This window comes from Mytilus trossulus, chromosome 7 (genome assembly GCF_036588685.1).
Source record: "Mytilus trossulus isolate FHL-02 chromosome 7, PNRI_Mtr1.1.1.hap1, whole genome shotgun sequence".
Lineage (NCBI taxonomy): Eukaryota > Metazoa > Mollusca > Bivalvia > Mytilida > Mytilidae > Mytilus > Mytilus trossulus.
The window spans coordinates 47266589-47410767 of NC_086379.1; the positions used below are offsets into that span (position 1 = coordinate 47266589).

The following is a 144179-nucleotide window of genomic DNA, read 5'->3' on the forward strand; positions in this document are numbered from 1 at the left end:
AGGTTAAATTATGTTGGACCCCGATGTAGGATTGAATCAAAAAATTTACATTCAGTCATCCAAAATCCTGGGGTGGCATGGGAAAAAGTCATGAGTGAAGTAAAAAATGGTCGCATAGCTGGTCCTTTTTTGACTAGACCTATATCTAATCTAAGGTGTTCGCCTATAGGTGTAATTCCTAAGAAAACGGGTGGATTTAGATTGATTACGCACTTATCTTTTCCGCCGAATTTGAGTGTAAACGACTTTATTGATGAAAAATTTACTACAGTAAAGTATTCGTCTTTTGATAATGCTATTGATATGATTAAAAGATTGGGTTCAAATGTTGAAATTGGAAAAAAGGACATTAAATCCGCCTTCAGATTGTTAAAAATCTATCCGAGGGACTTTGATCTATTAGGGTTTAAACTTAATGAATATTATTTCATAGATAAATCATTGCCTATGGGGTACTCAGAATCAAATTGCTTATTCGAAAAATTTTCAACTTTTATTCAATGGGCTGTCATGACTGAGTCCAATTCAGATAATCTTGATCATTATTTGGATGATTTTTTATTTGCTGGTAAAAGCAATACTGAGGATTGTAAAAATTTGATGAATAGTTTTGATAGGGTATGTTGTCGTCTTGGAGTCCCAATTGCTCATGAAAAAACAGAAGGCCCAACAACAAAACTTAGTTATTTAGGTTTGCTTATAGACACAGAAAAAATGCTTATACAAATTCCGGAGGACAAAGTATTGGAGTTAAAGTCAAAAATTAAGTGGGTATTAGGTAGGAAAAAGATAACTTTAAGGGACCTACAATCTTTGTGTGGGTCATTAGCTTTTTGTGCAAAAGCTCTACCTGCAGGCAGAGCATTTAGCAGACGAATTTATTTGGCAAGTAGTCACGCAAAGAAACAACATCATTATGTCAGAATCACAGAAGGCATGTATCAAGAATTATTGGTATGGGAATTGTTTTTAGAAAAATTTAACGGTATTAGTTACATGCTCGACATTGATTGGACTTCAAATTCAGTTTTACAACTATTTACTGACAGCGCTGGTGGTTCAACAAAAGGGTGTGGCTGCTATTTCCAAGGTAAATGGGCTTTTCTTAAATGGCCTGTAGAGTGGTCTGGTACTGAAGTTCTCAGGGATATATCATATTTAGAAATGATACCTATTGCACTATCTGTTTACTTATGGGGTAATCTTTTTCAAAAAAAGAAAATTTTATTTAATTCGGATAATAATGCCGTAGTTGAAATTTTAAATAAGAAGACGTCAAAATCTATACGAATTATGAACCTTGTTAGACACATAGTATATTGGTCATTATTAGGCAACTTTCACATTAAGGCACAGTTCATTCCTGGTTATACAAATATAATTGCAGATTGTATTTCTCGTAAAAAATTTCAGAAATTCAAAAGTCTGGCTCTAACAGCAGATACACATCCAGCTACAATTCCGGAGGAATTTTGGAACATTTTAGACCAGAAATAGCAAAGTTATTGGACGCCTCGAATTCTCAGAATACATGGAAAACGTATAATAATGGACTGACTTCATTTGTTTCATTTAGATTAAAAGAAGGTTTAGGAAATACATGGCCACCCAGTATTTCGCATTTAGTTAACTATGTTGCTTATTAATCAAAATTAGGATATGCCCCTGCAACGGTTAAGGTGTACTTGTCAGGCTTAAGCTATTATTTACGAATAAATGAGCTCACTGATTTGACTTCATCGTTCATTATACAAAAATGTTGAAAGGAATGGACAAATTATATGGCGTAGTGGATAGTCGCAAACCTATAACTGTAGAAATATTAGCTCGATTAATTAACTCGTTGCAATTTGTCTGCTCTTCAGTATATGAATGTACTTTATTTAGATCCATGTTTTCATTAGCATTTTTTGCATTTTTGAGAATCGGTGAAATTACAATTAATAGAAATACGCAACATGTCATTAACAATGACGATGTCAATGTTTCACATCATTCACAATCTGCATATATCACAATTCCCTTTTCGAAAACAGACCAAAAAGGTTTATCTACAACATTAACAGTTGAAAGTTTTAATCAAGTAGATATTTGCCCGGTGAGATTGTTATTAAACTTTATTTCAATCAGACACCAAAACAATGGACCATTTTTTTGTCATTTTAACAAAACTGGTGTAACACGATATCAATTTTCTAGTGTACTATGCAAAACCATGAAATTTATTGATTGTAATCCAAATGAGTACAACACACATTCATTTCGAATAGGAGCAGCTACACATTTTGCTATGAACGGTCATACTGATGAAGAAATTATGACTTTAGGTCGTTGGAAATCTGCATCCTTTAAACGTTATATAAGAATTGAGCTAACCAAATAACTTATAATTTCAGCTTGTCTTAGTAATGAAATATGGATTATTGGTTCTTCAATAATATGCAGTGCTCGTGATCACTCAGAGAACAGACCTTCAGGTAGTAATTTAGGTCTTTTGAAAAATAATAATTGTTTTTTGCGATGGGCAGGCAAATCTGGTATGAAATGGGACGATGTTGTTGGCACAGTTAACAGCATCATTAATTTATGCAACAAAATTCCACATGCGTTGATATTGCATTGTGGTGGGAATGACATAGGAAATGTACCATGTGGTGCTCTGCTATATCATGTTAAATTCACAATAGCAATTCTGTCTCGCATGCTCCCAAATTGTTCTCTTATATGGTCAAGCATTCTTCCCAGGCGATCATGGCGTTACTCAAGTGATGACCATGCCATGGAAGTTACAAGAAAGAGAATAAATAGGGGAGTGAGATCTTATATACTCAAACATGGAGGATACGTTATCAAATATCCAGATTTTGACGATCGTCATCCAGCGCTATATTCTGACGATGGAGTACATTTATCTTTTATTGGAAATGATATTTTCTTGAATCAAATTCAGTCAGCACTAGAAACATTCATAAAGTATCCACATTGTGTTGTATTTCCCCACGATCATCTTTAATTTAAAATAAACAGTTCATAATCTAATGGATTAAATACATGTATTTTATGAAATTTGGTTGTTACATAAATGTTGAATTCGTAATATCTTTTATCATTTTGATTGTTTAAATCAGTTGTAAGTTGATCGTAGAATTGGAGATAACTGAATTGTCATGGGTAAATTTTGTGGCGGATTATCATTCTGTACTAAAGTCCGATTGATAATTTTGGCGAAATTTACTTCATTTTATGCAGACTATGGATAGCCCAGCTGCTAATTCTGAAATATTGCTGAATGGACCGCCCTTCAGTACACCAGCTTTGGATCGCCCAGCTGTGATACAATGATTAGTTCAATCGTCATCAACATTTTATTGATTGACAAATATTTTGGTTGTGTACTGTTGTTGTAACAGTTGTTGTTGTTTTATGAATGAATTTTGATTAAATGTTGCCATGACAATTCAATATCCAAACAAAATCAGAGTTTGTTATTTGTTGTACTGAAATACAAATCAAGGCATCAATGGCGTCTGTTCGTCAATTCTGTTAATTGGTAATTTACACCAAGTGGTATGTTTGATCCAATGATATATTCAATAATAGAATTTAATTAAATGAAAATTAAATTCATTTATTGAATTAACATATATACATGTATTGAGACCCGACAAATCGAGTCGTCCTTTACTCTTATTATGCTAATTTGAGCATGTGACAGCCGAGTAGTAAAAGTCCGTGCAATTTAACGGTCTCTTTTACCTTGAAAACTGAACGGAGAGGACGTTAAAAAATTAAGACCCTCCTCGCCCACCCTTAAGAATTGAACTTTGTTTGCTGCTGGCTCTATTTATTTTTCAGATGCTCCAGTCTTCAAACACAAATCCGTCATGGTAACATGCTGAAGCAGTCACACAACCGGAGCGAAATTTACTTCATTTTATGCAGACTATGGATAGCCCAGCTGCTAATTCTGAAATATTGCTGAATGGACCGCCCTTCAGTACACCAGCTTTGGATCGCCCAGCTGTGATACAATGATTAGTTCAATCGTCATCAACATTTTATTGATTGACAAATATTTTGGTTGTGAACTGTTTTTGTAACAGTTTTTGTTGTTTTATGAATGAATTTTGATTAAATGTTGCCATGACAATTCAATATCCAAACAAAATCAGAGTTTGTTATTTGTTGTACTGAAATACAAATCAAGGCATCAATGGCGTCTGTTCGTCAATTCTGTTAATTGGTAATTTACACCAAGTGGTATGTTTGATCCAATGATATATTCAATAATAATACAGTTATAAGATCCCTAACTAATTACGATGTCTTTGACAATTTGATAACCGAGACAACTGTCCGACTTGAAAAGTATACATTACAGTTACGAGTAAGTTTGACTTAAACATGGAATAACTCCATTGTCTTCACTTGATCACACTTTCTTTTTACTTCTGTTCGGTTCTGCAATAATCGTTGTTACGATTTTCTTTTCTTTCCTAACAAATAATTTAATGTTTGTCTTTCCATCAAAGCCATATTTTTAGAATTTTATGAAAACTCTGTTAGAAACACAATTTACATAGGAAATATGGCACAAACAGTGCAATATATATATATATGAGAATGTGCGTCTGGAATGTTGCTACTGAACACTTAAATTCAAACCTAGTTTTCGCTGGGGTTCGTGTTGCTTAGTCTATATATTTTTGTTTCTTGTGTACTACTATTTTTCTGTTTGTCAGTTTCTTTTTTATCCATGGCAGTTTATTTTTGATCAATGCGTTTGAATGTCCCTCTGGTATCTGTCGAACTTCTTTTAGAACTTAGTTTACTATGGAAATATTAAACAAACATCCTAACACTGAAGATTCCTATATAGAGAAATCTGTGATATTATTTCGTAACAACAAGTAAAGTTAGCTGGATGAAAATACAAACAGATCTACACTTATACTTTGATTTTCAGTGAAAGGACATCCGTTACAAGGCTGAATGTGTAATTAGAGTATACTAATAAGCAGCCAACAATGTGGTGGTGGTGGTATGACGTAAATACTACACGAACGTTCTTAAGAATGAAATTTTAAATTCATCTACATCCAAGTCAATCCGCTCTACAGATATATAGTAAACAAGCATATTACAACCACATCAAAGATTAAGGCTTCTTCTGCACATTTGAAGGTCCCTACTATGTATTGGCTACCTAAACTACACTAAAAACCATTTAAATATCGTTTTACTCGGCCTCCAGTAAGTGTTCTACAACTAATCTGTCAGTGCTCTTAACTAGTTCATTAACTACTATTAAAGAGCTTATCATAAACTATTGTAATAAAATATATAAACATAGTGGTATAAACCATTTTTGGATTGTAAAAAACTGTTTGGAAGTTTTAGATAAATTACGGGCTTTTGATGGTCCTTTTGATTCTGTTAATAGTTTTGATTTTTCTACTCTTTACACTACACTTCCACACTATCTTATTAAACAAAATTTTTACTATTTAATTAAATGGTCGTTTGGTAAAGCTGAATGTAGATATATTTGCTGCAACTCATTTAAAGCCTTCTTCTCAATTGAGAAAGGTAAATATGCTAGATATATCTACTGGATGTGTGATAAGATGATTGCAGCTGTTAATTTTCTCCTCGATAAAATTTACGTACGTTTCGGCAACAAAGTTTATCGAAAGGTTGTAGGTATCCCCATGGGCACTTATTGTGCCCCTTTAATATCAGGCCTGTTTTTGTACTGTTACGAATCACAGTTTATGATTAAACTCAGTAAAGACCCGTCGAAATTGAATTTAATTGATAAATTCATCAACACTCACCGTTATCTTGGTGATATTTTTTCGTTAAATAATCAAGAATTTTTTCAATATACTGCTGAAATTTACCCCAAGAAACTTACTTTAAATAAATCAAATTTATTCTGTTATAACTGTCCTTTCCTGGATTTAGACATTTCGGGTTAAACGAGAAACTACACACTAAAATGTACGACAAAAGAGACGAATTTTCTATCCCGATTGTTAATTTTCCATTTTTAGATGGTGATGTTCCTTTGGCACCATCTTACGGTGTTTATATGTCAAAACTTGTTCGCTATGCTCGTGTCTCTTGTGACGTTTTTGATTTTAACGAACGCAACCTATGTATTACTGGTAAATTATTAAACCAGGGATATCGTTACCATAAATTACTTAAAACCTTTACTTAATTTTTCCATAGATATAAAGATTTGGTTATGAAGTTTGGTTGTACCTGTAGAAAACTTATTTCAAACGGGATAGCACATTCTTATTTTTACGGAAATGCTGTTAACCGTGCCCGAAAATTTAGAAATGATCCATGTAAACTTGTCGCTCCTTTAAAAAAAACTTATTCTAAAAGGTTACATATTCAACACTGTAATACAAATGTAAGATCATTGAATATTGTTTTTATTGGTAAACATATTGATTTTGTTATCAGTAGATTAAAAGCTAACTGAATATTACTAATATGTGATATACATATACATTTTCATGAATCTACAATCTATCGATACATGTAACTTGGCATTGCACTAGGTCATGTTTTTCTCTGGCTGTTAATGACGCCTTTACACTAAATCCATTGGATGTTGGATGTGTACAGATTAATTGTTTAGTCTTAGAGACATGTTTTTATTAGTTGTTAGTAGCTTTGAAATAGCTGTCAGATAGCTGCAAGTACTCTTAGATCTGTTCATTGTGTCTTTTTGTGTCGGGACGTCCACTTGTATTTTTTGTCTATCTGATGAGTTAAGTCTTTTTCAACTGATTTTTATAGTTTGTTCTTATCTTGTACTGTTATACCACTGTCCCAGGTTAGAGGGAGGGTTGGGATCTCGCTAACATGTTTAACCCCGCCACATTATTTATGTATGAACATGTGTCTGCCCCAAGTCAGGAGCCTGCAATTCAGTGGTTGTCGTTTGTTTATGTGTTACATATTTGTTTTTCGTTCATTTTTTTACATAAATAAGGCCGTTAGTTTTCTCGTTTGAATTGCTTTACATTGTCTTATCGGGGCCTTTTATAGCTGACTATGCGGTATGGGCTTTGCTCATTGTTGAGACCGTGCGGTGACCTATAGTTGGTAATGTTTGTGTCATTTTGGTCTTTTGTGGATAGTTGTCTCATTGGCAATCCTACCACATCTTCTTTTTTATACTCTTAACATCTGTTTTATTAGACAACATTGCATGAAGCCTGTTTTGTAACAAATTCAAACGGACAATGTTGTACTGTAACAACTTTATTTCAACGGACCAGTTACCTGTGTACCTATTCGATGAACGGGTTTTTCTCATATGTAACTTAACTTAATGCAATGAACGGACTGAGTCCTCGATTATAAACCGGATGACGCACTTTGTTTTATTGTTTTCTTTCAATCGATTTTTTGAATCTAAACAATACCACAGATTTTATAAATTACGTATAGCACTTGACCAAAAAGATGTGCAAACAAGTATGTATGTGTGTGTACAAATTTACGTGTAATATTCTCTTTTTCATATTGATACACAAAAGTCAATAAGTATGTTATATTTTATTTGTAACAGCTTTATATTTAATTTGCGTGGCGACTTTTTTTATCATAATTTATTGATATAGTTATATGAAATGATTTGTATTTCTTTTTTATAAACACAGAAGTCGCAATTGAAAGAGATGTCGAAGGTAGGAACGGGTATTTGTTCTTCCAATTCCAATAAAAAAAATGCAAAATTGAAAAAAAAAAACAACCTTTTTTTAGGGGGAAAGGGGGCTGGGGAGGGGGAGAAGGGGTGTGGACAGGATATTTTTTGGCGAATGAAACATACATTTTTATCTTTAGCAAGGCAAATATCGACTCTTTTCAACACTTTGTTCCCTCTCAGACCAAATAAAATAACTAATGACGACTTAAATTATACTAAAAAAAAAGTGTAACAAATTTTAAAAATCTATAATTACCAAAAAATAAATACATTAATAACATTGTATTAATTTAGATAATGCACCACAAATCTTCATTATAACGTTTAACATTCATCAAAATAATGGTATAATATAAAAAAATCTTATAAAACAGTATGGTTGTTTTTTTTTTATTTTTTTTATTTTTTTTATTTCGATTGTACACGAAAAATTTGCTACATCAATATGAAGTATTATATTTCAAAAATGAATTCTCGGCAGACAATTCAACTAATCGAACAGAATCATTTAATATTTATTGTTTGATATCTACCCAATATCTATTATGATACATTGTAACTGTTTCTGTCTGTAAAAGGGCATAATGTAGATCATCGACAATTTTTAAAATGTATATAAAACGTGTATCCTAATGTCGTGCCCGTTAGTTTAAAAAAAGTGTCACAGATTAAAAACTATATCTTGATGAAATTTGAAACTTGTTGATATTGATTTGCAATCATTTTCAAGAATATTAAGTGTAAAATTAAATCTTACGATAATAATATTATGTTGAATTGTTAAGGAATATTTTAGACTTATGATAAATTTTACTCTTAAGATATTTTGTGAAAAGGGCTACTGAACCTTATACCTGCACGTTTGGATCTTCATTTACGTACAACAAAGATATTACCAAGGCCGTAACTACCCTTGAGGCAAGTGAGGCAATTGCCTCACTAAAATTTCGACACTGATTTTTTTTTTATACATATTATATATAAACATAATAGTCATTTGTTGTTCTGTCTCAACCTTAATTTCTTTAACTTGTCATAATTCCCTTTAAACTATTCTTCCTGGATATAACTCAGCATCTTTAAGGGTGATGTTTTTTTCGATTACATTAACCTAGTAACGATAACACAGGCATTTGTCCCAGAAAAAAATTCCTATATACCTTTATATTAAGGTATATAGAAAAAAAAATCTGAGACAAGTGCTTGTGAACGATAATCATCATGGATCTCTAGTTAAAAACAGGCTCTTGCAGAAAAAGCTAGAAAAGCGACACTGAAGGTAAAGAAGGAATACTTCTAGTAAACTAGTGTTTTATGAACAAAGTCTGAGTATTGCATACAACTTCATTAGAACAATCAAAAACGATAAGTAGACTGACAAATCAAGTACTGGTCTTCGGAAGGGGGTAGTCCTGTCTGCGTATTCATTTCTCCGTTTAACCAATTTTTGACAAATCAAGTACTGGGTATCGCAAGGGGACAGTCCTGTCTGCGTATTCATTTCATGATCTTTAATCTTTCTCTTTACAGATAAATAAAATATAAAAATATGAAACATGCATGGATTAGTTTTTATCCATGTTTCTTTAACCTTAAAAATTGAAAGAATATCGTATATATATTCCAATTTGATACTATTGAGGAATGGTAGAACCTTTAACACAGGATTTTGTCTTTACTTATTCAAGACTAGGGAATTTCTTTTCTTTATATTTTGGGTTTCGGAATCGGACACCACACATCCTAACCCCTAAATTTATAGATTCTGGAACTAAAATATCACCAACTATTTCCAGAAATGATTTGAAATTACGGACCTACATGTAAACGTCAAAAACTCCATTTCAATTCCCCTGTACCCATATCAATACAAAAATCATTATACATATACATGTATCTTATCTCATTCTATTCCAAGTTTGTCTACTCTTTGTCAGCATAAAAGCGAGTTTAATATTTTGTAACTGCGACTGTATGATGGTGCTTACAGGCAAGCTTAATTACCTTTTGCAAACAAAACTGTTACTACCGATGCTGCTACCGAATTGCTGATGGAGAAGGAATTGGAAGAAGACATTGATAATTGGACATCATTGTGTTGATGATAATGTGCTACCTTTAGAAATATAGACTGCCCTAAAACGACTGAAAACTTGGAAAAGAGCATGCATGAGTGGCAAGAGATTGTGCGGTCTTGCCATGTTCCATGTTCATCGCGACAAGGATATAAGCAGACCAAATTATGATTCTAAAACGATTTGACTGAACCGGCCATAGAAATATTTGGCAACCTCTACTGAATCGATGTTTGTTTTATGTTCTGGCAGCAGACTTAAATCAGTGATATTTGGATGATTACAATGTATCTTACATATAAATTTAAATAAAGTTGTTAAAAATTTGGTGTTAGTAAAAGTCTTAAAATATGAAAAATTTATATAAAAAATGTCCAAATTCAAAACATTATCAAACTCTCTAAAAATGCCTAGAATGCAGGATTTTGCACCATTCATTTTATACCCTCCCAAAAAAAAATTCGCCTCGCTTCGCTCGGCTCAATTACTATGCCTCACTAAAATAAGAAGCCTAGTTACGGCCTTGATTACGTGCAAAGGTAAAGATATTTTTTTTTATCTAAGACAAGTGCCTGTGAACATGGTGAAGTTATATACATAATTGGTACAATTTTGGATATTTAAGAATGACAAAACTATCTTTAAAATGGTCAGACACCATGTGTGAGTGAACAGTTATACGTCTAACTAGTCCGGCAGCATGGTGCAGATATAGAGCAGAATTGCTCATTTTATGAGGAAAGCATGAAACTTTGCATAGTAGTTCTTGGTTATATACCCTTTGATTTCAGCTATGGACCCACTAAATCCGATTTTGACTGCCATTTTCAAGATGGCGGAAAAACGGTATACTAGTAAATATCAAGATTTTCCTAAGGTTATTCTATATAATTTCGGAAATTAAAGTAATGATTCTTTAAAAATGGACTTCATGTTTTTGAATTTGTTATCAATTAATTTTAAAATACAACAAAAAGAATAATTTGGTTATTTCTATAACACAAACAATTTCAAATATGGCTGCATATACTAAAACAAAAGTCAAAATGTTAATCAATATGTTACATGTTATTGTTCTTTACATCGTTTCTGTTTTAATGGTTGGAATGAAATTATAGGTTGAAACAATTCGATTGAACGTTAAGTAATAACATAGGTCGGTTGAATGTGGTGGAATAGAAGGTAACTCATCTGTCTCGTGTCTCTTCAATGCCACGTCTTACGTCACTTATCACGTTTTCATCTACCGTACCCACTACATAGTCATTTATTCTATGTAATCAATAGGTGTACCTTTCTTCAGGTAGATTAGACGATTGCTATCATTTAATAGGTTAAAGGGCAACTATTTCCTTTTCCGACTACGTGCATGGTCCTAAAATGCACTCCTTATCAGCACTTTTATTAATTTTAATGGTAACAGTCATTTTTTAGTCTTGCGGAAGTGTGATGGTTTGTTTATTGCAAAATTGCTGAGTTGAAATCTCGTTTCTTCTGTTATCAAATACCGTATTACACTTTATTGTTGATGGTAATTGTGGGAGTACTCAGGTTTATCACTGCGCTCAGTTTGTACAAAATGTCTAGCCTAAGACTAACATTGTCTGTTAGTGGCTCTTTCCACATATCCCATTGTAGGTTGACTCTATTCATGTCGAGACTCGTTCTTTATAATCTTCCCAAAAACAAGCTGTTACCCCAAAACACGTAGAGTTACGTTCTCCAAATCTCCATTTTCTGCAGGAATTAATTTCTCATTTACATAGTTAGCATTGCAGCAGTGTCCACAATCATGCTCACATTCTGGTCATGTATAGTACCTCGTACTGCTAAGCTCTTTCAAATGATTCATCTGATGACAATATCGGACAAGGCCGTGGGCCTCTGTTCTATTTTGTGATTAGGTGATGTTTCATGGCCAATAGACTTTGGAATCGTGCATTAGCCTACTGGCTCGACCCTTTGCTGTTTAAAGACTCCATTGTTGGGATAGCACTTTGATGTGCTCCGTATGCTGGTGAAGGTGACCGTTGTCTGAAATTACCGGGATTTCTGTGGTTTGTCCGTGGAGATGCTAACCATTGTCTGTGGGGACTATATGATCTCTAGCTTAGTGGGGGTGTTGCTGATCGATAGGCATTAAGCTTGGTGTATTTGTATCTAGCGATCTACCACGATTGCATTGCTCAGGAGATCTTCCACGTGTATATTGCTCAGGTGATCTTCCATTGAACTGGTGATCTTCCATGATTTTTTGATCAGTAGAACCGAGGTGACAGTGAGCGGCCAATCCACGGTTATGCTGATTAGTTTAAAGCATAAAATCAGCTAGTTTTGTGACAATTTGTGTGAGGTTATGCACCTCATAATCCAAAGTACTGCGCCATCAACAAAGTAGACTTTTCGATGGTCATAATTGGCACTTTTTGATCCATATATCGCCATCTTGTTTGCAATTGAGGTTTTCAATGGTTTTAACGCCTTGTTGAATGTTTCTTGGTTCCGCCTTATTACATGCCTTAAAGAATCTTTGTCTTTACATCCTCGACGGAATGCTTCGGTTCCAATCTAGTTTGATCGTCTTTCTTGCTGAAGCACTGCTCAAAAAGAATTTTTTAAGGCCTTGGAATAATCATCTGTGCTTACCATGCGAGCGTACTCAAAGCCAACATCGGCCTGGCAATCAGGAGCCTACACACATTTTTCTTGTTTTCCCATTATCATCTACCGGCAGTTCGTTCAAACTGGTAAATGAACGCCTCCCAAGTCATGGATCCTCTTCAATTGAGATTTTGTATTTTTGGGAGCTGTGGGCTTCGGTTACGGTCCCTTGCACCAAGATTTTCTTGTCATCGGATATATTCTCTCTCCAATGAGGAGTCTGAAGAAGAGGTGTTGCAACACTCTTTTGGTTTCCTCTTCCCTTTCTTGGATCGGTCAGTGGAGTCAGTTTGCTGTTATGTGAAGCCTGTAAGCGCTCCCGGAGCTGACGAGGTAGTCATAAATAGAGTGATAAATGTGGGATTTGCCATTGACTCGAGTGGGATGATACCGTTAGTAGGCACAGCATTGGAGAAACGTGATAAAATACACTTGCAACTAATTGTTCCTGTAATGGTGTGCTGCTCTGAACCATATATTATTGACTCATAGTAAGTGGTAAGTGTGCGTAAGAAGACACATAAGCCTTTTGCTGGTATCCTTGATTAGTACTAGAGGTTTTTGTATGTTCTTGAATGGAGATTGTTGTTGAATAATTTGAACTGTCTCATGCAGGGCCAAGGACCCTGACATATGAATTTCAACAGAGTTGGCGCGGTTGATGGCTCATGCGAACTACAATTTGGTAAAGACTCAAGGCATAGATTTTGTTGTGTGCTTTTGGTAAACTTGCGTTAAACTGGCTAAGGTCAAATTGTGGCTTAGATGATGAGTCAATTGCAGGAATTTTAACTTCTTTATTTCGATTGTCCACTGATTCATTTACAACAGATGCCAGTTGTTTGAAGGTACCCTGCTGTTCAAATGTACTTTTAAAATGAACTGTGTCTCCTTCCTCAGTTGTTGTCAGCTTGTCCATTCGTCTCACCACAACATTGAATACTAGTATCTTATTGGTCTGACCATCAATTCCTCCAAACAATTATTACTAGGCTTGTGTGGTCTATCCGGTCTTCAGACTGCTGAAGTTGCTAAGATATTGCTCTCATCTGTACGTTATTAATATTCATGGCCTCTTTCTGTTCAGCTTGGAACGTAATGAGACCAATACATAGTTTATCAGCTCGCGATTCGCAGTCTCATATTGCGACAAATCTCAGCTGTTCTTTGAGCATTATCTATCTATCTGCTAAAAATTCTTGGTACAATTGTTTAATAGTCATTTCTGAGCTATCCTATGTTAAAGCGTTTTCAGCTGTAGGTTTCACAATATCCCCAAGTTGTTCTGTTTCTGTCATTTCAATGTTCTTGACCTTGTTGTCCTCAATTCCTTCATTTAAATGGTCTTGTCCTTGTTGTCCTCAATAGCTGCCATTTCTCTGATATGTGTTTAAATGATTCTCAATTCACAGTTTAATATCTCAAATGGCAAAATATTGCGACCCAAGAAATAAGATAGGAACTGAATAATATCTTAAGGCATATAATTCCAAAATTACAGCTGTTATGTGTGACCCAAGACAACAAATGGTGCAGCTTTTAATGAAACTTAATGAAAGCTTCTACTGCAGCTTTTTATGAAAGCTACTACTTTGTGTATGAAATGACAAGCAAGGCAAAATCAAAAAGGACAGAACTGTGACAGATACGAAATGACAATATATATCAATAAAATGCTTATATTCAGTTCAATTCTCAATAATGAATATTTGCTTATTTTTCAAGGCGGCCATGTTGAAAATAGCCGCCATTTTGTATTTCAATGATAGATCAAAACAAAATCTTGCTAAGTACACCAAGTCATTAAACAATGTTGATTTTTTAGGGTGGGTCCGTAACTAATATTGATAAGTTCACAAAAATGTACCATCATGCAAAAATTGGTGCTTTCCTCAATATTTGAGCAACTGTTTCACCGATCGGCCAGACTAAATACAGAAATGATATTTATGAAGGAATGAAGATCCCGAATATGGTATGAAAGATGCATGTATAGCACAGGCTTTTGTCTCAGAATTTCCCCCTCTGTTTACCTTATTATAATCCAAGGTATAAAGGGAAACAATTCTGAGACAAGCGCCTGTGATGTATAGGAATCTGATGTACAGTAGTTGTCGATTGTTTATGTAAGTTATACGTGTTTCTCGTTTCTCGTATTTTATATATGTTCCGGACCATATGAGTATTTGGAAGATACGCGTATGGTCATGACCATATGGGTATATACTCATATGGTCCGACCATACGCGTATGGTCGGGGTAATTAACACTCTGTTACAGTTACTTTTAGTACTTCCAAACTCTTCATATGGTATGACCGTTCTTTCAAAAGACGCCATCATATAGGTAATTTTATCATTATATTATAATAAAAAGATAAGCTAAAAAAAATAAGAAGTTTCACATAGTTAATTTTACTTAATTGTCAAATTCTAAGTAAACAAATTTTATACCGATGGTCATTACCGATGGCCATTACCGATTTGTTATTACGAGTAAATGGCAATATGTCGACTAAAAAAAAAAAAATTCCAAAAATTCAGTCTTAATGAACTGTTACATAAGAATTCACTGGAAAGTAGCATACTATTAGTTTATTTAAGTTGTGTTGTGAAGATTGTGTATTGCAGATCTAGAGCTTCTGAAAAAGACCGTAGACATCAGAATTGCCAAAGACCTCGGTATCACTGTACGCCGCTGCAAAAAAGGCTTGTTTTTCACTCGCAAACAAAATGTGTAAATGAAAAAGATCGTGCACAAATTTCTTGCAAATGCAAAAAAGCTATGATACCGTGTGGAAGTGAATGTCATCCAAGCCTACATGCACGAATGTAATTAGCGATGAAAACTAACAATGGCATCAATATTAAATATTTACGTAGTTTTTTGGATTATAAAATTAAAAAATTGTCATGTTTTAAACCATCACTGTTCTTTTAGATAAAGTTTTTGTATTATTGAAACGTTTATAATGTAATTTGAAAAAAATATATATACCTATATGGTCCAAATACTCATATGGTCCGGAACATATACATTAGATCGTTGGTTTTCCCGTTTGAATGGTTTTCCACTAGTAATTTTGGGGCACTTTATAGATTTTGTTCGGTGTGAGCAAAGGCTCCGTGTTGAAGGCCGTATATTGACCTATAATGGTTTACTTTTATAAATTGTTATTTGGATGGAAAGTTTAACCATTGGCACTCACACTACATCTTCCTACATCTATTAACACCGCAAATGCTGAGTGAGTTGATGTAAAAGTTTTATATTTCAGTATTTTAAAAGTTTATATACATATGTATAACTATATTCAAATGTACCGGTTTTTAGAACTGTGCATGAGTACATCTTTTCTATAGGACTGAGAAAAGGACATCCGAAATTATTAATCAATGCTTGATACCCCCTTATCAATATTTCAATTTAAGGGAGTCATATCTGTTGCTCGTAAAAGACACACTTGTAGATTTCGGAAAAGAGTAGGCTAATGCCGCTACTATGCAGTACCCGCACTCGCAAAGTGGAAATGTATTCATATAAGTTGCAATAACTTTTTTCATAATCTACTATAAACAAATATGTTTAAACTGATATTTCACTCTTTTCAAATTGTTCGTCTTCAATTCAGTGACAAGCAATACATGGATACTTAAGATCAGAAATATTCAAAAGCTCTTCAAACATGGCAAAGTGGTAAACGAGGGAACTTCCGATGCCTCTCTTTGGAATTAATTCCAGACAGCCATTATGTTGTCCCTTTCAAAGGTCTCTCAACCGAAGATCCGTCTCTGTTTTCAATGTAAAGACATCTCTTACTGTATCTATTATTTATTTTTTGTGATTAAACGCCATTTTTAAGCACCGCGTTTGATCTATTTCAAGTCGGCCAGTCTTTATTAGAAGCGGAAGCCGCAGTTCCCCGGAGAAAACCACCGACCTTCGATAGAAAAACTGACAATCCTAGTCAATTAAGATTGGAATCGAGTGCACCCGCACGAGCGGAGTTCGAACTCACACCCTGAGTCTTGAATGGCAATTGATAACAGTAGAAACTACTCAGACCACTCGGCCATTTTGTACTGTAACTTCGAACTTAAATTAATCTGCGAATTACTATAGGTAAAGGTTAAGTACTGCTAAAACATTATAACACATGGTTCAAATAAGTGATCAATATATCCTTTACAATAGTGTAATGGCAATAAATATTTGATTTTATTAATCCAATCGTTATACATGTATGAGGGGCCGTATAAGGGGTATAATTCCCCCGATGAAGTCAATCCCAAATGCCCGCAAAAATAAAAGTCAAATCACAAACTCCCGGAAATACAAACACCTAATCCGGCTGTTGGACAATATTGACAACAACAAGAGTTTAATTCTGGCTAACGAATCGTCCCATAGTATGACAGTTTCAATATTTCGGTATTTTCTTAGTCTAACTTGACAAATTCTTCATAAACTTTTGAGGTGAGGTTTTGGAATTTGTGTCAAATTTTCGGACTCCTTGGTGTTTTTTCCATACAATACAATGTAAAATATTTTGGCTCAATTTAGTATCAATTTTAACTTCTTAATTTACTAATTTTCACCTAACCTCACCTAAGTACACCCTTGAATTTAAAAAAGGGAATAATAAAGTGTAACAAATCAGTTACATTACAATCAAAGTTTAACATTGTATTAATTCTGATAATCCACCACAAATCTTCATGATAACGTTTCACATTCATCAAAATAATTGGTATATTATAAGTATGTATAAACATAACAGTATGTTGGTTTTTTTTTTGTAATTTTTTTTATTTCGCTTGTACAGGAAAAGTTTCCCATATCAAAATTTCCTATATCAATTTGAAACATAATTCAACAATCAATGCTCGGCAGACATTTCAACTAATCGAACAGAATCATTTATAATTTATTGTATAAAACCTACCCAATATATTGTATGATAGCTGTTTCCGTTTGTATAAGGTTATAATGTAGATCATCGACATTTTTTAAAACGTATAAAAAACTTTTATCCTGATGTCGTGACCACATGGTAAGTGATACAGTTTAAAATATATATCTTGTTATGATAACTGATGAAATTTGAAACTTGTTGATATTGATTTGCAATCATTTCCAAGTATGGTAATTTTTCTCATGGGAATAGCAGATCGCTCTATTAATAAATAATAAACAGTGGCTGTAAAAGGTAAGTCATTTACGTACAACTATATAAATCATGATAGATATTACATACGTAACATGTACAATTTGCAATTGGATATTTAAGAATGACAAAACTATCTTTAAATGGTCAGACAGCATGTGTGAATGAACAATTATACGGTATATACTTGTTATACAAAAATCATATATATGAGGGAATGAATGTCCTGAATATGGTTTGAAAGATAGACGTATAGCACATCTACATCTACATCTATATCGTTGAAATGCAAAGGGTCTAAGACCCATCACGCAAGTACTAATTTGGTCATTCAATATGGTGCTCATTAAAAACGTATTTACATGTGAAATTAAAATCAAATGTTTGTTGCGTGACTACTCTATTAAATAAGATGTGAGGCTGTTCTTGAATGCCTCTGCATCTTCTATATTTAACCGTCTTTTTGGTAGAGTATTCCAGTCTTTGATGGTACGTGGAAAGAAGCTGTATTTGTAGGCGTTTGTTGAAGTTTTAAGTTTTCTTTTGCTTCGGTGGTATTGGCTAGACTGAGTTGTCCTGCCTTGTTGTTCTAAATAATCTGGAATATTTATGGCTATCTTTTTATGTAAAGCTTTGTGAAACAAGCAAAGCCTTTTTATTTTACGTCTTATTTCTAATGATGGTAGTTTTAGCTCCTTCGGTAGACTAGTAACTGACCCCGGTTCTCTGCTGTATTGGTGTTTGATGAAACGTGCTAGTCTTCTTTGCACCATTTCTATCTGTTTGATGTGGTTTTCTTGATATGGAATCCAAGCACTGATTGCATATTCAACGTTTGGTCTGACAATGGCTTGGTATGCTCTTTTCTTAATTTCTTCTGGGAATTTGCCGATGTTTCTCCTCAGAAAGCCTAATGATTTATTTGCTTTTGTAAATCATTCTCATTCTCAGTGATAAAAAAGATCATCTGCATATTACAACATGCTTACTTTATCATTTTCAATGTCTATACCTATGTTCAATTTCTTGACCTCATCAACAAGATCATTAGTATAAATATTAAATAACAAAGGCGAAAGGATACACCCTTGTTTAGACCGTCAAACCAATCTGTTAAGTTACCATTTACTTAAACACAAGTCTGTACATTGTTATAAAGAGAATAAAATGATTTTAACATTTTTGAACTAATACCAAGTGTTTTTAATTTACAAAATAATAAATTTCTATTTATCCAATCGTAAGCTTTTTTGAAGTCAATGAATGCCACATATGTATCATTTTTAATTTAGACTCCCATACCAACTTAACTAATATTGCACTCTTTCTAATTGTTCGCCTTAAATTCAGTGATCAATACATGCATAATTAAACAGAAATATCTAACAACGCTCTAATTAAACATGGCAAATTGGTTAAACCTAAATAAAGAGAGGGAACCACCAATGCCTCTCTATGAATAAGTTCTAGACAACAGTTTTGTTGTACCTTTCAAAATGTTTCTCTATCACATATCCGCGGGTTCGAACTCACAACCTCAGTGTTTGACTGGCTAATGATTACAGTAGTTACTACTCGGCCATCTTTTAATAAAATCGATCTCATATATATAATAAATTGAACTATGAAACAGAATTACTGTAAATATGTATCTTTAAACTAAAAGATAAGTAGTTCTTAAAAGTTATAACACATGGTTCGAATAAGTGATAAATAAATCATGTCATTCACTATAGTGTAATGGAAATAAAGATTGGAATTGCTTACAGTTAAAATAATAAATCATGCAAATCAAGAGTTTAAAATTGAGAATGGAAATGGGGAATGTGTCAAAGAGACAACAACCCGACCAAATAAAAAACAACAGCAGAAGGTCACCAACAGGTCTTCAATGTAGCGAGAAATTCCCGCACCCGGAGGCGTCCTTCACCTGGCCCCTAAACAAATATATACTAGTTCAGTGATAATGAACGCCATACTAATTTCCAAATTGTACACAAGAAACTAATATAAAAATAATACAAGACTAACAAAGGCCAGAGGCTCCTGCCTTGCTTGTAAACATGGTTTGGTTGTTAGACATTGTAATTAAGATTGACACCTAAATTCAATAGATAGGCAGTCTGTTTACTACATATCTATATCTAGATTCTACGTTGATCTGTCAAACTTGACCAATACTCAACGCTTCAGGTGGGCGCAAGAAAAAGAGTAATTTTGTAAGATAAGTAAACCAAAGAATAAACAAGCGAGTATAAAGTATAAAAAATAAAAGTATGTTCCGTACCATACACGAATTTGGACAATACGCGCATGGTCATGACCATACGGGTATATACTCATATCGTTCAACCATTCGCGTATGGTCCGACCGTACGCATATGGTCGAAATAATTAACACGTGTAATTTAAGTACTTTTAAACTCTTTATAAGGTACATGTTTGACTCTTCCAGCTGTCACGCCATTTAAAAGGTCATTCATGTGTATTGTATTTTAATAGTAAAACTAATTGTACGACTTTGCCCCCCGCAGAGCTATAGAAAAACAGTACATTAACAGGTGTTACACGGACTCTTTTTGGTTGTTACACGGACACTTTTTATGAATCGAATCACTCGTGCATGATCAGTGAGTTCATGGGCACTTTAACTTTTAATTAGATTTGATTTTTTTTGGTTCACCGACTTATTTCCTGTCTTTTTATTGAACAAAATATTTACGTTAGCATCAATATCTTTTTTCAAACGTTTCTAGTAAAATACTTTTCATATCAGTACACTAAGGGATTAGACATTTAACTTCAAAAGGGGGGCGGGTTCTCCTAAAAAGATATTTTTATTCCAAATTTTATGAGAAAAAAATTATAATGGTGAAGCAGATGAGAAATTAATGTTTTGCATGATTCATGATATTTCAAACACCGTAAATAGTGCTAATTAAAACAAAAACATTTGGGTGATGGCGTTGAAAAGTAAATAGTTAATATTATCAAAAAAGAACATACCGCCCCCTTTATGAAGCAAAATATTCAGTCAATAAATGTTTTCTTCAATATATGGGTATGAATAGTATTTTGGACAATGCTGAAAGTATAAAGAAATGATGATACTGACGTGAATATTTCAATAAAAAATAAGACAGGAAATAAATAAATAAAAATCAAATCTTATCAAAAGATAAAATCCCAATCAACTCACCAATGCAAGATTGATCCTATAAACAAGAAGTATTCTTGAAATACAAGTCCAAATAAGCAGCAAATCTAGAAGAAAATCATACAAATTATGTCATCAATTTTGGGCGGTAAGCTGCGATTGGATCATAATGTAACACGTGATTATTCCCGATCAACACTTGAAGATCTAGAGACAAACATGAATTTAAAAAAAAAGTATATGCTTGAATATATATAATATTAAGACAAAATCCATTTTTTTCATAAACATTTCATTTACTTATGTATGAAGTAGAAAATTCATTCTTTTGATACATTTAAATTATTATCGAATTTATATCAGTGGCAGATCAAGATCCAAATCCAGGACAAAACAGGGGGAGGGGTTGAACTTTATATTCCCATTTATATATATTGATCATCCAAAAAGGGTTGTTCCAACCCCCGGAACCCCTCACCACTGAATTCAAGTATTTGGCAACAAACGCGCGATTTTTACGATTTTTTTTCAGGAGGGATGCGGGGGATGGAATGGCACATCCTGCATTTTTTCATCAAAAATAAAGATCACAAACTGGTTTTTATTAAATGAATAAGCCCCCCCCCCCTTTACCGCTTTCCGTTTCATCCATAAAAATCAAATGTTATCCTATACTTACCACTAAAATATTTTTTCTTTTTTACGCTTTTTAAAAAGTCTTAAATGTGTACAACATTCATCTTTTACTTGAAATGATTCTTTTTCATCAGATTATTAGATTCCTGATTTTTTTTTCGAAAAAAATTAAATGAAAAGAAATGAAAAAAAATGTGTTTATACTATAACTCACATTGACTCCTTTATGGCTATCTAAGTTTTTCAAATGTTTAGTCTTGCAAAATGTATTATTACTTTCTTGAAACGTCGTACAAGTCAGATTAAAAACAAAAGTAACAAAAGAAAAAGGCCGGTAACAACCAGCCGAATAGTTTTTTCTGCACTTGTAGTCAGGTCAAGGTCCTCGGCTATCGTATACACAAACAATTTTGATTTATTTTGCATATTTTGTAAAATTTCGTGATTTTCCTTGTTTTTCATCAAATTTTATGTATATTTGAGATTGAAAAAGTCTGTGCGCACACAAGAAACAACTTTATTTTTGGTGGGATCATGCCAATAGTAATAATAAAGCTTCTGTTGAATCATTTTGTTGTTTCGTGCCTGCGCACTATGTTTCCATAACAGAAATAAAGATGGAAAACTTCATAAAATCTGTATTTTTGCAAGCAAGGCATTTTAACTGTAATCCCATCTTTACATGAGGGGCGGTATGAGGAAGTGAACACAATACAAATCCTGAAAATCACCCATTTAATTACCGAGTCCCCGATAACTTAAATCCCGAATTCCCGCGAAAATAAAAGTCCAATCAAAAACTCCAGGAAATGTATACGCCTAATCCCGACGACCAAGAAAAAGGTTCTTTCTGCCACTCTTATGATCTACATCAAATAGATCAACACATTATTTGTTTCTTACCTAGTGTAGGTTGTAAACTTTAAACTTCACCCGCGGATAACTCCAATAACTTATAATTATCAGCAGGAACATTATATATAATAAGTAATATGTAGACTCCTGAAGGATGGTCGCTCCTCTTGTTTTGTATTTTTGCCAAATATTCGGAATCCTCTGATTTTATCTATTAGTGCAATAAATATATATACATAAACTGTTCCCAGTTATTAGTTATAATGAGTATATTAAATCAAAAATTGAAGTAGTCAGACAGTAGAAGGTTAATTTGTCATTTCCTCACGGAATTACTACACTTTATTAAGAGGTTTTATAAATTGTGGAGCCTTTGCAAGGTTAAATGATTTTTAAACAAATAGTTTGCACATAATGTGTAAAAGTGATGGTCAAACTGTATGTACTTGAAATAAACTAGCTTAATTAATGTTTTATTACCTGCATGTATTTCAACTATGTCAGCGTATATTTGTGTGTCCACACAGAAGCTTCCCGGGAAACTGTTTCATAAACATTGCTGTAATTTATGTTCCTGTTGGCAGCCTACACTTGATTCTGTCAGGACCATTTTTTTTGTCATACTGTATTATATCTTTCATTTAAAATGTTATTCTCCAATTCTTAAATTAAAAAAAAAATCATCTTTTTCCACCCCTCGTTTAACTGTTATTGAACTATATTGGGCATTTGGGAAGATTGCAAACCTCACCCTTTTAATATAAAAAATGCATGTTTCTACCATTTATATTATCGTTTTAGCATTAGATTCTTCTAATTCTCCTCGATCTGCTAAGCACTATATATTCAGTTCTCGTAAATAACTCTCTTTTCAAAAATTCTGTATTCGCACCTGACCAGGACCATCAGAGCAGGGCTTCACTGTAGATTACAAAGTAAAAGTCGCAGTAAATTGCATAATTAACAAATATTCCTCGGGTACATTTGTAATGATCTTGATCAGCAATTTCTTTTTTAGATAGTGTACAGCCTCTGGGTAAAGTTAAACATAAACAAGATGTGGTCGAGTATTTACAAATCACGATATTGTAAATATGTTTGAAAACTAGATGAAAATATGTACGTAAAATAAATGTGTACAAATCTAATAACACAGAAAGTTTATTATTTGATTTATATTTTACGTGTAAACGTGAATTGGCATAAAAAAAACCCCCAGATCAATGAAAGTAATAATTCATACGTTAAAGATTTTTATTTTTATTTATATGATATTCAATTTCTATACGTTTGTTTACACGTATTTATTTTGGGGAAATTTATCCGACAATCTAATTTTAAACGGTTTGGATACATACTTATCATGTGATCACTAAGGAACAAAAAGTCTGTAACAATTTTGGTTAATTTTTCATGTATTTTTTTTTAAGAAAAGGTTGCAAAAGTTAAACGTATGAAAAGTCTAGAGAGAATAAATCCCCGCCAAATTTTTCAATGGCTTATATCTCGAAAACAAGCATACGGGCCATTATCTTTTTATGCATTTTCTGTTCTTTTATGTGAATACTATCAATTTATAACAGTCTTTTTAAAAGCTTGTTATTTTGATACAGAGTAGCGAACATCCTTAACATTATACAAGGTTGTAGCTTTAACCATCTATGCTTTAACGTAAAACAAATTTGAAAGTATAATTTATACTGACACTCACGGAAATAGTCATGGATTTAATTGACACATTTTTAATACCTTTTTCACAGTTTCTCTATATAGTTGCATTGTGTAAAACATGAATATGTTGACTGTTTTCACAGTTCGCGAAACTTTCAAGAACGAATACCCATTGATTTAATTAACACATCTAAAACGATCCTTTAGCGATGTTTCATTGGATAACATGTAATTTGATCTATCGATTACTTCCTTTATTTTTTTACATGTTACATGTAGTTGTGGTTTATCAATAAGGCGACATAAGGTAGGATAGTATTATCTGTATACTTTTAATTTTATTTGGCTTTGTTAGTATATTAATTCAATTGACGTTTTAATCCCATTTTAGTTATTAATTCGTTTTGCAAACTTATTTCTCTTTTTTGCTATACATTGAAGACTGCTGATGGATAGGAATTTTGTCGTGGCAAAAAGTTCTAAAAATGCAAGATTATGAATTATAGATTGATAAACTTTGATATATTGAATTTTATACCGCTGTCCGTCTGTCAACAGTAGCAAATTAGTTTGTTACGGCAAACTTCTGAAATTGACGCGAAAAAAAACACCCATCTAGTCTGATATAGTCAAATACTCTGCAGTTCGCGAGTGCCATCTTTCATTTGTTTTTATTTCAATAATTTTACTAATGAGGGGCAGAGGACAAAAACAGACTTTCCTAACAAAAGCGGAGTGAATGGCTATATTTAAACAATTTTCCATTCCGACGGATGGTGTTTTTGAAGGTAACTAAAATATTGTGCGACAACAACATCATAAGATCTGATACATGCATTTAATCTCGTAGATTGTTTTTAAGACTTGAAACGTTTTTCATTTTTACGTTTCATTTTTGGCGGAAATAAAAATAAATCATATTTTCAAAGATCAAAACAATATGAGTCTTAAACTCTTGCACCTGTGTTTGATAGATACAAATCTACTGTTTAACGTGAAACAAGAATTATGTATGTAGGTTTGCTATAAAGGATTTAAAAAAAAAATAATTAGATAACAAGCAAATATAATGATAACATTCGGGAAAACACGAACTGATGTTGCTATAGTGACAAAACTAAGTTGGTGACCCCCAATTTTTTTTCAACCTATTTTGTTTCTCAAATCATGAAATACATTCACACAAAATTTTAAGTAAAAATCACTGGTAGAAATAATTAGGCTGCATGTTTGCTCTTTAAGACGGAAACCGTAAAAAGTATACCTAAAATTGTGAAAATTTCATTAATTTGGCATGATTTATCGATGCTAGAACCCGATATATGTACATTGTATTTCAAAATCAGCCCACATTTATGTAGCAGAAGATTCTACTTTCCAATAAATAGCTAAAAGTTTACATTTTAACAATTTTGTAAAACTGCTTTATTTTGGGGCAAAAAAGGGGTCCAACTCCGCTTAGGGTGCCATAATCATTGCTTTCAGGGAAATACTATTTTCATGGAAACTGTATGCTTACAGTAAACAATCTTATTCTGATGTTTGTCTGCACCTTCAGTTTTTGCCCATTTTAGAAATAACCTTAAGTAGTCTTTCTAAATAATCCGTTTGTATGGCAGGTTATGTCTATATATAGTAAGAATACCTAAACGTGCATCATATATCTTCACTGCAATTTCTATGGAACGCCATAGCTGTCTTATGTGTCTTTTTTATTGCTTTTCTATTATAAGATGGTGCTTTTCTATTATAAGATGGTGGTTTTCTATTATAAGATGATGGTTTTCTATTATAAGATGGTGCTTTTCTATTATAAGATGATGGTTTTCTATTATAAGATGGTGCTTTTCTATTATAAGATGGTGGTTTTCTATTATAAGATGATGGTTTTCTATTATAAGATGGTGCTTTTCTATTATAAGATGGTGGTTTTCTATTATAAGGTGCTTTTTTTATTATAAGGTGCTTTTCTATTATAAGGTGCTTTTTTATTATAAGGTGCTTTTCTATTATAAGGTGCTTTTCTATTATAAGGTGCTTTTTTATTAACCCCCAGGGGTATAAATGTACATTTCATTAATAAGTAAATAAATAAAATAAATTAATAAAAACTTTGAGCTCAAAATATTGACTTGAGTAAGTTCACCAGCACACTAGAAGACCTGATATATAAAATATTTATTAAATGTATTTAATTAGATTACTATCTAATTTTGACACCTGTCGTAATCACTAATCAAGCAAATAATCATGTCATTTAAGTTTTCACACCTGAGACATCAAATACATTTAATTGAATTAACTTATTTAATCAGATGGCAATCAGAATCCAAACAAAGATTACAGTGAATTGAACTTTTTATTAAAGAATGCCAAAACTGGCTCTCTCTTTTTTTTTTTTTTAAGATAAAACTAGATAGCTGACATGGATTAAATTAAAGTGAGACCACCAATCTGCCGGTATCAAATCATTTGAAAAAACAACAACAATGTATTCCAATATGACCTTTAACATCGAAGAAGTAAACTTGCATTCAGTCGTGTTCAGACACTTTACAATAGAAAATAAAGGACGGGCATCGAACACAAAGTTACTTTTGTATAATACTGCACTGTCACTAACTAGTCTGTCACTATATTTAAATTTAAAATTGAGGCAAAATATATTCACCATTCGGTGAGGGGTCTGGCGGTCGCTCAAGACCCCCAGAAGCCTTGAAAAAAAATACGCAAAATCGTGCATCCCGAGAGCTTCTCGGACTTTAAGGAGGCACATTATTTGAGTGTCCTTTCCCTTGGAACCTCAGTCTCCAAAAACAACAAAACACCAGCCAGGTTAAAGACATCAGCCAAGTTGAAAACACCAGCCAGGTTAAACAATACCTCAGTCAAATTAAAACAGAAAGGTTGTATAAACACCGAAATCTACTACTAGTAAGATTGAGGTATGCTGATAATGGCAGTCAAGATCATCAGATACTTCTTACTGACAGTCAACCTTCTGTGAAGAAAGAAAACCCTGTTAATATATTTAAAACCAAAGACCTAAAATACAATTATAGATGTGCGAATCTCTTCATGTATCATATATGTCTCTGTTAAACACATCGGCGAATGTGAATTCAGTCCGGTCAACTTTTTTAGCAGAAACATATTTGTTTTTACTATAAATTTATATTTTCGTATAATTTGTTTTTAAATCTCACAGATTCCTGAATTACTTGGACAATTATTGTCAAAGATATTAACACTGTTGTCGACAAGTTGAATATATGTACAGCGTATAACGACGAGTGTGAATACCGTCCGGTCAACTTTATTTGCTCAAAAATATTTTTTGTCTCACTTATTTTGTTTGATTTTCATAAAATATATTTTAATATCTTTAAGGTCTAAAAATATTAAACCAATCTACCGAATAACAAAAAAGTTATGACTATTTATATCTCGTCCGGTAAACCGTCTTGTCACTATCCGGACAATCGTCTTGTCATTAGTGGTTCCCCACACTCCCGGTTAATCACGGGAACCACCATCACATAATAAAAAAGCACCTTATAATTAGAAAAGCACCTTATAATAGAAAAGCACCTTATAATAAAAAAGCACCTTATAATAGAAAACCACCTTATAATAGAAAACCACCTTATAATAGAAAAGCACCTTATAATAGAAAAGCACCTTATAATAAAAAAGCACCTTATAATAGAAAAGCACCTTATAATAGAAAAGCACCTTATAATAGAAAACCACCATCTTATAATAGAAAAGCACCATCTTATAATAGAAAACCATCATCTTATAATAGAAAAGCACCATCTTATAATAGAAAAGCACCATCTTATAATAGAAAAGCACCGTCTTATAATAGAAAACCATCATCTTATAATAGAAAAGCACCATCTTATAATAGAAAACCATCATCTTATAATAGAAAAGCACCATCTTATAATAGAAAAGCACCATCTTATAATAGAAAAGCAATAAAAAAGACACATAAGACAGCTATGGCGTTCCATAAATTTCCATTCTTTCCTTAACCGGGGTGTGTTTTTTTTCTGCCGATCTTTGTCGGATATACTAGCATATGTTTTTATGCCAACATTTATTGATCAGATAGTTGCAGCTGTCTTAACTGATTATTTATTTATTTTCGTAAAGTTTTGCGTATCCATGCCTCTCAGTAAATCATGTAATATACAAATCCTGCTCTTTGTGATCTCCATATATTAGTGATATAAGCTCTTAATTCAAACGTAATACAGATCTTGTTTATTTCCCATACATGTAAAGTAAGTAAGTTAATTATTTATTATAGTGACATGTGTAAATATGTACAGATTATAAACATATAATATATGATAAATATTAATACACCCGGTCCAATGAACCAATAAGTCAATTCAAATGAAATTAAATAGTTCTCAAACAATTATATCACGTTAAATTTTTTGTTGACGTAAGTAAATTTCAAAAATATATAAACATTAAAATATTTGTAAACAAAACTTTAAGCTATAAATATGCAAAAAATTTTAAGCTATGAATATACAAAAAAAATAATAAATATATTAATGTGCAAACAATTTAAGCTATGAATATGCAAAAAAATACAGCAACTGACGTCTTTTATGAAATGCAAGAGCTATATATTTTGCTAATTTACTTATGTGGGAAGTCATTAAAAAGTTCAATTTGTCAGCACAATTCAAATCTGTGAAGTTTTCTGCAAATAAACATGTACCAAAAAAGTTAATTCGACATTCGATATACAATAGGCAATCAAACATACAATGAAACTCAGTTTTAGTTTCTTGATTTTTACAAAATATACATAGTCTTTCTTCTACACTTTCGTTCGAGGATCTTCCAGTTTCCACCCTTAATGGTAAATTCCACTTCTAAATTGTGCTATGAAGTGTGACCGCTCAACTTTACTCAAGTTCAAATTTACGTAATTTGTGGTTTCAAAGACTGTTTTAAAGTTTCTATATATTCGTAGTTCTGATAATTCGACCTCTGATTTCAGTTCATAAAATGTATAGTTCAAGCTGGTCTAGTATATCCTTAACTTCACTACACCAATTACTTTGACAGCGATTGTAGTCAATATTGAATGCTAATTTGGTGGTGCGATTGCTGTCAAATCGTATGAGTCGACTTTTCCAGTATCTCACCATATTGATTCAACGCCTATACTGACTCGGGATTCATCCGATATCTCCGTGTTTATCGTGTTTATCAAGGATAGATTCAAATCTATGTACTCCTGAAAAGTAACGAATAGCTCTGTTCTGAATATTGTCTATTGACTGATATTTTCGGTATCCCCATACACCAGACGAATAATCAATATTGAGATAAGTTTCGGGGATAAATTGTCCGCCTGTTTCACCCCAGATTTACAGTTAGACCAACTTGTAAGTTTGCCATTTAATCGGACACAGGATTCCGAATTTTGATTGAAGCTTTTCACAGAATTGTACATTTTGTCATCAATATGTGTATGAGTAGTTTATATAGCACCATATTCCTGTCTATGAAGTCGAAACATTTTCTTAGATTAATAAACTCAACAAAGAGAGACTTACTATTATGTACAATACTGTTTAGCGTGTAAATGTGATACTCACAAATCGATTTTTTCTGAAGCCATTCTGTTCGTCTGCGAGTAAATCCGGATTTTCTAAATAATGCGTTATTCGCTTGTTAAAGAAAGCGCTATACAGTTTTCCTATACAAGAGAGCGAATTAACAAATCGATTTTTTCTGAAGCCGTTCTGTTCGTCTGCGAGTACATCCCGATTTTCTAGATAATGCGTTATTATAAAACGCTTATCAAGTCCTCACTATGACCATATCACGATGTATCCGATTGCAACACAATCTTACCACGTTTCTACTGCGATTATTTAACGCTAGCGCTCTTATCACGACCATACTAGAGCATTCCACGTTCATATTGCGATCTTACTACGCTACCAACAATAACATCAAGACCGTGTTCCATATAAATACTGTATCGTTCCTTCTTTTTCTCATTAATACGTAGAGTTTCTGGTTATCAACATTTTCATGCAATACAAATCTGCGTAAGGGTAACGGTAGAGGTAGTGGCAAAGGGAGGTATGATAGTAACGATTCATGATCCAAAGGATATATGTCGGACCGACCAATCCAACCTGAATAACAACTTATTCCTTTAGTGATGGACGATGCTAAGGATGACACAGAATGAATGATTGATCCGTTGGAGGACAAGAGGTCCAAATTACATACAAACAAAGTTGAAATGCTTTTATAAATTTTATATGACAATGACAGTGAGCATGGTAAAGTCGCTTTGAGATCGTAGCGCAGTCTATCCGACTTGATAAAAACTTTTTTGTGTTCCAGTTGAAATTTGGCAAGACGTTTTTTGTTTTATGTAAGTGGGACTACAATCGTTACTAAAAAACTTCTCGCTGGTAATTATGAATAAACTCCATTTTTATAATCACAGTCCTGGTTTCTTTGATGAATATTTTTTTCAATATCGTTATTCATGTTAAAATTATTGTTTATTATTGTCTGTAAAAAACAATACCACAATTTTAAGATCACTTTTGAAAATTGACATTTAATCTTGACTGTATTTTGAAACGGTAATAGTGGTGTAGCGGTTGTTCTATATGTATTTATGTTTCGAATGAGAGAAGACATTTACCAATCTATTATCCTAGCTATGAAGATTATAATATACCATTTAATTTAAGATGAGTGACACACTGCGAATTTCACAAGTCTTAAGTAAAACTGGAACTCGCAGCCCTTCTCAGCAAATCAAATAAATAAGAAATCAAAATAATATTCTAATGACAACCGATTTAGAATGTGATTGCACTCGAAATGACTGGTCATTTATTTAGTACAACTGAAATTCATGCGTATGTATTCGAAAATCCATGTGACATCAATATGTTTTTATTATAATATATGATTATTAAAAGCCACAATAAAGGATCGTTTGTTATTTTACTTTATCTATAAATTGATAAAAAATACATTCTGAATTTATTGAATATATATACAGACAATAAAAGAAATATAAAACCCAATGGCATCTTGTTATCATAGTAAGCATATGTCGTTTTGGGATATATAAATATTGTTTAAGTGCTTCAAAATTGATATATTTGAATGTTTAGACAATACATATTTTTCTAAATCTAAATGGGTTATAATTAATGATTTTACAATTAATCAAAATCAAGATATTATTATTATGATAAAACCAGATGTCGAATGGATTTGAAGAACACTTTAATATCATTTCTTAAAATATTTAGGATTAACAATTTTTCATTTTTACTTCATTCATTTATAAAAAATAAAGATATTTTGATCCGTTTGCTCGTATAGGTAGCTAAAATCACCAATTTTGTTATATCAAAATGAAATGAACTCGGTTTTTATATGTGTCATGTGATATAATTATACAGAACAAGTACATGTACAAGATTGGCTTAAGGTCAGAACCCATAGCAAACAGTTACTAATAAATTTATATCAAAACCAAAATAACAAAAACACAAATCTTTCGTCTTGGTCTAGTTATTTCAGGTTGACTTCCTTTCTATATAAATATCAAAGTTATGTCATGTATTTAACCTCGGCGTGTATTATATTTATAAAATAAAAGCAAATAAGTTTTTACTTAAACTATCTTTAAAAAAATCTACCAACCCCGATCAGAAATTTCAAAAACTATTTACTTGGTACAATGTATCAACCTTTTTACTGGAAACAAATGTTTCCAGGAAAAAAATAGAAAAATAACTGTCTTAGAAAACAACTTTCTTTCTTACCTGAAAACGACTATCTAAAACTTATATTCTTTCTTTATATCTGAACTTATCTCATTCATTGAATGGATGGAATGAAAAATATAATGAAAGCCATCGTTGAAAGGAAACCTTCGGCCTTTCGATTTACTTTATTGTTAATTATGATAAAACCCGAACACCACGACATCCATGGCATCCATTCACAGCTTTATAATTACTAAATTGTAGGAAAAAAGCAACACATACAACAGATTTGCTCAATTTAATTTGATTGTATTTTCGGAATGTAGTACGTAGGATTTGTTTTGAATATATGAAAGTCTATATGATAATTATAGTTCAAAGTCAGTATGTTCACATGCAGAACAAGACATATTGGTTAGATTTAACGATGTTAATTCCAAAAGAGACGTACAATTACATGATTAATTGATATGTTTAGTGCGGTGTCCATTTCACTGTACTAGTATATTACATAATTGTTTTCGAGCAAGGTGAGACCCGCCTCCGGTTGCGTTGAAGACCCCTTGCAGTAGTGGCAATATGCTGATTTCTAGTCTTTGGTCGGATTGCTGTATATTTGACACAATCCCCAATACAATTCTTCATTCTATAACTATATCATTCTTTTACTCTACCTATACTTGCTAGATTTGTTGCACATGCAATCAATTCATTATATCACTAGATCATTATTTTACAGTAACTCTACCCATACTTGCGAGTTTTTGTTGTACAGGCAAGCAATTCATTCTATCACTAGATCATTATTTTACAGTAACTCTACCCATACTTGCGAGTTTTTGTTGCACATGCAATCAATTCATTCTATCACTAGATCATTATTTTACAGTAACTCTATCCATAATTGCGAGCTTTTGTTGTACAGGCAAGCAATTCATTCTATCACTAGATCATTATTTTACAGTAACTCTATCCATAATTGCGAGCTTTTGTTGTACAGGCAAGCAATTCATTCTATCACTAGATCATTATTTTACAGTATAAACTCTACCCATACTTGCGATTTTTTGTTGCACAGGCAAGCAATTCATTCTATCACTAGATCATTATTTTACAGTAACTCTATCCATAATTGCGAGCTTTTGTTGTACAGGCAAGCAATTCATTCTATCACTAGATCATTATTTTACAGTAACTCTACCCATACTTGCGAGTTTTTGTTGCACATGCAATCAATTCATTCTATCACTAGATCATTATTTTACAGTATAAACTCTACCCATACTTGCGAGTTTTTGTTGCACAGGCAAGCAATTCATTATATCACTAGATCATTATTTTACAGTATAAACTCTACCCATACTTGCGAGTTTTTGTTGTACAGGCAAGCGATTCATTCTATGACTAGATCATTATTTTACAGCAACTCTACCCATACTTGCGAGTTTTTGTTGTACAGGCAAGCAATTCATTCTATCACTAGATCATTATTTTACAGTAACTCTACCCATACTTGCGAGTTTTTGTTGCACATGCAATCAATTCATTCTATCACTAGATCATTATTTTACAGTATATTAAACTCTACCCATACTTGCGAGTTTTTGTTGCACAGGCAAGCAATTCATTATATCACTAGATCATTATTTTACAGTATAAACTCTACCTATACTTGCGAGTTTTTGTTGTACAGGCAAGCAATTCATTCTATCACTTAGTCTATATCATTATTTTACAGCAACTCTACCCATATTTGCGAGGTTTTGTTGTACAGGCAAGCAATTCATTCTATCACTAGATCATTATTTTACAGTAATTCTACCCATAATTGCGAGCTTTTGTTGCACATGCAAGCAATTCATTCTATCACTAGATCATTTTTTTACAGTATAAACTCTACCCATACTTGCGAGTTTTTGTTGCACAGGCAAGCAATTCATTATATCACTAGATCATTATTTTACAGTATAAACTCTACCCATACTTGCGAGTTTTTGTTGCACAGGCAAGCAATTCATTATATCACTAGATCATTATTTTACAGTAACTCTACCCATACTTGCGAGTTTTTGTTGCACAGGCAAGCAATTCATTCTATCACTAGATCATTATTTTACAGTAACTCTACCCATAATTGCGAGTTTTTGTTGCACATGCAATCAATTCATTATATCACTAGATCATTATTTTACAGTAACTCTACCCATAATTGCGAGCTTTTGTTGTACAGGCAAGCAATTCATTCTATTACCAGATCATTATTTTACAGTATAAACTCTACCCATAATTGCGAGCTTTTGTTGTACAGGCAAGCAATTCATTCTATCACTAGATCATTATTTTACAGTAACTCTACCCATACTTTCGAGATTTGTTGCACATGCAATCAATTCATTCTATAACTAGAAAATTCGCTTACTCTACCTATACCTGCGAGATTTGTTGCACATGCAGTCAATTTATTCTATAACTAGAAAATTCGTTTACTCTACCAATTCTTGCGATATTTTGTTAAACATGCAAGTTATAACAGGCTATAATTAAATCTTGGTTAACTTGTCAATACCGTAGTCTTCTACAGTAATGATATCTTCGGTCTTATGAGTTTATTTTTTCTACTCTTTGGTCTGGTTGTTGTCTCTTTGACACAATGTCCATTAAATTCTCAATTCTATATAAGAATTTGTAATTCTTTTATTTAACTCATATTGCTGGATTTTTTTTTTACCAAAAAACAAGTAGGAACTTTAAAGAAATGAATTGATATAGCTTATTATGCTTATATATGTACTATGATGTCAATTAGTGTTTTATGTTGCGTTAACAAAATATTGAAACCATCCTGTAATATTGAATTTTAATATAAACGCCAATTTATTTTCCTTATAATATATACGATCGTGAAAAGATATGATATATCGAGGATCGTTTATTCGTGTTGATTATTTTTTTTTATAATAAAGACCATCGAAGAAATATAATTTAAACCCCGAGAACATCTTGTTATCATAGAAAACATATTTTTATGACGTTTTACAAATTAGAAATATCGTAAAAAGGTGCTTCCTTTATTGATGTGAACAATAATTTTAATGTTTAGACAATAAATTGTCTTCATATAATTGAGTTGTTATCAATGATTTTATGATTATTCATAATCAATTGAAACATTATAATGACAAAACAGATGGCGAGTGGATTTGAAGAACACTTTTAATCCGTTTCTCAAAATATTTGGATTTGAAATATGTTTTTCTTATTACTTCATATACGTGTATGATGCATTTTCGTCCGTTTGTTCGCAAAGGTAGGTAAAACTAGAAATATTTTTTTTCCTTCTTTCAAATGAGCTTAATTACAGAGACAAATAGACAAATGAAATAAACAACACAAAATGTTTTCGGTATAGTTATTTTATGTTGACTTGCTTTCTATAGAAATATCAAAGTAATTTTATTTATCCTACCTCAGTTTGTTTTATCTTCTAAAGAAAAAGCGAATTCATTTACGATTTTCCCCCAAAAAACTGTCTTGAAAATAGACTTGTACCCGATAAGAAGTTAAGAAACTTTTTAAATTGTATGAACAATTTGCTGGAAACATTTTTCTTTAGAAAAAAAGCTTCGAAAATGTTACTTTTTGTCCTACCTTACAACTATCTCAAACTAATTTTCTCCCAAGATCGCTGAATCTATCATTTTTTTGGAATTGAATGATAAAAACTATAAAACACATTTTTAAAAAGAAACTTAATTTATACTTTTGATTTACTTTTTTTTAATATGTTATACATGACTTCCTTCCTCTGACAAAGTCTGAAACATGAACAAAACAAAATACTATGCCATTACCTAAGCTGTATTGGCAAAATGTTTAGGAATGTTTGGTCCTCAATGGTCTTCAACTCCGTACTTTTGTGACTTTTTTTTTAAAACATTTTTGATTCGAGCGTCACTGATGAGTCTTTTGTAGACGAAACGCGCGTATTGCCTAAAATTAATGTAAAATTTCAAACCTGGTATCTATGATGAGTTTATATGAACCCAATCTAGCTCTCAAAGCTTTAAAAGTACTAAGCTGTAGAAAATCAGCCACTAATACATAACATAAAATATTTGTTCATTCCGACCTAACTGTATTTGTTATCTGCTGAAGGTCATTTTTAGGACGTTTGTGGAATACGTGAAAGTCTAGTATATGATAACTATAGTTCAGTCAGTATGTCCACATACATCTGGGTTAAATGAGGTGTACATTTATACGCTGAACTAGTATGCATGATTGTTTTTTAAAGATCAAACTTTGGCCCACCTCCGGGTGCTGAACCTTCTCGCTGCGTTGAAGACGCAGTGGTGGCCCCGAGCTATTTCTACTCCTCTGTCGGGTTGCTGTTACTTTGGCACATTCACCGTTTTCATTCGCAGTTCTATATTTAGATTATTCTTTTATCTAACCCATACATGTACTTCCCAGATTTTGTTTAAAAAATCAGTTGGTATTTCTAAGATAATTGTTTAATTTAACTCATACTTGCCGGATTTTGTTTAAAAAAAAAGTAGGAACTTCCAAGAGATGAATTGATTTAGCGTAGTTACTATGCTGTCAATTAGTGTTCATTTTTGTGTTAAAAAATAATGAAACCACCCTTATACTATTAGTTGAATTGTAATATGACTTTCATATCAAATAAGAAAATAATGTTTTTATTGTTGAAACGCTAAATAATTTCGTGTCTCCGAATTTAACTTGAAGTTATCATCAGTTGATGTTTGGAGTATCTAACATCCTTTCGACTATTATATATAGATATACTATAATATGTATGCTTACAACTTTGGTATATCTATACAGCTATATATATGAAACTATATTTTTGTTTACATACATTAGGCCGTTAGATTTCTCGTTTGAATTGTTTTATATTGTCCTGTCGGGTCCTTTTAAACATGTAACTGACTATAAATGTATGCGGTATGGGCTTTGCTCATTGTTGAAGGCCGTACGGTGACCTAATTGTTAATTTCTGTATCATTTTGGTCTCTTGTGGAGAGTTGTCTCATTGACAATCATACCACATCTTCTTTTTTATATTTTTTGCAGTTCTCCTCGTTGAGTAAATTTAGTTAATTGGTGTTTTGCGCAACATGCATAATTAATAAAGTATAGCTGACGTTGATACGTGTACTATGAAGAAATGAATTATGATCGTAGAAGTTAGACGTGTCAGTAATCTATTTTTTTAATCTCTCTATCTCTATATATCTCTCCCTCTCCTTTATAAAAACCTGCCTTTCTTTGTTTTTACTAGTCTATTATGAAATCTTAACATCAGCGTCCAATTCAAAATATTTAAATCTGTATTCGTAATATTGTATAATTTTCAATGTTTTGATTTATTTATTAGATATTGCTTGCACACAACAACAATAGATACAATCAACCCTAGGGACTGTTTAGGTTATAAAAAAAATAATAACTTGGACTTCTCTTGTCATTTAGAAATAAATTTTCTTCGAAAAGCAGGGAAGTCCGTTTTGCAGCGCGGGAATACACACATGTAGACATGTCCGGCCGGGGATGTTAGATCTAATTCTTCGTGCATGTAGGTATACTTTCTACGATATAATCAAAATACCGCCATCTACCCCAGGGACCGATCTCAATCTAAAGTTCGTATTAATATTAATATTAATATTTATATCGTAGATTTGTTTGTTTGTTATTTGTTTCTCTAAGGCATTTTTTTTTTGTGTTAAAAAAATATGAAAATTTTAAACATTAACATATTGCCTACAATGTAAGACTGCATGTATACGGAATACATATTTAATATGTACAAACTGTAAAGTGCTTCTCTTTCGAAAATATAACAAGAATTAGAAAGACTTCTTTTTAATCAGAACATGCAAGTATTCTAATATATATTGCGGTGTTTTGCATCTGCGCCGATCTGCATTTCATTTGCGCCGATTTTTTTTCCATTAGTTGCGCCGAGTTTTTTTTTCCATTTGCGCCGATTTGACAATATGATACTTCCATGTTCAGAGAGGGAGAGAGAAAGTTTATTTATTTATTTTCTTCGGCATATAATGATAAAACTAGTAAACTATGTTCTAAAGGGCATGACACTAAGCCTCCCATATACTGAAATTACGTTAACTTTTTATTCCACAAAAACAAAATAAAAATTGAACCCGTCTAGGCACCTAAATTACGCTCGTACCAAATAACTGAAGGATCGGCTGCTTTTATCTATTATTCAAGTTTTGAAAAAATATAATCCACTCAACTATTCGAAATGCAATATAATTTAATTTAATAGCTATATACTCTAGATAGATAAGCGAAGTTGCAAGATACAGTTATGTGTTATATTGAATGAATGAATCTTTATTGAAAAAGAAACAACATATATATTACATTCAAGTTACATGTATATATACATGATATTCATAATTTAAAGTTTTCATTTAAAGTTTTCCTAATTATGCCATGAAATACTATAAATATAATTATTACTTAAAGGACTCGAAAGTCCATTTAAGTTTAACCCATTGTGTCAAGTGATATATTTTAGGTAATCAAAACCTGTTCAATCAATATCACGTGAGCCCTTGTTGAACAATGACAACAAATTAGCATTTTTAAAAATATACATGATGCGTGACCTTGAAAACGAAAAATGATTGAATATAAATGTGTACTTGTAAACAAATGATTTTATATCCTGAAAAATTATTGAACCATAGAGTTGACCATTTAAAGTGTGTAAATCAAAATGTTTTAAACTGGGACTGTCTAATATCCGTTAAAATCATATGGGTGTATTGTGAAACTAATTTTACACCGTCATGAGTTTTATATACGGTATACAAAATGGAATAAACAACAATGTGAAGGAACTATTGTGTTTGTGTTTACAATTTCCCGTTTAAATATAAGTAACAATATGCGGTAAGTTCTCAAGTACTCGTATATGCTATTTATATTTATATTAGTATATCGCGCTTAATTTGTCTTTAGCTACAATACGTTGGTGTCAAGTTTCAATAGAATCAAATGTTAAAAAAAAACTTGACAGATTTGGCTAAATATAGACTAAATATTAGAGAATATCTAGAAAGGAACATGAATACCACCCATTCACTTTAACGCAAATTTAACTTTTACGCCTAGTAAGAATTGTTCTACATTGCGTTTAATTCCCCTTGTTTTATATGTAAAAAGAAATAGAGGTACATGTTACTATTATCATGTTTTTTTTAGATATTTGTGTCTTGTTTTTGTATATAATAAAGAGATGTACGTGTTATCATGCATAGATTCACGAGCCTTACAAAGAACTTGCTTTAAGTTTTATTTATATTTGAAATGTAAATTGAAAAGGTTGCAGTGGCCTGTATCTTACTATGATCGTTTAGATGGCTTTATATTATTTAAAATTAATATTTAAAACAAATAATACTTAAAATTAACCTTTTCAACAAGAAAAAAATAATTCTCAAAATAAACAGATAAATGTAAATTCACAGTTGTTTGAATTATATTAAATACCATGCATTTATTTAGCCCTTGTGTAAAACTAGGATATTTAAAATTTATCCAAACTTCAAAGAAATAAATTTGGAAGAACACTTCTAAATAAGTTGCCGTAGTATAAAGTTTGATCATCGAAGTACTGTGCCATATTGACTATTCATATTACACTCATAATAAAATATTTACTAATACACTTCAATAGTTTGATTGACTATATATTACGTAACTTGAAATGTGATCGAAAATGAAGTCGATATCCTCGTGAATATCATAGGTACACATTAATATATCTGATGATTGAATTAGGAGTACATAACTTTACACTCCTAAATCAACAACACACTATGCATAATAGGATGTCATAATATTTGCGCGGTCATTGTTAGTTAGGATGATCATACTGAATATTTTTTTTTAATAAAAAAATCATTATATAAAACATTTTTGACATTTTTCAGGTAAATTGACATTTTATGAGAAGGATGACACAGGCGTAAAATGGATCAAGCTGTATTGTTGGACTATAATGGAGAGAAGAAAATGTGAGTTATATCGCCAATTTCGGGTTACACATAATTTCTTGTTTTCTTTTTTAAATAATGTATTTTTAAAAGCTTTCAAAATTAATTTTAGTGTAACATTTAACATGTGGGGAGAACTCGAAGGCACTGGGTTTCAAAAGTATCTTAGGATTAAGAAAAAAACATGTTCTAATATGATATATAAGTCCTTAGTAATGTTTTTGAAAGTTAAGATAATTCTTAAAATTGATCGTAAAGTTCAGACATCAACATACATGTTTCAGATGGTGTCCGGATCGCAGAAATATGTTTCCTTTAAAATTATATCGATACATGTAACGAACTTTTATGTTGCTACTATCAGCCTTTACATTCATTAACTCTTCGAATTCAGTGGATAAAAAACAAGAATTCAATTACTGTAAACAGAAATGTATGAAATAGATGAATTTTTACTTTATTTCAATCTGATGAGTTGAGAACTTATGAACTGATTTTGATAGTTTGTTCTATTGTTGTACTGTTACACTACTGACCCAGGTAATGGGAAGGTTGGCACGCCTTCAAACTAGTTCAACCCCGACTCATTATGTATGTGCATGCCCCAAATCAGGAGCCTGTAATTCAGTGGTTGTCGTTTATTGTTGTATATCATAATTGTTTTTCGTTCATAGTTTTGTACATTAATCAGGGTGGTAGTATTCTGATTTGTCATGTCTGTAATGTTATAATCTATCATTTCTGGGCCTTTTAAAACATACCATGCAGTATTGATTTTACTCATTGCTGAAGGAAACCTTTATACGTTATCAATTTCTGTGTCATTTTGTCTCTTGTGGAAACTCACGTACGTTTCATTTTAGCAATCATACCACATCTTCCTTTTTTCAAATTTGTCTGTCCGCGGAGTGTTTCCCCATTTTATTATTTCAAATTTCATTAAGAATGAGTCTACTGGACGTTACGCAACTTACACCCAAATGATCAATCATATTTTATGTTAAGTACATGTAATAAACAGTTTTTAGTATTGAACACGAAGGGAACATATGGGGGAATTGATTCATATGTATATGCATTATGTGCATGTGTACCACGTGCAAACATGAGCCGAACTATCTGTTTAAACATAGATTTTTCCAATTGTATTAAACTACAACAAAAGACTTCTAGTTTTAATATATCATATTATATTACATATTTATTAACATCCAACCATAAAAGTTTCATTTTAACAACGTGTTGATTGTAAATAGTTTCTTTTTATTTATTACCTCTAATCTTTATTATAGTTTTATGATTATTTGAATAAATTGTGAATATATGATCTCAAAAATCCAAATTGTACAACCTGTCTTCGGTAAAGTCGGGGAAAAGGGGGGGGGGGGGCACAAGTTGACACTTTTCTTTATACTTTTTCGAAAGTTACGAAACATTAAAAGTAATGACTCCAAAAAAGTTAAGTCATGTCAAAATTATACTAGTCTTGAGGTATTTTGTGAATCATCCAATATTATTGAAGATTTTTATGCTCCACCTACGAAAGTCTGTTTTACAACAAAGTGCATGCAGGACGAGTTTGTGCTACGACAAAGTGAAACTCAAGTCTGTCCGTGCAACGACAAAGTGTAACTTCGGTCTGTCTTACGAAAATTAAACATAAGTATGTGCTACGACAAAGTGCAACTCAAAAGTATATGTCACGGTAAAGTAGATCGTTAGTCCTTGTAACGACATAATGCAACTTAAGACTCGACATGCCATGTCAGATTGAAACTAAAGTCTGTTTCACGACCAACTTGTAGTATGTCTCACGAAAAAAAATGCAACTTAATGCTGTACCACGACAAAGTGCACCTTAATAGTATGTCCCACGACAAAGTACAATGTTATTTCATTCCTACGACAAAGTGCAACTTATTCTTGGTCTCCTTTCATGATCTGTCCAACAAAAAAATGTTAATGGTCCTTTCTCACCACCAACGCATATTAAATCTGTGATATAAAGAATAGCAACTTTGGTCTGTGCCACTTAAAAGTGCAATTTGAGTCTGTGCCACGACAACGTGCAACCTAAGTATGTGCTACAAAAAGTTGATAAGTATGTGCTACGACATCGCGCAATTTGGTTTGTGCTACGAAAACGTAAAACTTAAGAATGTCCTGCGACAAAGTGCAACTTAAGTCTCTGGTCAAAACCTTCGAACCACAACTGTTCGAGAGCTCTGATCGAGTCTGTCGAACGGCACACGCTATATCATTAATTCAATATATATTTTGACTTATATAATAACTTGTATAAAAGAGCAATTCTTGTCCCAAGACAATTAGTTAAATATGGTTAAGGTTAATAGGTTTATTGCAGAGACTAAGTAAGATGACAGATATTTTGAGGATATCGGTGTATTTAACGGTAATAAATTGACTAAAAAAAAGTGATATTTCAATCGTTTAACTGAATAAATGACCCAATGCAACATATTTTGGCATCGAACATCAATAAACAGACATGTGTTGTCGAAATGCGAATCTGATGAAGGAGTATTATTACTGTCAATGTTAAAATAACTATAAACAATTATATATAGTCATTTTAAGTGTCATTTTACCATAATAGCAGGTTTTATTAATTTTTACAGTGTGTTACCTTTAGCAATACTAGTCCGTTCGATCATTAATATGTTGTACAGTGTTTTTTTTTTTAAAGTGGCATATGATAATCGCTAATATATTTGAATAATAATACCATTACTATACTTAGCTTTTAATCCATCACACGTTTAATAGTAAAATTAACACCATTGAGGGAGTACATTATAAAGAAGTAGAACATTCACATGGATTTAACTCTAATTCTGATCATTGAGAAGCATGATATCTCTTAACTAGTAGTGTGTGATTTAAACGTTCATCTGACATTTGAAATGGAATCATGATCCCCCCAAAAAGCTAGCATACATGTATCTGACATCACTAACTTTTACATTAGGGAGCCTCCATTTTGTTTTCATTTTTTTGGGGGAGGGTAAGTCTAGGATCAAAATAAAAAATAAATAAAAAATGGGCCGGATGAACTATATTTTGAGAAGAAGGTTGATTTCAGAATGACGCGAGATTGCTGTTACCCAATGAGAAAATAGAAGTAAAGTAATTATATCAAAATAAGGATTGTCAATGAGAACAAAATCCACCTAAAACTAAGGAACAAAGTTTGGATGGCCGTGGTCAATCGATGTAAACAATTGCCACAATTGTCTTCAGCGCAATTCTAAAAGCTGCACAATATTTATGTAAAATATTTAACAAGATATAAATATATCACATATATGACTGAAAGAATAACAGGGAAACTAGATATACATTTGTATACGGGAAGTAGAAAAGGAAATTTACTGATGTTATTTTTGTCAAGGTACAATTTAAATTTATTATTGACATTGACATAAGACATTTAGATGGAGGTCCAACAAGGGAAAGATTAAGACTTTTCCATTTTTTTTAAAGTGCATTCGAAAATGTATAACATGAGTTCCAGATTATCTTGAATTATCAAATACAATTCAGTTATCTATGAACGATATGTTTTATTCACATCTGTCTACAGTTTCATCGTCTTGAACATTCATGAAATATTCGCCACTGGACGTTAAGTAACTAACAATCAATCAATCAATCAATCAGTCAATCAATCACGGGCACTTTTTTTTTCTGAAGATGACCTCCTTGTATATTAACTATTAAAGTTAAACGGAATATATCAGATGTAAGATAACGTTGAGAAGGGAACTATTGAATAACAGAATAACAGTTAAAAGAGAGAATATTATAATTTTTATAGGCTATTCCGTTTGCCTTTATTCATTTCTTCAATTTTATTGAAAAGTTTCAGCTCCGTATACTAGTAGTTTCAGCTGCATTTGGCTTTAATGGTTGCTAGGTAGTGTACTGCGACAAAAAAAAATAATGCAATTATACACATCTAGAATGATAAACCGCATTTGATAAACCTTTAAGTTTAATACGGGTTCCTTTCTGTAGTAAATTAATATTGTAAAATATACATATGTTTTATTCTGATATCGTGAATTTGTTTATTTATTATGTATACTTATATATATGAGACGTTAATTGTTTTAATTTTGTTTCAGGTATAGTGATCCCGTGTTTAACCTGTGCCTTTGTGTTGATGTTTTTAGTATTCCAGACAGACGTCAACAAATTCGAATTTTTTAAAGTCTTCGACTACCAGATTAAAAATATAACAAAACGTAACTCGACGAAAAACACTTCACTATTTTTTAAAGGAAACAACATTCCAGTTCAATCAAAAACAGTTAAAAATGAATCAACAGCAATAATACTCCTTAAACAAGCCAAATTTACCTTTACTACTAAAGGAAGAAATGAACCAACGACACGATCATTTCTGAAACAAACTAAATTAAATTTTCCTACTAAAGGAAAGACAATTTCTACAACTAAAGGAACGATAACTTCTACTTTAACTCCAGCTATCAGTGCAGTTAGAAACAATTCTAACAATAAAACACATTTTTTATGCCCATCATTCCTTGGCGGATTTGGAAACACGATGTTCCAATTGGCCACACACTTTGGTGTTGCAATGTCTAAAGGTATGCGGGTTATAGTTGCAAACAACTCGGAGTTAAATCGTGTTTTCAGACTTGAAGACATTGATATCAGGAATAATTTAGATATTTGTAAGACATTTATTTCCAGAGGAGAAAGACAGGGTTGCTCTTATGATAAAAATCTAGTGAACTTTAACAATTCTCAAAATATAAGACTAGGACAATATCTTCAGTCTTGGAAATATTTTTATGATTTTAGAAGTCAACTTAAAAAACAGTTCACATTTAGAGACCAGTTACTTCAGGAAGCAAGAATTAAAATAGTTCAAATAGTGAAACGATTCAATATAGGATCAAGAAGGGACGTCACTCTAATTGGTGTTCATGTACGCAGAGGAGACATGGTAAATAATTCATTTGGATATGATGTAGCAACACCAGAATATTTAACTAAAGCCGTGCAATACTATAAATCAAAATATAAGAATATAATATTTATTATATCGTCTCAAGACATTCCATGGACAAAGGCCAACATGCCAAATAACACAAACGTTGAATATTTAACTAGTCCGAAAAGGGAGATAATCGTAGCTACTTTATCATTATGTAACCATACCATAACAACAGTCGGTTCATTCGGTTGGTGGATAGGATGGCTTACAGGAGGAGAAGTGACGTATTTCAAATGGCCATCAAAAGAAGGATCTGGATTAAGAAAACAATACAGCAAAGATTATTCGGATTTTTACTACCCGGGATGGATTGGATTGTAAACGATATAAACTTCTGGATATATTATTACGGAAATATTTGAATTATGAGTATGCAATCCGAAACATTTTTGGTGACTAGAAAATATATGAAGTCAGCTTCGAGGCGCGTGATTTTATTTTGGTTCATTGATAACTGTTGAATTAAGATGTGAAACTTGAACCGTTAAGTGTCGGGATCTATCTATGCACCATCGTAAGAGGACGAAAGTATTGCATTCATACATGTAGATACGGTTATCACACCTCTCTTCTCAGAACAGTTGACTATTGCATTTTAAGAAAATATGCTTTTTTTAGGGGACGGTGTGTTGTTTTATCCATTTAAACATTTTTGCTTACCATAGTTATAAGTTGTTGTTGGGTTTTGCTAACCATAGTTATACGTTGTTGGTGGGTTTTTCTTACCATAGTTATACGTTGTTGGTGGGTTTTGCTTTCCATAGTTATAAGTATCTGTTACAGTAGGTGGGTTATCTCAGAATTCCATAGCCGGTGATAACATGCATGATTTACAAATAGCTAACACATTGTTTCAAGTTTTTACAAGCTGTGTCAGTATGTGCCTTTCTATGTGTGTTGGTTGTTTTGCTAAAAAAAAGTGGCATATCATAAATTGCATTATAAAAATGCATTCATTGAATCAGCCACGTCCACTAGCATTGAAATATTATGTATGTGTTCTAATTATAGTACAAGATGAGTTTTACGTCTTGCATTATATAACCAAGCATTTACAGTTTACAAAATTATTGTTGAAGTTATTTGTTATTTGATTAGAAATAAAGAATTCCAAAGAAAATACGTTGCTTTATTTTAAAACGTACATGTAGCATTCTTACCTGTTTTTACATTTCCTTAAAATATCTACTATTTTCTGTTGCATGCTTATTTCATTGAGTGTGAAGTCATTATTAGATCATGTATACTATCATCCGATAAGAGTAGACTAGTCCGACAAATAACCAATATGTCTGTCTCTTGGACTAGGGTACTTCGAAAGGAGGGTTATATACCTGACCTAATAATGACTTCATGGTTCAGCCAACAAGCAAGCTAACCAAAGATATTACCTTTGCCTACACACTCAATGACATCGGCTGTACATTGTAACAGTAGAACGACACTACTGATTTGGATAACCTTACGTTTGTCCTTCTACCTCGCCTTTTTATAGACATAGTGTATGTTTAATATTCTGTAAGAAGTCTGCGTTATATGGAGGACTTATACATGATCAGTGAAAGAACGTAAAGATTCTGATTCTATGAAAAATTAATAATCCCAAGATTTCCTCTATAACAAAAGGGTCAATTTCTCCACATACATATTTATAGAAAAATGCCTTTTTTTATGTACATCTGCTTTCGTCCCAAAAGGACTATACCAAGAGGACATTAACAATTCGGTTGAAACGAAACAACGACATGGAAAAAAAAAGACCACGTTAATTTAGAAAAAAACAAGTATACCAAACACTGTTGCTACTTATATCAATTAGAAAGATTGATATAGTTTAGCAAGAAACATCATGTGCAATAAGATGTTTATTGATGATAAACTGCAGAGGCGGATCCAGAACATTTCATAAAGAGGGAGTGGGCGCTCCAGTCATGCTGCAGTGATTCCCTATATAATCAACCATTTCTCTCTCACGAAAGCACCCCCTCCCCGGCCCCACCACTGGATCGCCTATGAACTATCTGACAGATAAGAAAGGAATAATTTCTAATGCCATTTTATATATTAAAAAAATCCCAAATAAACAGTGTCTCTGTGTGCATATACTATTCGGATGAATGGACCATGCATGGAATTAGGAATACAAAAAGCAAAATATATCATAATGTCGTTTGTCAAATTTCACTTTTGTAGCGAAAGGAAATGTTTTGTAAGTGTTTATCAGAGAAGGGGAAGGTAGTCTTAAAATTGATATTCATGTTTATATTGAAATGCAATCTCACTTCTAGTTTTATTAATACAAATTGCGTCATAATGTTGAGTTGTAGCCCTCAAGTTGGTAAAAAATCAAATCTTTGTCACTTTTTCTGTATACTATGAAATTGTATCATAGAAAAAAATAGTGTAAAATACTAAAATAACGATAACGTACTCAACAGTCAAGTCAGGTAGGTTGTGTTTCAAAAAAAATAAACAGTCAAGTCGGGTAGTATATGTTTGTAAAACTAAACAGTCAAGTCAGATAGTTCATGCTTGTATAAACTATACAGTCAAGTTAGGTAGGTTATTTTACGAACCTATCTATTTTACTATATCTTTTGATAATTTAATTTTGGAAGTTTTTCTAATTGGTTAAAATGTTTTGTCCATCAGCTCATACACATAACTTTGTGATTTGGCCGTGACGTCAAGCTTTTTTTCATAGAGTAAATGCAAAATCTTTTTCATCATTTAATGTAACACATTACATGCATTATGATCTTCGTGCCAATGAGACAACTATCATTCTTCATATAAGAACACACTATGAAAATCAGCTGACAATGATTAATTCATTTTACCTATGACATTGTCAAATCCCCTTCTAAGTTGCAGTGGTATAATAATAGGCCAACAAATATTATGTCATTGTATCGAACAAGCAAATAAATGTATATGTCGTTTAAGATGCACGGCTCGGTTGACCTTTCTGAACCAGAAACGACGTAGGAATAGACTCCTTGTCCTCTCTATAGGGGTTTTACCATGAAATAATACAACATAACACAACATAATTGCAAATTGTAATTATTGATACATGCATATAATGTTTTTGATGTATATGTTCCGGACCATATGAATATTTGGACCATACGTGTATTGTCTGAACGTTCGCGTATGGTCTGACCATATGAGTATTATACTCGTTTGGTTTTTAACGGGCCGAACCATATGCATATTTGGACCAAATAGGTATTTTTTTCAAATATGAAATAGAAACTTTTCAATAAAACAAATAAACTTTATCTAAAAAAAAATGATGGTGACATAAAATGTATTAATTTTACAATGCAAAGTCTACATAAACCTTAATTATAGATGCCACAGTCAGCTGATCTTAGTTTTCATCGCTAATTGTATTCTTGCATGTATGCTTTCGTTCTTATGTTGTACTGTTTTACCACTGTTAGGAAGAGGGTTGGAATTCAGCTAACATGTTGAACCCGCCACATTATTTATGTATGTGCCTGTCCCAAGTCATGAGCCTGTAATTCAGTGGTTGTCGTTTGTTTATGTTTTACATATTTGTTTTTTGTTCATTTTTTATACACAAATAAGGCTGTTGGTTTTCTCGTTTGAATTGTTTTACATTGTCTTATCGGGGCCTTTTATAGCTGACTATGCGGTATGGGCTTTGCTCATTGTTGAAGGCCGTACGGTGATCTATAGTTGTTAATGTTTGTGTCGTTTTAGTCTTTTGTGGATAGTTGTCTCATTTGCAATCATACCACATCTTTTTTTTTTTTTATATATTAGAATGACATTTACTTTCACACGAAGAGCTTTTTTGGACTTGCACGTCTTGGATGTGCACGAACGTTATCAGTTACACCTTTTGAATACGAGTGGCAAGCTCGCCTTCTTTGCAACTGCGTGCAGTGATATCGAGGTCTTGGGCCATTGCGATGTGTCTACGATGTTTTTAAGAAGCTCTAGATCTCCAATATATAACACAACTGCAGTATCCCATTTTCACAGATCAAATCAAATAAACTGTGATCATTGCCGGTGATGTCATCTACTTAATTCAAGAAACATGGTAAATCACTAGACCCGGTATACGTAAAGTACCAAACTTCCTTTTACAATATGTACATTTCATTTTGATATCTTATTGTACTTACAAATAGTGCGCAAAATTAACTGTGTGAAACTGCTTATTTATATTTAGTTAATCTTCTTTCTTATTAAAACTTATTAAAATGACATTTTTAATGACGTTAAAACTAGAAGGGTCATACCTCATGAAGAGTTTAAAAGTATTTTAAGTAACCGATTTGATTACCCCGACCGTACGCGTACGGTCGGACTTTACGCGTATAGTCGGACTATATAATTACATACCCATATGATCATGACCATACGCATATGGTCCAATTACTCATATTTTCCGGAACATATACATATATAGTTTCAATCATGAATAAACATTAGGGTCAAAACAACTTGATTTATCTGAGGCGAAGATAACAAATGTAAAAAAAAACTTACTTTATCTTACAAAAGACATACCATAAAATTGTGTGATCGTATGTTACACTTTAACACTTGATATAGCAAACGATTTAGATTACTTCCCTTAGACTATTAACAACTCACCAAGAGTTTAACTGATATAGAAATGCACATCTGAATCAGTTATGCACTAATTTAAATATCAGTTTCCGGAGATATCAAGTTGATTATATCACCAGAGAAATTTCTAAGGGAAGGAGGTATGTCAGGTAAGTGTTTTCACAAAATTCAAATTTGTGAACAAATTCAATAATTTTATTTCACTGGTTATGCTCTAAAAGAGGGACGAAAGATACCAAAGGGACAGCCAAACTCATAAATCTATAATAAACTGACAACGCCAAGGCTAAAAATGAAACAGACAAACAGACAAACAATAGTACACATGACACAACATAGAAAACTAAAGAATAAACAACACGAAAGTTACCTGATATAATAAACAATTTGGATTACTCTAGACTCCAAAGCTTTCTCTGTATCTTTGGGTTGGCTGTAATTTCTAGTTCAAACTAAATATCTACATCTTTGACACTTCAGATTTACATATTTACACTTTTTATTTCAAGTCCCTTCATTGATTTTTCCTTGTCTTGTCCTAATGTCTATCAAGAATCTATAAACCAAACAAATTCAACAATATCACAAAAACATTTATATGTCCATCGGAACTCAGCGGCATGTGATAAAACACTGACGTCACTATAATTTCTCAAATAAAATCAAAAAGATTTTTTTCCAATATGAAGAGTCAAGAATCGATTTTAGTGAAGCTTCTATAAATAAGCCCATGATAGGCGTATTGCCCTGGTTGAATTTGCTTCAGTGTATTTCTTGTTATCATAAGCCTTTTGGATGGTTTCTACTATCCGTTTTGAAATAGTATGTACATTAAGTGGTTTAAGTGGTTTATTTACAGGTAAACTAATTTTGAGTCGTTAGACATACACAATTCCTCCTTATTCCTGAAATAATATAAAAATGTTCTTTTCGGGAAAGCAATTTATTTTCCACCAAAGCTTGTATAAATATCTTTGTCATACATTGAACAGTTCTGTCTGGTATCGCTTATTAATCTCTAATAAAAAATTTAAAGAATCCTTGTTTTGAACAGTAATGTTTTCTTTACTAGCTTTAGCTTATGGATGTAACAACAACACATAAAAGAAGAAATGGCAATCAGAAAAACTGTTTTCTATATTGATTATGTTTGTCTTTTCAGGAGGTTAAACTCGAATTTTATTGTTAGAATCTCTAATTCCTTTTGTAAATCGCATTCAGGTACTAGTTTTACATTTGGAGGTCTTGGATTAAATAAATTGGTGTTGGCCGACTGGATTTTTTTTTCTACCGGGTGTAAAATTGAGAAAAAAAACACATTGACATATACCCTGCAACGGTTCTATATTGTTAACTTTTGTTAAATAGATTTGTAAAAAATCAGCTGCTTTAGTTGAAGATGCTAATTTGGATCAATGTTCCTTTCACGACACCAGGTCTGACATTTTCTGAACTTGGCTGAATATTTTTTTTGAGTGCAGCAGCGCCTAGGGCGGCAAGAAGTTTTTCAGTGTCTTTAAAAAAATCCTCCCTTTTTGAACGTTTTGTCAATAGTAGCAATGCAGTTGGTTTGAATAATTCTGTTTTCTACATATGAGAATACCCGTAACAAGTCAATACTATGATGTGTTTGAGCTTTCGAATTTGCAAATGGATTATAGGATTTCCGTTTGGAGTTTTCCTCGGAGTTCAGTAAATGTTTTTATTTTACTTTTTAAGGGTTTAAGGTTATCACTGGTTTTAAATCCTCCTTTTTATGGGTACAAGGCAAAACGTTCTGTAAAAATCCTTCATTAAACCCTCCTTTATATATTTTGCAGCACTTATTTTGTCTTATTTCTTTCTGTTCTGTATTTAGAAATTTTTAACCCACTGATTGTTATATTAATCCAATTAGGTTTACTTATTGTTAAATGTAAAGCACATGGTGGTTTTCAGCACAATATCTACACAAAGCTATTGATACGATGGTTTGGTCAGTCATAAATTATGGCTCGTCAATTTGGGGCACGAGATATTTCTCATGCACCACTGCAGTACAGAATCGCGCCATGCGTTTCTACATGGGTGTGGGTAAATATACCCCAAACGATGCTGTGTCAGGTGACATGGGCTGGAAACCACCATGTGTTAAACAGTGGACAAATACTTTTAGACACTGGTCCAAATGTACAAAAATGGACAATAATAGAATTAATTATAAAGTTTTTAAATGGTCAGTGATGAAAGGTAGTTGTAAATTAAAGAATTGGTGCTACAAAGTTATGGAGATGTTGAAATCATTTGATTTTGAAAGATATTGTAAAATAAATGAAAATTTTCTTGATAGTTATAGTATATCTCAGTTAGAAGAGAAAATGTTTGATAAATATAAAAAAGACTGGTGTACCAGATTTTTTTCATATAGTACCGGTTGTAAATTGAGAACATATAAACTTTTTAAACATACTTATAACACTGAGCAATATTTGCTACAAAAAATGCCACAGCTCCATCGTAGTGCTTTTTCAAAGTTTAGATGTGGACTGGTGTAGCACCATTAAAAATTGAAACTGGTCGATATGAAAGAAAAATTTAGACGAAAGAGTCTGTTTTAAATGCAATATTTTAGAGGATGAAAAACATGTACTTTTAAATTGTCCCTTGTATGAAGATCTTAGACATGCTCTTTTTATTGATATATTGTGTCATAATGATATGTTTTTAAACTTGTCTGATGAAGAAAAATTTATATATATGTTTAAAAATACCAATATGTGTAATATTGTTGCCAAAACCTGCAATAACATTTTAACAAGGAGAAACAGTATTTTATATCATTAATTACTGTATTTTTAGTATTTTATAAAATGAATAAGTATTATTTGTATTTTAATAGTCTCTCATAATTCTTTTAAGAATGGCACATACATGTATTTAATTGTTTTAACTATGTTTACTGTATAATTAATTTTATAATTGTATCTTGTTTTAATCATGTTGTATGTGGTGAGACTTTAATAAACTATTGAATCAGAATCTGAATCTATATTAATCCATTCTTTTTAAAAGCGGTTTAGATACCCCTACATGTATCTACATTTTTTTTTATTATAACATAATGTGACTGATGCTCTCTTTTGATTTCCTTAATTGATCTTCATTCGAACGAAAAGAAAAGTTTAATCCTGTTTATCATACCTTGTTAAAGAACTGCTCCTGTTCCCACCTCGTTTTAGAATCTCCAAAAAGAAAAACATATCGGTTTCCTGTCTGGTTTAATTTTCTGTCTTTTTACATGATATTAGTTATCAGAGGTACCAGGATTACAATCTAGTACGCCAAACGCGCGTTTCGTCTACATACGACTCATCAGTAACGCTCAAATCAAAATATTTATAAAGCCAAACACGTACAAAGTTGAAGAGCATTGAGGATCCAAAATTCCAAAAAATTGTGCCAAATACGGCTAAGGTAATCTATGTCTGGGATAAGAAAATCCTTAGTTTTGAGAAAAAAATCAAACTTTTGTTAACAGGAAATTTGTAAAATGACCACATTATTGATATTCATGTCAACACCGAAGAGTTGACTGTTGGGGTAGTGATAATCCAAAGAATTTTGACGTTTTAATGAAAGTTCTTTAATAAGTTTTGTAATTATTGGGTACTACACTTTAGGCAACAATTTCAATTGTTACTTTTCTTGGTTCTATCTTTATTGAACTTGACCAAACAAACCAGCTATAGTTCATTGATAGTTAACGTTAAATCAGTAAATGGAGGACTCAATATCTAATTCCTCCTAAAATGGTGTCTTCCAGTGCAGCTTTTCTACGTATCAAATGATTAAAAGCTCAACTTCAAGATACCTGGTCTACAGATTTTTTGAACTTTGCAAAAAATATCCCTTTTAATGTTATATTGACCTGAGATAAATATTCTAGTAAAGAACTAAGAGCGTGTTGCACATATTATGCAGACACATTCCCATTCTTTAAGCTATCTGTCCCTTATATGCAAGTTTTTCTATCCCATTGATTAAAGGTTTATGCAAACTATTTTTTCAGATAAATGCTTTAGTTCCATGTTTTTATGACGCAATGTAGACATCATATCATCTTAAGTTTGTTCCGATTATTGTTCGGCAAATTTGTCATGAACATACATGAAAACATACTTTATGTTCATCCTTGAACGCAGTCAGTTTAAATCATGTTTAAATTATCAGTCTTTCATACCGGAAAATGTATGATCTGATGAAGTCTGTTTGACCCTTTAAGTTTTAAAAATCATACGTGTTCAATGGCCATTCAAGAATTTTCTTCATATATTTACAACACATTTGTAAGTTATATGTTTCCAACTCTGAAATTTCCATTTCTAAGTAGCAACATTCCAGCAGCACACCGGCATACGGGGTATATATATATCTCCCAATTGATACGATATTCCCGCGCTAGCAATTCCTATCCTATCATGACTTTCTTGATAGAAGGTTGCTGCTCACAAGGAAGCTATTAAACCAAGAGTTCCAAATGGTGAAGTTGAAATCCTCCCTTCGTAAATTTTGCGGACGCTATCACGTGTTGGTTGACCGTTATGGAATAACCGTTTCACAATAGATATCGGATATGTGCCTTACGTCGTAACTACGATCCTCTTCCCTTTTATGAAAGTGACCTACCGAATTAGACTATTTAGCGGATTTGTTATCACATAAGTAATACGAAGGGTGCTACATGTGGAGCAGGATCTGATTACCCTTCCGGAGCACCTGAGATCACACCTAGTTTTTGGTGGGGTTCGTGTTGCTTATTCTTATTGTTTCTATGTTGTTTCATGTATACGATTGTTTGTCTGTTTGTCTTTTTCATTTTTAGCCATGGCGTTGTCAGTTTATTTTCGATTTATGGGTTTGACTGTCCCTCTGGTATCTTTCGTCCCTCTTTATATTATAATGTATTAGAAAAATATCGTTTGGATAAAGTATCATAGAATATAACTGCTAACATATAACTTATTTAAATAAGACGAGATTAGCTTAATGAGATAGCTTGAAAGCAGGTATGTTCTTGTAAATTTAAGGCGATGACTATTTTTAGCGCTATTTGAATATGTTCTTTATGAAACAAATCTCTTCACGTATAACATCCAACCATGTACGTGCACTTTGAACTTCGATGATTCTACCAAGAATGTCTGAGGAATATTGCTCATTAAAATTTTGACACAAACATATGGATATGTGAATGAACAGAACAAAGAAAAAAAAAAGACTTAGGAACAAGATGCTTCCTACATTTCCGTTATATTACATATTATAAAGATAAATAGAGAAAGAGAGAGAAGAACGAGGTCAATCACCACTGTTTGATGTGTTTCAGCTGTTGTTTTTGTCATTTGATAAGATACTTTTCGCTTTGAATTTTCACTTTGAGTTCGGTAGTTTATGTTGTTTTACTAATTATATATTAACTGTTTACAACACAATGAATTTGTGAAATACTAAGGTTTTTCTTCCTCAGGAATAGATTACCTTAGATGTATTTGGCAACACTTTATGAATTTGTTTTATCCTCAATGCTCTTCAACTTAGTACTTTTTTTGGCCTTTGAAACATTTTTTGTTCGAGCGTCACTGATGAGTCTTTTGTAGACATACACGCGTCTGACGTTACTATAAAACTTCAATCCTAGTTTCTATGATGAAATTGAGAATGGAAATGGGAGATGGTTCAAAGCAACAACCCGACCAGAAGACAACAGCCGAAGTCCACCAAAGGGTCTTCAATGTAGCGATCTTAACTTCCCCTATACCTCTAGCAAATGTAGAAAAAAAAACAAACGCACATACGCACAGTAAAACTCAGTTTATGAGAATTTCGAGTCCGATGTCAGAATATGAAACAAAAGAAAATAAATAAAATGTCAATAATACATAAAAAACAACAGACTTCTAGCAGTTACTGACATGCCAGCTCTAGACCACAGTTTAACTGATTAAAATATTATGTCCTCATCATATGATCATCAGGCATTATCTCTCCTGTTAGCGGTTTACTATTATATACCATAATGAAATATATGAGCAAATAACACGTGTCCTGCCAACAACTGGTTTTTGAATAAATGTGCTTAATTCCGATGCGAATATTATTGTTTTTGGCATCAATATCTGAGTTTTAATTTCGGTTGTATTTTTTCTCTCAGCTTTGAAATTTGTGGTTTTCTTTTTCTTGATTGAACGGAGGGATAAAATAATAAAGAAGCAGTATCAAACCATAGTCGAAGAAAAAAAAGATGACAGCATCGTCATGGTGAAAAAGAAGGACAGACAACCTAATCTTCTCAAAACACTTAACCGATCTGTGTGAACACTACATAAACCGGTATGGTGATAACAGTTGTTCATGACGCTTACCCATCTTAAATAATCTGAATTAATCATTTTCATCCATATTTAGTAACAAAGTACATGTATATAATAAAGGAGTAACATCAAGAGGAATTCGCCGGATTTGACATTGAAAAGCGTACAGTAGAGACAGCTTTCATTCGAACATTGAACGAGAATGATTTTCGTATTAAAGTCTTTCAACATCGGATTTTTTTTCTCCAAAAATAGTTATTTTTTTCCTCAAACTTCTTCTTTTTTATTTATTAAATATGGTTGATCATTATCTGGCAATATTAGCAATACTATCTAGCAAAAAGAAAGCAAAATGATCCCCATTTGCAGATGGTGTTTTTTGGGCAGTTACAAAAGTTTCATTAGACGACTGCATCTGGACCTAAATCATACATGTATGAATTGTAGTTTAAAATGATGAAAAATCCCTCCGTCTTTAACATACAAATATTCATATTTTAGATAATTTTATCGCAATTTTATCATTTTTTTCAAGAAATTCAACTTTCTGTTAATAAAACGCAATCAACATTTAAGTTTGCACTTGATTTGAAATCATGGTATTTTTTTTAAAAGGTTTAAATAATTTTTATGAAATAAATACCAAACAAGTACTAGAAAAAGACATTTTGTGTTAAGCTGGGGTCACACATTCACGATTTTTACTACCGTTCTTGACAGGACCATTCCCGATTTAAATTTATTTAAAGTCTGATCAAGATCCTGTGAATCGTGGATGGAAATTCAAACTGAAATTAAAATTTGTAAAAAAAAATAATTTGATCACGACAACAATCAGATAGTGTTCAGGAAGCACCGATATTCAACCGTTTCTAAGCGAATTAGTCCCGATAATCCCGTTCTGAATCCGCTTCTAATCCGATTTGTATTTTTCGCCAGGTAAAATTCGACCGAGTCTGTCACGACTGCGTCCCGACTCTACCGAATGTAATCCGACTTAGATTAGACAGTGACCAGACAGTGAACCGACGCTGACGGAAGTTATCCGTTCGAAAACTGTCGGCATATTCGGGATGATTAGGTACTGTCGGAACGTAATCCTATCACGGTCCGCTCTATCGCATTGCAAACGGCTTTGTCTGGTCTCAGTCGTATTGTATTCTGTATTTGTCGTGACTCTGACGTGGGTATCATTGACGAATTTCGTATAAATAACGGGACTGTTTCGGAACGATTTCGGCACAAAACGGTTCGCAATCGACAAGATCTGGATGCAATCTGGACTCAATCGGCAGAAAAACAGCTATGAAAAATTACTCAGGATCCTTCCCGTTCCACAGGACACCGTCCAGAATACACAAGACATTGTTCGGAATTCAATCCGATACAGCAGAATCTGTCACGACATAGCCACGATTGTAATCCGACTAGACAAAATCGGATGAGTTGCCCCGAATGTTACGGGACGCACCTAACTGTCGGGATGCTTTGCCGAACTATTCGGACCCTTCCCAATCCGTAGGAATCTGTTACGAACTAAAACGAATGCGTTCAGACAATGATAGGACATTCCAGATAATTGAGGATACTAATCCGACTTTTTCACTTTTCGTGTCGTATTGCTGTCTGATCTCAAACGGGAGCAATAATCGGCAATGTGTGAACCCCGCAATATTCTGGCAAATTTTTGGAATGTTCAGTTTTGACCTTTTTACCTTGATTTAACGACGACCGGGCAAGAATGAAAGTACAGGTAATACGCTTTCGAATGATATACAATATAGCCGTATGTTAGGTTGGTGCACTAAAGTCGTTAACTAAAAAGGTATCAAAGGTACAAGGATTAGAATTTAGTACGCCAGACGAAGCGTTTCCTCTGCATAAGACTCACAAGTAACTAAGCGTCATTTGAAAATTGTCACTCGCCTATATGTGATATGTTTTATCAAAATATCTACTCAAAACATCTTTGAAAAACACATTATTTTGAATTATATCGTAGATGGCATTTTTTTAAAAATTAATTAAAGTTTGAATTTGCATCAACGATTCACAGGATCTTGATCAGACTTTTGACAAATTTTAATCGGGAATGGTCCTGTCGAGGACGGTAGTTAAAATCGTAAATGTGTGACCCAAGCTTAAGATGTGTAAAAAATATAAAATAATTCAAACCCGAAGACAAGTTATAATTTATGTAAAAAAAGAAAAGAAAGAAAAACAACTGTTACAATAAATAAAAATAACAAATATGATATACAGCAAAAAATGTCATTCTAGTTTACTTTGATTTTGTCTTATAAATCAATCCGTTTGATTAGAATTAATTTCAAAATACTCAAAGCATCTTAAAAAATATAATTTTACATGTACTAAGCTTATATAACATGTATTACATAGTATTTAATCCTTAACTAGGATGCTGGCCAGGCATGGCTGTATGATTATATGCTGGTGGAGGGACAAATCCACTGTTGTTATGGACACCATATGGCTGGCTATACCCTTGCATACCTTAAATAATATCAAATCAGTTTAAACAAAATTGTCATACGTATTCATAAGTTTGTGAACGGTACAAATATATTTCTATTAGAACAATTTAACCATACTCAAAGGGTGTGCTATGTACATTATCTCATATGTGTCCATGTAATTAATGTGCTGGCCATTTCGTTTTTCTTTTTGACGGGTCGGGCAAGGAATGTTAAAGATATGAAAGTGACTAGATACCGCGACAGATCACAATAGGAAAAAAAGTACATTCAAATGAATTATTTGTCAACCTTACATAAGGAAGTTAGAACCTTAAAGTAAAGTTTGTTTTCAAATAGTTTATTAATTTATCAACGGAGAATTTATGAAAAAAAATATTTTGTCAAGCATGCCAGTATTGAAGCACTTTTCAGCTAAAATAAATACTACCTTCGTTGATTTTTTTTATAACTAAATGGCTATGTGATAAAAATAAACCATTTTTTTTACTGTTTCCGGTAATGACACTACTCCCGGGTGTGTTATCGAGTCATAGGAGGAAACACTTAATTTTGTGTGTTTTTTTTATCATTTTAGGTTACGAAATCCTTTAGTAATTTTAGTAATTTACCAATTACACATCAATAACTTTTAACGAAATCTAAAACGTTACAACAGACACGAGCATAGCAAATAAGATCTAGGATTTCTTGGTAAAACCTGGGGTGGTGCTCTCGAAGCTATCTTAGGATTAGGACGTGTCCTAAGTCTATCTTATGACACGTCTTTGTCCTAAGTCGTGTTCTCGAAGCTCTCTTAACTTATGATATATCTCATTTTTCGTCCTAACTTTAGGACGCCCAACAAGGTGTCTTAAGAGCATCCTATCTTCATCCTAGTGTAATAAAGTTTGGATTTCGCTTTTTGATCATCATTTTACGTGAAAATGAACATGAAATGAAACGCACCATCGGTTATTAACTCGAATATAAAGAAAAGGTGCAAGATTTTAAACTTTGAACTTCGTGTTTCACGATACGATTATACTAAAAATTTAATTCTCTTTTCAAAACAAATTTCCAGTTTATTTAACATTCTATTTTTTATATAATTATATTGGTAATTATGCAATTTATTCTGTACATGTTATTATAAAATTCGAAAACGATTTTATTAAATATTTTCGTCATTAATAAATGTTTTATCAACAAATATCTTTAACGATTTAAAATTTCGACTTAGGATATGTTTAGGACGTCCTAACATAAGATTCGTCTGAGATAGCTTCGAGACACAACTTAAGAGTGTCCTAAATTGATCTCAAGTCCGTCCTAAAATTGGTCTTATCTATGACTTAGGACGAATCTTAGGATACTTTCGAGAACTGTCTCGAAGCTATCTTAGGATTAGGACGTGTCCTAAGTCTATCTTATGACAAGTCTTTGTCCTAAGTCGTGTTCTCGAAGCTCTCTTAACTTATGATATATCTCATTTTTCGTCCTAACTTTAGGACATCCAATAAGGTGTCTTAAGAACATCCTATCTTCATCCTAGTGTAATAAAGTTTGAATTTCGCTTTTTGCTCATTATTTTACGAGAAAATGAACATGAAATGAAACGCACCGTCGGTTATTAACTGGTATATAAAGAAATTGTGCATGATTTCCAACTTTGAACTTCGTGTTTCACGATACGGTTACACTACAAATTTAATTCTCATTTCAAAACAAATTGTTTTCCAGTTTAAATAACAATCTTTTTTTATATAATTACATTGGTAATTAATTACAATTGTAATTATGCATTTAATTATGTACATGTTATTATAAAATTCGTAAACTATTTTATTAAATAATTTCGTCATTAATAAATGGTTTATCCAAAAATATATTGAACAATTTAATTATTCGACTTAGGATATGTTTAGGACGTCCTAACTTAGATTCGCCTGAGATAGCTTTGAGAAACAACTTTAGAGTGTCCTAAGTTGATCTTAAGTCCATCCTAAAATGTGTCTAAGATGTGTCTTAGGACGAATCTTAGGATACTTTCGAGAACACCACCTCTGCTCCTTATAAAGTTAACTTCACGGCCACTATAAGGCTTATAAATAATTTAGTAAAGGTAAATTTAAGGTTTTAAACTTTTAGTGGATCCTATCATACTTTCACGATGTTATATCAGTATCAGTATCATAGCTAAATTCAATTTGTCATGTTTGTGGAACCCAAATTGCTGTTCTACGTTGGTAGTGTATCTCGAAAAGTGGCAGGGTTTAAAAAATTAGCAACCAGACGTTTTTATAGAAAAAAAAAATGAATAACACTGAACCTGTTTGATTCGAAGTAGCATCATATGAAACCGTTGGTTGTGCTGATGTAATAACGTGTCCTTGGGTAGATGATCTTGATCTAGCACATTTAAAACACAGACATACGACAATCGTCACAACTGCAATTAAGGCTACAAACAGACAAACAGCAATGCCGGCAACTGCTTCAAACGATCTACAATTAACATCATAACATAGTATTACATGTATACATCTTGACAACTGGAAAAGTGGTTATAAAAGGTAGATCCTTATTGTATACATTCCTTCCCGTCTCTGTCTGTCTGTCTAAATAAAATCGATAATTATTTGTCATAAAGAAAAATATATGATCCTTTTTCGAAAGTATTATTAGGGTATAGGTCACAGTTTTTTTTCATGACACATGTTATGCAAAATAGTCAAATGGTTTTATAATTGATAATGACCAGACTCAAGCTAGCGAACAATAAGCCAGCGAACAATAAGGTGAATCAAGCTAGCGAACAATAAGCCAGCGAACAATAAGAAAACGCGCCGACATGATCATGCCCAAAAACCGAAGACTTGCAACAACACCAAACGTACTTATAAATATGATGACAAATAAATTAATATGATGACAAATAATTTCCAGTAGGAAGATGAAATTTAATTCCATTTTAACACATACAAAGTTTAATTATTTATTCGTGTACTAAATACGATTTTTTTTAAAGCCGGGAATCTAAAAAATGTTTTAGCTATTAACCCTTTCTCCTTTCTCTCTGGTAAGGGATGGGTTATTATCTGTATAATAATAATAATAACAATTTATAACAACGGGTAACAATAAACTAGTGTAGCGATACAATTAGATCGTCAAGCTTATAGAAATTATTCGATTGAAAAGAAAAGCTGATAACCATTATATTCACTTTTCGTCTAAGAACAAGCTAGTTCAGGAAATTATTCATAAGTAAATAGTCACTCTAGTAATTTATTTATTACATTCTTATAAGAAAAACGATAAGTGTGAAAACAACACACGTCAAATAGAACGAGAACGATTTGACATAAATATTTTGGTTAATCTAAACAAAAAAATATTTAGATTCAAGCCTATGTAAAATAACTATAATCCGTAAACATTTTCCTACAGCAAAGTCCCGGATGTGGTAGGGTCGGCAAAGTCCCGGATGTGGTAGGGTCACCCCTAAGTTGGGGTCGGGTGACCCTACCCTCCCCCTTCTTTAATTCATAGCCAAGTCTCTACGGCAAAGCTTTTAACCATACTAGGGACACTCGATAGGCAATTGCCTAAGCTTGCCTGGGCCCAAAGATCCAGGTGGGTAAAGTTACGGATTTTTTTTTTTTTGGAGGTCCAAAGTTGGGTTCGGGTGACCCTACCCTCCCCCTTCTAAAATTCATAGCCAAGTCCCTACGGCAAAGCTTTTAACCACACTAGGTACACTCGATAGGCAATTGCCTAAGCTTGCCTGGGACCAAAGATCCAGCTGGTGGGTAAAGTTACGGATTTTTTTTTTGGAGGCTCAAAGTTGGGGTCGGGTGACCCTACCCTCCCCCTTCTTAAATTCATAGCCAAGTCCCTACGGCAAAGCTTTTAACCATACTAGGGACACTCGATAGGCAATTGCCTAAGCATACATGGGCTCAAATACCCAGGTGGGTAAAGTTACGGAACTTTTTTTTTTGAGGTCCAAAGTTGGGGTAGGGTGACCCTACCATCCCCCTTCTTTCCTTCACAAAATTTTTCCTACGGCAAAGCTTTTTTGCCCACTAGGTACAAATGATAGACACTTGCCTAAGGTTACCTGGGCCCAAATACCCAGGTGGGTAAAGTTACGGAACTTTTTTTTTTGAGGTCCAAAGTTGGGGTAGGGTGACCCTACCATCCCCCTTCTTTCCTTCACAAAATTTTTCCTACGGCAAAGCTTTTTTGCCCACTAGGTACAAATGATAGACACTTGCCTAAGGTTACCTGGGCCCAAATACCCAGGTGGGTAAAGTTACGGAACTTTTTTTTTTGAGGTCCAAAGTTGGGGTAGGGTGACCCTACCATCCCCCTTCTTTCCTTCACAAAATTTTTCCTACGGCAAAGCTTTTTTGCCCACTAGGTACAAATGATAGACACTTGCCTAAGGTTACCTGGGCCCAAATACCCAGGTGGGTAAAGTTACGGAACTTTTTTTTTTTGAGGTCCAAAGTTGGGGTAAGGTGAACAACGTACAAAGATGCGCCCCCTACATTGATACATAATATAGTTCTCAGTTATTAAACAAAAAGAGGAAAGAAATATGCTTTATCAACAGAAGTAATATTTTTCAAACGCTTTTGTTTTTGAAAGGTTATCGTCTTAATAGTTTATACATTGTCTATACGTTAAGTATACAGAAAATGTTATTTAAGGAACTACTTTACAGGATGCCGAAAGTAAGGAAAGCCATTTCACACAACACATAATTTCTAGTTGGAAAGTTGAACACCGTTTACACTTTAGATGCATAAACATAACACAGAAATGTATCAGCACAATATACATTTGTCAACAATTAACAGTCAACTGAGGACAATAAATACTAAAGTAGATCTGAATGAGCGATTTATTTTTGAGGAAAGTCTTTGTAAAAATAAACGAATGTCGGTTGCGGACGACTGCAGATTACAAACGACGGACACCATTTTTTTTTTAAAAGCTCACACTGACCCTGTAGAGCACGTTAGATATGAAAGTGAATGTGTTTTTATTAATACATACAATTACTTTAGACTATTATTTTCTACTAAGCTATAGGCGAGCGCCGATTTGAGAAAAAGCCTCTCGTTAAGGTTTTTATTGCACCTATCGAACACACAGCTAATTTTGGTATCAATCGAAAGAAAAACTTCTAGAGCATGCGATTTGGGTGGTCGTCAAAGTTCCCTATGGTCACGTTTCTTGCAAATCTCACGAGAACACAGAAATGTCGAATTACTTAGGATTATACGGTGATACTTAACATGGCATATATCGGCATTGTTGTAAATATATTATTCGTTTTTATCTAAGATAGCTTGGAATACATTCTAAAAAGACATGGAATCCAATAAAAAGAAGATTTTATGAAAAATTAGTTGATTCTGAGGCATCTGTAAGACCAACCCTAAAATGTAAAAAAAATACCATATTTTTTTAGATTGTCAGTGTCAATGTCTTATCAAAACTCTTATATGTTTTGTTTTTATAAATTCCATATACCCTGAAAAGATTGCGACACACATCGAAGCTCAATGATGGATAATAAATGTTTGTCGACTTTTCTAAAATCTGCATTATTAAACGGTATTCCGGATCTGTATCGTGTTTATCCCAGACGCTAAACATTTATATAAATCTAGTATCTAATATGCATAGCTAACACTTAAGTGTCCAAAACACAAGTCGTGTTTCAACATATTACTAGATAAATATTCGTATATGTGTTACCAAAAGACCAATTTAACCATTAGTAATGATATTCGCATGTGCTATGTAAGCAGCAGACTGCATTTTGTATAATAGTATATTCTTGAATATTATCATAATTACTCATCATTGATGAGTGTCCAAGTCCTGTGAAATATGCGCCACTTCCAATGAAGCGCTGCCGCATGTCCATAATTAGCAATGCTGTATAATATGTCAAAATATCACACAAGAGACTCGTAATATGACAACTAAAAGAGGTTTCACAACCTTAATGAATGCTGTTAGCTTAAGGCAAAGACATGATGATGTGTTAAGGTTGTTAGAGGCATTGTTGGTTTAACAAAGAGAAAGGCTTCATTGATAAGATGGAATCTTACAAGGCATGTGCTTAGTCAGATAACATCGGCAATGAGAGCACGTGCGTGTCTTGTCCAGGTTGTTGACCAATGTCACGATGAAGCAAAACCAGCTGCAATGAAAAGGGATAAAACATTTGTAGACGATCTAACTGTTTATATAACAGAAAATATGACAAATCCATTTGACGTTGATAATCTCTCCCGTCAGCATATGAACATTTCAACTGGTCTCCATGCAAGTCACGACATTGAAGATTCACTGTTAAAATCAGTTGAAACTTGAAAAACAAAAACGTCAAAAAGGAAGATATTTGTTGAGTCATCACTATCAACAGACAAAGATCAGGACTGAATACATTTGAGGATATGAACCCCAAAGTACAACTAAAATGCAAATCTGGGCAAATTGTAAAAGGTCATTTGATTCCCAAGCTTGTGTTTACCCGTGCACTATCTCTAACAAAATGTAGAGATGACGTATCTGTGGAAACTGTTTCGTCCTATCTAATTTGTCCCATTCCCACTGCATATATTATGACGATGGAATTATGAGGAAGATAAATAAGTCTGATCTTCCCATGAATTTTAAAATTAAGGTAGGATCAGTCCCTAACATTCCACCAATCGATCACAGTGCTACCGTACCAATAAGAAATGGCATGATTTCAGTCATTTGATGTTAAAATGATGTCCACAATTGGAGACTTGGCAAAATCTTACATTATACAGGCACTCATTTTTAGCCATGGCGTTGTCAGTTTATTTTTGATTTATGAGTTTGACTGTCCCTTTTGGTATCTTTCGTCCATCTTTTACAATCATGCTTCCGATTCACAGACAAGGTTGTTGATGTCTTCGATCGCTATGACACTAGTACTGAACATTCCATAAAATCAGTAGAGCGACATAGACGATCGGCAACAACTACGAAAAAGTTTCATATCGCTGAAGGCCGAACTGTTCCAGACTGGAAAAAATGTCTATCAAGCAACAAAAACAAGCAAGCTCTGATAACTTTCCTTTGAGATTATCTGAGCAGCAATTTGTCTGATAGGTTCCAGGATGAAAACAAATCTTTAGTTCTTGACGGCGCATTTTCCAATCCAGAATAGAGCGACAACACTCAATGAGAGCATGTAATCGATCTTCAGATCTGTCCTGTTCGTATGAAGACACAGACACCAGAATCTTGCTTCATGTTATAATCTAATTAAATCTTTTAGCAGTTGAATATAAGGCGACCAAGCATAGTCAAGTGTTCCGATACAGATGTTTTTGTGCTCTGTGTTCATTATTTCAAGATTCTAGTGTCGACTGAACAAATGTGGTTTTTGACGGGGTCAACTAATTGTCTTAGGGGCTGTAGAAGGTACATACCAATCCATGAGTTAAGTAAATCTTTTTCACCTTTACTAGCTAACATTCTCCCTGTAGTTCATGCTTGATACCACTTCTGCTATAATTGGGATTGGCAAAAAGTAGTTTTCAAGTTGATAAGAAAATATCCGAGTAAGTTTACAAATCTCCAAAACTTTGACAAGATTGCTTTTACCACATCGTTGTCAGCTGCCATAGAGCTCATTTCAAGCTTTTATGACTTAAAAGAAAAATTCGCTTCATCACATGTTGACTTACGTGTTAAACTTGTAACATGCAAAGACTCAAGTGAACCTGCATTCAAAGAACATATTTTGCAGTCATTTCAACAAACGACAATTTGGATGTCCTTACATCTCGATCATCCAAATCCTTTGTCTCCTTATGAATACGGATGGAAAAGAGTTTACATGGATCAGATCCATTCTACTTTTTAGGCATGATGAAGTCCGATTTCCTACAAGATCTTGTATGTTCTTGCAAGAGGGAATAAATACGTAGCAAGAAATGTATTGGCCGAGAGCAGCAAATGTCTTGCACGGAGCTTTGTCCATGTCAGGGCAGTGATACTTGCCTAAATATTTATTCTAAAGAGAACATCAACCTCTAAAAAAGATCAAAGGAATGACGATGATGAAGATGAAAACGATACCATTGACTAATAGCGAAAGAGCATTTGAGCAATGGGGCAATATAAAGTTTAAGTTGCCTCACTGTTATTCAATGTAAATATGTATATTATTATTAATTTTGTGTTTTGTATTAACTCTACCAAATGGTTGTGTACTTAAGTTCCGTATGCGATGATAGTGGTTGTTAAGAAAAAAAACCAAAGAGAAACAAGACCTTGCAAGTGATCTAAACAAAACAAAAAACAACAAAAAAACAATACCTTGCTAGTGATCTTCGGCCTTGACGTGGTTGGCAAGCTTAGGACAATTAAATCATATTGTATTTATAACTGTCGAACTAACAGGAGACCAAAATAACATTTATTTTTAACTGTGCTGTAAACATGGTAAATATGCGCTTTAGAGCAGTTTTAAGATATGTTTTATCAATATTTTGTCGGTATAAAAAACAAGCTAGGCGAGACATTAGAACTTAAAAAACTAGTTATATATGTTACTAATATGAAACCAATAGAAGTTGTGTGTTTTTAGATGCAAAATTAAATATTACCGAGAGTTTTGCGTCAATATCCGTAAAAATTATGATTTTCACAAAAATACGAGATTTTTTCATTTTAAACACTTTTTAATTTTTTTTTATTTCAGAAACAAAAATTAGATAGACTTTAGTTTGTCAAATGATATATTTCATATTATATTGCAGATGAATTGGTTCTTAAACTGCATTTTTCGAACAATATCGTCAAATTATGACTTATATTTTTTCCCCCTTTTTTGCCGTTTTTTGAAAAATGTGACCATTTCCCTGTTTGACGACCAGGCAATTCTGAATGTACGATAAAAGACCTTTCAAATGATATATCATATAGCCGTGTGTTAGGTAGGTGCATTAAAAACCTCCGAATCCTTGTTTTGGCGCTCGCCTACTAGCCTAATAACCCAATTAACCCCGTATATTTGATTAAACATTCTTGTTACTGAAAAAACATGTTGTTAGTGAAGCTGATAATACTAATTTGTTTTTACTTTTATATTATGGAACTGTAGAATCATGTGACATAAAAAAAAAAAAACAGAAATATTGTTTACCGTTCCCAGAAATTTAGAAAACGATCCTGGTATACTTATCGGTCCGTCAAATAAACTTGTTTTAAAAAGTTACCAAATCAACACTGTCTATTGTTTTCATGGGTCTCAATATCGATTTTATTATCAGTATATTAAAAGCAAACTAAATATTACTATTATGTTATATACATTTACCAATTCATATATCTACGATCTGTCGATACCTGTATCGTCATAACACAAGGTCATGTTTTTTTTCTAACTGGTTATGATGTTTTACACTAAATCCATTGGATGTTGGATGAGTACTGATTGATAAGTTAGTCTCAGATGCATGATTCTTTTCATTAGTGGATTTAAACTAACGGTCAGTAACTGCGAGTACTATAAGGTATGTACTCGGTGTCTTTTCTTGCTTTTAGGATGTACAAGTACCAGGCCACGTCCAATTGTATTTTCAATATTTGTATTTTTATCCATCTGATGAGTTTGGCTTTGTTCAAATGATTTTGATAGTTCGTTCTTATATTGTACTATTATACCAATGTAACAGGTTAGTTAGGGTAGGGATCCCGCTTAAATGTTTAACCCCGCCACATTCTTATAGATGTACCTGTCCGACGACAGGAGCCTGTAATTCAGTAATTGTCGTTTGTTCTTGTGTTTCAAAATCTGTTTTTCCGTTCATTTTTTGTACATAAATTAGGCTGTAAGTTTTCTCTTTAAAGTTTTGATTTTTTTTTACATTGTCATTTCGGGGCCTTTTAGAGCTGACTAGGCTGAATTGGATGTGCTTATTGTTGAAGGCCGTAAGTTGACCTATAGTTGTTACTTATTTTGTCATTCGGTCTCTTGTTGAGAGTTGTTTCTTTGGCAATCATATCACATATTATGTTTTATATTTCCAAATTGGAAACACAATGTTTGGCAATGCAAAGAATAAAAAAACTGTTAATATAAACAACATTGATTTAAAATCTGAATGTTTGTTTCGCTAAGTTCGTAAATTAATGTTAAAAGAATTCTTGTCATAAGAATTTCATCTTTAGGAGGTTCGTTTTTTGGTTTCAAAATAACAAGCTTTTCATAACAATAGTATATAATGATAGGAGATTGAAAAAGGAACCAAAAGAGCAAAAGTAAAATGAAGGTCAATGTGCTTCTTTCGAGATATAAGCCATTGGAATTCCAGCGGGAAAATGTTATCTCTTGGCTTTTCATAGCTTTATCATTGACAAGTTAAAGTTCTCTAAAGCTGTTCAAGATAACAACGATTTTATAAGACTTTTAAAGATGACTTTTAATGATACATGTTAAAGATTTATAAAAAGAAAAATGGGGATCAATGAGCAAAATGTGATAGTACATTCAAATGGATAAAACCATAAATTCTGACAAAAATTCCAAAACATGACAATCGAACGTCTTAATATGCTCACTTCACAAACGTTTTATGCAAGTGTAGATTTTGTCTAGTTCATCTCGCAACATCAGCATTCGGAAATCAGAAAAAAGCCTTCTACAACAGGAAACATCTTGACATTAAACATAGTTTATGTTTCAAAAAGTAAAAATAAACACTAAGATGATCCTTATAAGTTATGCGAAATAAAAAGAACAATCAGAAAACAAGCATACATCTGCGGGAATTTGTCGCGCTGTTTAATATTGCAGAGTTGTAGAAGGAATCAAGTAGTTGTTTGGATGTTGATCCTTATGACATATTTGGTCCGCAGTTTTACTATTCTTGATTCATGGTACTTAGAAAGAATTGCCAACATCTGGCAAAGCACGATCTCCTAGAAGTTTTTAACTAATCTAATAATGTCTATCAATAAAATGCACTTTAAGAATCATATATTTTTTAACCTTGTAAACATCGTAACAATGATGATCCAGTTCCTTTATCAGGGGACTATCAGGTGCAGTCTCCATCATCGGCTGTTTCGGCGCTATTCAACACCAACCTCCAGAGGTGCGCCGGCTCAGTCTTACTCTGAAACTGGATGGCCTATGCTGCACCCGATATGACAGCTGATGTAACTTTTGCACCGTCACTGAATGATGCTTTAACCAGAGCTGTTATAGAGTCGATTCTATCATTAGTTCATTATTTCCACTAAATGTCTTCAAATCATTTAATATCTCTAATTGCCACTTTTACAGATCTCACCTTTCTCCCCTATCTTCACTATGATGACACTTCCACTTGTCTTTACAATTCTGAAATAAACTTCTCACTATCTGCTCCTCCCAATTCTAAGGTTCTGAGAGCTTGTCATATTGTTTATTCCGCAAAGCCCCATGTACACAAGTTCTCCATCCCTGCTGTTGGCAATTTGATACAAGCTGCTGGAATTTTACCTTCTTCTTTTTTTCTTTTCTTTCCTGTATCTCATATATCCTTTCCTCACAAAGGACTGTCAGTTCCAGCAAGACTGTCTGAACAGTTCCCTGTGACCATAAAACCATATCTGTTCTTAGCCATATTGCTGCTATTGTGGCACGAAAACTCATACATTGCTGGATATATGTAGTACACTTCTAATGTGTTGCTCTTGCGTAGATCCCATTTCCTTAAGTTGTGCTGACATGCTCTCAAAAGTGATGTGTTATTTTTACCTTTTTCTTCTTCCTCCTGATGAAGTACAACCTCGCTGCTAATGTGTTAAGTGAACTATATCAGGTCTGCATGTGTTTCTAAAAAAATTCAGTGCCACTTGACAAGTTGACGACAACACATGTTGTAGAGATGCTGGTTCGTCTTTGAAAGAGGTGCACATTGGATCTTCTATCAACCCCTACCCATAGGGATTTGATGGATTTGGTAGTACATCATACACTGATCTCAGATTGAAGCTGAAACAGTATCCCTTCATACTCCAAATATTGCTCCAGGCAAAAGGCCCCGCTTTTAGTTCCTTGCCAAATAAACCATATACATTGCTGCTTCATGACTTCCGCCTTGCTATTCCTGCTCTATTATTTTGTCTGTCAAACTTCCTGCTTCCTGCTTTCTTCTTGTCCGGATCTTCATTTTGGCTCCTCTAACTTTGGCATCTTTGCTGTTTCTCTACATCATGACCTGTCGTGTTTTTTTTAACTTTAAACTTTTAAGTGAGTTGTATTAGTAATTGCTGTTTGGTCACTGCATTGTATAAGTCAACTTCAACTTTGGACACGGAAAACTCATATACCAAGCACGGCCGTAGTGTTCCTGGCAAGACACCATGTTGATACATCCAAGCTTTGAATCTTCCTGGCAGACACTTTGGTCTGTCTTCTACAGCCAATCTACCTATACCAGATGCCTTTGTATGTATATGGTGGTTTTTCTGTCTACTGGTGTCAAACTTTTCCCAAAGCATTCTATCTCCAACTGTTGGTAGAATTTCCCTTCTAATTCGAAAGTTTCATCTCTCACTTTGCTTTAACTCATAACTAAACTTCTTCAATTTACTGGGTTTGAATTTCATTGTTACCCAACTTATCATATATGCGCATTCCTGCCAACTCCTGTAAGGTCCATTTTCCCTCTATTTTTGGGTTTGCGGTAACAGTCATGTCATCTATAAATGCTCTTATTGGTGGTTGTCTTCTACTTGATTACATTAATGGTCTTCTTCTTAGATTTTCCACTGACTTCATAATGAAGATTTACAGCTGCTGCAAACAATATAAGGACAATGTACATCCCGTTGATATTCCTTCTCATAGTCTCGGCCAAGCTGTTTTGAAATCTCCTGCTGTAAATAGTTCTCAATGTGTTCAAAGTATTCCTGCAGCATTGTCCTGTTGTGGTTGGCACAAAGTACCTCTGCAATGTCAAATTTACCAGTTTGTGATGAATGAATCAGTACGCATAAGCAAGATATAGCCAAAATCGCTTTTCTTCTCCTTTGATTCTCTTAAGATCTGTGTCAAAACACTAGTATGTTCAATTCATCCGGATACCTCTGGCATGCCTCATTTCTGAACCAATAAGTCTATGCATTCATTACTTAGCAGAAACCTTGTTGTTCTTTGCTAAAACTGGTAGGATTTTACCCTCGATGTTCAGTAAAGAGATAGTTCTAAACAGCTTAACTTTTATGGAGTTATCTCCCTTCTGAATAAACATCCATCTGTTTTATACCATACATCTATCATCTTTCTTTTTCTCCAAACATATCATTTCATCCCAACTTTGGACTTAAATTTAAAAGTCAGGAAATGTTTGAAAAGTGCAAATTAATTGTATCTAGTGGGTTCAAAAGCTTTACAGAAATTGCAGTAGAGTTTTTTTATGATTTAAACAAATGGGCTAGTAGGATCACCCTACTCTAACTTTGGACCTTAAGAAAATCCGTAACTTTAACCACCTGGGTATTTGGGCCCAGGCAACCTTAGGCAAGTGTCTATCATTTGTACCTAGTGGGCAAAAAAGCTTTGCCGTAGGAAAAATTTTGTGAAGGAAAGAAGGGGGATGGTAGGGTCATCCTACCCCAACTTTGGATCTAAAAAAAAGCCCCGCAACTTTACCCACCTTGGTACACAAAGTACCTCTGCAATGTCAAATTTACCAGTTTGTGATGAATGAATCAGTACGCATAAGCAAGATATAGCCAAAATCGCTTTTCTTCTCCTTTGATTCTCTTAAGATCTGTGTCAAAACACTAGTATGTTCAATTCATCCGGATACCTCTGGCATGCCTCATTTCTGAACCAATAAGTCTATGCATTCATGACTTAGCAGAAACCTTGTTGTTCTTTGCTAAAACTGGTAGGATTTTACCCTCGATGTTCAGTAAAGAGATAGTTCTAAACAGCTTAACTTTTATGGAGTTATCTCCCTTCTGAATAAACATCCATCTGTTTTATACCATACATTTATCATCTTTCTTCTTCTCCAAACTACTCTCAAAGACTTCCACAATCGTCTGCAGTTTAGCTTGGGACATTTCTTGTACCCGATACTTAATACTATATGGCCCTGGTACTGATGCTGATCTTGCTTTCTTCAAAACATCCTGCACTTCGTTATACTTCAGTTCTGACTCATCAATTGCAAATCGTTATATTGGTTCCTCTGGTGTGTGCTATGTTCTCACATTCTTCCAGATCTTCTTCCCGCATTTCATCACTTTGTGTCATTCTATGGTGTTCTTCGACTTCATCCTTTGAGTTTCCCAATAAACCAGATCATCTTGCTCCAAATAATCTCTTCATATGCAGAAAAGGTTGTGCTGTGAATTGAACTCTTTCCTTTGTCCCTTTCTTTCTGTATGTTACCAGTATATGTGTTTTTGCTCTTGTAAGTGTTTGAAATTCTCCTAGGTCTCCTTCCTTAACTGTTGTTATCTTTCGTACTCCATAGCATCTCTATACCTCTTCTTTAAACTTCTGAATGCCACTCTCCGTTCCTTTTTCTTCTACTGTCTGCGGTTACTCTGAAGTTGTGTTCTTTCTCTTCTCCCAGATGTAATCAACCCAAAATCTCTCCTTTCCTACGAAGTAAATAATGAAAGTCACTGCTCATACCTTTTCCTGCTAATTTTGCTTTTAAAATGTTTCGAGTTCATCATCGAAATCTTTCCATATCACTGTGTCTGCACTAGTTGACTACTTAATATTTTCCTTCCTTGGCTGTAACATTTTTCTTCTGACAGTCGGTTTTATTGGGTTGATCTCTTCTCCTTCCGTGAGGTGTTCTATCTCTGTAAGCTGATCTGTGTCTTATCCTAAACCTAGTTCGCATGGAGGTTACGATAGCTGTGATTTGCTTTCTGAATGGTCTGACCAGATATTACTGTGTGTCGTTTGCCCGAATGTGGTGGTACACATTTCATTCCACTTTGATGGATCTTCAAATATCTAGCATTCTTGCAATATCGAATTATGTTTATGTGATGGATGTATAGAACAAGCTTCGATATCAAATCGAAATCGATTCGACTATGTCGATATCGTCGATATCCACATCTGGTATGTCTGAGTTTGAAATAGATGTCTTATGAAAATTCCCTATCATGCTGACATTGTTGATATTTACATCTGGGTATGTCTTTTTGTGTCATAGATGTTTGAAACAAACATCAATATCGATACGATATCATGTCAACATTGCCTATATTAAAGGTATTGATTTATTGGTACATCTTGGATATGATTGACTCAAATGCATCATCTACTAGTAATCAGGACAACTTTGTGCCTTAAATTGTATATGTATCTGATGTTGTTTGGAGCGTTTTTGCATACAGATTTATTTTCACGAATTTAAGCTTTGGCAAAGGGATTGTTCTATGAATTAAAGAAGGGAGGTGGTAGGGTCACCATACCCAAAAGTTGTACCTCAATTAAAAGATTTCCATCACTATACCAACTGGGTCTTTGCGTTCATGCAACCTTAGGCAAGATCCTTTCTAGTGTTCCTAGTGTGGACAGAATCTTTGCCAAAAAAAAATCAGTAACTTTACCCACCTTGGTCCTTGAACCTAGGCAACCTTAGGCAAGTGGGGACGAAAGATTTACCGTAGGGAATTGTTTTGTGGATAAAAAAAGGGGGATGATAGGGTAACCCTATCCCAACTTTGGACTTAAATTAAAAGGTCAGGCAATCTTTGAAAAGTGCAAATTAATTGAATCTAGTGGGTTCAAAAGCTTTACAGAAATTGCAGTAGAGATTTTTTTATGATTTAAACAAATGGGCTAGTAAGATCACCCTACCCTAACTTTGGACCTTAAAAAAATCCGTAACTTTTACCACCTGGGTATTTGGGCCCAGGCAACCTTAGGCAAGTGCCTATCATTTGTACGTAGTGGGGAAAAAAAGCATTGCCTTAGTGAAAACTAAATGAAGGAAAGAAGAGGGATGGTAGGGTCATCCTACCCCAACTTTGGATCTAAAAAAAAGCCCCGCAACTTTACCCACCTTGGTATCAAGGCATAGGCAACCTTAGGCAAGTGCTTACTTATCATTTGTACCTAGTGAGGAAAAAAGCTTTGCCGTAGGGATATTTGTGAATTCAAGAAATGGGATAGGTCACCCTACCCCAACTTACGGCCTCAATTAAAAAAGTTCCGTAACTTTACCAAACTGGGTCTTTAGGTTCAGGTAACAACCTAAGGCAAGTGCCTATTAATAATTCCTAGTGGGACAAAAGATTAACGAAAGGGGATAGTAGGGTCACCCGACCCCAACTGTGGACCTCAAAATAAAAATTGCGAACTTTACCCTCCTGGGTCTTTGTGTCCAGGCAACTTTAAACAATATCCTATCGAGTGTTCCTAGTTTGGACAACAGCTTTGCCGTAAGGACTTTGCTATGAATTAAATAAGGGGGGTGGTAGGGTCACCCGACCCTAACTTTGGACCTAAAAAAAAAGTTCCGTTACTTTACCCACCTGGATCATTGGGTCCAGGCAAGCTTAGGCAATTGCCTATCGAGTGTTCCTAGTGTGGATAAAAGCTTTGTCGTAGGGACTTTGCTATGAATTGAATAAGGGGGAGGGTAGGGTCACACGACCCCCACTTTGGACCTCTGAAAAAAAATTCCGTAACTTTACCCACCTGTCTCTTTGGGACCATGCAAGCTTATGAAATTGCCTATCGAGTGTACTTAGTTTGGTTAAAAGCTTTGCCGTAGGGACTTAACTATGAATTAAAGAAGGGGAGGGTAGGGTGACCCGACCCCAACTTTAGACCTCCGAAAAAAAAAATCCATGACTTTACCCATCTGGATCTTTAGGTTCAGGCAAGCTTAGGCAATTGCCTATCGAGTGTACCTAGTGTGGTTAAAAGCTTTGCCGTAGGGACTTGGCTATGAATTAAAGAAGGGGAGGGTAGGGTCACCCGACCCCAACTTTAGACCTCCGAAAAAAAAAATCCGTAACTTTACCCACCTTGATCTTTGGGCCCAGGCAAGCTTAGGCAATTGCCTATCGAGTGTACCTAGTGTGGTTAAAAGCTTTGCCGTAGGGACTTGGCTATGAATTAAAGAAGGGGGAGGGTAGGGTCACCCGACCCCAACTTTGGACCTCCGAACAAAAATTTCCATAACTTTACCCACATGTCTCTTTGGGACCATGCAAGCTTATGAAATTGCCTATCGAGTGTACTTAGTTTGGTTAAAAGCTTTGCCGTAGGGACTTAACTATGAATTAAAGAAGGGGAGGGTAGGGTCACCCGACCCTAACTTTGGACCTAAAAAAAAAGTTCCGTTACTTTACCCACCTGGATCATTGGGTCCAGGCAAGCTTAGGCAATTGCCTATCGAGTGTTCCTAGTGTGGATAAAAGCTTTGTCGTAGGGACTTTGCTATGAATTGAATAAGGGGGAGGGTAGGGTCACACGACCCCCACTTTGGACCTCTGAAAAAAAAATCCGTAACTTTACCCACCTGTCTCTTTGGGACCATGCAAGCTTATGAAATTGCCTATCGAGTGTACTTAGTTTGGTTAAAAGCTTTGCCGTAGGGACTTAACTATGAATTAAAGAAGGGGAGGGTAGGGTGACCCGACCCCAACTTTAGACCTCCGAAAAAAAAAATCCATGACTTTACCCATCTGGATCTTTAGGCTCAGGCAAGCTTAGGCAATTGCCTATCGAGTGTACCTAGTGTGGTTAAAAGCTTTGCCGTAGGGACTTGGCTATGAATTAAAGAAGGGGAGGGTAGGGTCACCCGACCCCAACTTTAGACCTCCGAAAAAAAAAATCCGTAACTTTACCCACCTTGATCTTTGGGCCCAGGCAAGCTTAGGCAATTGCCTATCGAGTGTACCTAGTGTGGTTAAAAGCTTTGCCGTAGGGACTTGGCTATGAATTAAAGAAGGGGAGGTTAGGGTCACCCGACCCCAACTTTAGACCTCCGAAAAAAAAATCCGTAATTTTACCCACCTGGATCTTTGGGCCCAGGCAAGCTTAGGCAATTGCCTATCGAGTGTACCTAGTGTGGTTAAAAGCTTTGCCGTAAGGACTTGGCTATGAATTATAGAAGGGGGAGGGGAGGGTCAACCGACCCCAACTTTGGACCTCCGAACAAAAATTTCCATAACTTTACCCACCTGGATCTTTGGGCCCAGGCAAGCTCAGGCAATTGCCTATCGATTGTCCCTAGTGTGGTTAAAAGCTTTGCCGTAGGGACTTGGCTATGAATTTAAGAAGGGGGAGGTAGGGTCACCCGACCCCAACTTTGGACCTCCGAAAAAAAAAATCCATGACTTTACCCTTCTGGATCTTTAGGCTCAGGCAAGCTTAGGCAATTGCCTATCGAGTGTACCTAGTGTGGTTAAAAGCTTTGCCGTAGGGACTTGGCTATGAATTAAAGAAGGGGAGGGTAGGGTCACCCGACCCCAACTTTAGACCTCCGAAAAAAAAATCCGTAACTTTACCCACGTTGATCTTTGGGCCCAGGCAAGCTTAGGCAATTGCCTATCGATTGTACCTAGTGTGGTTAAAAGCTTTGCCGTAGGGACTTGGCTATGAATTAAAGAAGGGGGAGGGTAGGGTCACCCGACCCCAACTTTGGACCTCCGAACAAAAATTTCCATAACTTTGCCAAACTGGATCTTTGGGCCAAGGCAAGCTCAGGCAATTGCCTATCGATTGTCCCTAGTGTGGTTAAAAGCTTTGCCGTAGGGACTTGGCTATGAATTAAAGAAGGGGAGGGTAGGGTCACCCGACCCCAACTTTAGACCTCCGAAAAAAAAAAATCCGTAACTTTACCCACCTGGATCTTTGGGCCCAGGCAAGCTAAGGCAATTGCCTATCGAGTGTACCTAGTGTGGTTAAAAGCTTTGCCGTAGGAACTTGGCTATGAATTAAAGAAGGGGGAGGGTAGGGTCACCCGACCCCAACTTTGGACCTCCGAACAAAAATTTCCATAACTTTTCCCACCTGTATATTTGGGCCCAGGCAAACTTAGGCAATTGCCTCTCGAGTGTACCTAGTGTGGTTAATAGCTTTGCCGTAGGGACTTGGCTATGAATTAAAGAAGGGGGAGGGTAGGGTCACCCGACCCCAACTTTGGACCTCCGAAAAAAAAATCCGTAACTTAACCCACCTGGATCGTTGGGCCCAGGCAAGCTTATGCATTTGCCTATCGAGTTTACCTAGTTTGGTTAAAATTTTTGCCGTAGGGACTTGGCTATAAATTAAAGAAGGGGGAGGGTAGGGTCACCCGACCCTAACTTTAGACCTCCGAAAAATAAATTCCGTAACTTTACCCACCTGGATCTTTGGGCCCAGGCAAGCTAAGGCAATTGCCTATCGAGTGTATCTAGTGTGGTTAAAAGCTTTGCCGTAGGGACTTGGCTATGAATTAAAGAAGGGGAGGGTAGGGTCACCCGACCCCAACTTTGGACTTCCGAACAAAAATTTCCATACCTTTACCCACCTGGATCTTTAGGCCCAGGCAAGCTTGGGCAATTGTCTATCAAGTGTCCTTAGTGTGGTTAAAAGCTTTGCCGTAGGGACTTGGCTATGAATTTAAGAAGGGGGTAGGTGGGGTCACCCGACCCCAACTTTGGACCTCCGAAAAAAAAAATCCGTAACTTTACCCACCTGGATCTTTAGACCCAGGCAAGCTTAGACAATTGCCTTTCGAGTGTACCTAGTGTTGTTAAAAGCTTTGCCGTAGGGACTTGGCTATGAATTAAAGAAGGGGGAGGGTAGGGTCACCGACCCCAACTTTAGACCTCCAAAAAAAAAATTCCATAATTTTACCCACCTGGGTCTTTGGGCCCAGGTAAGCTTAGGCAATTGCCTGTCGAGTATACCTAGTGTGGTTAAAAGCTTTGCCGTAGGGACTTGGCTATGAATTAAAGAAGGGGAGGGTATGGTCACCCGACCCTAACTTTGGACCTCCGAAAAAAAAATCCTTAACTTTACCCACCTGGATTTTTAGGCCCAGGCAAGCTTAGGCAATTGCCTATCGAGTGTACCTAGTGTGGTTAAAAGCTTTGCCGTAGGGACTTGGCTATGAATTAAAGAAGCGGGAGGGTAGGGTCACCCGACCCCAACTTTAGACCTCCGAAGAAAAAAAATCCGTAACTTTACCCACCTGGATCTTTTGGCCCAGGCAAGCTTATGCATTTGCCTATCGAGTGTACCTAGTTTGGTTAAAAGATTAGCCGTAAGGACTTGGCTATGAACTAAAGAAGGGGGAGGGTAGGGTCACCCGACCCCAAATTTAGACCTCCGAAAAAAAAAATCCGTAACTTTACCCACCTGGATCTTTGGGCCCAGGCAAGCTTAGGTTATTGCCTATCGAGTGTACCTAGTGTGGTTAAAATCTTTGCCGTAGGGACTTGACTATGAATTAAAGAAGGGGGAGAGTAGGGTCACCCGACCCCAACTTTGGACCTCCGAACAAAAATTTCCATAACTTTACCCACCTGTATCTTTGGGCCCAGGCAAGCTTAGGCAATTGCCTATCGATTGTCCCTAGTGTGGTTAAAAGCTTTGCCGTAGGGACTTGGCTATGAATTTAAGGAGGGGGAGGGTAGGGTCACCCGACCTCAACTTTGGACCTCCGAAAAAAAAATTCGTATCTTTACCCACCTGGATCTTTGGACCCAGGCAAGCTTAGGCTATTGCTTATCGAGTGTACCTAGTGTGGTTAAAAGCTTTGCCGTAGGGACTTGGCTATGAATTAAAGAAGGGGAGGGTAGGGTCACCCGACCCCAGCTTCGGACCTCCGAAAAATAAATTCCGTAACTTTACCCACCTGGATCTTTGGACCCAGGCAAGCTTATGTAATTGCCTATCGAGTGTACCTAGTGTGGTTAAAAGCTTTGCCGTATGGACTTGGCTATGAATTAAAGAAGGGGGAGGGTAGGGTCACCCGACCACAACTTTGGACCTCCGAAAAAAAAAATCCTTAACTTTACCCACCTAGAACTTTGTGCCCATGTAAGCTTAAGCAATTGCCTATCGAGTGTACCTAGTATGGTTAAAAGCTTTGCCGTAGGGACTTGGCTATGAATTTAAGAAGGGGGAGGGTAGGGTCACCCGACCCCAACTTTGGACCTCCGAAAAAAAAATCCGTGACTTTACCCATCTGGATCTTTAGGCTCAGGCAAGCTTAGGCAATTGCCTATCGAGTATACCTAGTGTGGTTAAAAGCTTTGCCGTAGGGACTTGGCTATGAATTAAAGAAGGGGAGGGTAGGGTCACCCGTCCCCAACTTTGGACCTCCGAAAAATAAATTCCGTAACTTTACCCACCTGGATCTTTGGACCCGGGCAAGCTTATGTAATTGCCTATCGAGTGTACCTAGTGTGGTTAAAAGCTTTGCCGTATGGACTTGGCTATGAATTAAAGAAGGGGGAGGGTAGGGTCACCCGACCCCAACTTTGGACCTCCGAAAAAAAAAATTCGTAACTTTACCCACCTAGATCTTTGTGCCCATGCAAGCTTAAGCAATTGCCTATCGAGTGTACCTAGTAAGGTTAAAAGCTTTGTCGTAGGGAAAAATCTGTAACTTTACCCACCAGCTGGATCTTTGGGCCCAGGCAAGCTTAGGCAATTGCCTATCGAGTGTACCTAGTGTGGTTAAAAGCTTTGCCGTAGGGACTTGGCTATGAATTTAAGAAGGGGGAGGGTAGGGTCACCCGACCCCAACTTTGGACCTCCGAACAAAAAATCTGTAACTTTACCCACCAGCTGGATTTTTCGGCCCAGGCAAGCTTAGGCAATTGCCTATCGAGTGTACTTAGTGTGGATAAAAGCTTTCCCGAAGGGACTTGGCTATGAATTTAAGAAGGGGGAGGGTAGGGTCACCCGACCCCAACTTTGGACCTCCGAAAAAAAAAAATCCATGACTTTACCCATCTGGATCTTTAGGCTCAGGCAAGCTTAGGCAATTGCCTGTCGAGTATACCTAGTGTGGTTAAAAGCTTTGCCGTAGGGACTTGGCTATGAATTAAAGAAGGGGAGGGTATGGTCACCCGACCCAAACTTTGGACCTCCGAAAAAAAAATCCTTAACTTTACCCACCTGGATTTTTAGGCCCAGGCAAGCTTAGGCAATTGCCTATCGAGTGTACCTAGTGTGGTTAAAAGCTTTGCCGTAGGGACTTGGCTATGAATTAAAGAAGCGGGAGGGTAGGGTCACCCGACCCCAACTTTAGACCTCCGAAGAAAAAAAATCCGTAACTTTACCCACCTGGATCTTTTGGCCCAGGCAAGCTTATGCATTTGCCTATCGAGTGTACCTAGTTTGGTTAAAAGATTAGCCGTAAGGACTTGGCTATGAACTAAAGAAGGGGGAGGGTAGGGTCACCCGACCCCAAATTTAGACCTCCGAAAAAAAAAATCCGTAACTTTACCCACCTGGATCTTTGGGCCCAGGCAAGCTTAGGTTATTGCCTATCGAGTGTACCTAGTGTGGTTAAAATCTTTGCCGTAGGGACTTGACTATGAATTAAAGAAGGGGGAGAGTAGGGTCACCCGACCCCAACTTTGGACCTCCGAACAAAAATTTCCATAACTTTACCCACCTGTATCTTTGGGCCCAGGCAAGCTTAGGCAATTGCCTATCGAGTGTCCCTAGTGTGGTTAAAAGCTTTGCCGTAGGGACTTGGCTATGAATTTAAGGAGGGGGAGGGTAGGGTCACCCGACCTCAACTTTGGACCTCCGAAAAAAAAATTCGTATCTTTACCCACCTGGATCTTTGGACCCAGGCAAGCTTAGGCTATTGCTTATCGAGTGTACCTAGTGTGGTTCAAAGCTTTGCCGTAGGGACTTGGCTATGAATTAAAGAAGGGGAGGGTAGGGTCACCCGACCCCAGCTTCGGACCTCCGAAAAATAAATTCCGTAACTTTACCCACCTGGATCTTTGGACCCAGGCAAGCTTATGTAATTGCCTATCGAGTGTACCTAGTGTGGTTAAAAGCTTTGCCGTATGGACTTGGCTATGAATTAAAGAAGGGGGAGGGTAGGGTCACCCGACCACAACTTTGGACCTCCGAAAAAAAAAATCCTTAACTTTATCCACCTAGAACTTTGTGCCCATGTAAGCTTAAGCAATTGCCTATCGAGTGTACCTAGTATGGTTAAAAGCTTTGCCGTAGGGACTTGGCTATGAATTTAAGAAGGGGGAGGGTAGGGTCACCCGACCCCAACTTTGGACCTCCGAAAAAAAAAATCCGTGACTTTACCCATCTGGATCTTTAGGCTCAGGCAAGCTTAGGCAATTGCCTATCGAGTATACCTAGTGTGGTTAAAAGCTTTGCCGTAGGGACTTGGCTATGAATTAAAGAAGGGGAGGGTAGGGTCACCCGTCCCCAACTTTGGACCTCCGAAAAATAAATTCCGTAACTTTACCCACCTGGATCTTTGGACCCGGGCAAGCTTATGTAATTGCCTATCGAGTGTACCTAGTGTGGTTAAAAGCTTTGCCGTATGGACTTGGCTATGAATTAAAGAAGGGGGAGGGTAGGGTCACCCGACCCCAACTTTGGACCTCCGAAAAAAAAAATTCGTAACTTTACCCACCTAGATCTTTGTGCCCATGCAAGCTTAAGCAATTGCCTATCGAGTGTACCTAGTAAGGTTAAAAGCTTTGTCGTAGGGAAAAATCTGTAACTTTACCCACCAGCTGGATCTTTGGGCCCAGGCAAGCTTAGGCAATTGCCTATCGAGTGTACCTAGTGTGGTTAAAAGCTTTGCCGTAGGGACTTGGCTATGAATTTAAGAAGGGGGAGGGTAGGGTCACCCGACCCCAACTTTGGACCTCCGAACAAAAAATCTGTAACTTTACCCACCAGCTGGATTTTTCGGCCCAGGCAAGCTTAGGCAATTGCCTATCGAGTGTACTTAGTGTGGATAAAAGCTTTCCCGAAGGGACTTGGCTATGAATTTAAGAAGGGGGAGGGTAGGGTCACCCGACCCCAACTTTGGACCTCCGAAAAAAAAAAATCCATGACTTTACCCATCTGGATCTTTAGGCTCAGGCAAGCTTAGGCAATTGCCTATCGAGTGTACCTAGTGTGGTTAAAAGCTTTGCCGTAGGGACTTGGCTATGAATTAAAGAAGGGGAGGGTAGGGTCACCCGACCCCAACTTTAGACCTCCGAAAAAAAAATTCCGTAACTTTACCCACCTGGATCTTTGGGCCCAGGCAAGCTTAGGCAATTGCCTATCGAGTGTACCTAGTGTGGTTAAAAGCTTTGCCGTAGGGACTTGGCTATGAATTAAAGAAGGGGGAGGGTAGGGTCACCCGACCCCAACTTTGGACCTCCGAACAAAAATGTCCATAACTTTACCCACCTGGATCTTTGGGCCCAGGCAAGCTCAGGTAATTGCCTATCGATTGTCCTTAGTGTGGTTAAAAGCTTTGCCGTAGGGACTTGGCTATGAATTTAAGAAGAGGGAGGGTAGGGTCACCCGACCCCAACTTTGGACCTATGAAAAAAAAATTAGTAACTTTACCCACCTGGATCTTTCAATTGGACCCAGGCAAGCTTAGGCAATTGCCTATCGAGTGTACCTAGTGTGGTTGAAAGCTTTGCCGTAGGGACTTGGCTATGAATTAAAGAAGGGGGAGGGTAGGGTCACCCGACCCCAACTTTGGACCTCCGAAAAATAAAATCCGTAACTTTACCCACCTGGATCTTTGGTGCCCAGGCAACCTTAGGCAATTGCCTTTCGAGTGTACCTAGTGTGGTTAAAAGCTTTGCCGTAGGGACTTGGCTATGAATTAAAGAAGGGGAGGGTAGGGTCACCTGACCCCAACTTCGGACCTCCGAAAAATAAATTCCGTAACTTTACCCACCTGGATCTTTGGACCCAGGCAAGCTTAGGTAATTGCCTATCGAGTGTACCTAGTGTGGTTAAAAGCTTTGCCGTAGGGACTTGGCTATGAATTAAAGAAGGGGGAGGGTAGGGTCACCCGACCCCAACTTTGGACCTCCGAAAAAAAAATTCCGTAACTTTACCCACCTAGATCTTTGGGCCCATGCAAGCTTAAGCAATTGCCTATCGGGTGTACGTAGTGTTGTTAAAAGCTTTGCCGTAGGGACTTGGCTATGAATTAAAGAAGGGGGAGGGTAGGGTCACCGACCCCCAACTTTGCGGGACCTCCGAAAAAAAAATCCATAACTTTATCCACTTGGATCTTTGGGCCCAGGCAAGCTTAGGTAATTGCCTATCAAGTGTACCTAGTGTGGTTAAAAGCTTTGCCGTAGGGACTTGGCTATGAATTAAAGAAGGGGGAGAGTAGGGTCACCCGACCCCAACTTTGGACCTCCGAAAAAAAAAATCCGTAACTTTACCCACCTGGATCTTTGAGCCCATGTATGCTTAGGCAATTGCCTATCGAGTGTCCCTAGTATGGTTAAAAGCTTTGCCGTAGGGACTTGGCTATGAATTTAAGAAGGGGGAGGGTAGGGTCACCCGACCCCAACTTTGAGCCTCCAAAAAAAAAATCAGTAACTTTACCCACCAGCTGGATCTTTGGGCCCAGGCAAGCTTAGGCAATTGCCTATCGAGTGTACCTAGTGTGGTTAAAAGCTTTGCCGTAGGGACTTGGCTATGAATTAAAGAAGGGGGAGAGTAGGGTCACCCGACCCCAACTTTGGACCTCCGAAAAAAAAAATCCGTAACTTTACACACCTAGATCTTTGTGCCCATGCAAGCTTAAGCAATTGCCTATCGAGTGTACCTAGTATGGTCAAAAGCTTTGCCGTAGGGACTTGGCTATGAATTAAAGAAGGGGGAGAGTAGGGTCACCCGACCCCAACTTTGGACCTCCGAAAAAAAAAATCCGTAACTTTACACACCTAGATCTTTGTGCCCATGCAAGCTTAAGCAATTGCCTATCGAGTGTACGTAGTGTGGTTAAAAGCTTTGCCGTAGGGACTTGGCTATGAATTAAAGAAGGGGGAGGGTAGGGTCACCGACCCCCAACTTTGCGGGACCTCCAAAAAAAAAATCCATAACTTTACCCACTTGGATCTTTGGGCCCAGGCAAGCTTAGGCAATTGCCTATCAAGTGTACCTAGTGTGGTTAAAAGCTTTGCCGTAGGGACTTGGCTATGAATTAAAGAAGGGGGAGAGTAGGGTCACCCGACCCCAACTTTGGACCTCCGAAAAAAAAAATCCGTAACTTTACCCACCTGGATCTTTGAGTCCATGTATGCTTAGGCAATTGCCTATCGAGTGTCCCTAGTATGGTTAAAAGCTTTGCCGTAGGGACTTGGCTATGAATTTAAGAAGGGGGAGGGTAGGGTCACCCGACCCCAACTTTGAGCCTCAAAAAAAAAAAATCAGTTACTTTACCCACCAGCTGGATCTTTGGGCCCAGGCAAGCTTAGGCAATTGCCTATCGAGTGTACCTAGTGTGGTTAAAAGCTTTGCCGTAGGGACTTGGCTATGAATTAAAGAAGGGGGAGAGTAGGGTCACCCGACCCCAACTTTGGACCTCCGAAAAAAAAAATCCGTAACTTTACACACCTAGATTTTTGTGCCCATGCAAGCTTAAGCAATTGCCTATCGAGTGTACCTAGTATGGTTAAAAGCTTTGTCGTAGGGACTTGGCTATGAATTTAAGAAAGGGGAGGGTAGGGTCACCCGACCCCGACTTTGGACCTCCGAAAAAAAATCCATGACTTTACCCATCTGGATCTTTAGGCTCAGGCAAGCTTAGGCAATTGCCTATCGAGTGTACCTTGTGTGGTTAAAAGCTTTGCCGTAGGGACTTGGCTATGAATTAAAGAAGGGGAGGGTAGGGTCACCCGACCCCAACTTTAGACCTCCGAAAAAAAAAATCCGTAACTTTACCCACCTGGATCTTTGGGCCCAGGCAAGCTTAGGCAATTGCCTATCGAGTGTACCTAGTGTGGTTAAAAGCTTTGCCGTAGGGACTTGGCTATGAATTAAAGAAGGGGGAGAGTAGGGTCACCCGACCCCAACTTTGGACCCCTGAACAAAAATTTCCATAACTTTACCCACCTGGATCTTTGGGCCCAGGCAAGCTCAGGTAATTGCCTATCGATTGTCCCTAGTGTGGTTAAAAGCTTTGCCGTAGGGACTTGGCTATGAATTTAAGAAGGGGGAGGGTAGGGTCACCCGACCCCAACTTTGGACCTCCGAAAAAATTTTTAGTAACTTTACCAACCTGGATCTTTCAATTGGACCCAGGCAAGCTTAGGCAATTGCCTATCGAGTGTACCTAGTGTGGTTGAAACCTTTGCCGTAGGGACTTGGCTATGAATTAAAGAAGGGGGAGGGTATGATCACCCGACCCCAACTTTGGACCTCCGAAAAATAAATTCCGTAACTTTACCCACCTGGATCTTTGGTGCCCAGGCAACCTTAGGCAATTGCCTTTCGAGTGTACCTAGTGTGGTTAAAAGCTTTGCCGTAGGGACTTGGCTATGAATTAAAGAAGGGGAGGGTAGGGTCACCTGACCCCAACTTTAGACCTCCGAAAAAAAAATTCCGTAACTTTACCCACCTGGATCTTTGGGCCCAGGCAAGCTTAGGCAATTGCCTATCGAGTGTACCTAGTGTGGTTAAAAGCTTTGCCGTAGGGACTTGGCTATGAATTAAAGAAGGGGGAGGGTAGGGTCACCCGACCCCAACTTTGGACCTCCGAACAAAAATTTCCATAACTTTACCCACCTGGATCTTTGGGCCCAGGCAAGCTCAGGTAATTGCCTATCGATTGTCCTTAGTGTGGTTAAAAGCTTTGCCGTAGGGACTTGGCTATGAATTTAAGAAGGGGGAGGGTAGGGTCACCTGACCCCAACTTTGGACCTATGAAAAAAAAATTAGTAACTTTACCCACCTGGATCTTTCAATTGGACCCAGGCAAGCTTAGGCAATTGCCTATCGAGTGTACCTAGTGTGGTTAAAAGCTTTGCCGTAGGGACTTGGCTATGAATTAAAGAAGGGGAGGGTAGGGTCACCCGACCCCAACTTTAGACCTCCGAAAAAAAAATCCGTAACTTTACCCACCTGGATCTTTGGGCCCAGGCAAGCTTAGGCAATTGCCTATCGAGTGTACCTAGTGTGGTTAAAAGCTTTGCCGTAGGGACTTGGCTATGAATTAAAGAAGGGGGAGGGTAGGGTCACCCGACCCCAACTTTGGACCTCCGAACAAAAATTTCCATAACTTTACCCACCTGGATCTTTGGACCCAGGCAAGCTTAGGCAATTGCCTATCGAGTGTACCTAGTGTGGTTGAAAGCTTTGCCGTAGGGACTTGGCTATGAATTAAAGAAGGGGGAGGGTATGGTCACCCGACCCCAACTTTGGACCTCCGAAAAATAAATTCCGTAACTTTACCCACCTGGATCTTTGGTGCCCAGGCAACCTTAGGCAATTGCCTTTCGAGTGTACCTAGTGTGGTTAAAAGCTTTGCCGTAGGGACTTGGCTATGAATTAAAGAAGGGGAGGGTAGGGTCACCTGACCCCAACTTCGGACCTCCGAAAAATAAATTCCGTAACTTTACCCACCTGGATCTTTAGACCCAGGCAAGCTTAGGTAATTGCCTATCGAGTTTACCTAGTGTGGTTAAAAGCTTTGCCGTAGGGACTTGGCTATGAATTAAAGAAGGGGGAGGGTAGGGTCACCCGAACCCAACTTTGGACCTCCGAAAAAAAAATTCCGTAACTTTACCCACCTAGATCTTTGGGCCCATGCAAGCTTAAGCAATTGCCTATCGGGTGTACGTATTGTTGTTAAAAGCTTTGTCGTAGGGACTTGGCTATGAATTAAAGAAGGGGGAGGGTAGGGTCACCGACCCCCAACTTTGCGGGACCTCCGAAAAAAAATCCATAACTTTACCCACTTGGATCTTTGGGCCCAGGCAAGCTTAGGCAATTGCCTATCGAGTGTACCTAGTGTGGTTAAAAGCTTTGCCGTAGGGACTTGGCTATGAATTAAAGAAGGGGGAGAGTAGGGTCACCCGACCCCAACTTTGGACCTCCGAAAAAAAAAATCCGTAACTTTACCCACCTGGATCTTTGAGCCCATGTATGCTTAGGCAATTGCCTATCGAGTGTCCCTAGTATGGTTAAAAGCTTTGCCGTAGGGACTTGGCTATGAATTTAAGAAGGGGGAGGGTAGGGCACCCGACCCCAACTTTGAGCCTCCAAAAAAAAAAATCCGTGACTGTACCCACCAGCTGGATCGTTGGGCCCAGGCAAGCTTAGGCAATTGCCTATCGAGTGTACCTAGTGTGGTTAAAAGCTTTGCCGTAGGGACTTGGCTATGAATTAAAGAAGGGGGAGAGTAGGGTCACCCGAACCCAACTTTGGACCTCCGAAAAAAAAAATCCGTAACTTTACCCACCTGGATCTTTGAGCCCATGTAAGCTTAGGCAATTGCCTATCGAGTGTCCCTAGTATGGTTAAAAGCTTTGCCGAAGGAACTTAGCTATGAATTTAAGAAGGGGGAGGGTAGGGTCACCCGAACCCAACTTTGGACCTCCAAAAAAAAAAATCCGTAACTTTACCCACCTGGATCTTTGGGCCCAGGCAAGCTTAAGCAATTTCCTATCGAGTGTACCTAGTGTGGTTAAAAGCTTTGCCGTAGAGATTTGGCTATGAATTAAAGAAGGGGGAGGGTAGGGTCACCCGACCCCAACTTAGGGGTGACCCTACCACATCCGGGACTTTGCCGACCCTACCACATCCGGGACTTTGCTGTAGGAAAATGTTTACGGATTATAGTTATTTTACATAGACTTGAATCTAAATAATTTTTTGTTTAGATTAACCAAAATATTTATGTCAAATCGTTCTCGTTCTATTTGACGTGTGTTGTTTTCACACTTATCGTTTTTCTTATAAGAATGTAATAAATAAATTACTAGAGTGACTATTTACTTATGAATAATTTCCTGATCTAGCTTGTTCTTAGACGAAAAGTGTATATAATGGTTATCAGCTTTTCTTTTCAATCGAATAATTTCTATAAGCTTGACGATCTAATTGTATCGCTACACTAGTTTATTGTTACCCGTTGTTATAAATTGTTATTATTATTATTATACAGATAATAACCCATCCCTTATCAGAGAGAAAGGAGAAAGGGTTAATAGCTAAAACATTTTTTAGATTCCCGGCTTTAAAAAAAAATCGTATTTAGTACACGAATAAATAATTAAACTTTGGATGTGTTAAAATGGAATTAAATTTCATCTTCCTACTGGAAATTATTAGTCATCATATTAATTTATTTGTCATCATATTTATAAGTACGTTTGGTGTTGTTGCAAGTCTTCGGTTTTTGGGCATGATCATGTTGGCGCGTTTTCTTATTGTTCGCTGGCTTATTGTTCGCTAGCTTGATTCACCTTATTGTTCGCTGGCTTATTGTTCGCTAGCTTGAGTCTGGTTTGATAATGCAAGGCCAGCAAGATTTTGTGTTATGAACAGAAAACTAAACGGAAAGAAATTTAATATAGATTATGAGAAATTCTAACATGACGTCCTTCAAACGCTTTGAGTACACACCCGTGATAAAATTTGAATATATTGCATGGGCTGTTCCGATCGTACTCCCACGTCATACGCTTTTTTATAAATGAGTTTGCGACGTCATAAAACGATGACGTTAGAATATGAGCATTTAATGGGAAATACAATCTTGTATTACCGAAAATCATCACAACATGGAAACGTAAACAAACGATGCTAAAATGTGTTATAAGCTATATTTGTTTAAACATTTAAGACATATAAGTAAAATATTACGGATTAAAAATGAGTCGAGGTTTGTGATTGGACACAGAGATGTCAGTATATATTCAGGAAACTGCCGGGGTATATACGACGTTGTTATCCCCAATTGGAACCTCAAAAACGTCATCATAACATCGGTTACTATGTGACGTAGTCAAAAGCTATCAAACTTTCAGTTATTATAAATCATTACATACACGATAAAATTATATTCAAATCAAATTAGAAAATCCTTCATGTATGCCGAACATATCAGGTTGGGTTTTTCAATATATATGTGTTGTCAACAAATACCTGCACTGAAAAATAACATTAAGTCAGGGGTAATCCGTAATATATGTGTAATTCAGGTCTCAGACAGGGTATATACTGTGACATTCCCGGCTTAGAGTTTATATCCCCTGAGACCTGAATAACATATATTATCACTTAAATTAATTCAAAACTATCTATATACTTTATTTTAAATAGTTAAAACATGTCACTAATTCAGTTTGCTTCGTTCTTTTACGCCAATTTGATAGTGTGTTTATTTCTAGGAATGGCAAATATTTGCCTCCACCTAGAGCGCTTCGATCCAAAAAAATTGCCGTATTTGACCTATTAGAATTGAAATAATTCATGGGGGCTTGAATATATCTAGAATTTTCCACGGGTTGTTACTTTATGCCAATATTTTACCCAGGGTAAAATGTTTGTCATAAACAGCAAACCCGTGGTAAAATCACGATATATTCAAGCCCCCATGAATAATTTCTTAATTATCACGTGCGCAAATAATGTACTTTCAGAATAATAAAGCGAACTTCAGATCATTTGATACATGTTTTCTTACTAAAACAGTTAGCGGATTTTCAACATATAATTATTTTTGTTAAAGTTACATGACCTGAGTTATCTTCCCTTATATGAAAAAAAAAAAAAGTAAAACAAATGTTCTTAATTCGTTAAAGTCAGTCACAAACAATGAATAATCAAACACATAATTTTCTTCGTTTAGTCGAAACCTCTTACAAATGAAGTATATTCTTCTCTCAAAAATTGCAAATTCCAACTTAAAGATCCGTTAAATGAACTTAAAGATCTAGACCGATTTTATTTCTGCTATTTCACAATCCAAGACGGTTGATATAAAAAAAAACATTTTTTAGGATACATTATTCATTTACCACACCCCAAAAATAAAACTAACCCAATACAAATTTAAAAACCACCCTAGATTATATATATTTTTTTTTAGTAGATGGTCATTAGGTACGACATGAATAAAATAAAATGTCAATCATTAATAAATACTTATTTGCTTTTCAGGTATTAACATGAAAAGATTGCCTACAATAAAAGTGAAATACGGATTAATTATGACCATCGGCAGCCTTTGGATGTAATCTCGGTGGCTAATTACATGTAGATGAAGTCCAGACAACAGACACACGAAATGTTGATACGTATTGAGTCCACGCATTACTTATTTTATTCATTTTGTAATCTTTATATAGTACGTTTTAGTATGTTATGAATTAAATATAAGAATTTAAGACAAATGAGAGAACATGAATTCGACAGTTAGTGCCCTTTCAAATATAACTTGTTATGGATGAACATCGTATCTACATTGTCAATGTCAAAGATAACAAATACTCGTGTTATACAGTAAACATACAGATAATAAAAAAAAAAACATTTTCAAAATTTTCAAGCGTAATATTCACTCACATTCCAGGATAGCTAGCGGAGTATCTTCTGTAACAGCATGGATTAGTGGGGTTCAATGTGTATGTGTTGCAGCATCCATTAGAACAATATTTAGAATCAGTTTTATCGTATACAGAGCTGTAATAGGAACAGTATGAGGCACTGGCAACTCCTGTTGATAAAGATATATACATCGGAAAGTGCATAATAGTATGTAATACCGCAGTCCCACTAGGACACGATCGCACTACGAATGAAAATTTGACGATTGTAGTGCGACCGTGTTGATCGTAGTTAGGTCGTAGTACGGTCGTGATGAGGTCTTTATGATCGTGATGAGCGTGGCAAAATTTGAACATGGTGCGGTCGTGGCGAAACCAGGTCGTAGTAGAAGCGTAGTGAGAACGCAGTAAGATGATGATAAGATCGCAAAGGTCGCTGTACCCTCGTATCGAGAGCGTAGCGAAAGCATGGTTATATTCGTAGAGACTGTGCTTCGATCTTACAGCGACGTTATTAGGACCTCACTACGATCATCACGTTCTAATCGCGACCAAACTACACTTCCACTATGACTATAAAAAGTTTACACCACGCTGTTCAAGACCATAGTACGATTCTAGCACGACCTTGCCGCCCTCAACGCGCTCTTCATACGATCTGACTACGTTCATACTACGACTTTCATTTTTATTGTCATTTTCACATAAAATATATTAAATTTCTACAGGTTTTGTTTGTCTGTATGTAAAAAGGATTTCTTGTTCATTTTCTCTAACTGCTAAACCATGCCACATTATGTATGTATGTGCCTATCCTAAGTCAGGAACCTGTCAATCAATGATTACCGTTTGTTAATGCGTTACATATATGTTTTTTTAATTCATTTTCTGATCACGAATAAAGCCGCGACCTCACCACGATCTAAATTTATTTTAGATAGCGGTGAGCGTGGTGCGTTCGTGGTCTAGCGGGACTACGATCCTGGTCCATCAACTTTACCACGATCGCATTACGCTCACCGCAATCTAAAATAAATTCCGATCGTGGTGAGCGTGCAGTAAAAGGAGTATGTTAATTTTCGTTTCATTCACGTTGCTACTACGTCCTCATTCATAAGCTTCTAAAACGATCCCGCTATGATTATACCGCGTTCTCACTACGACTATCACGATCTTTCTACGCTTATCACGTCCTCACTATGATTATACCACGATTTATCCGATTGCAACACGATTTTAGTTTGCTTCTACTGCGATTATAGCACGCCCTTACCACGACCTTACTACGATCACACCACGTTCAGACCAGATCTAACTTTACTCCCAGCAATAACGTCAACATCTTGTTCCATATACCGGTAAATATTGTATCATTCTTTCTAATACATTAAGTCAAACAAAACCTGTAGAGATTTTATACATTTTATATGACAATGAGAACGAGCATGATTGTCGTAGTACGAATGTAGTCATTTCGTTAGGAGAGCCTGATTAGGACGGCATGGGCGCGTGCTAAAATCGTACTAGGGTCTTGAACAGCGTAGTATAAATGTGATATAGTCGGAGTGGAAACGTCGTAGTAACGTAGCTGTCAGATCGTAGCACAGTCTCCTCGATAAGAATCTCGCTTTTGCTACGCTGTCACCATGATGGCACAGTGACCTTTGCGATCCTACCATCAACTTACTGCGCTCTCACTACGCTTCTACTGCGATCTCATTTCTCCCCGACCACATCATGATTGTTTTGAACATATTCAAACTTGGCCACGTTTATCACGATCATAAAGACCTCACCACTAACGTACTTCGATAGACAAGTCCGATAAATTATATACATTACTTGTTGTGTCAAGGTTGAAACGGTCAATTTAATATAGTATAGAAAAAAAATGAAGTTTATGCGATCTTTTTTACCTGACCTTTTGCTTTTAATTACCACACAGGTTTTGATTCAGGTTGGATTGGTCGGTCTGACACATCTCTACTGGATCATGATTCTGCACTATCAGATCTTCCTCTGTCTCTACCTCTACCCCGCCCACCAAGCTCACTAGTTTTGGTAGATTTGTGTAACATGACTGTGTCTTTTCCGAGAAACTCCAAGTATCAGTGAAAAGTAGAAAGAATGAAGATATTTATATAGAACACAATGTTGACTTTATTGCTGAGAGCGTATAGTAAGATTGCGACATGAACATGTGATGATCGTAATAGTAGCGTGGTCAGATCGTATTGCATCGGATAAATCGTTGTATGGTCGTAGTGAGGACATGATGAGCGTAGAAAGATCTTGATAATCGTAGTGAGGTCGCCATCATAAGCGTGGTCAGAACGTGGTACTATCGTAGCGGGATCGTTGAAGAAGTGTAATGATTATATAGTAGCAACGTGACAGAAACGAACATTTACATGTTCATGCCGCTCGTACCGCGACCTCATTACGATCTGAATTTTAGATCGCAATGAGCGTGGTGCGATCGTGGTCACGTGTGACTGAAGCATTATAAATGCTTATAAATTCTGTTTCCATTGAATTCTCTATATATGTTATAAAGAATATCTGTTTTCTATAGAAGAGGAACGAAAGATACTTGAGGGATAGTCAAACTCATAAATCGAAAAAAAACTGACAACGCAATGGCTAAAAATGAAAAAGACAAACAGAAAAACAAAAGTACACATGACGTCACAACATAGAAAACTATAAAATAAGCAACACGAACCCCACCAAAAACTAGGGGTGATCTCAGGTGCTTCGGATGGGTAAGCAGATCCTGCTTACACATATGGCACCCGTCGTGATGCTTATGTGATAACACATCCGGTAATTCGTCTTACTCGGTAGGTCACATTCATGAAAAGGAAGGGGATTGTAGTTACGACGTAAGGAACATATCCGATATCATTTGTCAAAGGGTTATTCAATTACAGTCAACCAACTCGTGATGGCGTCCGTAAAATTTACGAAGGGATGATTTCAACTTCACCATTTGGAACTCTTGGTTAAATAGCTTCCTTGTGAGCAGCAATCCTCAATCAAGAAAATCATGATAGGAAATGCAAGCACGGGAATATCGTATCAATTGGGAGTTATATACCCCGTATGCAGGTGCCGATCGAACATGTCGAATGTTGCTACTTAGAAATGGAAAGTTCACAATTGGAAAGCTTAAATCATCTTTGTTATCGTAAAGTATTGTTTTCATACGACCCTCATTGTCAATTGAAAGATGTAAGTCAAGACATTAGGACGACTTAATATCCACTCTCGAGAACACACACAATTACTAAAGTGGTATCAAATCGAAATTAGAAATGTTAAATTATTTTAGAAACTACACGTACATGTAAATATGGTCGACCGACTTCAGAATATATATCTAGGACTAACGCTCTCTGCAAATTAACTAATTTTGTACCAATTATTTAAGGGGTATGGATGTTGCCAGCTGTTGCAAGGCTATATTTTATCCAATTTACCCTCAGTTTCCAGTGATATTCCAATTTCAAGTCCTACTCGATGTCTACCTACTATTCTATGATTTACCTATTGTAATGAAAATGTATGTGCTCTCGTCATAAACATGAAAAACATATTTTGCCACTGGAGGTAAAGTAAACAACAATCAGCCAACTACATAAATTATTCAATGTACATAGTACACGAATACAATACCTTGTAAAATGTTACTATGTATTTAAATAACTCAATGATAGCGCAAACGTTTTTGTTATGGTTTTACAATTTACTACATAATACACAATCATATTATATATATATATATATATATATATAAAATGACTGAATAAATAGTCAACGATCAATCTTACAGGGCGATGGATCATGTAATATGATTCTGTACACTACAAAATATAATATATAACAAGTCAAAAAGGGTACAACATCACCATAAAATAACTATAAAATATACAAATATTAGATATTTCGGATAACAGATATCCTTCTTCAATAATAGCACGATGTCAAATGAATCGTGTCAATTCAAATTGAGACTATCAAAATCTTGATTTATACAATTTAAGCGAACGCTGGAACAATTTTAAAATTTCCAAACACACCGCAAAGACTACAGAAATATGCCAAAAATAAAATAGTTATTTACGATGTGACAGTTGAGATGTAATAACTGCATTGAGGGCAGTCCTCAAACAAAAAAATCAAAATCATCAAAAATGTCCTTACCGATCCAGATGGTATAAATTAGACAACGGTAGGGCAATTACAACGGAAACTACATATTAAAGCCTTCCAAACGCATAGCAGTCTAATAGTGATTGAAAAAATAAGTTTTGTATATTGAGCTTAAATAATTGAACGTGGCAACGTACTTATACATCATCCCGAATTCACTTGCCACTCGACTGGGTCTGTGTACACTATATATTGCAATGTAACTTGCAAAACCCAGAATGTTGTATACCTCCTTCAGTGTCGATGTGGCATGCAGTATGTTGGCGAGACAGAGCAGCCATTTAACAAACGCATGAATGGTCATCGAAGTGACTACACTTGCAAGCCCGACCTACCAGTGAGTCGTCATTTGAGATCACCTGGACACACACAAGCTGATCTCAAAAACCTTACCATCACGATCATAGACCACAACGAGTGTTGGTCGAAGGTCGACAGAGTCGCTCGGGAAAGATTTTGGATAAGAAAGTTACGAACAGTCTCCCCAGAGGGCATAAATGAAAAAACATAGAACGAGTCCCTCATTTTCCTGTGACCACCTGTTTCAAACAACGCCGGATTTAGTACTGGCTTTACAGTTCGAAATTATTTTTAAAATTACCGTTTAAATTACAGGTTTTCACTGATTCGGGATGATGTATAAGTACGTTGCCACGTTCAATTATTTAAGCTCAATATACAAAACTTATTTTTTCAATCACTATTAGACTGCTATGCGTTTGGAAGGCTTTAATATGTAGTTTCCGTTGTAATTGCCCTACCGTTGTCTAATTTATACCATCTGGATCGGTAAGGACATTTTTGATGATTTTGATTTTTTTGTTTGAGGACTGCCCTCAATGCAGTTATTACATCTCAACTGTCACATCGTAAATAACTATTTTATTTTTGGCATATTTCTGTAGTCTTTGCGGTGTGTTTGGAAATTTTAAAATAGTTCCAGCGTTCGCTTAAATTGTATAAATCAAGATTTTGATAGTCTCAATTTGAATTGACACGATTCATTTGACATCGTGCTATTATTGAAGAAGGATATCTGTTATCCGAAATATCTAATATTTGTATATTTTATAGTTATTTTATGGTGATGTTGTACCCTTTTTGACTTGTTATATATATATATATATATATATATTTTATAATGGTTCTTATCTGTATACAACTTAATTGCGATTGATGATACATGGTTTTGTCAGACGATTATAAATTTAAGAAACTTAGTAAATTGTAACAGCAAATATACAAAAACAACTGTACATTTAGGCCAACTAAAAAGTACATTTGTATGTGTGTTAACTGCACTACCTTTACATGTACCTACATGTACCATTTATTTTTATTTGAGAAATCTATGAAATCTATGCATTTCAGTAAATGCATCTATAAATAAAATCGGAAATACCCTAAATATCTATCGTTGCCATGGTTACCAGCAGTGTAAGGGCTTCCTACTTGCATGACTTTCATATAAGGTCAAACTGAACATGTCAGCAAAGTTTTATCAAAATCAAACAACTTTGCATAAAGCACCATCTGCATGGTTTTCTCATAGATGTCCACGAGAAAACCATGCAAAATCCAAAAAAAATTATGAAAGGGGTTGTGGGATTTTCAGCTGATTTTGGGTTCCTAGTAAAGTATTAAGTACATCTAATAGTTCTAGGGTTGAAAAATGACAATTTATCTCAAATTATGTGAATACTATTAAATCAGTTAAAACCTTCCACAAAAACTAATTGAATCAACTGAAATAGACACTAAAAGTGATTAGAAAGTGTCCAAAATCTTTCGTCAAATGAACCTGAAATTTGAGGCCCAATCGGCCCTTACGGACCTACATGTACTTCTTTTAACGTTTGCAGCAAGAACGCATACACAATTCGCAATACGTACTTTTCATTGATGTGCTTGCTTACTTTGAAACAGTTTATTTACGTTATTTCATAATCGTTCTAGATCTTAAATGTTTTGCAAATATGTTATACTTGTATTCAGATTGTTTTCATTTCCTAGCAAAACACTTTGTGTTCACAAAATGTTCATTTAGAAAACATTGTAATTCGGTTATAATTGAACTACTTCGAAAAGCACAAAGACAAGCTTATGCCTTTCAGAGAGAATAATCAGCGGGAAAAATTATGAAAGCTTCAAATGCAGACACTCAACTTTTTAACAAGCTTATACACATGTAAAGAAAAACACCACTTACTTACACAAAGATACTAAAACTGAATGAAAAGACTGAAGAAAATGGACCAAGCATAATGAACATTTGGCAAGAACATTTCCAACAACTAGCTACACCAACATTAGAGGAAAATTTTGACTCTGAAAAGCTAGAGCTTGTAGAAATAGAAAACAATATATATATAATAAATCCATAGAAAGAGAAAAAGGTTAAGGCATTGATCATGTCAATGTAAATGAGGTTATAAAGCTATAATAGAAAAACAAAAAGCAGGAAAAGCACCTGCTGAGGATGGAACTTCGACAGAACGCTACATATATGGGAGAGATGAGTTAACTCCCTTTATAGTACATTTGCTTAATTCAATTTAACCATATCTGTCACACCAATCCTAAAGAAAAAAAGGCAAAACTTACCATCTAGCTCTAAAGGAATAACTGTGACTAAAACCTTTGAAAATTTTTACAAAGTAAATTGAAGGATATAGTCGACTCTGTATTTAATAACATAAATAACCTCTTGTAAAGAGATTTTACAGTAGGAGTCTCATCACTATTCCTCACATCAGAAGCAAGACCGGAGAAAGTAAGAAATAATTAAAGATACTGACGATCTTTAAAATAACTCTTGATGCAGAAAAAGCATTTGACAAACTCAACTATGAAATCCTATTCAACAAGCTGTACCATTATGAAATAAAAGGAAAACTCTGGATACTAATGAGAAACCTGTATAAAGGCATGATCAGAAATCTACAGAATATGTAATGGTTTTACAAGGAATTTAACAAGGTGCACAACTATCTATAACGCTATATAAATGCTACAACAAAGTCATACTGCATAGCATTTTAAAAAGTTGACTAAAAGCATGGATTGGAGATAAACAAGTCCTCTACCCACATGTGCCGATGACATTTCTGTCCTGGCAAATATTACTATAGACACGCAAAGAATATTAGACATGGTACAGCACCATACAAACAGAGATCTAGTAAAAACAATCGAATTTTATCTGAAGCTGTTTTATACAATTCAAAAGGCTAAATCATATCAACATTGCAATTCAATGTCGATGACATCGATATAACCAATGAAACCAAACATCTAGGTATAAAAAGAAACGAGCAAAACTTGGAAAATATCTCAGACAGAATATAATCCGGCAGTGCAACAATATACAGCCTACTCAAAGACGGTTTACATGTCAGAAGGGGATGGCAGCACACAAGCTATAGATAACATATGCAGTACCAAGAAGCAGCTACGGATATGAGGTGATGAACTTACTTGCAAAACAAAAGGATATACTAGAACTGGCAGAGAGAAAAATCCTCCGACAAATTCAAGGCCTTCCAAATATTACAGCAAGAATGGCTGTCTATACCCTGGTAGAAACAGAACCTATTGCCATCACATTAAACAAAAATCTAATTACCTTCTTCATGAATATGTTAGAAATTCAGGAAGCATAATATGTGAAATTCTGCGCCGACAAATAGCATTTTCAGACCAAAGAGGAAAATAATTTATCAACAGAGTGGAATTAAAAAACATTATCAAAATACAATTTAAAATCTAGAAACTACATAGAAGAAACACTTGCGAAAATCGAATGAAAAAGTAGCAGTAGGAATAGAGATCAAGGAATACTGGGAAGATGAATGTCATAAAAAAAAAACGAAAAAGGATCCCTTAAATACATAGAGATACAGAAGAACAATCCATTAAATGAGGCTCACAGTGTATGGAAAATCGTGAAAACATAAGTAAAGATGTAAAAGCGGGAGAAATAAAAGCAGGAATAAGTACTTAAACGTACATGTTTCAAGCAAAAAGAATAAAGCTCGATCCGAATGTAAACCCGATATGTACAATCTGTGAACAAATAAGATCTTAATATTGCTAAAAAAAATAGAACAGACCATGAATGATATTGACATCTCAATATACAAGAAGATCATACAACAAGGAAATTTACTGCATCTCATGTATAACGGATTGTACAAGCAAGGACATGAACTGTTACTCAACTGTGTATGAAAACATTGAAACTCTGTACAGTATAGTATAAGTAAACTTTTTAAAATACAATTAGTTCCTTACTTTATCTTTTCGCTTTTTTATGACTAGTTAGGACTTACATTAACTTTTGCAAAGTTTTAAGATATCAAGTACCTTCACAGAATAATGACAAGATCACAAAATAAGTAACTTTAAACTGTGAAGGAAAACTTATGTATACATGTTGAATTGTTCTTAACCCCAACCCTTTTACACAAGTTTTATGAAATAGCCTTTTAATTATAGATTCTGATGTATTCTGACTTTTAACTAACAATTATACATTTTATAAGAAAGTTTAATTAGAGACTACTTCAATTCTTAATTCTTATTTGTAAATATATCCAGATTTTACTTAACTTTTTCTTACACCTCAGCATATGATGAATGTTATTGTCATGCATTTGACATAAATAATCAGAAGATTTCTAAACTATTAGAAGAAACACTGATTATATACGCAAGCACATAACTAATTCAGACGTAAATGTCTAGATCAGTTTAACTCTTTGAGAATTGTCAACTAGTCCAAGGGAAGTAATTCAAATATTTTACTTTATCAGGTAAGTATAACAAGCGAAATACAATGTTCATAGTATATAAAACTTGACAAAGCGTGTTAAAATGACCATACAACAAAGAAAAGAAGATGTGGTATCATTGCCAATAAGAAAAATCTCAACCAAAGATGAAAATACTGTAGAAATTAGCAACTTTAGGTGACTGGCCACTATACTCTGTTTCCAACAACGACAAAACCCATTCCCTTTAGCAATTTTTACAAATGTTTAATGTATTTTTTTTTTTTTAAATTTTTTTTTTAATGTTTAATGTTAATCAATCCAAATCGGAAAACTAACGGCTGATTTATGTACAAGACAATAAACAAAAACCAGAATGTGATAAACAACAACAAATACAACCACTAAATTATATATTAAACAAATAAGTAACCGTTATGATTTTTAAATCTTGTTTTATAAACATTTTTTAATACAAGGAAAAGTATGATCTGATAGATACAGAATGACCCTTAAAGTTAAAAAATCAATTCATGTTCAATGCAAATACAATAATATTCTTCAGATGTTTACAACACGTGTGTGAGTGAAATGTTAGCAGTTATGTGTTATACTTATTAATTCAAAACGATACTTTTCTAATATACTATCTGATCACCCTATACCTACTTAATATTTTTGAAGTACCCATAATGTTAAATCATATAGTAGAGGTCAATTTTGCGTGTTCGCAATTACATGAAACAACGAATTACTGTATCAGGACAGTTATATATTCTCTCTATCTTAAGATATATCAGTACTACTAATAAAATAAACAGTCTTGTTTTAACATCTTTAATATGTAATAAAATGTAGAACCACGACCAGTTTATGGAAAAATATAATATATTATTCTGTGTTACAATAATAAATTCTTCAATATCGACGAAAAATATACACAAACGAGGCAATTTACCTTGTGTATGTTTCGTTCACAAAAATGAAAAAAAAATAAAAAATTCAGAGAATTTTTACCATTTATTTTGAAATTGAACCTTTTCTTTCAACCTTGACATAAACCGTCGGTTAACCACAGCGACTACAAGTATGTAAAAAAAGAAGATGTGTATGACTGCTAATGAGACAACTTTGCAACGGTTACAACTTACAAAATAACGTAAACATTTGAATTAATTGATCATCATACGACGCCTTCAACACTGAACAAAATACCATATCGCTTTGCAAGCTATATAAGGCAAAGTTAGGTAAAAATGTAAAACAATTAAAACAAGAAGACTATGATTGATTTATGTGAAGAAGAAAAAACGAAAAAGGATAAAAAAAAATCAAATACGATATACAGCAAACACAAAATGTCTTTATAATCTATTTTGATTTTGACTCATAATTAAATCTGTTTGATTAGCATTAATTTAAAAATGCTCAAAACATTATAAAAAATGTCATTATACATGTACGTAGCTTATATAAAATGTATGTTAAAGTATTATATCCTTAACTTGGATGATGGGCAGCTGGCATGGCTGTATGATTATATGCTGGTGGAGGGACAAATCCACTGTTGTCATGGACACCATATGGCTGGCTATACCCTTGCATACCTGAAATAATATCAAATCAATTTATTTAGATATATAACACGTGTCAGTTTGTGAACGATAAAAATATGTTTAGAAAAATGTAACATGATCTTATCCATGTAAGGCACTGATCAGTTCTACCTTCTTCTTTTTGATGGAGTGAGCAATGTATGTCTTATCTACAAAAATTTCTATGATTATTCAGTTTGGTTAATTTTGGGACAAAGACGAAGACAAGAACGTCCGCATATTGTTTCCGTCATCAGACCGACATTTAAGTCAGACATGACTACCGGTTTTAACATTGAGAACCAATCGTATGACAGATAACAAAGATGAAAAATGAATAAGCCAATCAGAGCGTTGTCCATATTGTGGTTTCTAGATCGTCAGAACCAATATTATCATACCTCGATTTTAAACTTTAAAAGAGGAGATAAAGGGTTATTTTCGTGCAACCTGTTTTGCCACCTTTTATTTCACGTTCAGCCGTGAAAAAGGTTCGTCATTCACCGTATTTCGTGAAATAGATAAAAAGATAAACGTGCAAGAAATATGTAATTGTTCGTTCATCTTGACGTGGCAATTTAATTTCCCTGGGAGAGGCTCTATATACTACATGTATACAGAAACGCAAAAATCGTGGAATTTAACAGAAAGCAAAAAAAATAAGGATTTTGGAAAAAAGCCAGAGGGCTTGAAATAATTGTCATGTCTCCAAGTGCCTAATGTTGAGGCTAAGATTCAGGTGACCCCTTTTCTGAAATTCTCCAGATATAGAATTTTTTTTACAAAAATTCATCCTAGAACAGGTTTACATACTTTCAACCAAGCTCTAAATTTCGCAGGTGTGTTCTTGTAATACTAAAAATACTTTGAACGACAAAATTAATTTATATCTCTTCCTGTGTTACGTTACATTTAGTGACAGCAATACCGCTTCTTTACTCAAACGTAATGATTTCAATTGTCAAACTATGAACTATGAATGGTCAGCAATTACAGATCCTCTGCATTTTACATAAAAGTGACAGAACAGAGTTATGAAGAAAAAAAATGAAATTGACATTTCATAAGTATTACGATCACCATCTGGAATTGGAATACTTGGAATATGTTATGTCTATATGTCTTATTTCACTAATGATATGTGTTCACGTTCTTTAGGATACCGGAATCTGATTTTAAATTTACTAATTATACTATTCCATATAAAGACACTATTATGGGTATGTTATCGTATGGCGAGTAATGTAAATGTATTATTGCAGGAAATGATTACACTGTCTCTCTGCTTTTGGAGTAAATGGAACTTATTCAGATTTTGTTTTTACATTGATTCATTTTTTGTTGTTAGATTTATACGAAACTATTTCTTTCTCAGATAAGTGGCCAAAATAATATACACACTGTTAGAAGGAATATAAGGAATAAAATCGTTCAAATCATGTATTTTTTTGTAACTTATTATTTTTTCAAATCTCATCCTAGCCCTCCTAAAATCAAATGATGGCTCCCTCAGTCAGTGGGCTACATACATGAACTGTGATATTGTAGTACAAAAATCGTCTATGAAAGGGATGCAATGAATTTCTACAATTTACGGACAAAATTTACCCTATAATGTATTTCCTTCATGCAGATGTTGTAAAACGCTCAAACCGTTCATGATTGTTAATATTGCATGAAATTTTCCGAATCTACCCATGTAACAATACTTCAGATAAAGCCCTCAAGTCTTGGGTGATACTAATACAAAAAGCAATTGAATGTAAATATTTATACCATATCTATCAATCTTATTCTTAATGAATTCAATTAACAATCTAGGATTTCTTAGATGAAAATTTGCTGCTTATAAAAGAAACTTCTGCGGCCAGTATTTTAGGCTTATAAATAGCAAAGTTGAAATTAAAGTTTTCTAAAAAGTTTTGCGAATCCCGTCTTATCTACCGACGGAATATCAGTATCATTTAGAAAGCTAAATTCAATTTGTGGAAACCAGGTTGCTGTTGTATGATGGTAGTGTATTTTCAAAATGTCCTTAAGTTATTGGTCGGCGTTGAAAAATTTTGACCAGAGAACTAAACAAAGAAACATTTAAAATACTAAACCTGTTTGATTAGAAGTAGCAACGTATGAAACTGTTGGTTGTGCTGATGTGATAACGTGTCCTTGAGTAGATGGTGTTGATCTAGCGCATGCACAACACAGACATACTGCAATCGTCACAACTGTAGCTATGGCTACAAGCACACCAATCACAATGCCGATAATTGCTCCAACTGATCTACAATTTATCAACATAATAAATAATATTAATCTGATTTAGAGTAATTTCTCGCAATTTGATTAGTTGATATTGTCCTTATAGAATCCTTATAAATTTCAGTTCAATTTTTTATCACGTCAATTGGAATGATCTTCCTTATTCATTACGTCAATTGGAATGATCTCCCTTCTGCCATTGACATAATAAAAAAAATTGAGTTGCTTTATAGTGCTAATATTTTAAATTCAGATTAAATATCTATAATATATTTGATTGATATTGTCCTCAAATTGAATTTTAATATAATAATATGTAAAATAACAAAATCATGATAAATTTGTTACACAGTGTTCAATTGTCTTATAAATACGGATTTTTTCGGGTCAATAAAATTCATATCGGGTTTGGACTTTCAAAACTAATAAGGAAAACTTCTGAATCAGTCATAAAAATCGTTTTCTTACGGAAAATGAGAAAATTCTTACACATTTATCTGTTACATTGTAGGGTTATGTCCCCTTATATGCGAAAACTGCAAAAACAGATTTTTTTCTTTATTTGTTAAAAGCAGTAATGCAATACTTTTTAATAAAACACATAATCATCTTCCTTTAGATGAAACTTCGTACAAATGATCTCATTGTTTTCTCTTCAAAGTTGCATATTTCATTTAATATTCCATCTATATCTAGACCGATTGTTTTCTGCTATTTTACCATCAAAGACGGCATAAGGTACATGAACTGTCTTCAATTATAAAAGACAAACACATTTGTTTTGAGGTACTTTTTTTTGTTCCTATTCCGAAAATGAAAAAACTCAACAAAAATCTTAAAATCCTCTAGAATATATTTGTATCCATGTGATCTCCAATTAAAGCATTAAACTGTAGATTGACTACGCAAGTATTCGATTATGCAAAGGAAAATAATGTCAGCGTTGAAAGTGAAACCGGGTTGAAATATTCATTTGAATTATTTGCTCCACAAAAAATAGTTCTCAGACAGGTAACATAATATTAAATCAAACACACAAAGAACACAATAAATCAATTGCACGTGTTGACTATCAGTTTATGTTATATTTATATCGGATTATATGACCATCGGGATCGAGGAAAGCATCTTGATGGTTAATTAGATGACGTCTAGACAAAACACATATTAAAAGGTGATACATATTAGCGTGTCCTTACAATGCTCATTTTAAAAATTTTGTAATGTTTAAATACGTTCTAAAATTTAAGCATCATAATTTGAGTCAAATTGGTAAACATGAGTTAAACAGTTAATGTCCCTTTGAATATAATGTTATATGAATAAACACTGTATTTGCAATATGTCAATAATGCCAAAGATAACAAAAACTGGTGTTATTCTGTAATTGTAAAACATGGTATTTACTCACAGTGAAAAATCAGAATAGATGGAGTAGTCACTGTAACTGTAACTACAGCACGGAACATTGGTGTTTGAATTGCAACATCCATTGTAGCAATATGTACTACCATAATAATTGGGTGCATAGGTATGATAGATGGTATAGTAACAGCTTGTGGCACTTGCAACTTCTGTGGGTAGAAATATATATATGCATGTGAACATTGTTATGTCGTAGAGGACATTACATTTTTAATTGTTAGAAAGGGGGTTGAAACCTCTCAACCAGATGTAAAATTATTCAACTTATAATATTATAAACTTGTACAAAAAAGACAATTTAAATTGTATTATCCAATTTTCTGTAGGAAGAAATACAACTTTAATTTCCTGATGCTTAAAGTTACAACACCAATATCTTCCAACGCAAAGTATTAACCATTCTGATGCTTCTTCACTTCCATATGATAAAATTGAGAAAGGAAAGTTGGAATGTGTCAAAGCGACAACAACCCGACCATGGAGCAGACAACATCCGAGGGCAAACAATGGGTCTTGAATGTAGCGAGAAACTCCCGCACCCGGAGGCGTCCTTCAGCTGGCCCTTTAATATGTATACTAGTGTAGTGATAATGGACGTCATACTAAACTCCAAACTATAAACAAGAAACTAAAATGAAAAATCATCCAAGACTAACAAAGGCCAGAGGCTCCTGACTTGGCACAAGCACAAAATTGTGGCGGGGTTAAACATGTTTATGAGATCTTAACCCTCAACTATATCTCCAGCCAATGTAGAAAAGTAAACGCATAACAATGCGTAGGTTAAAATTAAGTTCAAGAGAAGTCCGAGTCGGATGTCAGAAGATGTATTGTTCATTTTTTTCCTTATGAATTTTGAATAACAATGTTGTAAATCTTCGTGTTGTACACTCCTATATACTTTAAACAGTGTACATGACTTTTTTGTTCTAACCGTACAGTAAATACCCTGTCTAAGTAGTTTCAGTGGAGATGGTTTAAACGTGAATAGCCAACGGACATCGGACATCGGACAACATATATGGAAATAGCTCATGTTTTCGCTTTAAAAGTGAACTGTCGTTTTTCTGTTCTATCGCTTTTTTATTGTTCAGATGCTGGCTCGTTGAGTATACCTGTATATCAAAATTTGCATTCTTGAAGAGATTGTTAGAACTGCCGTATTGTTTTGAAAAACATATTGAACTAAACTGTCCGCAGGGGTCAGTTTAATGGACGTGATTTTCTCTGTATTTTGAAGACCCATTGAAGGCCTTTGGGGTGTTTAATGCTCTTTGGTTTGGTTGTTTGTTGTCTTTTTGAGTATTTGGCAGGCATTTTTTGAAATTTTGTGTCCTTAATGCTGTTCAAGTTTGTACTTGTTGGGCTTTATAACTTTTTTAACTGAGTCTTATAAAGACAAAACGTGCGTATGTCGTATTAAATCATAATTCTGGTACCTTTGATAACTTTTTGACGCATTCCCCATTTCTATTCTCAATTTTATTAAATTTTGTCTAGACAAAATAAAGCAAACCTAATCTTGTATCGATGAGAAATCGAATTATTTAAACAATTAAATGGCTTTTACATAATTGTGGGATTGATATGTGTTCTATGAGTTTGTACTCGATCAACCCTTTATAAAGGAAATCATGGGTCACCCTATGACATTTAACAAAAGGTGTAACATTTACTCGTAGTTTACTATTACAATAAAGGAACAAATTTTGAAAGGGTTACAATTTCAAAAACAACTCATGACAAACAACTTTCACACAATTACGTAGAAAAGCCAGTTACATTCGTAGACAAGGAAGAAATATTGATATGGATTTTTATTGTTCATTAAACACCCGGAAGTGTTGGATACGTACATTGTGAACAGCCAAACAAATAAAAAAGAACGAAAAAAAGTAAAATGACAAAAATACCGAAAGTTTAGTGTTAGTTTTAACTATTTGTTTATATTTAATAATATCATAAAGTTTTTGTTTGGTAACAAACTTCATCGTAAAAAGTTACAACACCAAGAGACAACGTTAAAAATGTGTGTTAATATGTTACGTCAGAACTAAATATTGTCATAATTACCTAAAAGAACATTGAACATCAAAACGTATCCAATCATTGTTATTACAATATTTTCCTTTTCTTTCTAGATATATCCTTAAGAATTACAACAGTAAAAAATCAATATGTTTATCTGTACTAAACTTTAAACCTAAGATAAAAACCAGGTAATCAAACGTGTGTCAAAGTAGATAACTACCAATAAACAAATATGTGTAATCGGAAAAGTATTACGTTATATTGAAACAGAGGTATTCCACGTGAAAATATATGGGTTCCCTACATTTTATCAAAACTTCTGCAGCAAAAACGCACAAAATATTTGCGATACGTTCTCTGCTTTGAAATTTGATTTTACGTTATTTCATAAACGTTTTAGATCTTAAATATTTTGCACATATTAAGCAAATTATTTCATTATCTATCAAAATACATAAAACAATATATAATAGCAAGTGCGTACTTTCTACCACAACGAAAGCAACAATATATTGAAAAGATCTTGTTGGACATCTAAGCTTTATACACAACTAAGTTTACAAACAGAGTAAAAGGCATTAAGATAAGGCAATGACACAACAAAGAAAAAGTTCAAAAACAAGGTGGGAAATACTGTTGTTTTAAAATTTTGTGAATTAATAAAAAAAAACCAATAGATTCAGTCAAATGCAAAATATAATAAACCTAAACAAAACCATAAAAACACACTCAAAATAACACGTTCTGAATTCTTTTATTTGTGCTTCATAAAGAAAGCGTGGAGGGTCATCTGACGTCAGATAATGTTATATGGACAAGTCATGTTCTATTAGAAACCATTGTGGTTCGGTTATAATTGAACTGCTTTGTCAACATTTAACAGTTTCGCAAATCTCCCTGAAATTTGAATGCAAAGAGGCTATACACCATCATGTTAAAATCGACCCAACAAACAATTTGCGAACACTTTTTTCACCCTTACACTCATTGGTTATTCGAAATATGATATAACAATAACTTGAGGTATGACTGCAAACGAACATATCTAACCGAGAGCAAGGACGTAAAAGAAAGAAAATATAGGTACGGTACTATAGTTACCAAAACTTATGCATGCTTGCAAGGTATAATTAGTTATCAAAGGTACCAGGATTATATTTTAATACGTCAGACACGCGTTTCGTCTACATAAGATTCATCAGTGACGCTGAGACAAAAATAGTTATAAAGTTAAACAAGTGCAAAATTGAAGAGCATTGAGGATCCAGAATTCCAAAAAGTTGTGCCAAATACGACTAAGGTCATCTATAAAAGACAGAAAAATTGTAAAACAAGAAAAAAGAAAACTAACTGCTTGTTTATTAATATATATATATATATATATAACAAGTCAAAAAGGGTACAACATCACCATTAAATAACTATAAAATATACAAATATTAGATATTTCGGATAACAGATATCCTTCTTCAATAATAGCACGATGTCAAATGAATTATGTCAATTCAAATTGAGACTCTATCAAAATCTTGATTTATACAATTTAAGCGAACGCTGGAACAATGGACTTCCCTCAATGCAGTTATTACATCTCAACTGTCACATCCTTTGGAAATCTAGAGTTGTGCCATTTCACATTGTAAATAACTATTTTTATTTTTGGCATATTTCTGTAGTCTTTGCGGTGTGTTTGGAAATTTTAAAATTGTTCCAGCGTTCGCTTAAATTGTATAAATCAAGATTTTGATAGAGTCTCAATTTGAATTGACATGATTCATTTGACAGCGTGCTATTATTGAAGAAGGATATCTGTTATCGGAAATATCTAATATTTGTATATTTTATAGTTATTTAATGGTGATGTTGTACCCTTTTTGACTTGTTATATATTATATTTTGTAGTGTACAGAATCATATTACATGATCCATCACCCTGTAAGATTGATCGTTGACTATTTATTCTTTATTCAGTCATTTAATGGTCTAGCGGGACGGCTGCAGTGCAGGCGATTTGGTGTCACGATATCACAGTAGCATGGGTTCGAATCCCGGCGAGGGAAGAACCAAAAATTTGCGAAAGCAAATTTACAGATCTAACATTGTTGGGTTGATGTTTAGACGAGTTGTATATACATTATGTACACAGCCATGTATCACCATCATTGATGGCGATCCGATGGATACATCTGTTGTAGGGTTGTCACTGACTCAGACGTACTTATGAATATAATTATTTTCTGTGACTGTATCTTACATTAATTTGTAGGATCCTTTACTATAGATAATTTAGCTGATCTGTAACAATAACATCTTCATGCCTTATATATCATGTACTGTAGTACGCCGCTAGATTAAAACTGACGTGGAAAGGTAACATATGGCCACCGAAAGCTCTTTTTTGAGAGCCCAGGTGGTCGTGTGGTCTAGCGGGACGGCTGCAGTGCAGGCGATTTGGTGTCACGATATCACAGTAGCATGGGTTCGAATCCCGGCGAGGGAAGAACCAAAAATTTGCGAAAGCAAATTTACAGATCTAACATTGTTGGGTTGATGTTTAGACGAGTTGTATATATATATATATATATATATATATGAAAAAGTAAATAACAAAAAAATATATAATATGATATACAGTAAAATAGTCTTTTTTGATATTTGATATAATTCACATTAATGATTATCATTAATTTTATAATCTTCAAAGTAACATACAAGTGTTATATTTTTCATGTTATGATAAACCGCTAGTATACTATTCGTGAATAATTAACTAGCATGATGGCCAGCTGGCATGACTTTATGATTATATGCTGGTGGTTGGACAAATCCACTGTTGTCATGGAAACCATATTGCTGACTAACCCCTTGCATACCTGAAATTTTATAATTAAAATTGTAACATGTATGCAAGATATATTATCAATTAAAATGTTGATAACAGTTTTTTATGTGTTCATTCCGTTCCATATACATAACTTCTTACTTACTGATTAGTCATTTTTATCTTTTTTTTTTTCTTTGAGGGAAGGAGGGGAAGAGGGGGGTTCAGCCTCGAGACAAATATTTTCCGAATTCCTTAAAAATCTCTATTTTCAATAACACACACGAACAAGAATTGTTCAATAACATACATGAACAAGATCATGTATACGTAAATCATAAGGTTTTGCAAAGGAAATAAACAAATTCATTCTAAAACCAGTTGTTGGCATGACACGGGTTTTGTTCTTCTCGCATATTTTATGATGGTATGATACTAAATCCCTAGCGGGAGGGATTGTACTTGATATGCATATGATGAGGACATTATAATATTTTGATCAGTTTAATCAAGGTCTAGACTTGCATGTCCGTAACTGCCAGTAGTCCCTTGTTAATTTATGTACCATTGTCATTTTGTTTAGTTTCCTTTGTTGCCTATTCTGACATCGGACTCGGACGTCAATTGAACTGAGTTTTTTCTTGTGCGTAGTGTTTTTTCTAAATTGGCTAGAAGTACAGGGGAGGGTTGAGAGTAAACAACCATGTTTAACCCCGCCGCATTTTTGCGCCTGTCCCAAGTCAGGAGCCTCTGGCTTTCTTTAGTCTTGTATTAATTTTCTGTTTCTTGTGTATATTTCGGGGTTTAGTATGACATCCATTATCACAGAACAAGTACAAGTATACAATTTAGGGGACAGCTGAAGCACGCCTTCTGGTGCAGTAGTGTCTCGCTGCATTGAATACCCATCCTGGACTTCGTCCGTTGTCTGCTCTTTGGTTAGGTTGTTGTCTCTTTGACACATTCACAATTTCCATTCTCATTGTTATGAACAGGATTTTTTTTAACGAAACGTTGTAATTAAAGTCTATATTTTTTTCTTAATTGGAATGGAAATATATTTGACTTCACTATTGAGACAGATTATCAAGAACTAAAATTTAGTACTGCTCCCCATATATATATACATGTACGTATACACATGTTGAATTTTCGCAGCCTAAGATGTTTGCAACATATTTATGATGATAACAGACTAATATTAAAAAGAAGAATAAGATGATTAATAATGAACATGCTGTATAATTATATAAGTTTCAGGTTTAAGTGAACGAAAAATAATCTTGAAAATAAAGTTGAAGTTTGTTTTTTTAACGAAAAAAACCTAACTTTAATATGAAGAACCCTAAATTGCTTGCTGAGGCCAATCTCTGTGTGTGTGTTTTTCTTGCTGCGTTGAAGACTGTTTGGTGGCCTAAAGATGTTATCTGCTTTTGGTCGGATTCATGTCTCTTTGACATATTCCGCAATATACATTCTCAATTTTAGTAGAAGATTTTTTATGATCATTTACTTTCTTTCTGTAATGCTGGAATATAATATCACTTTGGATATAGGTGTAACTATATTTGATAAAATATCGATCAAACGTGTTTAGGTTGATCTTAATGAAACATTAGTATCATTAGCATACATATAATTATTATTTAATTCGAGTAACCAACTTGCTGTCTTATAATGCTTATATATATGTTTCACCGAAATTGAATAAGTATTGAAGTTATAAAATATAATCAACATTTCATTACACAGATCAAGTTTTAAAAACCGAACCTGATTGATTGGAAGTAGCAACGTATGAAATATTTGGTTGAGCTGCAGTTATAACTTGTCCTTGAGTAGATGGTCTTGATCTAGCGCAGGCACAACACAAACATACGGCAATCGTCACAATTGTAGCTATGGCTACAATCACACCAATTACTATGCCGACAATTGCTCCAACCGATCTACAATGTATTAAAACAATTTTAATTTATACATGATAAATATTTCAAATATTATAATCTTTTGAATGGCAAACTATAAAGACACGTTATTTTCGGCTGTTATATTTGTCAAATACAGATAACTTAAAGTTGTTTTATAGTCCTTTAACATGTTTAAACATTGCCATTCTCAAAAAAGGCAGAGCTCTTTATAATTCACTTGTTTAATTTGGTTTCATTTCAATTTGCGTACCAATGTTATGTACGAAATATATATGTTTTTTTTTTTTTTTTATATCTAAACCACTTCGAGTAAGAGAATATTAACAATATTTTAATGCATTCGCATGAGGTCGAATAATTGAAAATAGAAAAAAAAAATAAGTTATCACTTTTCAAAAATATAAATAAAAGTATGGGTCACTGGATTTTGTTGTACGTTTAAGGTAGTGCAAAATTGTCAGATTTTTTTATAGAATATGCATGGAAAATCCAATTTTGTGGGATGAAAACAAATTACACAATATAATTTTAAGATAAAATGAGATAAGAAAGATCGTATAAACATGATAAACATGCTCTAAGATTAGAAAAAATTAAATTAGGGTCACCTAATCGGTAAATTCACATCACATTCTATTATAGAAATGACTATATATGAGTTATCTTCCATACTATCTAAGTCACTTCCCCTTACAGTGTACATGATGTATATGGCAAAGATGAAAAAAATGAATGCATCAAAAATATTATGTGTTTTTTTTAGAACATAAAGGCGTTAGTATGATTAAACACATAATTTTCTATTTTAACACGAAAAGACTTACAAATTAATTACATACTACTCACAAAATTTGCATATTTCATTAAAAATCTAGAAATTTTTAATTTGCTATTTAAAAATAATAGCTAGTGGAAGCTACCTTAAATTGACTCATCATATAATTATCTAAATATAACTTACAGTGTAAAATCGGAATAAATATAATAGTGACAACATGGGTCACTTGAGAAGGAACTGCGGCACCCTTGGTAACAATACTTTGATCCATAATAACTAAAGGAGTAATAGGAACACTGTGAAGCACTGGCAAATCCTGCAGGTGGAATAATCTGCTTTATTAGTCAAACACATTTGTTTTTCCATCATAAGTTTAATCTATATATTGTTTTTGATTAATTATTAAGATAAACATAAAAAGAACATGTTGTATGCTAGCGAATGAGACAACTCTTCATAAAAGAACAAATGACACAGAAATATGTTATTTAGGATTTCTATCAATATCATACATTAAAAACCTTTTTGAGTGACCGTAGAAGAATTATATAAAATCTGTAGCTTCTCTTTATCAAAATGCAGGCAATGCGATAGTTATTTCTGGTAGTATTGAGACATGTTTTATGTTCTTTAGAATATTTCATTTCCGGATAGCAGTTAAATTAAGCAGAAATACACGGAAGTTTGTACATACTTTTTTACAATGGAGGAAACTTTGTTTTCACAAGTAACTGTGTATTTTACTTTATCAACGGCATATATTATTTCCCACTTTTTTGTTTTAAACAAAGAAGACTTGACATTGTTTCTGACAAAGAACGCAATGTAAACCGTACGATATATGTTGTTGCTAATTTTTCTCTTTAGCAATAAATATTCGCAAAAATATAGGGAAAACAATGTTGTTTGTCTCAAATTTGTAAGCTGGGAATGTTATAGTAGACTAGTTTTTGTTTGAAGGGGAACTAGCTGCCAAATTCATGTTCACCAATTTGACTCAAATTCTCATATTTTATTTATAACTATATAAAACATTTTTTCAAACTATCAAAAGTATGAAATAAACAATCTATAGGACATGGTCTCAATAAGATGTAGCTTCGTTTAGTGTGAAGCTTAGCAAAGACGCCATCTAATTAACTATCGAGTTGACCTTCTGCGACCATATAAGAGATGTAAACATCAACATATACATATACATAGATTAAGCAACTCGTGGAATTGGAGTTTTATAGGTCTGTTAAATTTTGTATTGTAGATTAAAAAAATATGTTTATCGTCGTTTTGATCTTTATAAGAATGATTTTGTGTGGATCGAATCAGTTAATCAAATTATTTACCTAGTTTCACTTTTAAAAGTTTCCTATAAATACCTATACACGGTCAATGCATGCATGTTAACGGGGTTAAATTGGAGTTGACGTGAATACGAATTTAATGAGGTCGACTTATTCACTTACAAGTGAATAACTCAGTATCAATATTTATTAGTGTAATTTGGCAAAATTGAACTATTTTAGCTGATAAAAGTAAATAATAATTTCATTATTTCATTATTTTACTTTCATTAATGATTGAAGAAAAATCATACTTTTGATTTTTTATATATCTCGTAGCTAGTGCCTCTTTAAGGACAAACTCTATTCTACCCTATATATGTATATAACTATATCGTTAATTAACTTCAGCAATTAAAGTTACACTAAGTCATATAACAATCAATATAACAAGTTTTCCTAGTAATTTGACTGATTCATATCAAACCATGTGATACTTTAAAAGTTGCTTTGTCAAGTGATTTTGTATTCTTATTTAATCATGAAAATGAATGTAAAACCTCTCAGCAATATTTAACAAAATATTCACTGGTAATTTTAAAAAGTTTGAACCAAGTCAGGAATATGACAGTTGTTGTCCATGCGTTTGATGTGTTTTATCATTTGATTTTGCCCCTTAATTAGGGACTTTACGTTTTTAATCCAGGAGTTCAGTATTTTTGTGATTTTACTTTTGACATGTATAATATAAAATACTAAATATTTGAAATATATGTTGAATATAGAATTTAAGTTATATATTTAAAAGTTCAGTTTTTCTTTAAAATAAATGATGGATACAGCGAACACTAGTACTTATTGACATACATGTACTTGCTTGTTTATATTGATTAGAATTATAACGCAATTTTGACTGCTGTACCTCTTTTGTTGACATATAAAAAAAAAAGATGTGGTATGATTGCCAATGAGACAACTATCCACAAAAGACCAAAATGACACAAACATAAACAATTATAGGTCACCGTACGGCCTTCAACAATGAGCAGAGCCCATACCGCATATAGTCAGCTATAAAAGGCCCCGATAAGACAATGTAAAACAATTCAAACGAGAAAACTAACGGCCTTATTTCTGTAAAAAAAATTCACGAAAAACAAATATGTTGACATAATTTTGTTGACATGTTAACCTTTTATATTTGTTTGTTTGGTTCACATCTCGTTGTTATTACGATGAAATTTTATGACACGGTCTTACCAGTGATAGTTTAAGCTAGCTATTAAACAAGATTGGATCCACCAATTTCAACATACGAAAATGCCTGTGGCAAGTCAGGAATATCAGTTGTGATCAATTCGATTGATTTGAATTTTGTGTTTGTCATTTGCTAAATGGCTTTCTATTTAGAATTTTCCGGAGAGTTCGGTATTTTGGTTAGTTTTAATTTTTACATTGCTACGAAAGAAATCAACTACCGTATAACAGATATCTGACCAAGGTGGTAGTACATTCCAGTTGGTTCGGGATAATTATGTTTGTAACTATGATTCCAAACTAAATAGTTTTATATTTACACAAAAGAGCCTGGAATACCAATATGTATCCAATCATTTTGTGTAATAGTTTATTCCTTTTCTTTTTAGATATTTCTTCAGAATACAATTTTGGTGAACGAGACACTCAAAAACTTTTTCAATTTACATGTACATATACTAATCTTAAAATAAACATAAAGATAAAATCAATGTCGGTTACATGTGACGAAGTAGATTACAACTGTTAAACAAAATTTACTGTTATCAGTAAAATATTATGTTATGTTGATACAGACGCACCTTCCGTACAACCTATAGGTTATGTTTATGTGTTGTTGAGGGTAATGCTTCAAGAACACATTAAAATAGGTGTTAAATGATCGTTGATTTGAAAAACGTTAAAAAGATTATGAGAGAAAACGACTATACACTGTGTGTTGCATTTTTGCTGATAAGACATTGTTACGGAACAGAGTGAAATTGATCACATAAGCAACCATGCTACTAATGTGACCTTTATCAATAGTCATATTTTTGGATTAACTGTTTCTTTGCCGTTGAACATTTTCGTAATACTTCGGACTTTCTACCTCAGGAAATGATTACCTTATTTGTATTTGATAAAACGTCTAAGAATTTTTTGGTCCTGGATGCTTTTTAACTTCGTTATTTATTTTACCTTTACCATTTTCGATTCGAGCGACATGGATGAGTCTTTTGAAGACGAAATGCGCGTCTGGAGCATACATAAAATTGCAATGCTGGTCAGCGACGATAACTTACCTTTCCGAGTATCTTGTAACTATGTACTTAAACCAATGAGTTAATATACTGTTTTGTTTCAGCATTCCCCAAGCCACATCCAAAGACGTGGTTGTCATAGGGTTGTGGTTTCCAAGAGAATTACGATCGTTGCTAAAACAAGTATCAATTTATTGTAGAATAAATAAATAATGTATGACACTGAGTTTCTAGAATAATTACTTCAATCTGTAATATTGACAACGATGATTGAAGAGATTATATGGCAGTTATATAACAGATGCAGATGAGGTATTTGTTATTCTCCAACCAACAGAGGAAATGTAAAACTGAAATTTTCATTCTGTATTCTATTGTTCGGAAACCGTTTTCCTGTATCGTACATTCAATGAATAAAACTTCACTATAGAGTCACATTATTGAAATTTGATTTTACAAAGCACATTCATGTTATACATATTTACCTATATTCTCCTGAAATGTCAAACCTGAATGTTTAAATGAACTTAATTGCCCATCAGTAGCACAATCTCAAACTTTTAGAACGTTAAAGTAAAGTTTTGGCTATATGATGGCGTATTGGACAAGTATTACAAAATTGTCAAACTCTTTAAGATGCAATCCCAAACGTTCTATTGGCGGAATTATGGATTCGTCCTTGTTATCGTACTATCTTCTCAATAGTTATCAAAGGTACAAGGATTCTAATTTAGTACGCCAGACGCGTGTTTCGTCTACATAAGACTCATCAGTGACGCTCATATCAAAATAGTTATAAACCAAACAAATACAAAGTTGAAGAACATTGAGAATCCAAAATTCCCAAACGTTGTGCCAAATACGGCTAAGGTAATCTATGCCTTGGATGAGAAAACCCTTAGTTTTTCAAAAAAAAATCAAAGTTTTGTAAACAGGAAATTTATAAACCAAAATGACCACATAATTAATATGCATGTCAACACCGAAGTGCTGACTACTGGTCTGGTGATACCATCGGGGACGAATCGTCCACCAGCAGAGGCATCGACCCAGGCCAGTGGTGTAAATAGTTATCGAAGGTATCAGGAGTATAATTTTAGTAAGCCATACGCGCGTTTCGTTTACATAATACTCATCAGTGACGTTCATATCAAAATAGATATAAACCAAAGAAATACAAAGTTGAAGAGCATTGAGGATCCAAAATTCCCAAAAGTTGTGCCAAATACGGCTAAGGTAACCTATGCCTGGGATAAGACAATTCTTAGTTTTTCGAAAAATTCAAAGTTTTGTTAACAGGAAATTTATAAAAAGATGACCACATAATTGATATTCATGTCAACACCGAAGTTCTGACTACTTGGCTGGTGATACCCTCGGGGACAAATCGTCAACCAGCAGAGGCATCGATCCAGTGGTGTAAATAGTTATCAAATGTACCAGGATTATAATTTAGGACGCCAGACGCGCGTTTCGTCTACATAAGACTCATCAGTGACGTTCATATCAAAATAGATATAAACCAAAGAAATACAAAGTTGAAGAGCATTGAGGATAAAAAATTCCCAATAGTTGTGCCAAATACGGCTAAGGTAATCTAATTTTGGGATAAGAAAATCCTTAGTTTTTCGAACAATTCAAAGTTTGGAAAACAGGAAATTTATAAAACAATGCCCACATAATTGATATTCATTTCAACACCGAAGTGTTGACTACTGGGCCGGTGACAACCTCTGGGACGAATCGTCCACCAGCAGAGGCATCGACCCAGCGGTGTTAATAGTTATCAAATGTACCAGGATTATAATTTAGTACGCCAGACGTGCGTTTCGTCTGCATTGACTCATTAGTGACGCTTATACCAAAGTAGTTATAAACCAAACAAATACAAAGTTGAAGAGCAATCTTGACCTGATATCTGTTCAAATTGTAGTTTACGTTTTCATGTTTCTGTGACTTGCGGGATATATTCGTGACCATGAAAGGAAATTAAAAAAAAACGATGTGTAGGAAAAAGGTTCCGAAGACGAAAAATGAACAAGCAACAAAACACACTTAAACATTACCAAAAGAAGATACATTTTTGATTGAAGGTTCGGATCAAAAGTAATCAGGTTTGTACGAAAACAGATGCTCTATATATCGAGACTATGTAGTAATAAGATCCATGCAAAAGAAAGGTAACTACCATTAAAGCTAACGTTGAAACAAACACACACTGTATCTTCATTCCTGGCATTTATTTTTATGCTTTTCTAATCTATAGATATAAGAAGATGTGATTTGAGTGCCAACGAGACAACTCTCCATCAAAATAACCATTTATAAAAGGAAACCATTATAGGTCAATGTACGGCCTTCAACACGGATCCTTGGCTCACTCCGAAAAACAAACTATGAAGGGCCCCAAAATGACTAGTGTAAAACCATTCAAACGGGAAAACCAACGGTCTCATGAATATTTTTACATCTGTAACTTGGAAAGGCAGAGTTTGCCATATAGTGAAGTGAAACATCGGGAAAAATTACTTCTTTAAAGAGTTTAATGAACCGAAATATCTCATGGCTGTTAATTCACATGAAAATAGAGTAAACTTTATAGTTTCATTTGAGCCCAGTCGTAGAGCTGTCTCACAGTGCTTTTTCCTAAATAGCGTTAAAGTGAGATATACGGATTTTTTCTTTTCCCTTTCAAAAACAGGAACGGTCACTATTAATTCCCGAATGCAGATATAATCAGATGACATCAGATGAAATACTTATTGATCAGCTTTTATTTGATATCAAACTTTAATATCATATGAACATATAAATTGAGTGAATCGGACGATTTTCAAATGTAAGTAAAATTTTTGTCAATCTTACCGTCTGTTAAAGTATTTACATTTCTTATATATATTACCAATAGTAAATTTTATATAAAAAAATAGTGGAACAACCAATACTTAAGACGTTTTGATATATAAAAGTTTGAAAGAACATACAAATCACCATTTACAAACATTTTTTTTTATAAAACTCATCACATGGCAGTATTGCTACCTAATTGGTACCCCAATAAGTCATGTAACGTTCCTTTTTTATATCCTTCTGTCATATGAATTACAATGAATTTAAAATGCAGTTTCTTAATTTTTTTTAAAAACTAGAAAAGGAAAACTTTCGTTAAGCACATTAACACACGACAACCATGTCTGTCGTTGTGTTATAAAAAAAGGGAGACACATCGTCTCGATAGGTTAATGGTCTAGTTCTGATTTTTTTAATAACATAAAACAAACTTCATATACTATAGTGTCATGAGCATACAGTCTTTTTTCTTTTATAGTTCTAACATCCTTTTATGTTTAGATAATCAGGCAAGAAGTTCATCATTTGTTTTTCAAAACATCATGGATCGGGTGTTAACTTTACAGTTCTTATTTCTTGATCTCTGTTCTCGATTGCAATCTAACAAAACTTTCCCCAAAATATGTGGCCATATATCATAGCATAGCTAAATCTTAATTATAAGTAATTTTCGTCGATAATTTCCATAGATAAAGATATTTTATTCATTTTCTTACATATTCATGTTGCAAGCGAGGCTATGTATCACTAATCTCTGGTTATCAGACATAAATATAACAAGCTTAATTTGTGGAGCATTTCTAGACAATACTATCATAGAATATTTTTTCAGTTTTAAAACCTTAGAGACTACCGACAAATTGTCCAAAATGTTTTAAATTTGCGATTTTTTAAATCCAATCTTTAAACCTTTTACTGCAGTTTTTAAATATTTGCACCTCTTTCACACTCTACGGCATGCCTTAATCAAAGGATATTATATTTATCCACAATATAAGACCAAAATTAGCCGTGAGGTTTTTCTGTCCATTAAATTTTCCAATTTACCCTATTTGTCACCGTACTATTATTATTTTTTCCGAACATCGGTTGTTTGGCGAACAATTAAATCAGCAATAAAACTAATTGCTGCCATTCAATGTACAGAGTTTACACATTCACAAACCAATTGACATTTTTCTAGGGAGTAAAAGAGGGACGAAAGATACCAAAGGGACAGTTAAACTCATAAATCTAAAACAAACTGACAACGCCATGGCTAAAAATGACAAAGACAAACAGAAAAACAATAGTACACATGACACAACATGGAAAACTAAAGAATAAACAACACGAACCCCACCAAAAACTAGGGGTGATCTCAGGTGCTCCGGAAGGGTAAGCAGATCCTGCTAACATATGCTAACGACCAGTGTGTCTATTTCTGAGGATGTCCTTTTTCATACTTTCATACTTAAACTTTAATTGAGATACAGATGTTTATGACGCATACAAAAAAACTCTTAAAAATATTAAAGTACATTTTAACTTACTTGTAACGTTGTGTATTATATTGTAACAAACCACAATTTGTTTTCGTAAAATATGTACTTATACAGGGCTATACAGGAAATTTGTATATTAAAAAATATAAAGGAGTGATGTCTCACCACATAAAATGTGTCGATTTACACGTAGTCACACTTAATTAATGTTAAACTAAGCGTTTTTTATTTAGCATTAGAAAAAAGAAAAATGAGTACCAAAATGAGGAACATGTTGATTTTCTTTTGCTTGCGGATTAGCTTGGCAAATACAGGTATGCTAATTTCTATGAGTGGTTTACACAATTTTATACTTTAAACGTGAATATTTCTGTGATCATAAATTTATTGTTTTAAAATGTTGTTTTTACATTCTTGTCTTAAATCAAGTTAAACAAACATATTATGTTTTTTTTAACATTTTAAAATTGAATAGACTTACAGTTCAAATCATTCAACCAATTTAAAAGATAGACCAGCTTTAGAGATTAAAATGACAAAAAAAATATAGAAAAATAGTAAGCAGTTAACAAGTGGTTTGATATTTTATTTCTGAACTCACATTAAAAGTTTTCAGTTTAAAAGGCAGAACATATCTGAAATTATGTAAAGGTTTTATGACAAAAGTCTTAAAGAAGTTTGAGCTTGAGTTTGTGTGGATCAATGCTGAATCAAAGTTAAAATATAAATAAATAAACATACAAACATTACTGCTTTTAAATCATAAATGTACTGCCCTAATAACCCTACACTCATTTTGATAATTTGGGAGAATTCATAAATTACTTTACCACTGTTTGTTTTAACTATTATATACCGGGGAGAAAAAGTCCATAGCAGTTGGGGAAAAAGTATATATAATGAGAACCTTAATAGCCAAAAATACTAAATGGATTTCGAAAATGATCCAAGTAACTATTATTAAGTACTTGGTAGACAATAGAAAGCAGTATATAGTGCTATCATCAAGATGCTTACAATCACTACAACTACTAATATTTGAATTATGTTTAATTTCTAATTTTACAAAACGTCTCCAAAGTAAATCATATAGTTAGAAATGATGGCGAATCGAAATAGAAAAACTAAAATATAACTTTAGATTTTTTGGTCCCACAATGCTCTTCAACAGTGTACTTTATTTGGTCTTTTACGCACATTTTGATTTGAGCGTCACTGATGAGTTTTTTTGTAGACGAAACGCGCGTCTCGCGTACATATACAACTTCAATCCTGGTATGTATGATGTGTTCAAATATATGCAAGTCTGAAATAAACTAAACAAACTAAAATGTTAAAAAAAATTGTTCATAAAATTAAATTGTTTTATTTTCAGAAAAGCATTTGATTACTTTTCCTTTCAACAAAACAATTCCTATCCTTTGTACTGGTAATACTGTTATCAATCTATTGAACATATCTGTGGAGACAAATAGTAAATGTGCACCTGATGAATGTAGCATCTCAGAGCAAGAACATGTTAGAATAAGAAACAAATGTCATGGACAAAGCAGTTGCAATATCACTTCTAACATACCGAATAGCTGTTTACTTGAACTCGGATTTTTCAGCCTGTCATATTCGTGTCTAGGTAAATAATAAATGTGATTTGGGCTGTTTAATGGTTATTATCAAAAGTCATATTGATGCAATTAGTTAAGTTTATTTGCATGAACGGCTGTAAGATAGTTTCCATTTTTTTTTTTTTTTTTTTTTTTTAATAGATTTAAAGGAAAGAAACAGTTAATAAAGTTTGTTTAACTTTTAGTATTTAAAAATAGAGGAATATATATATTACAATTTTTATCTTGTTTCAGTTATGAAGCCCTCAGGCTTTTTATCATTTTATTTATTTGTTCAGAATCAAAACCTTATATTTTTTAACACCGGAATTCACAACTAACATCTAACTTTGACACCATCAACTGATGTTTGTCTTTGAAAATAAATATTTAGACATTTATATTTAGAAGGATGCAAACTTGATCAATATCTTCTTTTGGTCTTTGCTTTTTATAGAAGTGTTTTACATGCATGTTTTTTTTCAAGTACATTTGTATTTTGTTTTATATAAAATATAGTTGAATTTATAACACAGAAATTGCCCATTACTGTAATTTTGAAAATTCAATGTGTGGGTGGATGCCTTCTTCAAAAAGCAATGGTCAATACATTTGGAAGAAAGGCAGCGGATCAACGAAGACAAAATTAACAGGACCATCCAAGGACCACACTTCTTTCTGTAAGTAATCACTTAATAGTAATATTACAGAAAAATGATAACGAACCAGTCATCAAATGCGATTCCTTGTCAGTCCCCAATTACGGATGATATACCTGAATTCAAAATTATAGCAACCTCTAGAAAATTGAAAACCCAATTTGGCTCTATAAAGAAATGATTCTTTTCTTACTGCTACTCTCCTATTACAGAACAAATCAGTGGGATCCTATATTTAAAGAAAGATCATTGTATTTGTCATTAAGAGGGCAAACATGTGTTGTGAAACTGGATGAACTATGTTTAATGATTGTAATTGGAACTGAAACTCTGCAGAATTCCATGTGTATTCAGAGACAGTACACTGATTGTTGAACTGCTGCCTTTTTTATGCATATATGTCAATGTTTTCGTGTTTTCTTTAATTTAAGTTTGAAAACATGTTATTATTATTCAACTGTAGACTTTGCGATTAAACCAACATACTCAAGCGTTTAGTATTTTTTTACCACTTACTATGACGTTTCCTCTGATGTTAATGTTCCGTGCAGATATCTAGCGACTTTTCCTTCATGATAAATAGAAATAATTTGGGGTATACAATTTGCTACAAAATCAGTACATAAAATTGAGAATGGAAATGGGGAATGTGTCTAAGAGACATCAATCCGAGCAAAGAGTAGAAAACAGTCGAAGTCTACTAAACAGTCTTCAGTACAGCGAGAAAATCCAGCTTACACCTTAACAAAATGTGTACTAGTTCAGAGATAATCATGAGAATGGACGTCATACTAAACTCCGAAGTATATAAAAGAAACTAAAATTAAAAAAATCATACAAGACTTTCAAAGGCCTCCTAACTAAGAACAGACGGCACAATGCAGCAGGATTAAACATGTTTGGAGCGTTGTCTCATAAGCAATTATATCACATCTTCTTTTTTTTATATTGTTTGATATATCCACCTTCCCCCTAAATATCTAGCTAATGTAAAAAAAAACAAACACATCAATACGCATAGTACAACTCAGTTCAAAAGAAGTCAGTGGCCGATGTCAGAACAGATAACAAAGGAAACTAAACAAAATGACAATGATACATCAGTAAATCAGTAAACAAAGGACTACTAGCAGTTACCGACATACCATATCAAGATATCAATTAATCTGATTGAGAGATGATGTCTTCATCATAGGAATATCAAGTACAATCCCTCCCGTTTGACGTTTGATGTAATACTATTATAAAATATATAAGAAGACATGTGGCATAAAAATAGAATAAAACATATCAATAATTGTAAGATTCTAGTTTCTTCTGTGTTTTTAACCATTTGGTGTTGCTTAAAAATCGGAATATTAATTCAGTTCAGTGGAGGATAATTTAATGAATATTACAGTGTTTATTAGTACTTTGAATAATATATTGTAGTCTACGAGGAATACCTTTACAGAAACAATGCATTGGATGTTTGTTTTTCATCTTATAGGTGGATGTTGTCGGATAAGATGGCATTTTACTGACTAATTGTATGCAATGTACAGAATTTCTCTAATTCGTCGTGAATTATCCCTTTCTGACCCATTGTATAAAAAAAATAATCAACGTGTGGCTCGTTTGATCTCCGTTCATTATTGGTAAAAATCCGATTATGACGTCGAATTTTCTTGCTTTCCTCTGAATGTCCCATTGTGACGGCATGAAAAACGGCGACCATGCCTGATGACGTCACATAGAAAGAACACATCTTTTTGCCGATCATTCGTAAAGAAGGAATAAGTTTGCCGGCATATTGTCTAAAAATCATTAGAGAAACGGATTCTACCACCAAATCTAATGAAATACGATATTTTTCCACTCTCGTAAGCTAATTTTTGAATATTAAAAACGCTCAGCAAGCCTCGCGTTTTAAAGGAGTAGGTCCAGTAAGACCAATTTTTGTCCCCAGAATATAGCAGTTTTACAAAATTGTTAAAATGTAAACGTTTAGTTATTTATTGGACAGTAGAATGCTCCTGCTACATAAATACGGGCTGTTTTTGACAATACAATGCACAAATATCGGGTACTATCACCATTAAGTCATGCTAAATTACTGAAATCTTCACAATTCTATGATTTTTGTTAAATTTTAGACGGTTTTCGTGTAAAACGAAAGTGGCCGCATTCGTGTTCATCCTTAATATTGAAATGTAAGTTGTATTTTATGATAATACATAACATATATAAAGGTTTAGGATGAACACGGATGCGGCCACTATCATTTCTGACAAAACCATCTGAAAAGTGACATTTTTCGGCATATTTGGTAGATTTTTCATATTCGAGCTTGAATCGGATCGTTTTTATTGACTAAATCAGTTAAAATATTTCACAAAAACTAATTGATTCAAATGAAATAGACACTTAAGTGTTTAAAAAGTGGTCAAAATCTTTCGTCAGATGAACTTGAAATTTGAGGCCAAAATCGGTCCTTCCCAGACCTTCTCTTTGAGAATTTAATTGTCTTGAGTGGAAAAATATCGTATCACACTCGATACAGTGGTAGAATCTATATGTATTTCATGATGAGCAACGAAACATGTTATTATTTTTGTAAAATAAAATAATTGTAAGATTTAAACAATATGAACCAGTGTTTTTATTTACAATATAACGCCTCCGATGGGAAAAAAATCGTCCAGGAATGAACTGCAATGTAAACATATTGTAATCTGTATACTATCACATGACCATTGGTGTCAGCCTGTAAACAGCTTATCTAGTTTTACTTGTATTTTTAGCTGGAACTGGTTTTTATGTGTACAGCGATTGCACGGTTAACAAGTGGTTCAATAGTTTCACGTCATAAACAGTGTTTATCCTTTTGGTATCATATGTATGGGGATGATATTGGTAGATTAAAAGTATTCCAAATTAATAGTTTAAATGGGAAGAAAAAACGCATCTTCCTTAAAAAGTCTAACCAAAGTCATGCATGGCTGCAAGCGACTATCGACTTAAAAAATGTGGGAATTTACCAAATCAGGTTTGAAGCTACCCATGGAAATGGTCCAAAAGGAGACATCGCTCTCGATGATATCAGTATTGTAAATAAAAAGTGTGCAGGTACTGGTCTTATATATGTTTAACTAAAACGCATTAACATGTAAATATACATTTTTTCAGGTGATCAGACCTGAAAATAAGTTCCTTAAAACAACAAAAAATCAATCTGTCGAATGCGTGAACATTGACAAATAGAATGAAATTCAAAACAGTGTGGCTGTGGCCATTGATTGACACATTAAATTCATCCATTGACTTGGATAATTTACGTTAACGTTTGTATGTAACGACCAGTACTGCTCACTATGTACTTTTTAAAGATACTTAAACTATGGGGTCACCAAAGGTTCTCAACACCTTAATGAAGTAATTCGAAAAATTAATCAAAAATAACACAATGTTGGATTTATACCAATTATATAAATCAAAACATAAAGGTTATTCCTGATTAATTTTTTGAATTATTTTATAATTAAAGGCGTTAAGAAATCTTTGGTGACCCCACAGTTTAAATGTCTATCGTAGGTACGTCGTTAACAGTGGTCGTTACAGACAAATGTTCACGTAAATTGTCCCAGTCAATGGATCAATTTTATGTGTCAATCAATGGCCACAGCCACACTGTCTTGAATTTCATTCTATACAGTGTTAAAGCTCGATAATCAATATAAATATTATTCCATTTCAAAATAGAAAATAAAATGAACAAAAACCTTCAAAGATACACGATTTGCTGCCATTTGGAACACCAAACGTGAGTTTCGTCTACAAAAGATTCATCAGAGCCACTTGAACAGTTGGATAGCCAAATCATATATTATGAAGTTGTTTTTGAAATATTCTGAAACGTTGTGCAAAAAGTGGAATATTATCTTTGAAGAACCTTAGTTAGTATTTAAAGCTAGAATAATAATAAAAAGATATACATATGAATACACATTTTTCTCAAAGCACGGAAAGTCGAAACTCTAAATTTATATTAGTTATTAAAAATTCCCTGGTGACCACAACATAAATCATATTATTCGATAGTTAAATGATTTGTTATAACATTTGTAGAAATCTTTAATTTTACAGATTTTAGAAGTGAATGCCGTTCAAATGCTGGTGCTTGTAAAGGGACTACCAATCACTTTAAAAATTGCCAACCCGTAAATGAAGCATATCAACTTGACGAATGTTCAAACATTTATATGAACATTAACAAAAACAGTTTGAGATTTGACCCAGAATTCATCTCAACTGCATGTTCTGCTATTTACCAGCAAATTAATGATTCTCTATGTACAAATGTGTCAAATTGGGACTTTTGTTCAATTGACATATCTAAATATACACAGGATCATCCAAAATGCTTTCAACGTTACTCCATCAGAACAGAATACGAATGTGAAGGTAAGATGTGGTTGAGAAAAATACATGTCTAAAACGTGTTGAGAATTTATAAGTCAACTGTTGTATTTCGTTACAATCAATTACACTCTGATCACGTTCTATAAATTTAATTGTATCGTCTGAGCGGAAAATTCTCTATTGTTAATTATTATAAGTACTTTTAACTCTTCAGGCGTCTGTTCGAGCTATCCGGTAAGGTGTGACCGAGGCGTTATTACAAAAGAAATTAAATTCAAGTAATCATTAAATTCAAAAGACATTTTAGGATTTATAATAATTACTGTATTTCACCATATTTTAAATATAGAAGACACTATTTGTTGATAGAGGTTTGCTGCTAACAATGAAGCTATTTAACAAAAAATGCTGCAGATAAAACCATACCTTTATAAATTGTACAGGCGCCACCACGAGTTGGTTGACCGTTATGCAATATCACTCTCTTTAAATGCATTAAATTCGTACTAATATTTACAGATAACTACTACAACTTTACATTTACTATTTAGGATTATCAACAATAATCATACTTCAGAGTTTTCTTTTGTACATTGACTTTACTCATTAGATGACATCTTAGTTGAATTCTTGAAAATATTGTAAAAATTTAGATTAAAAGACGACGGATGCGTTCTAACGTTATAAAAAACGTTTAAAAACCGTTTGTATAATCTATTTATTTTATCGACTAAACAGTTGGGCTTTTAATCAGTCTATTTAATGCTTGAAATGAAAATGAAATGTCTTCTATTTGGGTATCTTATATGGACAAGTATACCATTTTAGACCCACAAGAAACAGTAATGAACTCGTCAAAATTTACAGAACCAGTCTTGACGTCACAATCCGAAACTAAACCTACCTTGTTTGATATAACAACAGTACAGATGATAACTGAACAGCTCGAGACAACTTACCTGCATTTACAAACAACCGACAAAAGTCAAACAACTATCGCACTTATGTCATTAACTTCAGATAATTTAGACGTTACAGGTATGCTCAAACAAACTATTTGGACTATAGTACATGATGAATGCACTTAAATGTATCAAAGAATCAACCTGTAAATTGACCACCTGATATCCTTAGATTTTGTTTAACGCTTGTTGATAGATAGGTAAAGTATACACAAAATATTCTTTTATTCAACTTGATATTTAATCAATTTATGTAATTGATTCATATTTACAAGGTTTAGTGTCGAATGTTTATATAAAAAAAAACAAGAAAAAAGTGATAAAAAAATAAAAAAAATAATCGGTGCTAACAGACGCTGTCCTCTCTGTGCGTACATGGGTGGTAATATACATATGAAAATAATCAAACGTGGTATGATTGCCAATGACATAAATCTCTTTCAGAGTAAAAAAACCAGAGCAATTAGGTCTTATTATATCCAACATCCTTCTGAATGCAATAATAAATAACAGAAATATCAGAGAAATAAAACGATAGACTTAACGATTTAATTTTGTTTTACTATTACACTATCATATCTTATATTACAGAATCAGGAACATCAAAATCAAAGGCACAGAAAACTATAGATCCTTCCATATTTGCAGGTACTTATGAATTTGGTTAACTGACAGTGTAAAATCAAAGTAAATGGAAAAGTAGAACACACAAAGGTTTACAACCACTGCACTTCAACTCTCGTGGGATAGTTGTCGCATTGTTGATTCAATTACATCTCCTCAATTTTATCTGATGAAAGTATATTAAACCTTCGTGGGTCATTAACAAAATCGATTCTGCTATTATTAAATGGGGAAAGAAGAAATGCCATGTATTTACACACATTAAATTGGTTTATTAATTTTTTTATGCAAATGTTATATAAGGCGAATTCTCATATAAGAGACTAAGAGACAAGAGACAATTCTCATGTAAGTGACAATGACGTTGAGAGCAAACTAGTAGTTTTAAAAGACATGTTTACCTCTAAACTTGAACTGTACAAATGAATTGCACTATACACAGACCAAAATAAACGGCTTCATAACACGTGGTTGTTCTCAACTACATAATGCAAAATTCAAATAAGATGCATCACAAGTTTACCGCGGTTAAAATCTCATTAATCACTTTACAATATACAAATCAAAATGAAACGAGAAAATGAGTGAGCGGGCCAGACTGAAAATAAAATTTAATAAAATTGAGAATGGAAATGGGAGTCCTTCAGCTGGCCCTCATTTTCTGAATGATTTTTTCTGTTTGTTCCATTAGGCTCTTTATGAACTCTGCATCGTATACATACACAAAACAGTCGTATAAAATAGAACACACAGGAATATTGAATCTCTGTTAGCATATTCATCACATTTTTTTTATTAATGAGTTCTGTATTTGGATGATATCCTCTCTGGGGACTTCTTTGTTAAGTCAGCGGAGTTTCTCACAAAGAAAGGTGTTTACTGGTCCAAAAGGTATTGTTCATTGTTCAATGAAAAGATGTAGTTATTCTTTTATTTGCACATGGTAAACAATGTTGTAAAACGTAGATAAAACTTTAAACTAGTGTTGAATTTTGGTAAGGATTCAAAGGAAATTAATTGAATGTTCAAATTCATTTACGATTTTTAACTTTTCGTAAGTCCTTTGATGCTCAGAATGTACACAAAATAATGTCATTCCAGGAACGTTAAAAGATTTTTTCATATTAAGATGGTATACATTTTAATTGTTGTATTCAGTTTCATTGTCATGTATCACTTATTTTAAGTAAAACCTGAGAGTGGTTTATACTACTACTGAGATGATATAGCATACATTAAGTATAAGTTTAAAAACGTCAGCAGTTCTTACTATAACGATACGTACGTTTATCGAAAAGTACAACTGTGAATGCATATCTTTGTTACTTTTTGTCATTTAAAGGTTTAGCTGTTGGTGCTGTTATGTGCGTTGGAATTTTAATTGGATTCATAATTCTATATTGCAAAAGAAGGTAAAATATTATCTTTGAACATTTTTGTTTGAAGTAAAAAAGATTAAAAGATGTATAAAATGTATAAGAATCAACATGAAACAATAACAGTAGACATGGATTAAAAATACATACCTGATATACTCATGTTATATCAACACATTAAACAAATAAAGGCAACAGTAGTATACCGCTGTTCAAAACTCATAAATCCAAGGACAAAAAATAAAATCGGGGTAACAAACTAAAACCGAGGGAAACGCATTAGATATAAGAGGAGAACAACGACACAACTCTAAAATATAATACACACAGAAACGGACCAAGCATCAGATAAATTCCCACGAGAATAACAAATATAACATCAAAACCAAATGAATTTGGAATAGACAAGTACCGTGACACGTCTTATCGCAATGTGATTTTACACTAAAATAAAAGGGAAAACAAACGACGCAACATGAAAATATAACACACAAAAACGAACAATAATATAACAATGGCCACATCCTGACTTGGTACAGGACATGTTTAAAGGAAAAAATGGTTGGTTGAACCTGGTTGTGTGGCATACCAAAACTCGCACTTTAATGGCAATGTTAAATATAACATTGAAATGACAACATACTATTACAGGACAGCAATACAAATAAATAGTAGAACGTATTAGACAAAGAAACAAAACAAAACAAAACTGTTAACAGTCGTCATAGTATTCAATCACTTATAGACTTTTCAAGGATGTACACCTCTGAGGAGCCATACATTTCTAGAATCACACTTTTTGTATTCACTTGATTTTTCGGTTTATATGACTTCAATAAAATAATTGTTGAAGAAAAAACATATGATGGTGCACTACGTTTTTGCTACTGTCCTTTGAAGTACATAATTTGGATGCTTTTCCTATTTGTCTTAAATTTTTACTTTTTTTGGCTATAATCGTGAAAAAAATTATTTTTTTAATACTTTCAATAAAGATATATAGAGTTGACCAATCTGAATGAATTTAACTTTAAAAAAATATAGGTAGGTCTTAATATAATCATTTTATAATCAGCAATTTGTTTGGTAAAGTGATAAAAAAATCCATTAAAAAAAACGTATAAGTTAACAGGGGACTCTAGTATCTTATTAAGCTTAATTTTACTTTTTGGCGAAAATATATAATTTATACTTTAAACGTAACGTTATTGCTTTGATGATAATTCATTCTTTCCATGTAAAATTACTAAAATAATAAATTGCATCATTTAGAAAATCTGCGAATGTATACACTGCCTGCTAAGCAATTTCTATCTTATCGACAGGAACAGACAATCCTTTCGAAGCTAATACCGTAAAGCGAATTATTTTCGCGGGGTGCAAGTTTTTGCTTTTTTTGCGGATAAAACAAAATCTTATCAATAAATTCTGCTTATTAGAAATGTTTTGAACATGCAAAGGTATTGATAAAATTTTTGAATCCGCCACAAAAACAACAGCCAAAATATTTCGTATATCTTATTCAATGAAAATTTACATCCACAAAAATAACCCGCTATACTATACGTCTCATCAGTAACATTCATATTGATATATATTGAGGAGGTTTAAGAATTACAACGAATGATCAATACTGTCATGAGCTAGTAACGGCAAACAATGTGGTGGGGTAAGTCTCTTTCTCCAACTACATCATAAGTAGTAAAAGTAAAACACATGATGAATATGTAAAGTACAGCTGTCAACATGATGAACTTGATTGAACAAGGAAATTGAAAACGGTTACTTATTTGGATATATATAATTATGCTGGCTACCTATTTAAGGCAGTTTTAGTGTAATATGTCTGTTTGTTTAAAACTGCTGCCCAAGGAAACAAAAGATCTTGAATACCGTTTTGTGTAAGTGTCATAAAATCTAACCATTTATGCATGCTTTTTATTCCAGTACGCATATTTCGTATACTAGTTGACCTCCCCCTGTGTTAAATGTGGTGTTAGCAGCTAGAAACTATCTTAACCATTCTTTTATAGATCCAATAAAGGGAAATTAGGAGATGATATAAAGCCCAGCAGTGACCATGCTATCCATCGAAAGACAGATATATCTCAAACGAACAGCAATATCACTAATAAAGTATCGACTGAGACAGACCCCGACTACCAGCACTATTACGAAATCAAGGATATAAAAAGATCATCCCTTAAAGTGCAGGACGAAGATTATCTAGCTGACAATCAGGAAAATAGTATTCTAGACCAGAATAATACAATCAAAGAGAGACTTGAAATAAGTAACCCTCTAAATCATTCCGGCTACGATATAATCGTAGAAACGCTACAGAGTAAAGAAGACAATAAAACAACTGACAACAAAAACAAGACGACAGCGCTACATGTAGGAGAGAACTATTACACTAGTATTGATCCAAAGACATTCGAACATGACAACGAATACGACGTCCTTAGTTCACATAATGAAATATGTAATCTATCATTACCCGATATTTCCAGTCTAGCAACCTATGTTGTTTTAGATCCAAAGGCAACAGGGTTCAATAGGTTAAAAGATCATTTTTGTACATACGATAAAGAAGATTCAAGTAAACGTGAGACTAGCTCTCTGAATGGAAAGATAATCCGTGATAAAACTGCGACATCAGAAACTAATGTCTCCCTGGATCCGGAAGAAACAGGGTTCAGTAGGACTCAAAGTTTACCTTATAAGAACAAAAAAAGACTATAAAAAGAATAGAAATTTGTAATAGAATATCATATATTGATACATGATACCGAGAAAAGAAATTAATCGATTTAGTATCACGAATATTATACTTGAAATATTATTTGCAACAAACTTTTATAGATTTTTAAAAAAATTATCTGACTATATGGAAGAAGGACAGTCATAAAAAGTATAATAAATTATCGTCTCTCATTATTAAAAAAAATATGTGTTTCATCTTTTTACTTTTATTTAAAATCCTTTCAATAGTATACAGTGGATGCCAAAATTCATATATTCACAATACTGGAGAAACTTTTTATGAGGTTAAGATGTATGTTTATTGATTTATTGCCAAATCCCCAACAAAATTATTGAGCAGTTTGAATAGTTAAGTAGCAGTACATAGGATGGAACTGTTTCATCTGCATTCATGTCACGTGTTTTTATGAAATCCGTAGTGGTCAGTTTAAGGTTTACTTTGAAATAATTAATGACTTAATCCATGCAATATATATACTGTACATAGTTGGTTAGGTTACTTTCATTGACAGTTGAGCAGTACACCAATTAACCAACATCGTAGATAGCGGAAAAGGAGTAGCTGATCAAACAAACCTGTTCAGCTGTAATGACGTAGACGTGATTGGTGGACGATGAATGATTATAATGGAATTAATCAGCAATTATTCAAGAGCTTTCTGCTCCTACTCAATTAAAACGTCACCAATATGTGAGCAGAATATACTAGCGAAAGTTGATAAACCAGGGATATGTCACAGAACGTCTTGTCCTTTACTAAAAAAGTGCAAAAGAAAATATCAAGTTTATCCTGTTCTTTTATTTGTCTTTCTTCTGTCATACATATTACTTTTACTGTTTTGGTCTATTTTCTGTGATATTCATTTGACGTGGCTCGTAACTTATAAATCCTGTTAATGTGTTGTTTGTAGTATCTTTCATTTTTACTGTTGTGTTTTGTACGTGTGACTTTTTGTGTTTCTTTGGTACATATGACGTGGCTATGTACCTTAATAGATATCGCCATTATGTTATTGTTATATTATAATTTTGAAAATAATTTGAACGACAAAATTATTTTACGCACCTAATGGTATTAACCATGTGGATTCTTAAAATTCTAAAGAACCTCTGTATAGTTTTAAATCTCGTTTTTTTATTTCTGAAATTAGTTTAAACAACAATTTTGATTTTTCAATCCTATATAACACCATTCCCCATGAGAAATTATAATAGGAAAAATACTTTGAACGACGAAACTAGTTTATAAATCTTCCTGTATAACGTTTACATTCATTCTGATGTAATACACGCGATTCTACACTTGAGCTGATGTGAATGCAGTCATATGAGTTCAAATATTTCAATTCTTCATGAGTTAAATTAAAATTCAAACATGACAATTATAAGTAAGTAATGCGTGTGGTTGTAAAATGTGATAGATGCATTTTGTGCTTCTTTGTTGAACATGTTAAATATTTGCTTGTTTTGTTGATATTGAGATTGTGACACAGTAATTTCTGCACTATAAAACCTGGTTCAAGCCCCCTTGTTCTATATTTGAAATTGCCTGTACCAAGTCAGGATTATGACAGTTGTTGGCCTCTCGTTTGATGTGCTTTAATTATCATTTGATTTTTCTATTTAATTAGGGACTTTCAGGTTTGAATTTCCCACTGTGTTCATTATTTTTGTGATTTTACTTTGAACCCCTATTGTTACAGCTAACTAAACCTCTCACTTTTCTGACATTCGAATATTGTTCCATGATATTGACATACAACGTGTGAGCTTAATACAAAGCCATCATCGGTATATTGTCAAAAAAGTCACTGGAAAATATATACATGTACTCCGTATTCCAGGCGATGGTGTTGAAATATATAAATAGAAAGTTCATAACTGGGAAACAGACACCATCGCTTATGTCGTGTTGTTTTCATTTTCATTTTTCAATTAAAGTCAAGATGAGAGGCTGACTAAACAACGGTAGTTTCAGTAAACACAAATGTTATTTAAATTTCAGTGGCGATATTTCAGGCAATTAAAAAAGATGGACGAGAGATACCAGAGGGACAGTCAAACTTATAAATCGAAAATAAACTGACAACGGACAAACAGACAATCAATAGTACACATGACACAACATAGAAAACTGAAAAATAAACAACACGAAATTATGGAACCTTAAATAGTCAACCCAATAATGTTGGTGTTCTCCGTGTCCTCAAATATCCTTGAGAAAGTTTATCTGTTGACAAAACGTTGAATTATGCGAAAAACTAAGATTTCCTACCCAAGAGTGTTTTTTAGTTGTATTGACAATGCTCTTCAACTTCGATGTTGATTTAGCCTTTTTTTGTTCTACTCGAGCTTCTCTGATGAATACTTTATTGACAAAGCAAACGACTACCGTATTACATTATACGAATGTCATCTTTGTCATCAAATTTGAACATCATTGCCAGGGTATTTATTTTACAAATCTACAACATATACCATAAACAACGCATCAATACCCTCTGCACAATTAATATGTTTTTTTATTTTTTTTTATCTCAGTTACATTCATTTAGTATGCGTGTTAAAAAACCAAAAACAGAACAAAGCATAAGCAACATATGTGCTTTTCGGCAATTAATGTGTCTTTTATAGACGAAACGCGTGTCTGGCTTATATACAAAATTTGCAAATTTACAAAGCATTTGGATTTCAGAAATCTTCAAGTTCTATAAAGATTTACTTCTTATTAATTCTCTTCATCTTAAACAGCGATCTTTTAATATGGACTTTTATAATTTGCTTTCTGTGAGAGAACCAAATAGAGTTAAGTCTGCCAATTGATATTTTATCGTGTGTTTTTCTATGTTGTGATGTTATGCTATTGTTTCAGAATAAGGGAGAAGGTTTGGATCCATTAAAACGTTTAATCCCGCTGCAAATGTTTGCACCTGTCCTAAGTCAGGAATCTGATGTACAGTAGTTGTCATTTGTTTATGTTATATATACGTGTTTCTCGTTTTGTTTATATAGATTAGACCGTTGGTTTTCCCGTTTGAATGGTTTTACACTAGTAATTTTGAAGCCCTTTATAGCTTGTTGTTCGGTGTGAGCCAAGGCTCCGTGTTGAAGGCCGTACTTTAACCTATAATGGTTTACTTTTTAAATTGTTACTTGGATGGCGAGTTGTCTCATTGGCACTCACACCACATCTTCCTATATCTATAGTTACAACTAAAAGCAGGAATTTTCAGATATGAATAAGATTTAAATTCCATAATAGAATAAAATAAAATAGAATATAACATAAACATATAAACAAATGTCTTATTAATTTTGTATTAATTTACAATAAATGTCAGTATAAATTCAGTCAGTTTGGTTTTTCTTCCGTTTCCGGAAGGTCTGTGGAATTCATTGTATTGGCAATCTTAATTTGACACGTAATACAACATTTAGAGTCTCTTTCTAATTTCAACGTCCAACGAACTTACAGCATTGTGCAATTCTATCGATCTGAGTGCCCAATTTTCTGTTTTCTTATTACTTTTGCCTATTATACTCTATTCCTTATTTTTGAGGGTACATTATTATCTATTTTTTTCATTTATTTGTAAAACTTCATGGTACTGCACCTTACTACCATATATTGTCAAATACAATAAGAGGAATATCCAAATTTATTTGGAAACTATTGGTCGAAAGTCCTCGTCAAAAGTATCGATTTGTTTAAGATATAAATTATGCAAACAAGATTTGTTGGAAATGTTCACATGACCTGGTCCTTTATATTCGAATTTTATTTCGAGTTTTAGCCAGGGATAAAAAAACGAATATAACGCCCATGCCAAATGAAAATGATAACAAATCTATGAATTATTTTGATTCTTATAACACGACTACGATATTAAAAAAAACGATGGGAAGATAAGATTAAAAAATCAAAACCAACACGTTTATTAATTTCTTGCGTCCGAAGTTTACTTTCATTATAATCGCTCAAAGCCAAATACTTGAAATCCGCAGATGTATAAGTACCGAAACCGTTGAAGAGCTTTATGTCAAAAATACCTAAAATGAATAGCCAAATTAATCTAACTTGTGTAGGTATGTCATATTTAACCAAGCTAAAACTTTCAAATAAATGCGTAAAATATTTTCTTGTAAAACAACTAGAAAATATGTATTCAATCCTTTGGATTCTGAACGCAATGTTTTTTCGTTGGCTTTTATTTTCAGTCAAACATGTCAAATGTACGCATATGTTGTAAATAGTTAACTAGCAGCCATATTTACTTGTTGAAACCAAATGAATGTATGAATTCACATTTCATTGTAAAAGGCAACAGTACTATACCACTGTTTGAAATTCATGAATCGATTTAGAAAATCAAATCCGGGTTAAAAACCAAATCTAAGGGAAACACATCAAATATAAAAGAAGAACAACGACACAACAGAAACACTAAAATTTAACACACACATAAACGAACTATAAGATAACAATAGCCATATTCCTGCTGAAAATGATCGTAACGGAATGGTCTTCAGCTTACAAATGTAAGAGTATTCATTTGTTTTGACATTACATGAACCCGCCTTTCATATTTCAGGAATATAATTTTACCTTGATTTTATATAATTTTTTAGATCTTTTGCAATAATTCTTTTGATGCCGTATTTATCGGCATTATGATTTCTGGTCTGTGCGTCTGTCTGTTTGTTCGTTCGTCCGTTCGTCTGTTCGTTCTGCTTTATATTAAAGTTTTTGGTCGAGGTAGTTATTGATGAAGTTAAGTCCAATCAACTTGAAACTTAGTATATATGTTTCGCATGATATGATCTTTCTAATTGTAACGTCAAACTAAAGTTTTGATCACAATTAAGATATGAATTGTGCAAACAAGATTTGTTGGAAATGTTCACATGACCTGGTCTTTTTATATTCGAATTTTCATTCGAGTTTTAGCCAGGGATAAAAATAACGAATATAACGCCCAAGCCAAATGAAAATGATAAAAAATCTATAGACTTTGTTGGATATATGTAAAGTAAATATGTCCACTGAACATAGAACATAATATTGCAAGTTTCAAGCTTAAAGTTCTTGGTCAAGGTACTTTTTGATGAAGTTGAAGTCCAATCAACTTGAAACTAAGTAAACATATTCCCTATGACATAATCTTTCTTGTTTTAATGCCAAATTAGAAATGTTATCCAATTTAATGGTTCAGTGAACATAGAAAATAATGGTGCGGATGGGGCATCCGTTTACTTGGGGCACATTCTTGTTTGTTATGCATTAGAATAGGAATAACGGTTCTGTAGTTACTTTTTCAATTTCAATTTGAACAATTCGAAATCCACTAAATTTTTGCACAAAGCTTACAAGTGGATTGACGTGGAAAGTAAATAATGATAGCCATGTGTATGTACATATCTGAGTCTGTGGTAAATATATACGTATCGAGAATTTTATCACGTTTACATAGCAAAACAAGCACGTCATATTATAATTGGTCACAACATCCTGCAAAAATTTCTAAATTTTTGTAATTCATATAAATGATTTTTTTAAACTCAAGGCAGAATGAGTGATAATTTTCTTTTATTATTTACTCGAATGACGTGCTTAACATATTATAGTATTTTATTTTCAATTATACGGAAAGATTAGAGACAAAAAAGGAAAGGATGTCATTTTAGCGTCAACTGAAGATTTTGAAAGGGAAGCAAAAAATATATTAAGACAAAACTACATGAAAGATGCCATTGGACAAGTAATTGACCTTCATCTAACTGCACATATAGCAATAGGCTAATGAGGGATATATGCTTCCGAAGTTCAGGAACGACTACACAAACAGCTTCAAGTGGACGATAAAACCATATGTGCTTTCACAGTTTATTTCAAGTTCTGTGGAAAACCAGTAACTGATGGTCAATTCATCAGGCACTTAAAAGGAAAAGCTTTATAGTATATAACAAAACAATTTTGACAAGAATAAGACGCGAAACCCTAAAACAATAACAAAATTTGACAGGATAAAGAAAATAGAAAGAGTATTTGGGAATAGTTGTGGTCAAAGTTGGGAAGTAATACTTGTGTCAAAGGATATAAAGTATTTTTTTTTATAAATATTCAAAAGATTTGGTAAAATTTAAGAAATGGACTGAAATCCCATATCGCATTGACGAAGTCTCGGATCAAGAAGTACAGCGTTATTTGGCACAATAATGAAAGTATCACTCTACTTGTATGACATGTACGAGTTGATAAACTATTTGTGACACAAATATATAGTCTTTGTATTTCAAGATAATTTATAGTTATTACAATTATTTAAATGTATTATATTTATTTCGAAAAGTTTAAAATTACAGACATAGCAGATAAGTTAAATGTTTTCGCTATGATCTTGAAAACATGATTACTATTAAGTTTTTTTTCTGTGCACTTTATTGTTGAATGAGGAATAACGCGATATTGCTGTTAGCCAGTCAAAATAACGTATTATAATGAAACATACATCTAATATAATAATTAGGTATTTAATGTCAAAGGACCGTAGATGGTTAAGACATATCGAAGATTTGTATTTAACTGTTTAATAAACTCATGTTAAAACATTAAAAAAGTCACTAGACAGCCAGTAACGCTTACCTGGAGTAATGGATTTATTCAAAAATGGCCACTACGATGCATTATATACTAGAATAATAATTGTACATGACCACACAATCATTTTTTATCAGTTTCTCTCAACTTTAATGTTTGCAAACAAAAAAATATACGTATTCATGGAGAATTCTTTTGTAAGGTGCTACTAATTGACTTCTTGCTCTTGGCGTTTACTGACGAAATTAGCTAAGTGACTACTTTTCAAATCTTCCTTTGATGATCATTTTTGCTGCTTTAAATTTTTCTTGATCTTATATAGTTTTGACACAAAACACACAACTGTGATGCAAACGTCATTCATGGGTAATACTTTCTTACAGTAGTTTACTGATGATCATTGATGTTTGGTATTATTTACACATCAAGTCTTGCTATTCAACGTTTCTTTTTATCTAATAAAATTGAGAATGGGAATGGGGAATGTGTCAAGGAGACAACAACGCGACCAAAGAGGAGAAAACAGCCGAAGGTCACCAATGGGTCTTCAATGCAGCGAGAAATCCCCGCACCCGGAGGCGTGCTTCAGCTGGCTCCTAAATAAATATGTATTTTTTGTAAACAGTTTAATTGAAGTCTGGATCTGGTATATCAGTTAAATGCTAGTAGTCAGTTGTTATTTATGTTTTAATGTGATTTTGTTTATTTTCTTTGGTTTCATCTTCTGACATCAGACTCGGACTTCTCTTGAATTGAGTTTTAAATGTGCGTATTGTTATGCATTTACTTTTCTACATTGGCTAGAGGTATAGGAGAGGGTTGAGATCTCATAAACATGTTTAACCCACCGCATTTTTGCGCCTGTCCCAAGTCAGGAGCCTCTGGCCTTTGTTAGTCTGGTATTTTTTTAATTTTAGTTTCTTGTGTACAATTTGGAAATTAGTATGCCGTTCATTATAACTGAACTAGTAAATGTTTGTTTAGGGGCCAGTTGAAGGACGCCTCCGGGTGCGGGAATTTCTCGCTTCATTGAAGACCTGTTGGTGACCTTCTGCTGTTATTTTTTTCTATGGTCGGGTTGTTGTCTCTTTGACACATTCCCCATTTCCATTCTCAATTTTATGTATACTAGTTCATTGCTAATGAACGTCATTCGTAACTCTGAAAGATACACAAGAAACTTAAATTGAAAGTCATATAAGACTAGCAAAGGCCAGAGGCTCCTGAGGTGGGATAGGCGCAAAAATGTGGGTGGTTTAAACATGATCTCAACTCTCTCCGTATAGCTCTAAAAATGTAGAAAAACACACAACAAAACGCACAGTAAAACTTAGTTCAAAAGAAGTCTGAGTCCCTAGTCAGAATAGGTAACAAATGAAATTAAACAAAATGACAACAATAGGCAAAATAGAAAAAAGTGATGATAATTTATCATAAAGGTGTAGACAAACCAGTTCGGAACGAAAAAAAAATCTATAAAAAGATCTTTATGATAATGTTAGATATGATAGTTTTCGTCTTTCTATTATTTACACAAGGAAAACAGTATTGCAACACCAAATTGAAATTCAAATTAAAAAAAAGCTTTTTATTTTTTTGTTTAATAGTTTGTTGAAATCGAACTAGTTAAACATTATTTAAATACCACCTGAGTTTAATAAAAAATATCGACTCTATAAGTTCTTATCCGCACATGCAGCTACTGTCTTGTAAACACTAAAACAGATGTTTATATCCTCATTGTTTTCAACACTTAAAATAACCAAGTTTAATTTATGTTATTACAATGCATACCTTACATATATTTTAAACAATTCTATTGGGTGAAACGTTATCACGTGACACGGAATTATTCAGTTGTTTTTAATTCAATTGCAAGGAAGGACGAATAACCCTTAAAATTTCCCCAGCGGTGAATAACTTTATTATTCACCGGCGAATAACCTGTTTAGATTGTTGATTTGTACTTTTAAGTTATCTCCCATAATAATGACGTCACAGACGTAAATAAACAAAATGGCAGCGTTTACGTTACACTGGAAGTCAGGGGTCGAATTTAAGTTTTTTGTGTACTGGCCAGCCGGACCAGTGGACTTAAAACTCTACTGGCCCGGCTCCAAATCTACTGGTCCAGCAAAAATGACATTAATTTGACAAACACTAATATAAATGACAGATTTTTGATTTTGATGATTTCGTTTACATAAGTTAGACAGTAACAAAGGCATAGTCTTTATTCTGATTTTGATAAAGGCTTTGGTAATCTCAATGATTTTCCTTATCAAAATCAGGATCAAGGACAAAAAAAATATCAACATTGTCTTCCACGTCATCGCAATTCTCACGAGACGACCATAGAGTGCCTGACTAGGTCGTCTGGAGCGTTGTCCATAAATATTTCACATTTCAATAGCCGGGACTTGATCAAATGATGCTATATCTTCAGTGTGAAACATAATGAATAATAGATCTGATAAAACAGTTGGACGCAATTTTGATCCCCAATCATTCTTTACAAGGAGGGACAGGATTAAATTATCTTATTTTTTTTGTCCGGCGGTTTATTCCTTCCAAAAATTTCCACATGTTATATTGTTTTGAAGGACGCTCACCCGTGATATAGATTAACTTGATCAATTGTAATACCCCCCCCCCCCCAGTACCGTGTAATTGATTTCACAGGTAAATTATTTTGCAAACAAACGAAGACTGCAATGCAATCAGTGATTTTTATCGACAAATTTCTACTGGTCCGCCGGACCACCAGCTGACAAAATCTACTGGTCCGACGCAAATTTTACTGGTCCCGGACTACCGGTAGAAGCCCACCGATAGACGAGGAAATAAGGCATCGGACATGAATAGAGTGCTAGCAGATGATGATAGCTCTTATAAGAGTAACGGTCCTTTTCAGGGCCATCAATATTTTACAAATAGTTATCAAAAGTACCAGGATTATAATTTTATACGCCAGACGCGCGTTTCGTCTACATAAGACTCATCAGTGACGCTCAGATCAAAATAGTTAAAAAGCCAAATAAATACAAAGTTGAAGAGCATTGAGGATCCAAAATTCTAAAAAACTTATGTAAACGATGTAAACGATTACAAAAAGATTCTACTTTTGTTGTACATTCTAGAAATTTTAGAGCACAAATGTATTTTCAAACATCTGCTTGTCTTTGACTTTGTTATGTAAAGTTTAAAAAATATATAAAGTGTTCGAAAGGCCCTTCCACAGTAAGTTCGGTATAATAAAACAATTGTGGCCCCTTAGAATCGATGAATACTCAAATTTGTCAACCCTCAAAAGCAATTTCACTTCGGGCTGCGCCCTCAAAGAAATAACCTTCTCGTGTTGACAATTTTGGATATTCACCTCTTCAACGGGCCATAATTGTGTATTATTGACACCTTGTAATTTGTCACCCACAACTCATAACTCCAGCAAGATAGCAGATATCAAGAATAAGTGAAGCAGGTATGTCGCTGTGATTAATGCACGTATTATTGGTCATCAACATTCCACTATGAGTCGTTTTGAGAATAAAAATCAGGCAAGAAACGATGCAAAAGACCTTCCGAGCGCAAGAAGACCCCCTATAACATCTGCTAGGGAAAAAAAAAGCATAATGAAAGTTGGTCAGAAGGAAACCCATACAGGAGACTTTAAACAAGAGCTGTTCGAGATTGGCTCATCGCTACTGGTTATCCTGCAATAATACCATTTCGGGGACCTTTGCCTACGAACAGACATACAGATTCCCGTATCCAATATAGTGCAGAGCTCGTCAAAGTTGGAAATTAGCGTCGTTGAGAAAGATCCACTGTTCTTGCATTGTTCCTATGGAATTCGGTTTATCTTCCTTTGCCCAATCGTAGCCCGAATTTGAACCATATCGAGCTTATATGGGACACTATTGGGCGTAAAGTGCATGACAGGACACCCCAGTTCAAACAAGTCATGAAATAAACAATACCGTTCGTCAAGAATGGTTGCTGCTAGCTTAGCAACAAATTAGTCGACATAAGGCAGGAATCAAAGGACGTTAAGATGCGGTTATCCGTTTGAATGGAGGCTGCGCACAAAGTACTAATTCTTTGGCGTATAACGATCGACCATGATGTGAACAATCATCTAAGGATTTATTTTGAAATGTCTGACATTGTAAAGTTTGACTACAGTAAAAGTTGTAAAACGCATTTTTTTGTACAAAAAACACTTCATTTTGTCATAAAAAATTTGGTTAGATAAAACTTTTTTTTTCATACATTTTTTGTACGTTTTGAAGCCAATGTTATCATTATCGACGTTTCAATACTATTTTCAAATATTTTATCATATTCCTTCCAACATAAGAGACTTATTCTTCAAGTTTAAAAAAATCAAGGTGTTGCACTACTTTTTTCCATGTAGTTCTCATGATTATTATAATCTTGACTCATTGCAATTTTTTTTAAATTCTGTATGTTCACACATGCACTGAACTTCAATATATCATCAGATTAATTCTAATTATCATTATTTGTGTAATGTTATTTACTTCCTTATTAATTAATAAAATACAATTAGGAATTACACTCACTCAACGGAATGAAAAGAATAGACTGCTTT

At 34.1% G+C, this 144179-nt stretch overlaps 5 protein-coding genes across 12 annotated transcripts; 2 read left to right on the plus strand and 3 right to left on the minus strand.

The window, feature by feature from the left end:
• The first annotated feature begins 17449 nt into the window (after nucleotides 1–17449).
• Nucleotides 17450–45974, plus strand: LOC134725183 (galactoside alpha-(1,2)-fucosyltransferase 1-like). Of its 7 annotated transcripts, none has more exons than XM_063588799.1 (3): nucleotides 17450–17524; nucleotides 39745–39828; nucleotides 43956–45974. In XM_063588799.1, exons 2-3 carry the CDS (start codon nucleotides 39813–39815, stop codon nucleotides 45173–45175), a joined length of 1236 nt encoding a protein of 411 aa, XP_063444869.1. In that variant the 5' UTR covers nucleotides 17450–17524; nucleotides 39745–39812; the 3' UTR covers nucleotides 45176–45974. The 7 variants fall into 7 exon arrangements, with proteins under 7 accessions (XP_063444869.1, XP_063444870.1, XP_063444868.1 ...); XM_063588800.1 differs by lacking the exon at nucleotides 17450–17524 and adding an exon at nucleotides 17551–17680; XM_063588798.1 differs by lacking the exon at nucleotides 17450–17524 and adding an exon at nucleotides 24175–24264.
• Nucleotides 45975–58214: 12240 nt separating this feature from the next.
• LOC134727079 (uncharacterized) lies at nucleotides 58215–94389 on the minus strand. Of its 2 annotated transcripts, XR_010108711.1 has the most exons (4): nucleotides 94343–94389; nucleotides 90880–91030; nucleotides 60625–60800; nucleotides 58215–58332 (listed from the first exon to the last, which is right to left on the minus strand). XR_010108711.1 is itself a non-coding variant. In XM_063591468.1 (3 exons), the coding sequence occupies exons 1-3, from the start codon at nucleotides 91062–91064 to the stop codon at nucleotides 58229–58231; spliced, it is 465 nt and encodes a 154-aa protein (XP_063447538.1). In that variant the 5' UTR covers nucleotides 91065–91158; the 3' UTR covers nucleotides 58215–58228. The 2 variants fall into 2 exon arrangements, 1 of the variants encoding a protein (XP_063447538.1); XM_063591468.1 differs by lacking the exon at nucleotides 94343–94389 and having other exon boundaries at nucleotides 90880–91158.
• A 5930-nt stretch (nucleotides 94390–100319) lies between these two features.
• On the minus strand, nucleotides 100320–107341 carry LOC134727080 (cysteine and tyrosine-rich protein 1-like). Its single transcript, XM_063591469.1, has 4 exons — nucleotides 107200–107341; nucleotides 105113–105275; nucleotides 103548–103723; nucleotides 100320–101454 (listed from the first exon to the last, which is right to left on the minus strand). The coding sequence occupies exons 1-4, from the start codon at nucleotides 107234–107236 to the stop codon at nucleotides 101348–101350; spliced, it is 483 nt and encodes a 160-aa protein (XP_063447539.1). The 5' UTR covers nucleotides 107237–107341; the 3' UTR covers nucleotides 100320–101347.
• Nucleotides 107342–109892: 2551 nt separating this feature from the next.
• Nucleotides 109893–116190, minus strand: LOC134726459 (cysteine and tyrosine-rich protein 1-like). The gene is made up of 4 exons (XM_063590865.1): nucleotides 116182–116190; nucleotides 112871–113019; nucleotides 111752–111927; nucleotides 109893–110030 (listed from the first exon to the last, which is right to left on the minus strand). The coding sequence occupies exons 1-4, from the start codon at nucleotides 116188–116190 to the stop codon at nucleotides 109924–109926; spliced, it is 441 nt and encodes a 146-aa protein (XP_063446935.1). The 3' UTR covers nucleotides 109893–109923.
• A 9463-nt stretch (nucleotides 116191–125653) lies between these two features.
• LOC134726460 (uncharacterized) lies at nucleotides 125654–132945 on the plus strand. The gene is made up of 6 exons (XM_063590866.1): nucleotides 125654–125945; nucleotides 126963–127280; nucleotides 128067–128276; nucleotides 128792–128848; nucleotides 130167–130236; nucleotides 132234–132945. The coding sequence occupies exons 1-6, from the start codon at nucleotides 125714–125716 to the stop codon at nucleotides 132943–132945; spliced, it is 1599 nt and encodes a 532-aa protein (XP_063446936.1). The 5' UTR covers nucleotides 125654–125713.
• The last annotated feature ends 11234 nt before the right edge of the window (nucleotides 132946–144179 follow it).

Bases quoted from the DNA above. Each gene is read 5' to 3' on its own strand.
- LOC134726460 (XM_063590866.1), top strand. From the start codon at position 125,714: ATGTATGGGGATGATATTGGTAGATTAAAAGTATTCCAAATTAATAGT. The intron at 125,946-126,962 runs GTACTGGTCTTA...TTAATTTTACAG, and splicing joins TGTAAATAAAAAGTGTGCAG to ATTTTAGAAGTGAATGCCGT. The intron at 127,281-128,066 runs GTAAGATGTGGT...ATACCATTTTAG, and splicing joins AACAGAATACGAATGTGAAG to ACCCACAAGAAACAGTAATG.
- LOC134726459 (XM_063590865.1), bottom strand. The intron at 111,928-112,870 runs GTAAGTTATATT...AATACATTGTAG, and splicing joins ATTTATTCCGATTTTACACT to ATCGGTTGGAGCAATTGTCG. The intron at 110,031-111,751 runs GTTCGGTTTTTA...ATAAAATTTCAG, and splicing joins TGCTACTTCCAATCAATCAG to GTATGCAAGGGGTTAGTCAG.
- LOC134725183 (XM_063588794.1), top strand. From the start codon at position 24,697: ATGGCTATATTTAAACAATTTTCCATTCCGACGGATGGTGTTTTTGAA. The intron at 24,746-39,744 runs GTAACTAAAATA...GACATTTTTCAG, and splicing joins GACGGATGGTGTTTTTGAAG to GTAAATTGACATTTTATGAG. The intron at 39,829-43,955 runs GTGAGTTATATC...ATTTTGTTTCAG, and splicing joins TATAATGGAGAGAAGAAAAT to GTATAGTGATCCCGTGTTTA.
- LOC134727080 (XM_063591469.1), bottom strand. From the start codon at position 107,236: ATGATTGGATACGTTTTGATGTTCAATGTTCTTTTAG. The intron at 105,276-107,199 runs GTAATTATGACA...TTCTACCCACAG, and splicing joins GATGTTCAATGTTCTTTTAG to AAGTTGCAAGTGCCACAAGC. The intron at 103,724-105,112 runs GTGAGTAAATAC...GATAAATTGTAG, and splicing joins ATCTATTCTGATTTTTCACT to ATCAGTTGGAGCAATTATCG.
- LOC134727079 (XM_063591468.1), bottom strand. From the start codon at position 91,064: ATGCACTTTCCGATGTATATATCTTTATCAACAGGAGTTGCCAGTGCC. The intron at 60,801-90,879 runs GTGAGTGAATAT...TGTTAATTGTAG, and splicing joins TCCGCTAGCTATCCTGGAAT to ATCGTTTGAAGCAGTTGCCG. The intron at 58,333-60,624 runs GTTCAGTGTTAT...ATATTATTTAAG, and splicing joins TGCTACTTCGAATCAAACAG to GTATGCAAGGGTATAGCCAG.